Source organism: Emys orbicularis, chromosome 2, assembly GCF_028017835.1.
Source record: "Emys orbicularis isolate rEmyOrb1 chromosome 2, rEmyOrb1.hap1, whole genome shotgun sequence".
In the NCBI taxonomy this organism is placed as follows: domain Eukaryota; kingdom Metazoa; phylum Chordata; order Testudines; family Emydidae; genus Emys; species Emys orbicularis.
The window spans coordinates 32,129,771-32,251,666 of NC_088684.1; the positions used below are offsets into that span (position 1 = coordinate 32,129,771).

General features: G+C 42.2%; 2 protein-coding genes across 5 annotated transcripts; one reads left to right on the top strand and one right to left on the bottom strand.

Moving 5' to 3' along the window:
* Positions 1–9,296: 9,296 nt before the first annotated feature.
* On the top strand, positions 9,297–61,099 carry SYBU (syntabulin). Of its 2 annotated transcripts, none has more exons than XM_065399338.1 (7): positions 9,297–9,410; positions 10,966–11,176; positions 26,358–26,555; positions 53,098–53,200; positions 56,226–56,429; positions 58,806–58,955; positions 59,971–61,099. In XM_065399338.1, exons 1-7 carry the CDS (start codon positions 9,297–9,299, stop codon positions 61,097–61,099), a joined length of 2,109 nt encoding a protein of 702 aa, XP_065255410.1. The 2 variants fall into 2 exon arrangements, with proteins under 2 accessions (XP_065255410.1, XP_065255411.1); XM_065399339.1 differs by having other exon boundaries at positions 9,297–9,323.
* Positions 61,100–67,977: 6,878 nt separating this feature from the next.
* Positions 67,978–115,982, bottom strand: EBAG9 (estrogen receptor binding site associated antigen 9). Of its 3 annotated transcripts, none has more exons than XM_065398533.1 (7): positions 115,804–115,982; positions 93,916–94,013; positions 84,243–84,321; positions 83,952–84,110; positions 78,463–78,570; positions 76,437–76,528; positions 67,978–68,532 (listed from the first exon to the last, which is right to left on the bottom strand). In XM_065398533.1, exons 2-7 carry the CDS (start codon positions 93,996–93,998, stop codon positions 68,412–68,414), a joined length of 642 nt encoding a protein of 213 aa, XP_065254605.1. In that variant the 5' UTR covers positions 93,999–94,013; positions 115,804–115,982; the 3' UTR covers positions 67,978–68,411. The 3 variants fall into 3 exon arrangements, with proteins under 3 accessions (XP_065254605.1, XP_065254607.1, XP_065254606.1); XM_065398534.1 differs by lacking the exon at positions 67,978–68,532 and adding an exon at positions 73,521–73,589; XM_065398535.1 differs by lacking the exon at positions 78,463–78,570.
* Positions 115,983–121,896: the final 5,914 nt, after the last annotated feature.

The window sequence follows — 121,896 nt, forward strand, 5'->3', positions numbered from 1 at the left end:
TTTGGTCTGATAACGTGTATGCACTGAACAAAGGGATTGGGTGCAGGCATGTGCAGCTATAGAGCCAAGGCAATTCCTGTGGGCTATGTGCCACAGACAAGCTTTGCTACTCCCGTGGACTATATGCCACAGATGCTGCTGGAGCCAGAATTTGAGCTGGCGCCAGTAGGCATTTTGCCTTAGTACATGCCTACAGATCAATACCTTGTTCTGGCAGTAATGTAACTTCACTGAAATGTAGTTGAGTATTAGCAGTAACTTAAGTGAAGCTGATGTATTTCTTCATTGGTATGTACAACACAAGTCATCTCAGACTCGATCTGTCTCTTTCAACTACATAAACCAGAATATAAATCAATAATTTTAACATCTTTGCCCTTCTAAGATTAGTGGGAAATGTTAATATTTCCATGCTGATACTTGTTTTGTCTGTGTTTTACATAGCATGTAGGATAGACATAAATAAAATCCCAGACTAATAATATAAACAACTTTGAGACAAAGTGGAATTGTTTAATACAGTTAATTCTTTCCTTTCATGTTTATTTTATAAAATTAAGTGTAAAATGATTAATCATTTCATGTTCTCCTTGTAGGGATTCCTGAACACATTAAAATCTGTATATACAGCACAACAATGGTGCTTATTTTCAAACTCTCGGACATCAGCCTATAAACATATATCTTCTACTGGAAATGGTGCAATATTTGTCCTTTTAAAAAAAAAATCTTAAACTATTAAAGCTTATGTATCAAAGCAATTTTGCTGCAATGCTACTGAAATGTATAAAAAGCATGTTATTCTGATCATTTGAATGGGCAGGCGCCTAAATAGTTAAGTGATAGGTGCCTTGTAAGTACCCAAGATAGACAGAACATGTAGTTATCTTGTTGAAAAGAAACTGGGTAGAGTAACAATGCATTTCATAGCAAGCTCATTTACATGAATAATGTTCTTAAGCAGCTGATATAACTGTCCTAAACCAAAACATATTCATAAAACTGCTTAAATGACACATTTTCTTGTTACTTTTATTCAGTAGAAGTGATGATTTAAAAGCTCCCAAAGACTTATTGCGGACTGTTGCAGTCTATTTGATTACTGTGAAAATTTACATCCAAAATGACAGAAACAAACAATCCTGTTCCTATTTAAGTCAATGGGAGTTTATCATTCATTATTTCTATTACAGTAGCATTCCCCCAAGGCCCCAAACAGGGCCACGTTGTACTAGATCATACAAATCAATAAAGTGGCCTTGCCCCAAAGAATTTACAGTCTAAGGCTCCAATTCTGGATCTGCTCTGAGTCTGCCTATGTAGAAGCAATAGTAGGATCAAGGCCTAACTAGATAATTGATTGTAACACAGAATAGGAGGGAAGAAAGGCAGGAAGATCATAAGTGAAAGGTAATAAGATCCTGTGCTTGTATAGGCTGATCCTCTGTACAACTCAATAGAAGTAGGAGCAGGCTAAGGTTGCCAGGCATCCGTTTTTCGACCAGAACATCCGGTCAAAAAGGGACCCTGGTGGCTCCGGTCAGCACTGCTGACCAGGCCATTAAAAGTCCAGTCAGCGGTGCAGCGGAGGCCTGGGACTAAGGCAGGCTCCCTGCCTGCCCTGGTTCCGTGAGGTTCCCAGAACCGGCCGGCCCCTAAGCACATGGGTGGCCAGGGAGGCTCCGTGCACTGCCCCCATCCTGAGTGCCAGCTAAGCAGCTCCCATTGGCCGGGAACTGCAACCAATGGGAGCTGTGGGGGCGGCGCCTGCAGGCGCGAGGGCAGCGTGCAGAACCTCCCTGGCCACCCATCCGCCTAAGGGGCGCAGGGACCTGGCGGCCACTTCCTGGGAGCCAGGGTAAGTGCCGCCGGGACCCTGCACCTCCTCTCGCACCCCAACCCCTGCTCCAGCTCTGAGCCCCCTCCTGCACTCCAAACCCCTCATCCCCGGCCCCACCCCAGAGCCTGCACCCCCAGCCAGAGCCCTCACCCCCCCGGACCCAAACCCTCTGCCCGGAGCCCTCTCCCGAACCCTTCATTTCTGGCACCACTCAAGGCCCACACCCCTAGCCCAGAGCCCATACCCCCCCCCACACACATACTCCAACCGCCTGTCCCAGCCTGGACACTCTCCTGCACCCCAACCCGCTACCCCAGCCCGCCAAAGTGAGTGAGAGTGGGGGAGAGCGAGTGACGGAGGGAGGGGGGATGAAGTGAGCGGGCGGTGGGGCCTCAGGGAAGGGAAGGAGCAGGGGTGTTCAGTTTTGTGCGATTAGAATGTTGGCAACCCTAGAGCAGGCCCATAAAATTATGACCAAAATATAAACATTGTACTATATATGGAATAAATAAGATAAGAGTTTGGAAAGATTCTTGTTCTTGTTTAGTGCTAATGATTTAAAATTCTGAAGCCACAGATATGTTAACTGAAATATTTACATGCATTGATTTGTACATGAAAACCAATATATTATCCATTTATCTTTGTTCAATTTAAGATCCCAATCCTACAAACATGTACACATGTTGTTAATTTTACTATCATAAGTAATCCCAATGGGCTTAATTTAGTACTATAATTAAGCTAAAAAGCTGTCTGCAAGATATGAAAAATATTTTTAAGAAAGTAACTTTTTAACATTGTTCTTGCTTTGTTATTTTATTTTCGATATTTTTATGATAAAAAACACTTGCAAGATTAGTAAATCCCAATTTTGACATTTTTATTTTTTGTTTTCTTCTTACAAAAAATTATATGACTTTGCAAAAATATATGATGTTTTTCTTCTTCGAGTGATTGTCTACATGGATTGCACTCTTGTTGCACATGCATCCCATATGTCTTAGATTGGATTCTTTTGGCCAGCAGGATCTGCTGGGGCACATCTGCATGCTAGGTGCTTTTGTCCCCCGAGCCCACCAAAGAGCAGAGCGGGCCCAGCCCTTGCAGTGTCCATCTGCTTCTCTGCATGTCTGCTGAATAATGATTAATAATAATAATGATTATTTAGTGTAGTTACATAATATAGTACTTAGTTTGCCCATTGGCATTTTTTATTTTTTTTTAAAGAAGGAAAATTTTTACTGTTTTATTGTATTAGTTTTTCATAGATAATAGTACTTGGAGCCATTCCCACCCTCTTGTACATAGATTCAGGCCATTATGGTGGAAGATAAATTCTGTGTCCTTTTATTAAAATTGTGTCCTCCTAAATAATGACAATGCAAATTATTGTTCCAGGGCTCCTCTAAATAAGTTTGAGGTTTGATTATTAATAAGCTGGGGCTGATAATGTTAAGACTTAGGCATGTGAGAGTAAGACTCATTAAGGACTACACATGTGGTTAAAGCTACTTACATGAGTGTTTGAGGGTTATTCTTTATATGCAAAACTTCCGCTGAATTCAATCAGACTCATAGTTCTACTTACAAGATCTGGCCCATTGTCTTTCATTTCCCTTCTCCGTAACATCCAGAAATGAAATGAATGATAAAGGATAAAAATAAAAAGTGATGATCCTGACTCAGAGGCGACATGTAACTCTTGATAATGGGAAGGGGCACAATTTTAAAGTTCTGGGGGGCACGTGACCACCTCACAGAGGTTTTCAAACTGTGGGGTGCACCCCACTAAAGGGGAAGAGGAACGTTCGGAGGGGGCAAGTGGCGACGCCATGCAGCGGGCCAGCGGAGCTCAGTCGGGCCAGCTCCGCATGGCAGGGCAGCAGGGTTCGGTTGGACCAGTGCCACGCAGCGGGGATGAGGAGAGAGTGCCATCTCCACCCCCTGACTCATCTCAGCGGGCCACCCAGCCTGCCTGGGCTGTGGGGGGGCACAACCAGAAAATCTCCCATATGTCGCCTCTATCCTGATTCCTTGTGGATTACATTTTCAATAATTACCAGATCCAAATGAACACTTCATCCTGACAGCATATCATGCATATTAAAATCCTTATGAATTCCTATTAGGTTTAGTGCCTCTACAATCGTAGCTATCTGAAGAAAAGAACACAGACATATTGTAACAGACTGTCAATGTTTGCCTGAAACAACTCACCCTTTTAGGAGATGTTGAGTCTTCTGGGAAATGGTTCAGTGGGTTCTGCTTAGTTGTTATCCAACCTGGATATAGAGAGGTGCAGGGAGTGGCTCTTTGGGAAGACTGGATCAAGGTTGTAGGCTGCGCAGTCTTGAGGGAAGATTTCTAGGAGTAGCCAAGCCTAGGGAGAAGGGTTGAGTTGATCTTTACCATCTTATTGCTGCTTTCTTTAATAAAGTCAATTAGAAAAGCAACTGGGCTATACATAGCCTGGATGATATTTATAGAGCAGGTTAGGAAAAGTGCCTGATCTCCATCTATCAAAATTAGGAACCACAAAAGATCATTCATACATTTTTGTGTATGTGCATAGAATCTTCTGTTGCCCTCTATTGATAAGTTACCCAACTGCATTTTGTATTGATTTCCCATCTCTAGCCTTCATTCAAAATATTTTCTTTCCAATATTTTTAATACAGAGGTGCTTATAGTCTTCTCTTTCTCCAAGGTTTGATCTTGTTGATTATTTTAAAATCATCCTGTCCCATAATGTTATTAGAATAGTTAATGAATAACCTTTTATTTTACATTTCTTGCATGATTTGCACTGTAGCTTATCACCTACACATTGACCCCCAAACTTTCAAGTAAACGTTTAAGATCACAAACTTATTCTTAGTATTCATAAATAATCTAAAATGTTTTTTCTTGGTTTTAAGATCACTTGTATTTTGTGCTTTCATAATCCTTCTCATTTCCATCCCTTCCCTAGTTTTGAAAAATGAATTTCAGCACCATTTGAGTAGTTCTTTTTCATGTTATGGTCTATGTCATATTTGTGGAAAAAGAAAATTTAAGTGTCATAGGCCTGAAGCCGGCAAAAGAAAGCTGCTTCATAATTCATTGTCAGGATGCCAGGACCAAATCCTGCTTATGCTACACAACTCCTGTGGGAGATGCTCATCCAAGAGCAAATTTGCCTCATAAGCAGCATAAAAGAGTTTTTGCATTTTGCTGACAAGTGCTAAGCAGTTCACAGAGTTGTAGGGCAAATTAATTACATTCTGGATCAGTAAGTTGGAATACTTGGAAAAAAGCATCTGCAGGACCAATGTGCAAATGGATGGAGAGAGGGGCTATTAAAATGAACTTCACGGGAAGCACCATGAAGGTTTCCATAATATGGCTGAGGTTTTTCTGAATAGTTCATACGAACAACTTCCATTACTGAGATATTCATAACTCTGAGGTTCTACTGTACTACAGAGAAAATAGTGAAACTGACCATGAACCTGCAGAGATTTCTCTCTGTTGCTGTATGGGGCCTATTACACAAAGTGTATTCAAATACACAAAGCAAACAAGCAGAAAAAAGATTTTTTTTGTCTCATCTCAGTTACAGTTATCAAAAGTGGTATTTGTAGCAATAGTATGTCAATATTTTTAAAAGTGATTTGTTTTAAAATGTTTCTTCGGTCAGGAAAACAAACTAAATTGGTTAAAATTATCAAATGAGGGAGAAAAAGCAAAATAATTCAACAGAGGATCTGGAAATAATCATAGAATCGTAGAACTTCTCAAGAGATTATCTAGTCCAGTCCCCTGCACTCATGGCAGGACTAAGTATTATCTAGACCATCCCTGACAGGTGTTTGTCTAACCTGCTCTTAAAAATCTTCAATAATGGAGATTCCACAACCTCCCTAGGCAATTTATTCCAGTGCTTAACCACCCTGACAGTTAGGAAGTTTTTTCTAATGTTCAACCTAAACCGCCCTTGCTGCAGCTTAAGCCTATTGCTTCTTGTCCTATCCTCTGAGGTTAAGGAGAACAATTTTCCCCCTTCTCCTTGTAACAACCTTTTATGTATTTGAAAGCTGTTATCATGTGCCCTCTCAGTCTTCTCTTTTCCAGACTAATCACACTAATCTTTTTCAATATTCCCTCATAGGTCATGGTTTCTAGACCTTTAATCATTTTTGTTGCTCTTCTCTGGACTTTCTCCAATTAGTCCACATCTTTCCTGAAATGTGGCACCCAGAACTGGACACAATACTTCAGATGAGGCCTAATCAGTGCAGAGCAGAACAGAAGAATTACTTCTTGTGTCTTGCTTACAACACTCCTGCTAATACATCCCAGAATGATGTTTGCTTTTTTCACAACAGTTACACTGTTGATTCATATTTAGCTTGTGATCTACTATGACCCCCAGATTTCTTTCTGCAGTACTCCTTCCTAGGCAGTCATTTCCCATTTTGTATGTGTGCAACTGATTGTTCCTTCCTAAGTGGAATACTTCGCATTTGTCCTTATTGAATTTCATCCTATTTACTTCAGACCATTTCTCCAGTTTGTCCAGATCATTTTGAATTTTAATCCTATTCTCCAAAGCACTTGCCACCCTTCCCAGGTTGGTATTGTCTGCGAACTTTATAAGTGTACCCTCTATGCCAGTGGTTCTCAACCAGGAGAACGCATACTGCAGGGGGTACGCAGAAGTCTTCCAGGGGGTACATCAGCTTATCTAGATATTTGCCTAGTTTTACAACAGCCTACATAAAAAGCACTGGCGAAGTCAGTACAAACTAAAATGTAATTTAGACAAATGAGAAAGTAAGCAATTTTTCAGTAATAGTGTGCTGTGACACTTTTGTATTTTTATGTCTGATTTTGTAAGCAAGTAGTTTTAAGCGAGGTGAAACTTGGGGTACACAAAACAAATCAGACTCCTGAAAGGGGTACAGTAGTCAGGAAAGATTGAGAACCACTGCTCTATGCCATCATCCAAATCATTGATGAAGATATTGAACAGAACAGGACCCAGAACTGATCCCTGCAGGATACTTGATATGCCCTTCCAGCTTGACTACTCTCTGTGAATGTTTTTTCAACCAGTTATGCACCCTCCTTTCAGTAGCTCCATCTAAATTGTATCCCCCTAATTTGTTTATGAGAAGGCCATGTGAGACAGTATCAAAAGCCTTACTAAAGTCAAGGTATAGCAATGGACCACTTCTCCCCTATTCACAAGACTTGTTACCCTGTCAAAGAAAGCTATTAGGTTGGTTTGATATGATTTGTTCTTGACAAATCCATGCTGACTGTTACTTATTACCTTATTATCTTCTAAGTGTTTGCAAACTGATTGCTTAATTATTTGCTCCATTATCTTTTCTGGGTACTGAAGTTAAACTGACTGGTCTGTAATTCCCCAAATTGTCCTTATTTCCCTTTTGTATAGATTGGCACTATATTTCCCCTTTTCCAGTCCTATGGAATCTCTCCCGTCTTCATGATGATGATGATCTAATGGACAGTTAATATTATTTGAACAAAGATATGACTTTAAATCCTTGGAATTATTCCCATATATATGGAGTGTTGGGAATAAAATGTTTGCTAGAACATTAATGACTGTTTCATCACTTTAATGTTACCCTGGAAATTTTTATGCAAAAATATCCCAAAGAGATAAAAGGGGATATATACTTAGGAATCTTACGGCAGCATGAAGACTTCATTTTGTATATAATTTGTTCCTTAGAACATCAGGCAGGCAACTGATTCAAGCTCCAAATGGAAAGCTATGGAGAGGGCTGTGACTGAATATTAAATCATCTTTTCCTTAGCTGAGTTGCTATGGTGATGGCAATGCTGCACAGCTTAATCTGCTGTTTCTATTGCTGCAACAGCTTTGCTGGCGCATACGGGATATCTATGCACACATGCCATGTACAGCTCACTAGAGAAACACACAAGAAGAACACATTTTCTAGTGGGATGGAGGACTGAATTTCTATTTCTGTGGTTTAGGTGTAAGGTTGCAGTCTTGCATTTTCAATGGGGACTCTGGTGTCACTGCAAGAGGTGGATATCTGGGACATTTCCTGATGTGTTTCTGCCTGGCTGCCTATGAATGTATATTTCAATAAATACACTTGTGTAATATTTTCCAAGTATACTGCACCTTTCATCCAAGGATTTCAAAGTACTTTATAAATATAATGACCCCCTCACATCTGTGATTTACAGGGCTGATCTGAAAGAGAATATTGGCAATGTCAGGCACGGGCTGGCTTGATTTTAATTGGCAGAGCACAGTTTGGAGCAATGGAGAAGATGTGGATCTAATCCCACTATTAGGTTAATACATTAGTAATCTAATTGTTTGTGTATTTAACAACTAGCCTGACAACTTCTATTGGTGCAAAGCAGAAGGTACAATGTTTGCTCCTGCAGGTTTTGAGAAGCACCTCTCCTTTCACTCTGCCTACATGGTTCTCAGAGCTCCACAAAAGGGCTGATTTCTGAACAGCTATTTTTAAACACTCACTGTTATTTAATATTTATATTACAGCAGCACCCAGAAATCCCAATCAGAATTGGTGTCCCATTGTATTGGGCACAGTCTGTGAAAACAAAATCCTCCCCTAAGAATTTTACAATGTAAGGGGCACTGATCCTGTAAACAGACCAGCCCCAATAGACAGCTCCCTAGGCAGAGGCTCCAGAGCTTCCTCCCCCGCCTAGATCAACATAAGGCTGACACTCCGATCCTAGAAAAACTGTTACTCAATCGAGTAGTCCCACTCAGCTGAGTAAAGCTGGGGCCTGGGGCAACAGGCATGAAGCATGGAGGAGAGACACAATACAACAATTTTAGGTACCTTTCAATGTGTTGCTTAAAGATGAAGTGGCAACTCCCCCTCCTGCCCCTTAGCTTCCTTCCTAGCGGCAAACGCGGGGACGGTTAATTTTAACTAACTCCGGCCTTCCTTGCCTGCAGCTACTGCCGGGAGAGGCGCCTGCTGCCAACCACCCACCGGAGGCTGCCGGTGTCGGCGTTGACCTCTCCCAGCCCAGAGGCCGCGCTGGCCTGGCTCCGCAGGGGCGGCGGAGCTGCAGGAGGCTGCACCTGGCCGGCCATGGCAGAGCCGGGGCCCCACGGCCCGGGGTGTCGCTCCCTGGGCTCGGTGACAGGCGGAGCTGCCGGGGCAGGACTCGAGCCCTGCCCACAGGCTGCACGGGAGCGCCCCGGGCAGCAGGGAGCGGGCCAGCCCGTCAGGCTGCTGCAGAGCCTGGCTGCGGCGGCGGCACCACGTGTCGGGGCGGGGGAGCAGCGGGCTGGGCTGGGCTCGGCACTCCTGGCGGAGCGGAGAGCGGCGGGTCCCTCCGGCAGCCCTTGCTCAGCGCGTCTCCTGTCCGCTCTCTCCCAGCCAGGTGCCCCCGGGCCGCGCCCGACTGAGGCGGGATGGGACCGCTCCGCGAGGGTAGCAAGGTGAGCAGGGCCGGCGAGGCGGCCCCGGAGCCCTTTGGCCGCAGGTGGCGAGTCCCGGGAGACGGACCGCGGGTGACAGGAGTACAGGTGCGGGGGGAGACGCGCAGGCGGCGGGAACGGGCTGGCGGGACGGGGATTGGATCGGGGGGTCTGAGGAGGGGGAGATTGGGTCTGACAGGAAGGGGAGATCGGGGTTGGCGGGGGGGCTGAGGAGGGGTGATGGGGGATCGGGGCAGGCAGGGGCGGGGGGTCAGAGGAGGGGGGATCGGGGCAGGCAGGGCGGGGGGTCAGAGGAGGAGGGATCGGGGCTGGCAGGGGCGGGGGGTCTCTGAGGAGCAGGGATGGAGGATCGGGGCTGGCAGGAGGCTGCGGGGCGGGGAGATCAGGGCTGGCAGGGGCGGTGGGGCTCTGAGGAGCAGGGACGGGGGATCCGGGCTGGCAGGAGGCCCTGAGGAGGGGAGATTGGGTCTGGCAGGAGGCTGCGGGGAGGGGAGATCAGGGCTGGCAGGGACGGTGGGGCTCTGAGGAGGGGGGATCAAGGCTGGCGAGGGGTCAGGACCGGCAGGGAGCTCTGAGGAGGGGGGTCGGGGCTGGCAGGGGTGGGGGGGGCTCTGAGGCTGGGTGGTCAGAGCTAGCAGGGGGCTCTGAGGAGCAGGAATTGGGGCTGATGGGAGCATCGGGGCTGGCAGGAGCTCTGAGGAGGGGGAATCAGTGCTGGCAGGGGTGTTGGCGCTGGCAGGGGCTCTGAGGAGGGGGGATCGGGGCTGGCAGGGGACGGCTAGGGGGCCCTGAGTCGGGAGTAGCGCTGGAGAGATGGTATCCAGGCCCTTGATTCCATCAGCAAAGGCCAGACAGGCGGTATTCATTTGGGGTCACCTTCCACCACACCTGCTGTGCAGAGAGCAGGAAGAGGAGAAATTACTGCTACCATCACTGGGTGAAATGGGCTGAGTCATAGAATCGCAGAAGTGTAGGAAGGGACCTCAGTAGGTCATCTAGGCCAGTCCTCTGCACTCAAGGGAGGACTAAGTAATAAGTAGATCATTCCTGACAGATGTTTGTCTAACCTGTTCTTAAAAACCTCCACTGTTGGAGATTCCACAACCTCTCTAGGCAATTTATTCCAGTGATTACTACCCTGATAGTTAGGCAGTTTTTGTCCAACCTAAATCTCCTTTGCTGCAATTTAAGCCTGTTGCTTCTTGTCCTATCCACAGAGGTTAAAGAGAACAATTTTTCACCCTCCTCTTTGTAACAACCTTTTATGCATTTGAAAATTGTTATCGTGTCCCCCCTCTGTTGTCTCTGAAGAGACAGATGCATCTGTCATCTCCCCCTGAGCCTTCCCAATAAAGGAATCTCCATCAATATATGTGTAAGGAGGGGAGCTCAAATGTGAGTTGGGATGGGTTATTCCTGGGGTACTTGGGATGATGGGTGCTTATGTGGAAGAGGTTACACTGGGGCATTTGTGGGGGAGTTGTGTGGAAGAGGTTAGTCCTGGGGCATTTGGGGGCAGCTTGTGGGTAGGAGTTTACTCCTGGGGTATTTGGGAGGGTGTTGATGATTAGGAGTTACACAGCAGGGAATGATACTTACGTAGATCGTGTCTTGTTATGTCCACCTTGTTGTTTTTGAGTAGGAGCAGAAACTGCAGCAGGAGAAGGAGATCTCCCGCAGCCGCATCCCCCGCCTGCTCCTTCGGCCTTATGTATCCCAGCAGCAACAGCAACAACAGAAAGTGTCCCCAGCCTCCGAGTCACCCTTCTCAGAGGAGGAGAGTAGAGAGTTCAACCCCCGCAGCTCTTCTGGAGGCTCAGCAAGGACCATCAGCAGCAACAGCTTCTGTTCAGGTACCAGCACCAAACAGAGATGTCTGGCCTGATTTTCCTCTCATTTAACCTCCGGGTAAATTAAGAATAACTCCATTGACATATGTGAAGTTTGTGTTAATGATTGGAGAATCAGGTCCTGTGTGTGTAACGTGTTTGGAGAGTAAGAATATGTTGGCATGCAATTGTTTTTCTTTATATGCTTAGTATAGTCACTGATGGGGATAGTGAGTACATTTACTGCCCTACTTGTTTATTATTATTTATTCATATGGTGCCTTAGGCATGCATAGTGCTTTGCAGACAAAAATAAAAATTGATTTCCACTGAAATCCAATATCTGTTTTTTTCATATATGTCTGCAAGTGACACCAGATGTTTCCATTTCAAATTCTAAAGGCTTTTCTTTCCTATCCATTGCTAAAAAGTTGGCATCTTTATTGCAACAGAACAGTTTATTAGGGATACATTTCGATGAAGAAAGAGTCTTAAAAACTATGGTGTTTATCTAGAGAATGTGGACAGACCTGAGGCCAAAGGAGCTAGATATGTAAAATAGGAGAGCTAGTTGCCATAGGGGATTACAGACCTGGGTCATGTACTGTGGTTGAATTTTTTTACATAGAACTCCACACTGATTTCATGTAGTGTCCTATGTGTGGATCAGTAGCAGAATGTAAACCAGTGTGGCCAGGCAGAAAAATGGTGGCTGCAATCTTTAGTGTTAAAATGAAATTAACATTGTTTGAAAGTTTAACCTTCTTCCAAAGAAATGTAAAGATGCTGCATTGACTGGAAAATATTTAGCTTCACATACAGCACACAGGACACAGGTCCTGTGGAAAGTGCAATGGCTCAGTGATATCAGATGACAGAAATAAACTATAATTCTTGAACTACGGTACATGCTGTCTTTTGCTAAGACTGACTTTTGTGAGACTTTTTAAAATACATAACTAATTACCCTTTATGACATAGAAAATGTTAAACTATCTAATATTACGCAATTGCTTCTACAGAATCTAGCATACTTTCAGATCCTATCCTGCAAAACTTATGTACATACTTAATTTTATGCATTGTGAATAGTCCTATTGATTCTGTGGGAGTACTCACAGTGTGTAAAGTAATGTACGAGCAAATATTTTTGCAGAATCAGGGACTATTTCTTTTAATTCCTTGGTACACACTATGCCAAACCACAAGATGCAATTATTTTTTCCAAGTGAAGCTAGAATAGAATAATTTCTAATGGGCATTCTGATTTTTCCCTCCAAAATTGGATCCAAATTATTTTGTATTGTTTTCCCTAAACGGTAGTGGAATAGTTAAAATACATGCAAAAATAGTTAACTTTCTTAGATAAGGAATAATATTTTCAATATCCATCCATGGTTACAGTATTGCATCCTTATCTCTGATATATTTCAGAGCTCAGTGCAATGATCTATTAGATTATCATTTAATGAATAAAGGGCATAATTAAAAACCACTGAGGGTAGAAAAAAGGCTTCCTCCTTATCCTTCCATGACTTTTGAACAGTTCCATCTTATGCTTTTTTAATTTATGAGTTTATATATTTCTTCATATATTACTGTACACAGGATATAGGAGTTGCCTAAAGGAATCTTCCACTGAAATTATTTTTAAAATGGTGCCTTTTAGAATTACATTTTTTAAATATCTCCAAAATTTGTCCCTTCTTCACTAGTGCCAGAACCTTTGCCCGTGCCTCAACAGTCTCTCACTGTGACTATTGCAACATCCTCTTTTCTGGTCTCTCTTATTTTCATCTCTGATTTTTGAAGTCCATCCAACATACTACAACCAAAATTATTTGCTGCTGCTCCAACCATATAAATCCTCTCTTTGAATGCCCATAATAGCTTCCTACCTCCTTCGGTGTATATATATCTATAATCCATTGTTTTTGGCATTTCTAAAGCACCAATTACAGTAATATTCAGAAGTACAATATTCAAGCTCTTCCGCTTCAAGACCCTGCACAGTTTTTAATGTCTGCATTCTGTCTCTAATCATCTCTTATTCACTCCACATGCCCTGTGCTAGTTCATCTTGATGCTCGTTGTTTTTTCCTACTAGTAGCTGTATGCCTTTTTTCATGCCACCCCTTTGATTTGCCAGGAACATCCTCTCCAACATTGTGCACTACACAATTTGACTTGACAGAGGCCTCCTCAATACTTGCTGCTTTCGGTTAAAAAATTATCACTGACCACCAGCCTGGCCTTGCCTAACTGTCCTCCAATTTTAAAGCATGTATTCTTTAAAAAGAGGATCTTACAACATGCATGCATAACATAACAATACATGCACCTTGAGATTGGTCACTCCTGTCTCCCTCGGCCTCTGGTACCTCCTTCCCAACTTTTGTTTATGGTCATCCCTTGCCTTGTTGTGTCCAGTTTGGATTGTAAGGACCTCAGAACAGGGACCTGTCATCTTTTTGGTTTAAAAGTGACATACGCAGCTATAGTGGTTAAGCTTAACAAGTAATAACTACGGGAAAGGTGGACAGATCATCAGGAGGTCAACATTCTGGTGACGAAAAAAGCCTGTGAGCATTAGAGTGAAAAATCTAGAACCTTCCCCCCTCCCATAACCACCATTACACACATGAGAATCCAAAATAAAAAAATTACCTAACTGTGTAAATAGCAACTGCAAGTGAATCAACACCTGGAATAATTCCTTTCCCTTCACCCCTTCCCTTGAAAATCTCTACCCGCCCTTCTTCCCTTATCATTGACACTATGCTCTTCTACTATGGAAAGCCCTTTTTAAAAAAATATAGAATCAGCTCTCCTCCCTAGTGCACTGTGCATATGGCTCTGCTGTTTGTATCCCCAGAGCTTCTGAGCCTGTTAATTTTCCTTGTCTGCCTGCACTGGCCCTGATGCATACCAGAAGGCTTCAAGTTCTTCTCCTTCTGTAACTGACAGGAGAAGAATCTTCTGGGGCCTGCTAATGTTGTTTCAGGCAGGCAGCGGGCAGAAAATAAAAGGGTTCAGGACCTCTGGGAACACTAATAGTGCTGCAATCCTGGAGGCAGGCAGGCAGCCGGGAAGGAAATACCACTCAACAGTGCAAAAAAACCACTTAATTTTGCTCCGTAAACTCTGCACTGGGGGAGGGGTATTAATATTTGCTGAGCTCAGATTTAAGGTTTGGGAATCATTTCCCCCTTTCTCTTCTAGAAGACTCCTTATCAGGGAACTTAATATATGTTTATGCAACTTATTGCATATTTAACAGTATTAGTATAATGTACTCATTCAATCTGTGGTAGGAGCCCTTTCCAAATTCACACAAAGATATGGTGTATGGGTATTAACATACCTGTCTATTAAATTCTTGATAAAAACAGATTTTGAAGCATAGACTGCTTCTGTCCAATGTATTTTAGATATTCTTTCTGAAAACAGGTCAGGCAACTTACATTTGTATAGCAGTATTTATAGTATGTAATCTTTATTAAACAAGCTTGCATGGCTTCAATAGGTGCTGCTTGTCAGCTGACAGTGAAGCACTTCTCTTCCCCCAGCCTCTACTCTCCTTTGATTTGGATGTCAGCCATAGGATTCAAATGTCAAGCTGTGAAAAACATTCTCCAAGCAACATAGGCTGGTTATATTGCTACTGAGTATTTCCCCATGTTATGCATGTTTTCCTCATAAATTACACTTTTGGCTTTGAACTACACACCAGACTAACCTTGTCAATCGGGAGAAAGGTGCACACTTTAAACTCATAGACAAATAATCCAGTTTATGGCCCCTTTCTACAGCTGCTCCAAAGGAAAATTATGGTTTCCTAAAGACTTCTTTGAGAATTCCAGCTAATGAATCTACGTTCTAGATAATAAGACACTGAGGGTGGAGTGTTACCCTTGATTTGTGTGTACAACTCCATTTAGACTCATAGATTTTAAGACTAGAAAGGACTATCATGATCATCCAGTCCGACCACCTGCACATCACAGGCCACAGAACCTCATGCACCCCCACCTGGGGCTGTAATAGACCAAGAACCTCTGGCTGAGTTACTGAAGACCTCAAATCATGATTTAAAGACTTCAAGTTAGAATCCACCATTCATTCTAGTTTAAACATGCAAATGACCCATGCCACATGCTGCAGAGAAAGGCAAAAACCCCTGTGGTCTCTGCCAATCTGACCTGGGGGAAAATTACTTTCCGACCCCAAATATGGCAATCAGTTGGACCTTGAGCATGTCGGCAAGACTCACCAGCCAGACACTTGGGAAAGAATTCTCTGTAGTAACCTAGCCCTCCCCATCTAGTGTCCTATCTCCAGCCATTGGGGATATTTGCTACTAGCAGTCAGGTGGGCCACATGCCAGTGTAGGCAATCTCATCATACAATCCCCATCACAAACTTATCAAGGGCAATCTTGAAGCCATTTTAGGTTTTTTTATTTCCCCTATAGCACCTCTTGGAAGGCTGTTTCAGAACTTCACTCCACTGACGGTTGGAAACTTTTGTCTAATTTCAAGCCTAAACTTGTTGTTGGCTAGTTTCTATCCATTTGTTCTTGTGTCAACATTAGCGCTTAAATAAACTTACTTAAACATTAGCGCTTAAACTTAAATAACTCCTCTCCCTCCCTGGTATTTATCCCTCTGATGTATTTATAGAGAGCAATCATGTCTCCCCTCAGCCTTCTTTTGGTTGGGCTAAACAAGCCAAACTCCTTGAGTCTCCACTCATGGGGTAGGGTTTCCATTCCTCTGATCATTCTAGTAGCCCTTCTCTGCGCCCGCTCCAGTTTGAATTAATCTTTTTTAAATGTGGGAGACCAGAAGTAAACACTCTAACATCTCTATTGGAAATACCTTGCCTGATGCATCTAGGATCACATTAGTTTTTTTCACGGCCACATCACATTGGCAGCTCATAGTCATCCTGTGATCAACCAATACACCCAGGTCTTAGAATCATACAATCATAGAAGATTAGGGTTGGAAGAGATCTCAGGAGGTAATCTAGTCCAACCCCCTGCTCAAAGCAGGACCAACACCAATTAAATAATTCCAGCCAGGGCTTTGTCAAGCCAGGCCTTAAAACCCTCTAAGGATGGAGATTCCACCACCTCCCTAGGTAACCCATTCCAGTGCTTCACCACCATTCCAGGGAAATAGTGTTTCCTAATATCCAACCTAGACCTCCCCCACTGCAATTTGAGATCATTGCTCCTTTTTTTGTCATCTGCCACCACTGAGAACAGCTGAGCTCCATCCTCTTTGGCACCCCCTTCAGGTAGTTGAAGGCTGCTATCAAATCCCCCCTCACTCTTCTCTTCTGGAGACTAAACAAGCCCAGTTCCCTCAGCCTCTCCTCATAAGTCATGTGCCCTAGCCCCCTGATCATTTTCGTTGCCCGCTCCTGCACTCTCTCCGATTTGTCCACATCCTTTCTGTAGTGGGGGCCCCAAAACTGGACACAATACTCCAGATGTGGCCTCACTTCCCTCGATCTGCTGGCAGTGCTCCTACTAATGCAGCCCAATATGCCGTTAGCCTTCCTGGCAACAAGGGCACACTGCTGACTCATATCCTGCTTTTCATCCACTGTAATCCCCAGGTCTTTTTCTGCAAAACTGCTGCTTAGCCAGTCGGTCCCCAGCCTGTAGCGGTGCATGGGATTCTTCCATCCTAAATGCAGGACTCTGCACTTCTCCTTGTTGAACCTCATCAAATTTCTTTTGGCCCAATCCTCCAATTTGTCTAGGTGACTCTGGACCCTATCCCTACCCTCCAACATATTTACCTCTCTCCCCAGCTTAGTGTCATCCGTGAACTTGCTGAGGGTGCAATCTATCCCATCCTCCAGATCATTAATAAAGATATTGAACAAAACTGGCCCCAGGACCGACCCCTGGGGCACTCTGCTTGATACCGGCTGCCAACTAGACATCAAGCAGTTCATCATTTCCCATTGAGTCCGACAATCTAGCCAGCTTTCTATCTACCTTATAGTCCATTCATCCAATCCATACTTTTTTAACTTGCTGGCAAGAATACTGTGGGAGACCGTATCAAAAGCTTTGCTTAAAATCAAGATATATCACGTCCACTGCTTTGTTCTCCTCTGTCTCTTCCAACTGATACTTCCCCAGCTTATAGCAAAAATTGTTGATGTTAGTCCTTAAGTGCATGTCCTGGCACTTTGCACTATTAAATTTCATCACATTTCTATTACTCCAGTTTTTAAGATCATCCAGCTCTTCTTGTATGATATTCCGGTTCTCCTCCATATTGGCAATACAGGCGAGTCTCATCTTACGCGGGGGTTCCGTTCCGCGGTTAGCGCGTAAAGCGAAAACCGCGTATAGTCAAAATTACATTGAGTTGAATGGCGGGTGGAATCACCCGCACTACAGGTACAGTATTAAAATTGTTATTTTTCTCTTTTTTTTTGGTTTTTGCTGACCGCGTAAAGCTGAAATCGCGCATGTTAAATGCACGTAAGGTGCGACAGACCTGTACCTCACAACTTTGTGTCAGCCACAGATTTTATTAGCACAGTCCCATTTTTTTGTGCCAAGGTCATTCATAAAAATGTTAAATAAGACTGGTCCCAAGACTGATCCTTGAGGAACTCCACTAGTAACTTTCCTCCAGCCTGACAGTTCATCTTTCAGCATGATCCATTGTAGTCTCCCCTTTAACCAGTTGCATATCCACCTTAAATTCTCATATTAATCCCCATCTTCTCCAATTTAACTAATCATTTCCCATGTGGAACTGTATCAAATACTTTACTGAAATCCAGGTAGATTAGATTTGTAGCATTTCCTTTGTCTAAAAAGCTAGTTATCTTCTCAGAGAAAGAGAGCGAGTTGGTCTGGCACGAGCTACCTTTTGTAAAACCATGTTGTGATTTATCCCAATTACCGCTTTCCTCTATGTCCTTAACTACTTTCTCTTTCAAAATTTGTTTCAAGACCTTGCAAACAAGGGGAGTTACTTATGGATTGAAGGCAATGTTTGGCCTAGAGTAACTAAATTCCATAGTCTGTTTAGTCTGCCTTTTTAATAGTGAGACAAGGTGGGTGAGGTAATACCTTTTATTGGACCAACCTGTGTTGGTGAAAGAGACAAGCTTTAACTCCACCCTCAGTGTCTTATAAAGTAGAAGGCAGATTCATTCGCTGGAATTCCCAAAGAAGGCTTTAGGAGAGCCTCATTTTCCTTCTCTCTCTCACCAATAGAAGTTGGTCTGATAAAAGATATTACCTCATCCACCATGGCTCTCTAATATCCTGGGATCAACAGGGGTACAACTACACTGCAAACAGTTTTTAATAGCTAGTCAGTTTGGGGGGGACAACAACATCCTTTTTAATTTTTCATTTTCTGAATAGCTCATCTTTTTAATCAGCATTTTAATGCTGATGTTTTTTCTTCTCAATCTTTGTATTCATCTTTGTTTAAGACTCTTAACTTATTGACTTACAGGAAACAATGCAGAAATACTTGGTTAGCTGAGACGTTTTAGCCTTAAGGAAGTACATGTGTTTTAATAATCAGTTGTAGTAACGGGCTGTTTGCGCTAGAGGAGCTGTTTTATTTCAAATGCAAAGTCCTCTTCTGGGCTTTTATTTTCACCTGCAATATCTCCTTGTTAATAAATATACATAGTACTACTAGTCATCTAGGAGTTAGATGACAACCAGTGGTTATAACAGGTGCACCTTTGTTACTCATTTAGAAAATTCTGGCCAAGATTTTCAAAAACAGAGTTCAGAGCCTAAATTTAGGCCTTTGTTTTTGAAAATCTTGGCCTCTATGTTCACTGTGTTTACACTGTAAATTTACTGTGCCTGCAGCAGAAAGTTCTCTATTATCATATCCTGTTCACATTACTCACATGCATAGTCCACTTTAGACTATTTTGCCGATTGGTCCAGTTATTGGTTGATACAGTACTTGAAGTGAGTTCAGGAATAGTGCTTGTGTGAGTAAAGCAAACAGGATTTAGCCATGCATATACACTTATTTAAATCAGTTTGAATAAGCTATGCTTATTACTAGCTGCAAATAACTGAGTCTGAGGATCTGTACAGGTTTATAGAAGAGACATCTTCATTCACTGTATGCAGTTAACATGCTGTACCTTCAGTCATGGCTGAAATAATTTCTCACTAGGACAGTGAGGTAGCTTGTGTATTAGGAAAGCTACCCAGAGTGGAGCATTGTTAAACTACATGCTTAACTGTATATTTTTGAGGAGAAAAAAAGAGAAAATTGGATCATTTTAATGGGTCAACAATGGAGAGACCAAATGTAAGGTTATTATAATTAGCTTCCTTATATGTTACAATCCCCCATCTTTATATCTATTTTCATCAGAAGGAATGTTTTGTTAGCATATTCCCCTGACTCCTAGTTTATATTTTCTTTTATTGACATTTATTGCATCAGATAAATATGTTTTAAATTGCCCCCTTATTTGATATCAAAAGCATTTTCACAGTTCTTCTTTATTCCATTTGCTTGAACTGTATCATCTGAAGCTGTGCGAGTTTGTTTGTGAGACTCATTGCTGTAGATGCTCTACCTGGCATAGCTGTGTGGGCACCTTGAGCTTCATTTTCTAAATTCATAGGGCCAAATTCTGCTTTCATATACACACTTGTGGCTCTTATTCAAGGGCAGCATTTGGTCCTTTGTGTCCATTTTTCAGTGCTCTTTACTTGGAGGGTCTCCTGCTAGGGCATAGGAATGATTTGGGAATTTAGTTAGCTTACTGGTTAGTGTTTATATTTTTATGGAGAGAGGTTTTAAATGTGGAGGTTAAAAAAGTGTATATGTACGGAAGTGCAGACTCCTGCCTGCTTCTCTCTCTTTCTCTCTCTTCACTGTTGCCTCATACAAAATGACTGCCCTTGTACCACTGCACCGTACAACTGCTTGGGAAGCCAAGACATTTGACCTTCTGAATGTCCCTGTCACCTGCTCTACATATCAGTCAGCACTGTGAGCTCTAAAAGCCTGAGCTAGAGCCTACTGAAGTCAGTGGAAAGGTTCCTATTGACTTCAGTGCATTTTGGATTACGCCCTAAGAAATGAGCACCTAGCATCTTCCCCCTTCTGGAGTCCAGGTTTGTCCCCTCTGTGTATGACTTACCGGGAATTCAATGTTAAGAAGCGCTGTGTTTGTATCTTTCATTAAAAATACTTAATCCAAGATATTTTGTTTTAAAATGGTTTTAATACAAATTTGTATTGCGTTAAATGGTGTCATGTGTATCAACAAGCATTGCAAAGTTTAAACAGAATAAGAGAACCTTGTCCTTAATCAGAAGCCCAAAATACTGCTGAATAAAAAGAACATGTTCCATTGTAGGAGATTCTGTGGTATTTTAATAACAAAATCTGTATGTCATATCTTGATCCTGATAAATTACACTCCCACTGACATCAATAGGAGTTCCACATATATAGAGACAGCAGAATATTAGGATTGAGAGATGTCATGCAAATCTTGGACCATAACTTTGCCTTCATCCTCTACCACCACAACTCTCCCCCCCAAAACATTGGGTAGGGGTATGCAGTGATTCATAGCCACAAACTGGGATTTGGGTGACCCTAAAGCCTGTATGTAAAATATGAATACAAAAGGGGATCAGGGCTCTGAGCTGGGGATACAGGCTCTGGGGTGGGGCTGGGGATGAGGGGTTTGGGGTGCAGGAGGGGCTCCGGGTTTGGGGGGGCTCAGGGCTGGGGTAGGGGATTGGGGCACCGGGCCCAGGGTGGTGTCGGAGCAAGTAAGCAGTAGCCTGCCTTAGCTAGGCAGCACTGCCGATGGGACTTTTAACACCCAGTTGGCGGTGCTGACCAGAGCGACCCAGTGTCTGACATGCCGCGACCCAGTACTGGGTCACGACCTGAACTTTGAAAAACACTGCTTTAGGGGAAGGCAATTCCTCTCTCCTCCTCCATACAAAATTGTACCATATAGCCAGTTGAGCATGGCTGTACATAGGATGTGCATATATGTGAGAGAGAATTTCTTCCTGATTTCCAGTGATCAGTTTATACCCTGAAGCTTTAAAGTCTGATTAACCATATATAGGTAAGATAGAAGACCTTCTAATGTTATCAGTAGTCATAGTAATACTACAACTGAGGTTGTACTTTATGCTTACACTTTTTTTAAGATTTGAATTTTAGCCAGTCCATGCAAATGTCACAACACTCAGAATAGTTTTCTTGCTGATCCTATTTGTCTGTAGGTTTTACATGATACTACTCCTGTAGTGACGTTTGAAAGTTGGCAGGTGCATCATCAGATCTTAGGAGTAGTGATTAAAGGCAGTTTTGCAACAATAAAATCCAGTTGGCATTCAAGGTGAAGATTAATTTACAAGATGGTCTTACAAGGGCGCTTCCAAAAGAATAAAATGTAGATACAGCGAAGAAAACAATGAAAGCTATGCAATATATTTCAACATATGTGCTCTGGTGTGTATTTGATATTTTCTGTACTTGTAAAATAAAAGTAAATGATTCCTAAGCAGAAGGTCAACAGTGATACCATCTAAAGAGGGTTCTTCAAGCCCTCTCTCTGTGATAGCTTCCTAATACTCATATGTCTTCAGGAGAACTACCATATGAAGTGTTCCTCTTGGGCCTGAGTTTTCTTACTCAGGCAAAATTCCCATTGAGTTATGAAACTGAGTCCTTAGCTGACCATAATGCAAACTACATTAATATTTTCTCTGCAGTAGTTAATGGTAAATTCCATTTTGGATTTATATGCTTCAGTTATTTGATTAACAGCTTCAGGAACGGGCTCCTTGCCTTCCTGTCCTGTTTCTAGGTAGTTCAAATATTTCACAACCTCTCTCTTTCCCAAAATGGCCAGCAGCATTTAAAGGAACCTGTGTATAAAGAAAGACCTTAAATGGTCTACATGACATTTTTAAAGATTGTTTTGAAAGAAACTCTGTATTGGCAGTAAATGCTTTTAAGGACTTATCCTTTTATAAACCTGAGTATATGTGTGGGATGAAAGTTGGCTATACTAGTGTGACATGCTGCCAAGCTTCACTCTTTCTAGTGGAGTAAACATGCTATTGAGATTTTTTTAGTGCTCTGCTTTGTAGGAAATTTAGCTGAAATATTGTTTTTAAAGCTAATTTTTTTTAGATTTCCGTAGCAGTCATGAGAGAGCGATGAAGAACAGTGATGGGTGATCTTGTTTGGAATGTGCAAATGTGCACCCCTTCCAGTGTTTTTCCTTCCCCTTCCATTTTTTTAATGAGATGGTCAGCTGCAAACTGATTAACAGAGGTACATTCTCAACTCACAGCTGAGGTTATCTTGCCCCTTGTGATAGACAGTACTGTTGCATGTGCAGCTGCTACTTTTGGCGATACTGAACATTTTGATCCTGTAGAAGACACTGCATTGAAAGGTACATCTGATACAGCTAAGGAAAAAATGTCTCTTTGGCAGCATGAACTAGATCCAGAAAATGTTTACAGGTTCACTTTTTCCATACTAATGATTAAATTACAAGTTCACACAGAAGCCTTAGGTGTATAGCTTGTTAAAATAACAAACAGTAACAGGAAAGAGGAGTACAATAAAACCATTCATTTTCTGCAGATGAAGTTAAAACTCTGACTCAGTTGTTGAAGTGTCTAAAGGTCAGAAATGATATGACTAGAGAAGACTTATTGTTATTAGTGCCAAGTTCACTTTGTTCCCTTGATAAGTGTCATATCACAATGCAAGCTGTGGAGCTTAATCAAATTAATTATAATGGGACGTGAAAGCAGTACATTATCAGTGGCCATATTAACTGTCTGCTGATCAAAACGTGCATTTTCTAGGTATTTTCTTTTGCTAATCGGCTTTCCTATCTCCTACATTTGTTGTTGGTTTTGCACATTTGTTGCTTTTGTTTTTAATGCTTTAATTCAGAGTTGTGGGTAGGAGTCTTTTGTTTGTTTTAAACTAAAACACCTTCACAGGATTTCATCAGCTCCTGAGATACTTTAAAGTAGAGTTTCTCCCTGGTATTTAAAATACTTTGTGCCTAAACTATATTCTAAATATAGTGTTAAGGTTTTGTAACTTTTGGAATGCTTCGGAAGAGAGGGTGTTTCTAGAAATAGCGAAATTTGTTGCTTAAACAGAATTCAAGAATTCACTCAGCAGAACCAATCCATGTCCAGTAGATAAATTGTGCATACTCTTTCTGTGTTTATGTGGTAAAAAATGGTGAGTCCTGCTGACTAATTCACAGAAGAAAATTAGTATTGATCTTGAGAAAATTGCCTTCTATTTTCCTCTACATATTGAATTTGATCATGAGATTTATATGAATTAGTAAAATAAAGAACAAGATAATATAATGTAAGGAAGAACCTTGTGTTAGCAGGGCATTGGACTGAAAGGTTTAATAGATCTTTTAACTGTCTCATTATCTTATGAGGAACTGAGACTAATTGGGGGGTAGGAAAAAGGTACCCGCAAAATTGCCAAAAGGAGACAAAAAAATTCAGTATGGAACTTAATTTATCTGCAGCAATCAAAGGTATTAGCTAATGAAGTTTGCAATATGGTCAGGTAGGAACCTGCTCAGTCTCTTAGTTAACTTGGAATAGACTGTTTGCAAACACTCTTCACCTGTGGGCCTTGCAGGTAATTCACAAAGTAGGTATGGTTGTCCTCCTGACTCAGCAACATTGCAAGAAGCAGGCAAAGCCCCCCAGAACTAACTTGGACTGGCCACTGGTACTTTTGGGCTAGATTGTTATATTTCTTACTCAGCTGCGCAGGGAGTATGGAGAAGTAGGCCCTTTCTTACTTCCCTGTTTGGCAGTGTAAAGGGCAGGTTGTTCCAGCCAGACTGAGAAGAGCAAAAACAGCTTGTCTGAGACTCACTCTTGCAAGCAAGTGGGTGGAAAGGGTTAGAGAGTGCACTCATTGGCCAGGGTGACTGACCAGGCACATAATGGGAATAAGATGCTTCATAAAAAAGATGTAATAACTTTACTCCCCTCCCAAAACAAAGTGGGAGCACGAGAGGAATTAGGATTAATAACCATTCTCTGGTCTGATTTTAGGTTAGCTCTGTGCTGCCCCTTACTCTCAGTCAGACTGTAACATTACACATTCTAGCCCTTTCTTTACACCCCACTTCTCTGGGTAGACATGTTTTTCAGCCTGGTCCCCATGCAGAGCTTATTGCAGAAGCAGACCTGAATTATAGACATGACAATGAGCTAACTGCAGTGTAACAATGGTTACAGAAATATGATTGTGTACTTAGTTAAGGTATAGGTACATCTGGGTGTGTCACATTATAGCGTGTGGAGGGGAGTTTTATTCATGAAGACAATACAAGATGAATACACAGTGCAAATGAATAGTGAAAGATACTGGCTTATCTTACCCTTGGAAAGAACAAATAAGTGACTCAGTTCTCTGGGACATGGGATATTTATGACCTTAAAGTGACATCATGGTTCGGGGTTTTTTTTAATATAATATATATTATAATTTAAACAAATAAGTCACTTATTGTGGGCATCACAAAAGAGGTGAGTATTCAGGAGGCATTCAAATAACAGTAGAAAGGATTTTTTTTCTTAAATATGTTGACTTTCTGGATACCTTTTTACGATGACTTGTATTTCAGTGCCAGTAGTTTTATTGTGTGGGTACAACTTTGAATAAACCACCATTTCTGTATCTCCAAGAGATGAAAGCTAATGCTTATACACACTAATGCTGGTTTACATAGAAGTACTGTTCATATCGTGCAGCAGTTTTAGTGCCAGGTATCATATAGCCACTTTCTGAAAATGAAAAATGAGGGGGTGGGATAGCTCGGCGGTTTGAGCATTGGCCTGCTAAAGCCAGGGTTGTGAGCTCAATCCTTGAGGGGACAATTTAGGGATCTGGGGAAAAAATCTGTCAGGGATAGTGCTTGGTCCTGCTGTGAAGGTAGGGGACTGGACTCAATGACCTTTCAAGGTCCTTTCCAGTTCTATGAGATAGGTATATCTCCATATAATAACAAAAGTTGCTTTAAAAGAAAAATATTTCATGTTGAGGCATGTTTATTGTTTTCAGTAAAATGATAATTACATTTCTGAATTTCATGCATATAGAGTGTACATTGCAACAATCTAATGAATGAATATTCTGGATCAGTTTGCTTATCATATTGTAGATATGTATAGGATAATAAAATACTAGAGTTGCTCAGTAAAAAAACCAGAAAAATACCAAAGCAAAACAAATACTTCAGTTGTAATTATCCATCACAGAGACAAAAATGCCCAACCAAAATCCTTAAGCAACCCTAGATGCATTGTACAATATAGTAAATAATTAAAATTAACAATATACATGATATTATCTGCAGCGATGTTTTGCTGTAGACAGGTGTACGTCAAAGACCCAAATAAATGTGTCGTCCAAAGTATTTGGTATGTGCATTGAACTGCAGTCTAGCAAAGCGTGTTAAGGCCTTAGTCTAATAAAGCACTAATATATATTGTATAGTCAGTAGGACATACTGTCACCAAAACGGGTATGTGTTGATAGTGCACTCTCAGTTTGGCCAGCTGTAACCACACAGCTTATGCCTTTGGACTTGAAGGCCCTTCCGTAGTAATGGTATGAAGGATCTGTGGGGAAAAAGCTGCCCCATTCTCACTCTTGGCCCATAGTTACATACATACATATGGGAGGTGCACAGTCAGAAATTGGCTATATATGTCACATGCACACACGCACATAAATCAATTCTTATTTTAACACATTTCTTAATTTGTATACTTCATGTTATAATATTCCATTACCATGCTGAGTAAGAGGAGGTTAATCTTGGCTCCAGGTTTTCAGAAATTGTCTCTGATTTTGTACCTTCACAGAATTATGGAAACAAATATTTACAGTGGCATTTTATAACACTTAGGTATCCAAGAACCATATTGCACCCACAAAATGGTGTGTTCAATTGTTGGGTGCAGGAACGCAGGAACAAAATGGGCCTTATCTTTGTGCACAGGTTGTGTGTTTTAGAGAACTCTGTTTCTGATTTGTGTGTAATATAGTCCAAAAGTTTTCTGCCATCTTCATTTTACTTATTAGTTAACAAATCTTGTGTTCATTTTTTGTGTTTTCAGATGACACTGGCTGCCCTAGTAGCCAATCAGTATCTCCCGTTAAGACTCCTTCTGATGCTGGAAACAGTCCAATCAGTTTTTGTACTGGCAGTGATGGAGACTATACCAAAAAGAAATGTAATGCTGGAACGGTGGGGGAAGGAAACCCACAGTCTGCGCGATATAAGAAGGAAACAAAGACAAACCCTGTAAAACCAGGTAAGTGCATTTTAGATCATTTCATTTTATTAATTTCTCTTCAATGTGTACAATATATTTTAAGAGTTCTCATCAGGCAGCACAGAGGATTTTGTTTATGTAGCTGGTGAACCAAAAAACAACTGGGCTCTTTATATATGATTAACTGCAAGATTTGAACAGCAGTAAGTAGTGGATCTTTTTAGTGACAACATAATAATTTGAGACCTTGATATAATTTGTTTAAGACCAGATGTGATGTGAAATGAGCTGAAATGCAAATTTTTCTGTGTAGAAGAAGTTGCACATATTTTTGTTTGTCTTCCTATGTGACGTCCCTATAAATCATTCTGGGACTGGGATAGAAGGAGCTTTGCTTAACTTCTTTAAACACATGTTTTTTTCCGTATCAAGCTTCTTTAAGCCAGATTTTTAAAGGTATTTCAGCATCTAACGATGCCGATAGAAACCTAGGGGGATTTTCAAAAGTGCCTACGTGCCTAACTCCCATAGTTTTCAAAAATTCAGCTAGGCACCTATCTGTATGTTTAGGTGCCTAAATACCTTTAAATATCTGTCCCTTTGCTCATAAGTGCACCCTCAAATGTGTGCATCTGGGTGGGTGTGATTTTAATGAGAGCTCTTTGTGTGAATCCAAGAGGGTAATTTGGCTACTACTGTTTTCAGACACTAACTTTAACTTAATAAAATGTGAAATAATAGATTTAATAAATGTAAACATCATTGGACCACATTGTCCTTGGTGTGAGAATTATGTGAGATCCCAAGTAAGGGAAATTGGGGTATGGGGAATGTTATGCAACACTACTGTTTACCTCCTTTTTAAATGGCTTTTGTGTGTTTGCCTTTTCAAAGGGCTTGTTTTCTTCATTTTTTCCATTGTGGAGTTGAGAGTTAAACATAATTGTTAGTATGCGTTTTTTACCGAATGGTGAAATGTTTTAGCAGTAGTATTACACTCTAATAAGTGAAGTTGATGATTCAGTAGACAAGGTCTGTTCCTTTTGAGCTCTGAATCAATGACCTAACATAGTTTTAGAGGGCACTCTGTTACCAAGGTGATAGCTCTCAAATGAGGGGTAAAATTAAGTCTCTGATCACTTACGTTCATTAAAGATTTCTAAGGACCCAACTGACTCTGCACCATTAAAATCAATGGGAGCTTTCCCATTTACTACAGTGGACTTAAAATCAAGCCCTAGGTACTTACTGCGGGGTGGACTAGCTCAGGTGCACTCCCAGATTCCAGTTTGGGAAGGTATCTTCTATTTTAAATTCCACCTACAGTTCCAACTAGATATTGTAATTCACTTTCTTTCTGTCTTAGACTGTTGGGTTGAGGTGCTGTTAAGCAACTACAATGTTATACCCTGAAGGCAGCTGCAGTTCTTTTTGAGAACAAAGTGATTATGTATAATAGAATCATTTTGTGCCATAAGTGAATTGGGCAAGTCATTCAAAGCTTATGTCATGTCATTACAATCTTGTTAAGCCACACTTTTAATGTGTTTTTCTTTAAACTCATTAAAACAATTTTGGAAATTGTTTTAATGAGTTTAAAGAAAAAAAAACCATAGCAAGAGGCCTTCGTGCCTTGAATTAAAGTTTACCGGCCTCATAAGAAAAGCAAAATTATAACTGATTTTAGAGATCTCTAGAACAGCACTACTATCACATCGTAATATCATGATTTTACAGTCCGGTATCTAGAAGTCTACCAGAGCTGAAGACAAAATGCCTGTTACTATTGCAAAAGGAAATTCCTGTCTTTCTAACATTCTGAGGTTTTTATATCTAACCCAGGTGGCTCATGAGATATTGGACCTTTAACCTTACGCTCAGCCAGGAGTAAATATCATCAGAACTGTGGCGTCACAGGCCTGTGTAATATTTGTTTGTGGGGGAGAGGAAGAAACATTTCTATGGCACATGTTTGTGTGTTGTTTTTTGTTTTGTTTAAACAAGTGCCCTAGTGTGGAGGGTTGTTTGGAGTGGAGTGAGTAGAGCACATGAGTTGATCAAAGCTGCAAGATAAATACAGTCTGTTGAATGAAAGTTATATGGATATGAATATAGCCAAAGGTAATATTTGTAGAGCACTTTGGAAATCTTTTTGGATAAAGACCCCTGTACATGTAAGATTATTAAGTTACTTGACACATTAACTAATTTTGTTGTTTCAAATTATTACATGTGCATTACAGTATGACATGAAGTTAATAGTCTCATACTTACAACTGGAAGCAGACTCCATTTGAGATAAGTCTCTGCAGACTGGCTTGCTTTGGATATTTAAATAAACTACTTTTTAAAATTGTGATAGTTCTTTGAGCAACAAGAACACTTATATCTTTGAGATCCTCACCCATTCATTCTGGAGAAACATTATTTTGTCCTCATTACGATTGCCTCCTTCATGCAGGCAGATTGCCTATTTTGTGGCTGTCAGGGCCAGTACATAGGTGAGTCCACAATACCGTGTTCCTCTAGTAAGGTTGTAACTCTTGTCCTGAGAGCTCAAGCACATCAGCTGTTGTGACGTGCCAGATCTCCACTGTGCGAGAGGCAGTAGCTGAGGTGGTACTTGATTCTTGGTTTCCTGTGCCACAGAAAGTAATTTCAAGCGCCTTTCACCAACCACACTACACCTTTCTTGGTGAAATGAGATTGAAATCTCTTCCTAACTGGCAGGAGAAAATATTCTTGAAATGGAGAGAGATAGCTGAGCTCTATTCCCTTCCCTCTGGCTGTGGGGATTGAGGCAATGCTTGTTTAGCTCTGCTTTCCCGGTCTCTCTCTTGGTGTTAGGTAGGTCCATTTCCTACACCCTGTCTGTGCAAGAGTTTCTGGTGATTCTCTCGCACAGGGAGATATGGCCCCATCCCAAGCAATTTATAATCTAATTAAACACAATATACAGGAGTGAGTGTAATGAAGAAAAAATAAGAGGGAAGTGGGAGGAAGTACGAGGGTAACAGGAATAAGTCCATGTGATTATGTACATAATCTACTTATATGTACAACTTGATGGTTCCCACCCATTTGAAAGGATATTTTTAATTAAATATATAAATAACATCATTCCTCTCTCCCAACAATTCACACTGGTTTTATGAAAATAATATCTTTCTTCGATAGGATAACGAGTCTTGTGGATAAGGGAGAAGCTGTGGATGTGGTATACCTAGACTTTAGTAAGGCATTTGATACGGTCTCGCATGATATTCTTATCGATAAACTAGGCAAATACAATTTAGATGGGGCTACTATAAGGTGGGTGCATAACTGGCTGGATAACCGTACTCAGAGAGTTGTTATTAATGGTTCCCAATCCTGCTGGAAAGGCATAATGAGTGGGGTTCCGCAGGGGTCTGTTTTGGGACCGGCTCTGTTCAATATCTTCATTAACGACTTAGATATTGGCATAGAAAATACGCTTATTAAGTTTGCGGATGATACCAAACTGGGAGGGATTGCAACTGCTTTGGAGGACAGGGTCATAATTCAAAATGATCTGGACAAATTGGAGAAATGGTCTGAGTTAAACAGGATGAAGTTTAACAAAGACAAATGCAAAGTGCTCCACTTAGGAAGAAAAAATCAGTTTCACACATACAGAATGGGAAGAGACTGTCTAGGAAGGAGTACGACAGAAAGGGATCTAGGGGTTATAGTGGACCACAAGCTAAATATGAGTCAACAGTGTGATGCTGTTGCAAAAAAAGCAAACACGATTCTGGGATGTATTAACAGGTGTGTTGTGAGCAAGACACGAGAAGTCATTCTTCCGCTCTACTCTGCTCTGGTTAGGCCTCAGCTGGAGTATTGCGTCCAGTTCTGGGCACCGCATTTCAAGAAAGATGTGGAGAAATTGGAAAGGGTCCAGAGAAGAGCAACAAGAATGATTAAAGGTCTTGAGAACATGACCTATGAAGGAAGGCTGAAAGAATTGGGTTTGTTTAGTTTGGAAAAGAGAAGACTGAGAGGGGACATGATAGCAGTTTTCAGGTATCTAAAAGGGTGTCATAAGGAGGAGGGAGAAAACTTGTTCACCTTAGCCTCTAAGGATAGAGCAAGAAGCAATGGGCTTAAACTGCAGCAAGGGAGGTCTAGTTTGGACATTAGGAAAAAGTTCCTAACTGTCAGGGTGGTTAAACACTGGAATAAATTGCCTAGGGAGGTTGTGGAATCTCCATCTCTGGAGATATTTAAGAGTAGGTTAGATAAATGTCTATCAGGGATGGTCTAGACAGTATTTGGTCCTGCCATGCGGGCAGGGGACTGGACTCGATGACCTCTCGAGGTCCCTTCCAGTCCTAGAAACTATGAATCTATGAATCTGTATAGGATTTACACACAAGAGTAGCAGAACAGTGGTTGCTTAGGGGGAGCTACAAATAAACCACCCCTAACACCACCTTAATTTACAGATATGCTGTGCTGAGCTAATCTTATGTAATTATATATGTGTATCATACTGCCGCCTTATTGGGCATTTGTCCGTTGTTTTTGTCATTTTTGCTGAGGGAATCCTTTATTCCAGAAGTAACACTCAAGCAAATATTTAGATAATTCCAGAAATCTCAGTGTGGGATAGTCGTTAGATTGTGCTCTTGGGACTTCTCTAAGCCTGTTCCCATGCTGTTGTCCAACAATTTTTTTGTTGCTCTGACATTATCAGTTTCTCTCTACTTCCTACATTTGAAAAAGTCAAATGCAACATGGGATCAGTTCCTGGAGCATAAGACACTAGCATATTGTAGTAAACCATCTGTGGCTCTTGTCTAATAAAAATGTAAGTTTTAAGAATCCATTCATAATTTATGTTGTCTGCCTAGTGAACCACTCTTAATCCCCCAGTGCATTGTTGCTGCCTTGTGATAAAACTGTGACTGAAAGTTCTGTATACTTAGCAATGTTACTTATTCATATCAGTTTATAATATATTGATTGTGCACTATATCTGATTCCAACGAGTGTTATTACAGAAGAATTTCCAAACCAGTTTGAAAAAGGAAACCAATACCCCTCATTCAAAAAAAATTGCACAACATACAGATTAATGCGTGTGTTAGAATTTAAAATTTGCACTGAGTCTCTCAAGAAGGATGAGGAGAAACTGGCAATAAGTACTATGGCATTAATCCACATTAGCCTGCCTGGCAAAGAGTCATGACACTTTTCATCTCAGGATTCATGAATCCTATTTGGGTGTCACTGATTTTCTCAGTAATAAAAAACAGTAGAAAATGTGTTGCAGAGAAGAGTTCTGACAGGAGAATGTCCTACAAGACACCAGATAAGTCCCATCTCTAAATCCTGCAAGTCACATGAAAATCTTATTAAGAACTTTGGCAGGTTTTTTGTTCTTTTGAGTTCTGTGTCTTCTCACTTGTCCAATTTCAATGGGAACATTCCTATGAAAAATTGTTTACTAGTGTAAATAAGGCATTTGCAGTCAGGCCCTAAGTTTGTAATTCATGATAAATTTATAGAGACGTAATAAAAAAAGAGGAATCAGGGATTTACTGAATTAAATATAGCTGAATTAAAATATAGCTGAATTAAAAATGCCTTTTTAGCATCATACAGTATTTACCTGATAAAGTTGCACAAAGCTACATTCAATTTTAAGTATCTAAATATTCATAATTGTAGACTGGCACATAGATCTAGTGGGAGTGCTCTGCATTTCTACTCAGAAAATCCAGGACCTACGGTCTTGCTTTCAAAGTGTCATGGGCATCTTGAGTCCAGCGTAGGAGGGAGATTCCTTTTGGAGCTAATCACTTACTACCGGAAATAGCTAAAATAATCTTTGTTGAGCAATATGAGGCACAGGTGCCCGCTTCTGTCCCCAAAGATCAACTATGCTTCCTCCACAGCAATTCTCGGTAGTTATTTCTTCAGCTAGGGAAGGAAGTTTCTTCCCTTCATTGGGTAGAAAGATTGTAACTATAGTTGTGTCAATAGATCATGGTGATGTTAGGGACATTTTGGACCTTGTAATGACCAATGGTCCAATAATAGCAATCATTTAGAATTGAGCCTTGTCATTCATCAACTTTTTTTTCTTTAAATAGATGTGGACTGTATCACACCAGAATCAATTAATCTGTAATGGCAGTGTGCACTTGCACTGTTCCTGCTCTGTCTCTGATACCTATGTGCTGCCAGTTCAATCCTATCCAGGTCACATGAATGAGTGAAAGGCTTAATGATCCATAGCTATTTTAAAATGTCATTCAACTTGCCGTTACACTGAGTAAATGTTACACTTACGGTGCAGTGCTGTTATGATCTGTTCTACTTTTACTGTTGTGAGTAACTGTTAAGTAACAAGTGATTTTAATGAGGTGGTAATAAACTATCCAAAGTGTAACTGGTAAAGTTCATGGTGGTTGATTTGTGAACTGTATGGGGGAAAGTGTTTCCTATTTTGATGGGGATTTATCTACGGGGGTTTAGGATTGTGTTTTATCTCCACATGAGTGAATACCAGTCTAGAGTCAAGTCACCTTTATATTGACTGTCGATACTCAGAGGCTGTGCCCCATCAACTAGCACTGTAATGTTACGGAAAGGGCAGAACAACGTTTCCATGAGCTGGAGGACGAGGAAGGGACAGTTTCCCTAAAGTGTTGGTTTCTCCAGTTCTTGTTATAACAGTCATGAAGAGGGTAGACAGGAGACTGGGTTATTAACATTGAACAGTCCTGCTGATTTCATCTGGTGCCTCATCTTCGGGAACACAGGACAATGGCTGCCTGGGACTCTACTCTTTGGTCCAGGCCATTCAAAGCAAGTGTAGTGGCTAATAAGTCCATCACTATCCAAGAGTGAATAATCAAAAAGGCCCCTAATTTAGTTTATATTGTTGAGACCTGGCTGGATAATTCAGATAATCCTTTGTCAGCTTCCTCTGCTTAACATGATAAGACAGAAGTAGTAACATCTGACTCCAGAACATAGGTGCCCCACTCCAAAAACAGAATAGTTTGTATGTATCCAGATTGTCTGTAAATCCTAGGAGAGGATTATATTAGGAACAGTTGTGATACATAGATTGCCATGAAGAACCTTACATTTCTCATGGTCATTAAGCTGTAGAATGATAGGTTTGTTTTCCGAGAAGGGCAGGAAAAGAAGCTGTTTTATTAATGGCTTTATATGACAGCATTTGTATCTTGCATTTAGGTTGCTTTTGTTTGTTCTCAGTTTGTTGCACATTTCTGCAAACAATGGAAAAAATAATAGAACTGTGTCTGCTGTTCAGACTCAAAGACACAGAATGTCCTAGTTTGAATAGATGCTATGTAATGGGAATGGTTCCATTGTTCTTTAATAATAGCGAGTTGTGCTTTCACTATCATGTTGAAATGCATTTTAAAATCCTGCCAGTGCTCATTAGAAAATGTATAACTATATTCTAAAAGCAGAGACATTCTGTTTTATTGTGAAATTAACATATCTAAAAAGATGTACTTGGGGTGTAGCCTTGCTGTTTCCCCCCAATTTGATCCATAAAATAAATTGTTGTGCTTGATTTTATTTGTTGATTCATAGGGGGTGGGGTGTGGAGGGGCAGGGAGACTGATTATAAAATACATCCCTTTCTGTTGTCATTTATTTTACAGTACTTAGTAACCTCTTTTAATGTTTCTGCATTTCAAGAGCACTGTTAGGAGGTATAATTGTGAACAATGGAATATCAAAGAGCATAGTATTTGGTCATAAATCTGGGCTTTGGTTTGGGCATGCACTTGTGGCTCCTATCCTGCAAACACTTGCGCATAAGCTTAACTTTACTTGTGTACAAAAGTTTGGAGGATCAGTGCCTAATTCCTGGGAGCATTCAAGGAAGTTAAATATTGGATAGTGTAAAATGTGTCTGACTGTTAGAACACTTAGTGCTGATCTGAAAATTGAAATTGCAATCGGACGCAAGTTAAGTCCACTCCCAATATTTACTTAAATATAGGTTTTATAACAAAAAACATGGAAGATGGATTGAATGACATAAGGGATTGATTGGTAAGGGTATATGGAACCTCTTGCCTGTGGTCATTGGTTTTACATACGTACTCACTCTCTGAGTCTCAGACATTTTGATTTAATAATAATTAGTGTGTAAACCAGGATCTGAATGAGCTCTCATTCATACAAGTTTTCTCCTGGTATACACAGACTCAGTGCTTGCAAGTTGGGAAGTATTGCCTCTAGGAGGCTCCCAGGAATGGTGTTATTTTTCCCAGATTACTGGGTGGGGGCTCGAGCTGGTTCTGTTTTGTATCGCTGAGAGGAACCCTTAGATACTGAACCCGGCTCTTGTTGCTGCTGACTCCACCTGGGTGTACAAGTGTTTTGCTGATGTGGTTGTTTGTATTCACAAGTGGTGGTGTAATGATTAGGGGAGTCTGAGAGTAATAGAGGTGAGTGAATTCCAGGTTCCCTGAGTCAAAGCCATTTGTGTTATGTTTATCTTGAGCACCAGATTTCTTATTGTGCTCAATGTTTAGAAGAGAACAATATGTATACTGGTCAACTGATTGGGATTTTGGGGGGCTTCCTACCTGCTTTTTAGAATGTCTGCTTTGAAGTAAAAAGAGAGAGAGCTCCAACATATGCCACGTGTCTTAAAATGATTATGTGCTTTGCTTGTTTAAAGTGTGTACACCCCAATTGTGGACATAACAGAGACATCGGAAATAGCCCTAAGTAGAAACATAATGTCATCCAAAGTTTGTTCCCACTAGAATTTTCTCTTGTTGTTCTCTCTGATTTGTGTGTGGACATAGAGCTGTGCAAATAACTGATTATTCAATTGTTTATACAAAACTGGAACAGCTTTAAGAGAGAGATTGAGGCAGACCCACCCCAGAATAGCCAATTTCCTAGTAGTTAGAGCATTCTGCTGAGGGGAAGGAGATTTAAGTTTAAGGCCTGATCTACAGTGAAGATTCAAACCTGGATCTCCCATATCTCAGGTGAGTGCCCTAACCACTGGATTATTGCATCTAACTGGCACTGTTTTACCAATTCGCTAAATGTTTCGGTTGACTCCAAACTGCATTTTTTGGTGAAAAAATGTTTTGGCCAAAAAAGTTTGCCTAGCTCTAGCATGGACTTCAAAACCAGATGCAGAATGATAACGTTTGTCAGGTCCTGTCTACCACATTGTCTAGCTAGCAAATATGTTGTAAAACAAATATTTTTTGACATTGCTCTTTTTTGCTTGTTTCCTTTCCTTGCATTTTGGCCCTTCTCAAAATGGACGATGTCCATTCATAAAGCCAGCTGGTGCTTTCAGTTAATATGCTGCATGCAAAGAGCCCTGCTGCACATTTTACTGATGGGCTCGATTTTACTTTCACGACTGTTGCTATGGCGCTGTGTAGATTTGCTTACTTGACCTGCTAACGCAATGAGTTATTAAAGGCTCCGTCTCCATGGATACACCAGTATGAAACTATATTCAACAGAGAAATTAAGATACACATCTCTCTTCAAAAGTAAAAGATGCAGTGCTTTGGTATAAGGCTGTACTCTTGACTGTTCCCAAAGCGTGCATTCTAAATATGAGGATAGATAACATCACAGTAAAGGATTAGAATAATAGAATCATAGAATATCAGGGTTGGAAGAGACCTCAGGAGGTTATCTAGTCCAATCCCCTGCTCAAAGCAGGACCAACACCAACTAAATCAATTCTATGTGTACCTCTTTATGTGCAAGGAGTCGCTGCTGTATCATAGAATCATAGACTATCAGGGTTGGAAGGGATCTCAGGAGGTCATCTAGACCAACCCCCTGCTCAAAGCCAGACCAACCCCAACTAAATCATAACTGTTCACACACTGAGAGAAGCACAGACAGCAGGAAGTCATTAGACTTAACGCCCAGATTGTGACTGGCTCAAGTGGCTGCTTAGCGGTGAAGAACTTTACCCTCTCCATCCCACTTGTGCTGCTGCCCTGGTGCTAACAGCAGCTTCTGCAGGCCCAGGATGCTGAGAAGGTGGCAGGGGGATATGTGGTCATGAACCTGCCCCCTTCACACTGACTGGCAGAATAGAGCTGACACAGTGGAGGCAGCAATCTTCTCCCCCACAATGAATGGAGCAGACTGCACTCTCCACCACATGTAAAGAGTGGCACCATGACAGACTGTGCCTCTTTGAGGCAGGCTTTCTCCAGTGCTCCTCCTAGACCAGTGCCACTCTACCATGCCCTGACTTTGGGCCGTGTCTTCAAGTCACCACAAGCGTTTTCCCCTTTTATAATCTCAGATGTATTTCTCACATAGGCAAAGAAATGATTTTTCCTGGCTGGCTGCACGTGACAGTGATACTGTGCCAGCCATTAAGGCATTAGTTTGCGAGAATGTTTGCTTTTTTTACAAAGAGACTAGGTGGTCTTCCAGTGTGGTCTTCAGGACATTCCACTTTATTTAACCTCGTCAGCACAACTGTGGTGCATCCACCGCCTGGAACAGCCATCAGACAGTTACAAAATGCAGTACCTGGGGAAAGGAATAATGTTTTAATTCCCAGCCTGCTAGTCCAATAAAGCATTGGCACTGCTCAGTTTTCAGACCTGACTGTCCAAAGAGATTTTTGGCTAATATGAAACACAAGAAGAGAGGACTGTAACAGAGCTCACAGTGACTATTAAGGGGTCTTTGCCATTTGATTGCTAAGTAATTTAGCAGATTATCTCCCCAATTTAAGTACACAGATCAAACTAATCCCACAACTGTTGCCATATTTCAGACTATGAGTGAATAGTCTTTTTAAATCCTCTGACAGAAAAATCCGTACGTTTAAAAATTAGTTTTTCCAGAGTAGTTGAGTTGCTATTCACGTCCATAGCTAGTTCACATCGAGTTTCACATTTATGTTCATGGCTGCCAACTCAGCCATAAATCCAATTGTATCAAGACAAGACTGAAATTTAAACCTATTTTCGTTTTTTTACTTCCTGTCAGTAATAATTACGCTGCTAAAAAGGGCTTGGTTTTCAGAGGTGCTGAGTACCTGCTGTTGTTCACCTCAGTTGAAATTGTGGGTGCTCAGCACTTCTCCAAATCAGGCCCTCAATATTTTTTCCTTAATCTAGGTACTATCAGATTATTAATAACTGAAGATAACACAGAACTGATTATTTGAGGCTGGAAGGTGTTCAGTGCTTCTGCTAATTGCATTTTATGGTAGTGTTAAAAAAGAAAATAGATTTATCTCTTGTTGTGTGGATGACATATGCATACAGCTCCCATTAGCCCTAATTTGAATGAAGCATGTAGAGTAAAAAATTTAGTTACTTAGGCTCAGATTAGTAAAGGTATTTTGGCATTGCTCTGCTCCACTTAGCATTACAAGGTCTGTGGCCCAGATCCTTAAAGTTACTTAGGTGCCTATCTGCCTCTTTAGGCACTATTGTATTAAGTTAGATGGACTATATGGGCCAAGGCTGTTAACAGAACCCAGTCACTGTCCAACATTAAACAATGTTAAACAATGTCTAGTGTTTTGTATACAGAGGCCACAGCCTGCTTAATGCCATGGCAAACATACCATTTAAAATCCTTTTAACCTTGTATTAAAAATAAAGGAAAGAAGGAAAAACAGTTCAAGCATTTGCAATGTAAAGTGTTAAATAAGGCTTTCACTGTAACAGCATTTCTTGTTCATTTACCTTTAGCTGGGGAGAGTTTTAGAAGGAAAAGGTCACATGGTGTTAAAGATGATAATAACTGATAACTGGGTAAAAGAGAAGTTAGTTGAGATGGGTGGGAGCTTTTTTTGCTGCTGCTGCTCTTAAAGACAAAACTTTTTCAATCTTACGTGTGTTTGGGATTCAGCTATAGCTGGTAAGGGTAGCAATGTCATCTGCATCCCTCTCTCTGGCCCGGTCTGGTTAGGACATCTCTTGGGATCGGGATAATGAATGCCCAGGGTCCCAAGAAACAGTGGGATGGCAGCCATGATGGTGAAACTCACAGCAGTAGCCTCCATCTGTTCTTGCCTAGTGTCCCCCCCCAAAGTCTTTCTGTAAGGTCCCACAAAGTGAATGATAGGAGGAATAGCCCAGCCCCTCATTATTTAGTCCACCAATTAGGCCTAATATCCGACACACCAGTCTTGGTTCATTAATTTCCAGTTCCATATCTTCTGTTTTTATACCAAACATGATTTTCACATAGGCCTTGAACCATGTCAGTAGGCCTTTTTGTTTAGACTAAGTTTTTTTGTCTCCTTTCTGTACCTTTTCCAATCAATATATGTTGTTATAGGTTAATGTATTTTCATATAAACTTTATATTCTTTTACAACTGAGCTTACAATTAGGATAAATTTGTTGGCCCAATTATCATAACAGCACACAATTCCACCATTTAAGTGCCATTGACATTTTCATTGCCGCCACTCAGCTGCCACCAAATCCCGTAGGTGCCCAAGTCGCTTAGATGCCTAAGACCCCATTGGCGGGATTTGTAAAGCTGCGTAAGCACCGATGCCATCCCAGAGCTCATGAGCAGCTTGAAGCCCTGCCTCAAACTGAAGCCCCAGAGACTCCAAAGCGAGATCTTAAACTAGGCGGGGGAATGCCTGTCTTGCTAGAAAGGCCCAATCCTGTAGGCATGCTCAGAGTACACCTAATACCTGTTGCCTATCAGCCCCGTGTGTCCCCACCTGTGTCAGGTGAGCAGCAGAATGCCGGCATAAAACACAGCCAGGGCCATAGGGAAATGTAAGGTGAGTGTGAGCAGGTGACAAAAAGACAAATTTGTCTGCCAGGGCATGGGTTACTTAAGCCGCTAGCTGATAGGTGCTTAAGTCCAGGAAGAGAGTTCACAGGTTAGGGTCCTGAGCAGAGGGAGGCTCCTATATCTCTGGCTCATCTGCCAGTGTACCAGGGCAGCCATTTTGCTGCCTAAATCCCTCTCTTCTTCTCAGCCCTCTCCTTGGCATTTCACTCCTGGCTAGCTTAGATGGTTCCCCATTCAGCTGGCCGACTACTTAAAATTCCATCCTTAGGTGCCTAAGTCTCCCCATTAATTATATGGGGCACCTTGACGCCTAGCTCAGGGCTGAAAATTGCACTGGGCAGGAGGCCTCCTAGGGGTTAGGCTTTGTGATGCTGAGTACCTTATGCGTATGCATAAGTACCTTAAAGGATCTGGGCCCAAGTGACTTAGGCAGCTAAGTACCAAATGACTTGGCACATAAATCAGTTAAGCCTTGAAAATCTGAGTGGAGTAACACCTAAATACCTTGGAAAATCTGGGCTGTGGGAATTTAGGGTAAAATATTCAAAAGTGCCTAAGTGATTTAGGAGCCTAACTCCCATTGAAAGTCAATGGCATTTAGGCTTGTATGTCACTTAGACACTTTTTTTCTGACATGGCCATTTTTATATTGCAGTCTCTTATTTTAAACGTTTATTTACCAAAAAGAAAAAGATTACAAAATACTTTAACTATTCATGTTACACAATATTAACCAGCAGCCTGACACGTTTTCTCCATAGTTGACTATTTAAAGCAATATTGAATGGTTTTCACTATATAAGAGTTAAGAGCCACCTTGTGCATCCAGCAGCAGAATTTTACCCAAAACTGTTTTCTTTGCAAAACTAGAGTCACTGCTATTTTTTTGCTTTACTAAATAAATGCTACTTTTGAAAACACTTTGGGTAAAAATGTCCAAAGCACCTAAGCAACTAAGTCCTATTGGAAGTCAAAGATTAAAGTATTCTTTTACTTCTGGTCTTATATACTTAAACTTTGATCACATTTTCTACATCAGCACTAGGCAGCTTGCAGCAGCAATTATAGGATAGCTAGCTTCATCTTTGTTCAAGAAATATTTTTTTCAAACATGCAATATGAAGTAACAGCAAAGTGCACTTTAAGCTTAAAATGTTTTGTATTTCTGCACAAAAGTCTGCAGAAGTCTATTTTACTAGATATGGCCTGGATAAGTAAAAGTTTAATTCTGCATATAAGGTTTTCACTAGTTCCAACCAACCAGTGAATACTATGTTACACAAGAGCATTAAACAAGAAGAATAAAACTGTCCTGGATCAGAATGGAACTGTTAATGTTATTAAGCTGCCATTGAGACAATGATGGCCAAATCATAGGTTTTAGGCTCCCTCCACTTCCAAAAAAAGATTTCAGCTGTGGTTCAATATACAGTAGATACAATATATGCTTCTTGGTATTTTTAAGATAATCGTTGTGTGATTCAAGTTTTGGAAAAAAATTGGGGCAGGTGGAGGATGGGAAAAGCTGTATTTCCTTGGGCAAAAATACTACTTTAATGGACAGTAAGGGCTCTTTTTTCTACACCAATCCAATATGACATCTAAGCCAAAAAAAATGAAACTGGTGCCATACGCACTGCACACAGCCTGCATTTATTTTAAAATATGTTAAAGGTCGACCTAGAATGTGCTTTGCAGTTTGTATATTTACTTAATTGATGCTTTTGCCATCTACTTTTCCTGGCTGTTTTCTCCTGTCTTCAGTCTGTTTTGCCTTCATAAGAGAAATACTGTGCATATGAAAGAGATCATAATGAATCCTCCTTCAGGAGAATTTATTTTTGTAATTGTGCTGTGCTTTTAAACTACAGTCTCCGTCTGTTCGACAAATGTTTGAAATAGCTTGCTGAATCCCTAATTCCATTAAAAGAATTCTGGGCCTGGTCCAGCAAGATTTTCCCATTTTATTCCCACTGAACTCAGCTTTCATTTTAAGTTATTGCTCATGCAGTACCACTCATAACAATCTGAATTTTTCATTAATTTTTTGTTACTTTTCTGCTATCATGTCCTCTGTTGCCGTTTTCTTTTTAGCTTAGAATTTACAAATTAAATTCCTTTAATCTCTCTTCGTAAACCATGCTGTCTAATCCTGTTGTTATTATTGTTGTCTTTTGGTTTTCTTCCAGTTTATTGATGCCTTTTCAACAAGGATGCTGAGTTTGTATTGTATTCCGAGTGATGCTTAATCAAGAATTGATTAATGACTTCCTTATTTTTCTTACATGCAGTAGGCCCTATATATGTAACATTTTGAACACTAATTCTCAGAGTACCTTTTTGAGTATATGTATTTGGGGAAACTTGTGGTAAAAAGGTTAAATTGTTGTCAGGGTCAGGATTAGAACACTGATTTTCCTAACTCATGCCATCAAAAGGTGGATAGAAAATTGGCTAGATCATTGGGCTCAAGGGGTAGTGATCAATGGCTCCATGTCTAGTTGGCAGCTGGTATCAAGCGGAGTGCCCCAAGGGTCGGTCCTGGGGCTGGTTTTGTTCAATATCTTCATTAATGATCTCGAGGATGGCGTGGATTGCACCCTCAGCAAGTTTGCAGATGACACTAAACTGGGAGGAGTGGTAGATATCCTGGGGGGTAGGGATAGGATACAGAGGGACCTAGGGACTTAGACAAATTAGAGGATTGGGCCAAAAGAAATCTGATGAGGTTCAACAAGGACAAGTGCAGAGTCCTACATTTAGGACAAAAGAATCCCATGCACTGCTACAGACTAGGGACTGAGTGGGTAGGCAGCAGTTCTGCAGAAAAGGACCTAGGGGTTACAGTGGACGAGAAGCTGGATATGAGTCAACAGTGTGCCCTTTTGGCTATATAAGTAGGCGCATTGCCAGCAGATCAAGGGACATGATCATTCCCCTCTATTCGACATTGGTGAGGCCTCATCTGGGGTACTATATACAGTTTTGGGCCCTACACTATAAGAAGGATGTGGAAAAATTGGAAAGAGTCCAGCAGAGGGCAACAAAAATGATTAGGGGGCTGGAGCACATGACTTATGAGGAAAGTCTGAGGGAACTGGAATTATTTAGTCTGCAGAAGAGAAGAATGAGGGGGGATTTGATAGCTGCTTTCAACTACCTGAAAGGGGGTTCCAAAGAGGATGGATCTAGACTGTTCTCAGTGGTAGCAGATGACAGAACAAGGAGTAATGGTCTCAAGTTGCAGTGGGGGAGGTTTAGGTTGGATATTAGGAAAAACTTTTTCACTAGGAGGGTGGTGAAGCACTGGAATGGGTTACCTAGGGAGGTGGTGGAATTTCCTTCCTTAGAGGTTTTTAAGGTCAGGCTTGACAAAGCCCTGGCTGGGATGATTTAATTGGGGATTGGTCCTGCTTTGAGCAGGGGGTTGGACTAGATGACCGCTTGAGGTCCCTTCCAACCCTGATATTCTATGAAAACTCTTGGAACAAGCATTATACCATTGATCAACTAATGTGTTTCCTCTGTATTCCCTGCTCCCATCCCAAATCCTGCTCCATGTTACTTTCCAGTCAGTGTTGTCCAGCTTTGTTCTTCCAGCTATGATTTCTTTCTCACTCTTTCAAATCCAAATTAAATCCCATCTGGATAATTTCTACCTAATATCTAAATTCCCAAGATTGTTTTGCAATCTTCTTTGGTCCCAGTTGTGTTGACAAACTGCCCCCAAATTTGGTAGCATCTGCAAACTTCATCAATTTACAGTTTCTGTTTATTAATTATTTGTTTATTAATAATCTGTTTATTAATAATTTATTGGAATGACTAGACAGTGTTGGCCCAGTACAGATCCTTCATACTTTCTCTCTCAATACCTAACCCTGGTTTAATGCTGCACTGTTAATAATTAAATACCCTCTGTTTATAAAAACAACAAGGAGTCTGGTGGCACCTTAAAGACTAACAGGTTTATTTGGGGATAAGCTTTCGTGGGTAAAAAACCTCACTTCTTCAGATGCATGGAGTGAAAATTACAGATGCAGGCATTATATAATGACAAATGAAGAGAAGGGAGTTACCTCGCAAGTGGAGAACCAGTGTTGACAGGGCCAGCACTCAAGGCAGGGATCCATCTAACTAGCCAATAGGAGATTATGACGAGAGGGATATGTCTTAAGCCCTGTCCCCTCATAGAACGAGATATCTAAGTCTGGGCTACTGGGAACCCCTCTCCTGGAGTCAGAGGGCTTAGACACTGAAGTCATTTCTTGTGAGGAGTTAGGTGCCTTGTAAGAATGGAGTAGGAGGTGGACGCTAGTGCCCATTTTATAACTTGTCGCCCAGTGGTTAGAGCACTCACCTGGGATGTGGGAGACACAGGTTCAATTTCCCCCTCTGCCTGAGGGGGGAAAATGATTTGAACAGGGGACTCCTACCTGTCTGGTGAGTGCTCAATCCACTGAGCTATGGGATATTCTGGTGTGAGGGTCCCGCAATGTCTCCTGTTGAAGTTGTTCCACTTTGGATAAATAATTACAGTCATTGGAACATGGAGACCTGATCCTGGGTATCTCACCTCCCATGGAGGTGCCCTAATCACCAGTTTAGTGAGTCATGCTCACTCTATCTCTGTCCCAGTTCCTCTTTAAGTATTTATACACAATAGAACAGCTTCAACAGGGAAGACTGAGGGAGCCCCACATCCGAATATTGCATAGCTCAGTGGTTCAAGCACTCACCTGAGAGGTGGGAGACCCCTGTTTAAATCGATGCTCCCCCTCAGGCAGAAGGAGGAATTGAACCTGGGTCTCCACATACCAGGTGAGTGCTCTAACCACTGGGCTAAAAGTTATAAAGTGGGCGGCACTGGCACCACCACCTCGTCCTTCTATTCTGGCCAGGTTTTGAACCGAGACCCGATCCAGTAGGTGGCCTCTGAGCATGTCTACCAGATTGGGCCTCCCTCACGAGTTATGTGGACAAATGCCTATCTTCCCCCTGTTCATGGATTGCTTTGGGGCTTAGGTGGGTGATGGATGTCTGAGCTTCTTGAGTGGGCCAGCAGTGCACATGCCCAGAGGCAGAAACTGAGGTGCCTAGGGAACTTCTACTGCAGACACGTAGGCACTGAGTGAGTTTAGGCATCTATTGGGTTAGGTGGCAGCTAAGTGGGAGTTTTGTAGATTGGAGTAGAACCTAAAACTGGGACTTAGGCACCTAAGTACCTTTGTGAAGCCTTACTCTCTTGCTCAGTTTACCATCTGCAAAATGAGTAGAATATCCACCTCACAGTGTTGTTATGTGATTTAGTGAAGGGTTTTAAAGCACTTTGAGATCTTCAAATTAAAGTTATTAAGAAATGTCCTCAATACCACTGCCCCTGTTCAAAAGTTAAAATTGGAAAAACTTTAGGAGAGAGCCATAGTCTCAGCCTATTGAGAAAAGATTAAAAAGAGAGTGGAAATTACTAAATTAAGACTCCACACCATTTACTTTTCATTTTTACGTAATCAGTAAAAAAAAGAGATTGGAAAACATTCATATTTTTATCAAGCAAATAAGTAATATATGCAAAAATTATAAGGAAAATGATTTTAATGCTACTGTAAATCTTGCAAACACAGATACAGGAGAATAGAGTCCATTATGTCTCAGGTCTTACTTTTCACAGGTGTTTTGTAACTATTATCTGTGTCTCCTAGGATACAGCATAACAAAATAGTTAAGGCTACATTTCGGCATTTTTTAGTGCATCTTACTGTATTTGTAGTTTTGTAAGAATTTTGATTCGATTTTATTAAAAAAAACAAACAACCCAAACCTTGAAGTATTTGTTTCACTTGTTATGAAGATCTAAGACTGTTTGTTTATAGGCGTGGGACATTTCAATGTAGTTCTTATCTTCCTCAGTTTTAGAATTCAGTCAATAAGATATTAACTCTCTAAATCTAGGAATTGAGCTTTCTGATAGTGCCTAGTGGAACTGACCCCAGGGCCGGCTCTAGCTTTTTTGCTGCCCCAAGCAGCAAAAAAAAGCGCCGCCCCCCGAGCCTCCCCGCCGAGCGCCGAGCGCTGCCCCGCCGCCGAGCGCCGCAGCCCGCTCCCCCCCCCCCGCGCCGAGCGCCGCCGGACACCCCCCCCCAGCCCCGCGCCGCCCCCCCCGCCGAGCGCCGCGCGCCGGAGCCCACCCCCCCCGCCGGAACCCCCCCCCCGAGCGCCGAGCCCCGCGCTGCCCCCCCCACCGAGCGCCACGCCGCCGGAGCCCGCCCCCCGCCGAGCGCCCCCGGAACTCCCCCCAGAGTGCCGCCCGCCCGCCCCGCCAAGCGCCGCGCCGCTGGAGCGCCCCCCCCCCGCGGAATGCCGCGCCGCGCTCCCCCCGCCGCCCCTTACCAGGTGCCACCCCAAGCATGTGCTTGGGTGCCTGGAGCCAGCCCTGACTGACCCCCCCCCCCCCAAAAAGGTCCTGACTGTAAACCCTCAAGTATTAATATGCTGAAACGCACAGTCTTGGTGTCTTTGTAATTATTATTTGTTAATGATACTCTATTGAGAAAAAATTAAGATGTGATAGCAGTAGTAACCCATGATGTATTGCTTTTTATCTAGAAACTGCCTTGACTTCATTAGACTGAAAATAAGATTGTCAACTTATTGACAGCTTTGTTGTTTCAATAAGTGACATCTGAATAACAAAATTGGCTTTTTTTTAATGCTTTCAGTATGTGTGTTCATAGTCAGTAAATATTAGATGAGATTATGAAAAACATCTTGCTCTTTGTCCTTGGAACTGTAGATTTATTTAGTTTAGTTGCTTCCCATATAGATTTCTCATTCCAATGTTTTTCTGTTTGCTAGAGGAAAACATGTCAAACTGAGTTAATTTTTTTATGTATATTGTAATTAAAAACATCTGATTCATATTAGAGGTGATTTGTTTAAAAGCTTTCAACATAAAAAGGTTTGCATGTGTTTGTAAGTATTGTGTGTGTACTGTACATTTGTTCCTGAACACCTAAATGACATTAACCCAACATCAGCTTGTCTTCCCTTTAATTATCAGAGCCAGGCTCAAAGATGTGCAGGAGGGGCCTCCAGAAGCCCCTTGTTAAAATTCTGTGACCAAACTGAATGGAGGGTTGGAATGACTTCCCAGTCTCAGATGGAGCTCCCTTTCTGTGTGCTGTGAAATCATCCCTGCCAGAGCGAATTGCACTAAGTGTAAGGTATCTTCCAAAATATCCAAGTACAAGTTGAGCCCCATGCTGTATTATTAGCAATATTCTCAGCATATTTTTTCAGATGCCGAGTCTGAACATTTCTTGTGAAGAGCACTTAAAATGTTTGTTGGCCAACTGAGGCTGCATCCCTCGTTCTCTGTGCCTATGAGAGTAGTTTTGTTTGTTTAAACAAGAAGATTCCCGAAATTATTTCTGCCTGGGGAGCAAATGCTCCCTTGGGACAAAGATTTTATCCCAGGCTAAGGAGGGAAATTTCATGGGGCCTCTTGCTGAACTATTGTCAGCACAGTTCAAACTGTATATAGGAGTAGAAAAAATATTTGGGGCATGTAGAATTCCAGGTGAGGGACCCTTTCAGTATATACTAAATAGAATTAAAAATCATCCATTTGAAATAATGTTTGCCTGGTTTAACATCTGCTTGTGGACGCTCTGCAAATCCATGAATTAAAACAACAGTTAAGAAAAACAGAAGCTCAAATCCTAGTTCTGACTGTACAGTATACTTCACGCACTCAGAAGATACCAGCAATTAGGTTTCTAGTGACTACTGGTTGCAGGAAGGAATATGATTGATTAATAGCACATAGTAGTTTTACAGCATACACAGGTAGTGCTCTGTATTCAATCTGAGATATGCAAACAGAGTTGTTAATTGTCCAGATTAGTGATAACTATATACACTGGCAAGAAAGTACATTCTCTCATTGCCTGGCCTAGATGCCAATAATTTTTCAGGGGGTTACCTAAAAGAAACCTGAGGCTTTGGACAGAGGCCTCACCTCTCCCGAGCCCATGTTCCATCACCCCTACATCTTAATGATACAGTGTTCCTTTCTGGATTGAGTGAATGGATTTTTGCACAACCCTGTGTTTGCAGAGACACTCAGAGCAGCCCAGTGCTAGATTAGGTAGAAGAGGCGCTGTGTTTGTATTTACCAGTAACATACTCTTTGTTGTGAAAAATTAGCTCTCAGAATTACAGATTTAGCTATGAGATAAAAGGTTTCAAGATAAATTCTACTGAAACTTTACATCCAAATCCTTCCAGCAGCATCCACTGTAATTACACTCTCTTCCCTACTATAGCTGCTTCTAATGGTTTCACTGGACCTTTTTATACAATCAGGCCCTATCTCCTCCCTTGGGGACTTTAAATAAAGCTATCTGCCGAGAGACTGTTTCATTTAATTAATTATTTACTGCATTTCGTTTTGGGGCCCTTTTATTGATACTAGAGCTGGATGCTTTATTAAGGCAGGTAAGATCAAAGAATTAAGGGCTTTGCATCTTAAAGTCAACCTGCCTTTTTTGTCAGTATTGTTTTATCTATTGCACTGTTATATTTTATGATTGTAAGAAAAACCCAGCATCAAGGTTTGTGATGCATTCAGTATTATGGAGCCACAACATGAATGAGTTGTGTGGATTATACATATTCCCAGCTACATCTCAGCTTGAAGGAGTGATAAGAATAACATACAAAAGGTGGTTAAATTGTAATAGGTCCACGCTTGCGATACTGGCCTTGAAGAATCCGATCCCATAGATCAGGTGTCACAGTTCCTGCTGCAAATCTTGTTTGAACTATTCCTTCTGTGTTTAATATTAATCATTTAAACAGGAAAATGAACCATAAAACAACAAACAGGAAGCATCAAGCATCAATCTGGATTTACAAAAACAAAGAGATTAAAAATTCAAGCTCCAGCTACATCTTTAAGACCACTAATGTACCTAAGATCAGGAGTACAGACAGTATACAGTACCTGGATGATGGATAATACCTAGGCACAATAGAGTAGGTTACTCTACTCTGTATACCATATGTATAATTTCTGTATATATGTTATATGTAAATTACTTCTACCTATACATAATGTGCATTTATTCATATTACATACATTGTTCTGTGTTTTATATATTCCAGTGCTTAGATAGTATGATGGTGGACACTATAGGAGAACCTAATATAGGTGTAATGAGCAGTAAGTGATATAAAAACAACAAGGAGTCTGGTGGCACCTTAAAGACTAACAGATGTATTTGGGCATAAGCTTTCGTGAGTAAAAACCTCACAGACTAACACGGCTACCCCCTGATACTTGACTGAGTAAGTGCTATATGCATTATATGTTCAAAGCACTGTATTAGGTTGGTGGCATTATCTTAGTTTTACATCTTGGGAAACTGAGATGCAGAAGTTAAAGGTGTGACTTTTCTAAACTGCCTGTGCACAAAACTGCATGTGTAATTACCATAGTTGAATGCACAGGTTGGGTAAATGCATACAATTGCCAGTTAGAGGCAATACTGACCAGGAGGTACAATTGGTGACACAATTTGTGCTGTATTTGTGATGAGGCATGTTGGAAAATCAGGCCTAAGTAACTTATCCAAAGCCACCCAGCCAGTCACTGGTAGAGCCCAGATTAGAACACAAATTTGACTTCCAGCCCTCTAGACATTACTTCTTATAGAGTCAGTCAAGACATAAAACTATCACTATTTGGTGTATTAAAAACAAATTTTGGAAAACTTCTTAGTAATTTGTTGGCCACAATTATACCATACTATTGCAGACCACCGTCTGTTGTAAAGCACTGTGATTCCCTGTGCACTGGGGCTGTGCACTGCTCCACATGCTGCTACTTGGGAGCCCTTTGCTAGGCAGTTGGAAACCATAGCAATGGACTTTCCAGCATCCTGTGGGGTATATGTGGCACAAATGTTGTATAAGAGCATGCTATGCTGTCCATTGGCAGCCAGTATGTAAGCAGGTGATCAGATTCATCAGTGGCTAGGGCATGGGGAAAAATATGTTTTTGAATGAATTTCAAATGAGAAATGTGTGATGTATGCAGCATTTGACTTGTTTTACAGTTAAAAAAAAAAAGAGGTGACTCTGTCATCTAAAATAAAGAAACCTCAGGGTAAGTCTAATGCTATGAGGACAGAAGAACATATAATACTTGAGAGATTTAAACTGCTTCCACATTTAGTGTGGCTTTTGAGGCCATTTTGCTGTTCAGATCTGTGAGCCAAAATTGTTGCAACAACAAAAGTGTATCATAGACTCTTATAAATACTCCCAAAGCAGTGTAGCCTGGCAAATGGGCACAGGCTTGGGAATTAGGAGAGCCTGAGTACTAATCCTAGCTCTACCATTGAGTTGCTTTGAGCCTTGGCAAGTCACTTCACCTTTTGTTCTGTTCTCACCTCTGTCAGCTGGAATACTTACCTATCTACCGAGGTCACCGGGGTAAGTGCATATTAATGGCTGTGCTTGAACACATAGTGGCCTTATTGCTTTAGGCAAAGATGCATGACAAGTGGAGAAATATTTTTTTTAAAGTCTCAATGGCATGAGTGAGCTTGGGTTACAGAGAGTTCTAGCCTGAATGTTGAGTCTGTCATGCTTAGAAGCACCAGCAAGTTTGATACCTTTAATATAAAAGAAGCTGTGAAAGATCCTGTAAATACACATGATCAAAGTTAAGCATGGACATAAGTGTCTGCAGAATTGAGGCCATAGAATTCTTGATCAGTGGAAACAGCCCCAGCCCCAAGTTTAGTACAGTTCTCTTTTAGAGATCCCAGAATTGGAGATGGTTACATTTTCAGTATCTGCTTAGCCTTATCTACAATGCCTGGTTTGGCAGCCCTTCACAGTACTTTACTCCAAGTGAATCGGTTCAGAAGGAGGGTATTATTAAGCTTTGCTTCCTTGGAATACTCTCAATAACAAGATCTGATTATGATGTGGTCTACTTAATCATAGACTTCCCTCGTCTAAGGCTGTCTCTGTCTGCATAAAAGCCAATACTTTACTTCACTTTAGAAAGCCACTGACTTCCTGTTTGGGGCCGGAGCATAGTATAGGTATGGAATATTCATAATGTGTTTACCTGCCCTAGTCTTGTTTGTAAACTTATATTTGTAATTTATATATATAGATGTTATCTCCTGAATATTTAAAACAAAATGATTCTATATATTATATAGGAATGGAATACAGGAATGTTTTGTTTATAGGGAAAACTCTATTGTTGCTTTAGGCATTATATCCCATTTTTAGTTACTTTGCATCCCCAAGGATGGACTCAGTGGCATATGTAGGTGGATACAGTCTGTAAACACTTAAGTACAAGAAAGCAGTGTTGTTTTTCCTCTCCACAATCCTCCACCTTTCCATTTTTTTTCTGTGTGGTTAAGCTGAGCAAGTTGTTGAGGCTCTAATTTGGCTTGTGAAATCTGTATTACTGGTTGTGTTTGCAGAGATGGCAGTTAGAAAAAACATCTTATTACATGTAAACTGAGTGTATTTGATATGGAACCAGTTAGCGGCAATAGAACTGGAGCCTCATGATGCCATTTTTCTAGAATCACTTTTTAAGAATTGGGCTGTAAATTTGTGTTTTGAGGTCAACAAAATGAGTTCATAGACTTATCAGACAGAGGTGTGAGGGTCTGTGCTGTGCATATTAGAGGCAGAGGCCAGAACTTGCAGCACAGGAGTGTGAGGGTAGCAAGCCACCATTGCGCCTTCCCTTCCTGTGCTGCTCCAGAGGCTAGAGAGGCACCCAGTGGGCTTGTCTAAGTCCAAGCAACAGCTGTCTCCCCAGACTGCCCGATTGCTACATTGCTGCCTGCTGCAGCTATGTCCCTGCTGTGGCCCACCATGTCCTCTACACCAGTGGTTCTCAAACTAGGGCCGCCGCTTGTTCAGGGAAAGCCCCTGGTGGGTTGGGCCGGTTTGTTTACCTGCTGCGTCCGCAGGTTCGGCCGATCGCAGCTCCCAGTGGCCGCGGTTCACCGCTCCAGGCCAATGGGAGCTGCAGGAAGCGGCGCGGGCTGAGGGACATACTGGCCGCCGCTTCCCACCGCCCCCATTGGCCTGGAGCGGCGAACCGTGGCCATTGGGAACCTAAGTCTGCTACAGCCCCAACCAGCTGACACGATGTTAAACAGACCGGTCCATGTCAAGTGCAGCAGCCTGTTTAATATCATGTCAGCTAACATGTGTGCTGACACAATGTAATTTTCCAGTGTCGAGCACTTGGGAGCATTGGAAGATGTTCTGAGCTGCCCACTTGCTTTATGAAAGACTTAATGAGCCTGAGAACTCCAAGATTCAAAAATAAAGGGCAGGGTTCAGCCTCAGGAAACACTAGCATTACTCACAGTGCTGGGCTATGGAAGTGGAAACGGCCTAGCCACACTGTGCCCCCAGCCCTCACTTGCTGGGAGGTTTTCAACCAGCCACCATAGCTAGAGAAGTGGATGGTGCTGGCTGGAGAGGGGATGTGGCGAGGGGATAATTGATTCAGCATATCCCCCAGAGAAGCCTCAACCATCAGGTTTCCTTTGAGCCTAAGCCACAATTTAAAGCTGTCTTCCTGTAGAGAACTCCTGTGGAGGAGGACAGTGCACCACTACTTTATCCATCCTTTCTCCTCCCCTCAAGAGCTGAATTCCCCGCCCCGGTGTAGCTGCCAAGCTGGCACGGGAAGGTTCAACATGCACACTTCCAGTTCCTCCACTGACTTGCTACATGACCTTGCATGACTCACCTCTTCCTGCTTCCATTTACCCATTTGTAACTTGGATATAATTGATGAGTTTTTGCAGGGATTAATTAATGGTTGCAAAGTGCTTTGGGATCCAGCGATGAAAGACATTATGTACATAGTAATTTTTCTTCTGGCTGATAAGCTATTATTAAAGCAAGTTGGAAGCTTATTTCCATCCTCTCCCATGGAGCTCGCACATGGGCATCTTTTTTTCATGGCTGTTTGCAGCACTGGGTTTGGATCTGACAAGCCTGAAAAAATCGCCAAGTATTTTTCAGGCGATAAGAGCTTCTTACCTAGTGAATACTTCTGGGCTCAGCAAAATGGGTGCCATGTGCCTTTAAATAACAGAGTCTGGAAAATGAAAGCTGAAAATCATAGAAAGTTAGTAATCAGATAGTATGGCTTAATACCAAAGAAGCAGCCTAGAGCCAGGCATTGTTATTGGATTATTGTAAAACTGTTTAGAGGTGCCTTACTATTTCTCTGTGTCAGATTAAAGCCTGTATGTGGATATCAGAAACAGATGAGCTGATAAGTGGATCCCCTGTCCCCCAGATAAATAATATTTTCCTGTTTAAAGTGTGGAGAATCCAACAGCAGTTGTTTGCTTAGTATGACTGTGCACTTGAAAGAATGGTCAGCAGCCCCACTCAGGTAGCTGTGTTTCCATACAAATGTTTATAGCCTGCTTCTAAAGTGACTTACGCAGAATAGAAGTTGTAATGTCCTGTTGTGTTCTATTGTTGTTGAAGTGTCTGTTTTGAGGGAGCTGTTGAAAGTCTGGAATATATCCACAATTTCTCCTAGAGGGTGTGTTTGAAAACACAGGCTGACTTTTAAAGTTCACATGGGACAGGCAGGGGAAGGATGGTTATGATTCATCGTCACTTTTAAAAACAGTATATCAGTCCTTGAGTTAGAATTTCCATCATGTTTTTACTCTTCCCTTTTCCTTTCCAGGGAGTGAAGCTGATTTTAGCTCTTCAAGCAGCACAGGCAGCATTTCAGCTCCTGAAGTTCATATGTCTGCTGGTGGGAGCAAAAGAGCCTCTTTTTCTCGCAAGTAAGCAATGCAATTTATCTTATACTATGAGTGTTGCTTAGTGGAAGGCCAGGCTTATCCACCACTGTTATACCTTTTAAAACAATTTGGACTACAGTGTGTTCTCTGATAGTACTGATGTTGATTAGAATCTGTGATCTAGGAGAGAACAAATGTGATGTATTTGGAGAATATAAACTGTGATACAGTAGGATCATGTGACCAACAACAGTTCTGTTCATTAATGACATACCTTTGAGATCCTGTCAGCTACATAAAAAAAAAATGTTTAACATAGAAAGAAGGGGAAACAGCTGGGTGTGTGCTTAGTTAAGTGTAACCATTCCAACCAATTGACCTTAACCTTCTGGTCACATCACTTTGTTTTCCTGCTTTGACAAATTGTCAGCTCACCACATGCCTTGCAGGGTCATCATAACATCATTTGTTGAAGGAAAGATGTTGATGCTTGTGTCTTTAATTCCTGTTGCTAAATATCAAGTTCCACTCCTTTGTATTAATATGTATAAAATACCTGGTCTTGAAAGGTATGTATTAAAAATGCCTTTGATGAAATATTTCTGTAAGTTGCCTCCACGTCACATGTCAGATACAAACCTAGACAAAATTTGTATCCACATCCAATCCGCAGTCTGCAAACATGGTCTATGGATATCTGCAGATTTGCAGGGCTCTAGACATATGCACATTGTGCTGTGTCTACACAATCCCTGCTGTTTCCAGTCTTTGAGCAGTCAGGGAGGGTTGAAATTGACAAGACAAGATCCCTGCTCTTTGTGGAATCACAAGGCTGAAGCTGGCAGGGAGAGTGGAGGGACAGCATGATTCCCATATTTTCAAGTCACCTGAGCTCATCCATGATCATAACATACCCAGTATGCAGGGATTGGTAGCATAATGCCTAACTGAACAAGAATCTGAGCTCTGTCTTGGTATTGGTATGCAAATAAACAGCAGTTTAGCTCTGTTCATGCTGTATTTAAGGAGAGTAGGTAGCTGCTGCAACAGTGGGGTTTTGTGTTTAACTCAAGTGTAATAACTAAATGATTAAATCCTAAACCTACTTTATTTCTTACTAGCAGCATGACCTCTTGTTGTAGCTTTAAATATTCCACACGAGACACCAGTCTTAATTTGCCCTGAAGTCATGATAACAGTCCTTCAAATGCAGCTCTTGGTACAGTCAGGGACTGTGCAGATTCTGGCTTGCAAAAAATAAATAAATAAATAAATCAACACATTAGAAATAGTCGTGAGCAAAGAAAATTTAAATAGTCCTTTCCTTTCACTTTTAATTGTTTTAAAATGTTTGCCTTTGCTCTGTTAAGAATTAAAAAAAAAAAAAAAAAAGAGCAGTTGGACTTAATTGTGTCACATTTAATTCTGTAGCATTTCAGTGACATCATAACCACACTCCTGCATTTTATTGTAAGCTGCTTATGAAGTCACACAAACCACAGCACTGCCATGCTGGCTTGCAGCACCACCACGCAACCATCTGTTCCATATAAAGTGTTCATTTTCAGAAGAGGGAGGAAACCAGGTCAGACAGTTTTAAAAGGAAAGGATTTTTGCTTCATGAGTTCTGTAGTATTTTCAATGATGTGTAGTATCCTTCTCATTTTCTGGCTGGATTTCTTCTTTTCCATTTCTTTGGAAATATGTTTTCACTTTTTGTTACAATTTAGAGGAACAGCTTCCATGTGGGAGAGTGGTAGTGACATTTCATGAAAGTAGCTAGAAGTGTTTACAGACTAAAATGTAACTTTGTAAACAGTTTCCAGAATGTCACAGGTCCTTGCCAGATGCCTGGGTATTGGCCAGCACTGATCAGAGTTGCTTTCAAGCGCAAATAGTGAATAGTTCAGAATGTTTTATTAAGACTGGGGAGGGACAGGTATGAGAGTGACTTGGAGGAAGCAGCTGTGTTGTCTTGAAGCTCTCCAGGTACTGAGCTATTTCAGCATTTCCTCAGTCAGGTTCAGACCATATCTAAGTACATCCATAGTTGGCAGTGACAGTTTGAAGTACACTATGCCGAAAGGGCAAAGGAACAGTGCTTCAAGCAAAACTTCTTTTTACTGGCCACTATGACCTCTCAGGCCACCTGCTAAGGATCAAGAAGTCTTGCTACAAGCCTTAATTGGCCCCCAAGGACAGGGGTCCTGCGACAAGCCTGACTGAGGAAGTCTCTTGGTAAATACCAAATTAGACTGCAGTCTTCTAATTACTTGAGTGTAGACCAGAAAACTTAAATGTGCAGCTTGCTAACTTAGATGGGTGTAGTGGGAATGAGGAGAGTAGGGTGGAGTCAGTGGAAACAGAAACCTAAGTATAGAAAGATAGATCTTGTAATTTTCTCTAAACCATCTGATTCTGACTAACTGCTTAATGGTCAGTGAAAGATACATGGTACCTGGAGATGCTAAAGGCATGTCTAAACTGCAACTGGAGGTGTGATTTTCATCTCAGGTACATGTACGTGTGCTAAAAACAGCAGTGTAGGTGTGGTGAGACAATGGGCTAGCTGCTCCAGGTACAATCTTACCTGAGATCCTAGGTACGTATCCAGGAGGCTAGTCCGACCCACCACCAACCATCCCCATGGCTACGCTGCTATTTTTAATGCGCTAGCTTGATCAAAGCTAGTGAGGGCATGTCTCGAGCTGGAATTTACCCCTCCAGCTCCAAAGTAAAAATATATGGAGATATACCTATCTCATAGAACTGGAAGGGACTCTGAAAGGTCATTGAGTCCAGCCCCCTGCCTTCACTAGCAGGACCAAATACTGATTTTGCCTCAGATTCCTAGGTGGCCCCCTCAAGGACTGAACTCACAACCCTGGGTTTAAGCAGGCCAATGCTCAAACCACTGAGCTATCCCTCCCCCTCTCAGACCTTCTACTCCCCAGCTGCTCTGATTTATTTTATAGAGCATCATGGGGTGACCTTATAGCAGGACATGTTGTGAGTTGCATAGTGCAGTATAACCCAACAAACCTTACTCATTTTGGTTTGCCTTCAGTCGTGGCCCTCATGGACGGAATAATGGATCTTCATCATACAAGTCTGGAGCCAGTCCGCCTACTTCTCGTGAGAAGGACCTATTGTCAGTATTGTGCAGAAATCAGCTGAGTCCTGTTAACATCAATCAGAATTATGGGGCTTCTTCAGCCAGTAGCAGTAACTCAGGTTCATACAAGGGAAGTGATAGCAGCCCAGTTATGAGGCAAGTGCTTGTTCCTTTCTCCCAGTTTTAATTCTGTTATCTTATCCTCACCATTCTGTACTGTGGGATCAGTCCTCTGGACTGGAGAATAAAACATCTTGCACCTCAGTGCCACTGTGTAGATTTACAGGCAGGGACTGTGGTATTGGTAAAGGGTTAGTCAGGAACGCACTCCATCCTACTTTCTTGCCACCATGGAAACTTGATCACCTCAATGTCACAAGAGATATGGTCTCCACTAGCCTAAGGGCTGTATCAGCCAGATTTCACATCCAAGTTTGATGCTTTCATGTAGTAGTACATGGTTTAGTGCTCTTTGCTCTTGCTTCACACACACAACTCCCATTGACTAAAGAGGAAGTTGAGTGTGGAGTGGATGCAGAAGTTAATGTCTACTCAAGGCTAGATCCACAAAGGGATTTAGGTACCTGACTGACACTTTAAGTGGCTAAATTCAAAATTAGATCTTGAAACATGCCTGTTCGGCTGCTGCCTGTAGACACTTGCATTCCCCCAGCACTTACGTTTCTGCTCATTAAAGTCCCCTAGGAGCCTTCATTTCTCCCACTGGGCAGGTGCACGGCCATGTAAGTCCTGCTGCCTGGGCACCTAGATCACCCTAAGCCCCAGCACGACCCTCAAACTTAGTGTTCCCCCACCTCTCTCTCCTGCAGAGCCCAATCTGGTAGATGGCATTAGTTGAAAGGATATTACAATATCCTAGTGGATGAGTTACTTTATAGATTCATAGATTCAAGGACTGGAAGGGACCTCGAGAGGTCATCGAGTCCAGTCCCCTGCCCGAATGGCAGGACCAAATACTGTCTAGACCATCCCTGATAGACATTTATCTAACCTACTCTTAAATATCTCCAGAGATGGAGATTCCACAACCTCCCTAGGCAATTTATTCCAGTGTTTAACCACCCTGACAGTTAGGAACTTTTTCCTAATGTCCAAACTAGACCTCCCTTGCTGCAGTTTAAGCCCATTGCTTCTTGTTCTATCCTTAGAGGCTAAGGTGAACAAGTTTTCTCCCTCCTCCTTATGACACCCTTTTAGATACCTGAAAACTGCTATCATGTCCCCTCTCAGTCTTCTCTTTTCCAAACTAAACAAACCCAATTCTTTCAGCCTTCCTTCATAGGTCATGTTCTCAAGACTGTTAATTGAGTAGAGTGTATTAGTTGAAAAGATATTACAATAGCTACAGCTTGTGGATGAGTTACTAGGAGGAAGCCAGTTCAGACTGTGTGTGTGGTTATGCGTACATGTGCAGACTGAAGGCTAGATCACAAAATAGACTTAGAGACGCAATGCCTAATGTTGTGTTATGGGATATTCTGGGGTGGGTTTCTCAGTCTGTCTTGTTATTTAAATAAATCCATTGGGCCAGAGCATGAGTGACTCCATAACCCAGTGATTAGGGCACTCCCCTGAGAGGTGGGAGACCCAAGTTCAAACCCGTGCTCCTCCTCAGGCAGAGGGGGGGGGGGGATTTGAATCTGAGGGTCTCTCATTCTGGTTGAGTGCTCTTACCACAGGGCTAAAGGTTGCAAAGACACCACCATTGTTTTTTTTACAAGAAAGGGTTTAGGCACCTAACTCAAGGAGAGGGTTCGCACCTGTGAAACCTGAGCAAAGACCAGTGCCTCTCTTTGGCCCAGACCTAGGCATCTAACTCCCTTTTAGGCCCCATCCCTCTCCCTCTGCATTTCCTATTGTCTAACTGAAGTGGCTCTTAGGCATCAAACTCTCCCCATGCATGGTATAGGGAGCCTAACTTGGGGCTGTGGATGCCACGAGGTGGCAGGGCGTGTAAACATTAGACAGTGCAACTCTAAGTCCATTTTGTGATGTAGCCTTCAGGGTGTGCAAGTACACATAGCCACACACACAGTCTGAACTGGCTTCCTCCTAGTAACTCATCCACAAGCTGTAGCTATTGTAATATCTTTTCAACTAATACACTCTACTCAATTAACAGTCTGCTTCCTGCTGAATTCCTAACAACATCATAGTACGCTGCCTTGTCTATATTAGTGTCAGACATCTCTGCCGGTGACCTTACTGTACACTTGTAGAAAGCTTTACCCTATTTTAAGTTAGAGAATGTCTGGGTATTTGAAAGTCAAGTCTAGTCTGGTATAATCGCACTGAATCCAAGTACAGTAAATAGCAAAATTCTTATTGAAGTCACTGGCAAATGCCTCAAGCACTATGATTTACCATACTAAGTCACTAATGTTTACTGTGAGATACCCAAATTGAGTCCACTGTAAAATCAACTTTGTGCCAGTCAGGTTTGGTGTAGAATCCCTCCTCTCTTAGGAAGGTAAAGAGTTGCAGGAATAACACTGGGTATTTTTGTTTCAGACGGTCGGTGAGATATACTTCTTGTGGGGAGAATCATGGCATTAAAGCACCACATCCAGAGCAGTATTTGACCCCACTGCAGCAGAAAGAAGTTACAGTGAGACATCTAAAAACAAAACTGAAGGAATCTGAGAGCAGACTTCAAGAAAGGTACATCGTCTCCCAGAAAAATAATTTAGGGAGAGATGAGATTTATTCAGCAGTTTCCGCTAGGGAAAAAATCCTGAAGTTCCTACTCCCTTCTTGACTGCAGTGAGTTTTGACTAAGGAGCTTAGAATTTGTCTGTATCTGATTAAATTAAATTGTTTACAGACATTGCAGGTTTCATAACCCGTTCCATGAATGCATACAGTATAGTTAACTTTTGGAAAGGAATCAGGGATCTCCTTTGAGCCTGGACTGCTTTATAAATATTTTGAAGGGATATTTTTTAAATCAGTCTGATATTGCACCAATAACTTTTGCACATGCAACTGTTGATGCCTTCAGACTTGTAACTGTGTTTTCAGGGACTAACTTTGCAAGTGGCTCAATCAGTTGTCAACTTCAGTCATGCCCAAAGAGTGTATTTCTGCAAATGTGAGAAGTTACTGCACAATATCTTGTCTTGTTCTAAACCTCTTTGTAACAGAAAAAGTCTCTCCCTCCCACCCTCTCGACAGCAAAAACTCTTTGACAGGAGATCCTGTCTGGTTGTGTTTTGGTTTGTTTTACTCACAATAGTACTATGTAGTGATGTTCTGCAGAAGAGCAACCACTTACATTACACAACAAGAGATATTTCTTTAATTGAGAGGTTTATGGTTTGGGTCTAAATCATGGTACCTTTGCACAGAGGGACTGTGCAGGGGGTGGCATACAAACAAAGGTGTGGCATAGATCACTTCTCTCATGCTGCCTCTGGAACTTGCTGTGTAGGCCTGACGTGTGGTTAGGTCAGTGAATCTGCTTAGCAGTGGACCAACTTACCTTGCCATCCATTGTACTCATGTTATACCTCTGCCAGTCCACTGTGAAACTGTATTATGTGCATAGGGGTATTGGTCCAACTTTTTGCAGCATCTTTACATCCTCACCATCCCTATGTAATGGAACTTCTCTGAATGCTTTAATTGACCAAAGAACAGAAGTTTTACAGTGATTTTGATTTTGCTTTTGCTACAGGGAAACAGAAATAGAAGAGCTCAAGTCGCAGCTGGCTCGCATGAGGGAAGACTGGATTGAAGAGGAGTGTCATCGAGTGGAAGCACAGTTGGCCTTGAAAGAAGCAAGAAAGGAGATCAAACAACTTAAGCAGGTTATTGAAACCATGAAAAACAGCTTGGCTGAGAAAGACAAAGGGATTCAGAAGTATTTCATAGACATAAATATCCAAAACAAGAAACTGGAGTCCTTGCTTCAGAGCATGGAGGTGGCTCAGAGTGGCTCTCTAAGGGATGAGCAGTGTATAGAGTATACATGTGAGTCACCTGGTAAGTCTTTAGGTCCAAGTACAATATATTCCAAAATGGTGGGCAGCCTAGTTATGGAGGACCAAACCATGGAGGACAGCAGGCTGTTGCTCAATGATGATATGGCTAATGGGACTGACTTTTTTGAAGAAATTATTCTGGCCGCTGCACCTGAATCTGGTGATCCAGCCCTCTTCACTTCCAGTGCTGGGCCTGCTGCCCTAAACCAAAATGCACTTGAAAGGGTCTGTGCTGAAAAACTAACATCCTCACAGGCGGAGGAGGAGAGCGACAATAGCATGACGACGGAACAGGCCATTCAGACTGATGTGGTGCCATACAGCCCGGATGTGGAGCAGCTCGTTCAGAACATAATCAGAACACAACGTATCAGTTCCATGAGCCCATTTGCTGCCTTAAAGGGATTGGATGGATTTCCTGCTGGATGCTTCAGTGAATCTGCTTTGCTACTGGACTTAAATCCAAGTGATCCAAACTCTGCCATCCTTTTGTCTCCCATGGAGTCTCCAGGTAGCAAGGAGGATTGGAGCGTTAGTGAAAACCGTGTTATGAAGGAACTTGACTTTACAGCCTCTCATGATGAAACATTCAGAAATGTCATTACTGTCTCCCAGGCAGGCATCACGAAAAGGTACTGGAGCAGCAGTTTCCTTGTTGATCTTTTGGCTGTAGCAGCCCCCATTGTACCAACAGTAATGTGGGCATTCAGCACTCAGCGAGGTGGAACGGATCCGATCTATAACATCGGCGCATTGCTTCGTGGCTGTTGCCTGGTGGCGCTACACTCGCTGCGTCGTGCACCTTTCAATATCAAAACCTAAGTGCAGCTGCCCAGTCGTGTGTGCTGGTTGGTGGGGGAAGAATTACAATAGACCATAAAAGTGTGTGTGTATAATGGCAGAGTCTGTCTTTTTGCTCCTGAATATTTGATTTGCACTATATTTAGTTGAAAACATGTTTGTTGTTTGAAACTGAAGGAAGGCTCAGTGACGTGGCGGCTTGGTCCTACTAAATGTACTACACGTGTACTTTAGCAAGCATGCTGTCGCTTTTCATTTGTAGTTTGATGTATTGATTCTTACACTAAAAGCTCATACTTCCAAGGCAGCTTCGGGCACGTATTGTATGTCTGGCTTGCTTAGTGCTCTTGTAAAATATATAATTGCCCTAGCATTCCACTGGTCTTGTGTACAAGGGGACCGTAACCAAAAATGCATTCGTGTAGGTTGTTGGGCACATTGAATCTTGCTATGTTTGATAAATAGGGGGTGAATATATTTTATGCATATTATTTTAAAGTCTTAAATGAACTCCTATTGTAACCTGCTAGTCATTCAAGCCATGTGAAATACTCTAAGTGTATTGTGAATTAACTTATTTTTTGCTTATTTAATCATGTTTTATTGGAAACAGCAGATTTATAATCACAAATTACAGTAAAGCATGTTACAAGTATGAATTGGTGTTTTATTTTAGCAAAACCCTCACCTGCAATAAGCTATTAAAAATTAATGCAGCTTTAAGGTTGAACTTTTACACACAGAGGAGGCAGGAGCCCAGTGAATACTCTAGGGCAGTGGTATTCAAACTTCGGGTCGCGACCCCACTATTGGGTCGCGGAAGGTAAAGCACTGGGTCACGGCGACTCTGGTCAGCACCAGGTCACGGCGACTCTGGTCAGCACCACTGACCGGGCCGTTAAAAGTCCCAGCGGCCGTGCTGCCTGGCTAAGGCAGGTTAGTCCATACCTGTTCAGACACCGCGCTGCACCCCGGAAGCAGCCAGCAGCAGGTCCAGCTCCTAGGCAGGGGGGCCACGGGGCTCCATGTGCTGCCCCCACCCCGAGCACCCACTCTGCACTCCCATTGGCCAGATACCGGCCCATGGGATCTGGGGCAAGAGCTGCACGGAGCTACTTGTGCGCCTCCGCCCAGGAGCCGGACCTGCTGCTGGCCGCTTCCAGGGCGCAGCGTGGTCCGCAGTGCCAGGACAGGCAGGAAGCCTGCCTTAGCACCCCTACTGCACCGCTGACCGGGAACCGCCGGAGGTAAGTCCACACCCCAACCCCTGCCCCCCCAAAACCCAGAGCCCCCTCCTGTACCTCAAACCCCTCATCCTCAGCCCCACCCCAGAGCCTGCATCCTCAGCCCAGAGCCCTGACGCCCTCCTGCACCCCAACTCCCTGCCCCAGCCCAGAGCCCCCTCCCACACCCTAAACCCCTCATTCCCAGCTCCGTTGGGTCATGGACATCAACAATTTTCTTCAACTGGGTCGCCAGAAAAAAAGTTTGAAAACCACTGCACTGGGGTACTGTAGATTGGCATTGTTACAACAGCAGAATTTGACCTGGAAAACTTGGTTATGGCTCCCACAGCAGCTACTGAGATGAAGTGTTCTATATTCAGTCACCAGTCCCCAAGCCATCAGAGTTCCACCCTTCCACCTAATCACTGTGGATTGGGTTAACTTTAATCCATTAACATATTTAGAATTTGGCCAAGTACAGTTGCTCTAGGAACCCATCTCGCTGAATTTCTGCACTCTGAGAAGTGTAAAAATCTCATCCTTAATTTTGGATTCCTGCATGTCTTTGCATTGTTTCCCTAGCTTTTTTAAAAAAGCCAGTGGGCCCTAATGAGTTTAGTTGACTTTTGAACACATGCTCTAACATTTGCACGCTGCCATACATGTACATCCGAATGCAAATGCTGTGTCCCCCTCTGTGCACCACTGGAATTGCATGTGCAGATCCTAGAGAGGTAGCATTGTCTGGTGGATAAAACAAACGGAATGAGATAGAGTCTATGCCTGACTCTGAACCTTCTTGCAGTGAAACCTTAAGACATGTAACCTTACTGTTCAGTTTTTCCTTTTGTAAAGTAAATGTAACAGCACTTCCCCATTCCACCTACGTCAGAGGGGTATTGTAAGGTGTGACTGTTGATATTCATGAAGTGCTTTGCAGTCCTTGACTGGAAGGGACTATCACTTGATAAATATTAAATACGCATGGGCAGTGGAATAACTGGCCAACATGTAGGGAAACAGTCCGCAGGCAGGTAGCTCATTTACAGATACTTATGAGAGTTTACCTGGACCGTAGCATTTCCCTGCATTAATAAGAGATTCTGTGACTACACCTTATGCTCTCCTAGTAATACTGCTTTCTTAAACAAACCCTCCTCCATCATTCCTGATGCATTAGTGCTCATTCTGGCCTAAGGCCTACCGGAGAAGAGGTGTAAGTGAATGTAAGGGAGTCAAGTTAGTGTAAGTTAAGCATCAAGAGGCTGTAAGATGACAGAAATTAAAGCCTTTTCCTGTCTACTCACACCCCATCTTAAATGCTTTCTGTGCTACTCCCAGCTTGGGACCCCCTCCCCCCTTATCCCCAGCAGCCACCTAACTGGACTGCCTTATACTTGTCACTTACACACCTCTACAAAGCCCACAGTTTTAGTTACACCTGTGCCAACTCCTGCATACCTACTGAAATCTAAACAGTAGGATTTCTGCTCAGCCAGGCGGAGACATCAAGCCAAAAATTTCATCTCAGGGCTGAGAAACAGCATGGGAAATTTCACAGGCAATTCGTTAAAGGCAGGCTGAAACACCTGTACAGGTGCTCAAATAAACTGATTTCTTAACCCTAAGATTTTAAACAAGCAGAACAATAATTCCTTAATCCTTAGCTATAAGAATGTACTAAAAATGAGACTCATGCTTTGTTCACATGGTGATGTAAGGGTATTATAAGCCAAACTTCCTGTTCCAAAGAATGTGGTGTAACAGGCAAGAAAACCAAACCCGGGGCAACAGTTCTGATACAGGAGTTTACCTGGGAAGTCCTGACTTCCCAGGTAAAATCAAAGAGCTCAAACATCATGTGCAGAAATCCCAGGGAGGGATTCAGAGGAGGAAGAGCATGGTTGGCTTGACAGTAGGGGAGTGTGGCTTTAGCAGAGGCATTTTGACTAGACTAGTTGAGAGCAGCAGCAACATGTGGGGAAGTCAGTATAAAAAAGTAGAACAGAAAGAAAGAATCACATTGTAGACTGTAGTAAGATTGATGTATGGAGCAGGCCTGGCCAAGACTAACGAAGAGAAGAGAGAGCAAAAAGGCCAGGACATAAGGAAAGGATGCAGTGGAAGATGAGAAACAAGTAGAGTTGGGTATGGGTATGCCTACACTGCAAAAAATACAGCAGAGAGTCTCAGAGCCTGGGTCAACTGACTAGGGCTCCTGGGGCTTGCGCTACAGGGCTAAATATAGCAGTGTAAATGTTCCTACTCAGGCTGGAGCCTCAGCCCCACCCTCACTGGGTCCCAGAGTTCAGGCAGGAACATCTACATGGCTATTTTTAGTGCTGTCAGGTGACTGGGGCTCAAACTCACTGCTACATGATTTTTTTTTTTTTTTTGCAGTGTAGATATACCCACTGGTGATAGAGAAGGTAGGTGGAGAAACAAGATGAGAAGTTCAGTTTTGGAGACAGGATGGATTGGAATGGGTGGCTGGAGAGCGATATGAAGGTTGGGGGTAGTGAGGTAGGTACAGTATTTGGAAGGGTCAGCTGATGAGAACTACAGACACCTGAGGAATACCAACAGTTATGGGACTGCCCAGCTGAAGTAATGAAGAGTTGCAGTAAGTTAGTGTTTTATAATTCAGAAGCATTCCCACAAATATTCCTTCCATTTTCAGTTACCTGAATTTATCTTGCATTCAGCACAGCCAGCCCCAGCAAGTGCTGACATGAAGATGATAGATGCAGCCATAGGGTTTTGCACAGCTGCAGAAACAGGATTCTATTGGTTAGGATTAAAAGCAAAAATGAACTACTAGAAGAGGAGAGTTAGTGCACCAATTTACCATGCAAGCTCATACCAGCGTCCAGTACTGGATGGCATCTCTAGTCAGACTTATCCCTTTTATAGCAGCATACTAATACCAACTCCAAGGTAAGAACACACACAGCTTTGTTTTATCTTCTGCACTATTAACAAAGTGTGTGCAGTCTTAGTTTAACACTGTGCTCTTGGACACAAAAAAAACCCAAGTAATTTAAGGGCTTAGCCATCTTCGATTAAATAAGTGGTGATGGTTGGCTCAAAGGTACTTGCCCAACCCGTAGGAAAAGAGAGTCAGACATGGGGAGCCTTAAAAAAAAAAAAAGAAAGAAGAGGAGGGCTTGGTAAAGATACGGAGAGTGTGCAAGATCACAGCTGCATAAGGACTATACAGGACTCTCCAGACTTAAAAATAAATAATGCAGTGTTAGGTCCATTGAACTGTAAGTCCACATCTCAAAATTATCCTTCAAGATGTAGGGTACATCTTGGTTCCTTTATTTAGATTTTATAAATTGTGGATATTTCAGTTATATTTGATCTTCGAATGATGAGAAAAACAGAGTAGTTAACTAAATTTATAAAAAGCCAATACCTTAAGAATTAGGAGGTATTTAATATTTCATAATCTTCACTGTAAATAGGATGTGCATGAATTTCTCTCTATTTTAAACATTTTCCCCAAAGTAGTCAATTAGAAATGACAGCAATTTAAGTGATACCATGATTCAGAATACACAGAATATTTATTCTCTTTGTATAATCTCATTTGCAAAGCAAGACTTCCTATCATCCCCTGTTATGTTGTCAAACACATAAATCAATTTATAGTAAACATTTTTGTTTCCCAGAAAGCGTGTTCAGAGCCTGGGAAGATTCCATTCTTTCTACCCGACATTTTTGGAGGGCACGCTGCCACATACACAGTTCAATCATTTTTAAAGACGTCAAGTGATTCTAACAAGTTTTCCTTTTGCTATAGGTCAGAGAGAAACATAGATTCTCTCTGTTAAGCATGAATAGTGACAAGCGTTCAACAGAGTTGTAATGATACTAAAGACCAGACAAACATTTGTTTTCATCTTGAAAGTCAAAATGCATTTACAGCTTGAACCAGCCAAATTGAGCCCAAGCCAAAGCTATGTACTCTCTGCGTTAGTGAGCACAAAAGCCAGACAATTGGCCTGGGAATAATTTTCATGAGGCCACAGCCTTATTATGCCTTTCCTTAGCATCTCCATCACTGGGGCGACAAAGGGAGATGAAGCACTGATGAGAACCTAGATTCTCTCCTGTGCTAAAATCAGTTCAGCACAAAGTTACACCAGATGGCTACTACTTCCCCATTCTCATGGCACACTTGCCCTGTCCCAGGAGTGGGTTAGAGTCACCTTTAAAGTTGCTCTAAACTTATGCCAGTTACCAACTATCCCCAAGAAACTGAAGACCAGCTAGATCTGAGGCAATGCAGTGGCACTCCTGTCCCACCATCTTCCTGCCACTCCAACCTTATGGTCAGGGCAATTGTCATAGGTACAGAGTATGCTGACTTGACATCAGTTGAGAGCTTCCCTACAGTGGGGGCATTCTTAACCTGTCTTGGCATCTAAGACCTGTCTTCCTATTGCGTCTACAAGACACCTATCAGTTTTGAGCACCATATACAGAACAGAACCATTGCGCACACACACACAGGAAGAGGGGAGGTTTACTCCAGTTTCAGGCTGGAAGATAATCCAGTGGGTTATCTGGCCCTCAGATGAGAGGTAGCAGAGAGAATGGGTCCAAGAATTAGAAGTGATGTTCATTAGGAAGCTGATCATTTTTAAGAACTCCTCCTGCCATCAGCAAAAACTGCTGTTGTCCAATGGGAGTTTGACTTTTTGGGTATATGGGAAAGGGTTGCACCAGCCATGCACTGCTTTCTGTGGCTCAGGAGACCATCAGTAGGTTGTATAGGACTGGGCCTTAGCTTTGGCTGCATATATATATATATATATATATATATATATATAAAAAACATTTTGTTTTGTAATAAGTTTATCTTGTGTACAAAACCTTTTCAGAAGAATCCTACTGTACAGTACAGAATGTATCCAACGTTCACCTCCACCTACCACTGAAATGTAGCCATCTTTGGCCCAGAAGATGGCAGCTATTCTGGTTGCAAGAATTAAAGTTTTCAGGAGGAGAAACATCTTCCCCCACCCAATAGATTTATTGGGAGAATGTTTAGGAAGACTGAATACAATTAGCCAAGTTGGAATCTGCTTAGGACAGCGTGGTTAATATCCCATTGATCATATAAATAACCAGATATAGATATAGTGTCTGAACAGCTCACCAATACAGAAAGGTGATTAAAGAACCAATCATTCTTTTTTCCAGTGACATTACATAAATAAATGTGCTCCCATAATAGCATGCAGCATCAAATCTAAACTGAGAAAAGTATGCAAGTCAGACCGATATTAAAATGTGACCGTGACAATCTCATCCACTTGAGACATCTCTGCCTACAATTACAGTACATTCCTCTCTTGGATTGCAAGTGTGACACTGCTGAAAATGGTGTCAGCAAAAAATAAAATCCACTTCATTTCCACCCCTGCTGGTTCCCAACCACAGCAAGCCTGTTTGCTGCTGTTATAAAAAAGGAAACAACTGTATGGATGATAATCAGCTCAACAGAAGCATTATTCTCCCTTCAGTATAGGTCAACATCATCTTACATAGGAGAATGCAAGCATATTTTTAAAGCATCTTTCCCGACATTTATAAATAAAGCAATTAAGAGTAGAACAGCAAAGGTACATTTTCTGAAATTAAGCACAGAAGCAAAGAATTCTTTAAAATTATTTAATTACATGTTTCAGATAAGCATAATAGATGGTACAGTAGATTTCCCACCACTGAATTATTTACACCCGTTTTTCTTTAAGCTTCAACCATCTGTTAAGAGTTTATGTCCCCATCATCAGACTGTCACTGCAGCAATCACTGTTCTTGTATAAGGGGGGTGCTGGGATAGGGCTATTGCAGAAAACATTGTTCCATCAAGGTATGATTTGCAGGGTCGGTGTTTTATTTTTAAGATCCATCTACTAATAGTTCAAGATACTTTATGGAAGAATTCTGGCTTCCAAGATGGCCTGAAGAATGCATTAAAATCAAGCAGTGAGTTGAGTTCTAAAAATACTTAAATCAATACAAATGATGCTTTATGTCGTAAAACTGGAATTCTCCTTCCTGCTGGTACAGTCATCCTAGAACTGCTTGTGTTAGGATAGTTTTACACCAATTTTGTTCTGCTCTTTCTTCATTAGCCTTTGTACCTCTTTCTCCATTTTCTTCCTTTGTTGTTCTGCTGCTCTCTTTTCCCTTTCTGCTATCTTCTGCTGCCTGCAATTTGAAGGGAGAACATCAGATTCACTCCTTTAGAAAACAGTGCAAGATCCCTTTTACACTGGCTGAAGCTAGACAATTCTTATTTATATGTTTTAAATAAATACTGAACTTCTTACCTCAGGAAAAAAGACTTGTAACTGTGAGCATTAAAGTATACTGAGCCTGCAAGCCCCTTTAGCAATGATGCCTGGAATTCTGTATTATTTCTGTGCTCCTAATTAGGCAGCTATCAGTTAGCCTGCTTTTTGCTCATGCTCAGATTGTTTAAGCTTTAGTTGAAAGAGGGAATATTCTGCACTTTAAGTAAGCTGATGTCCAACTTTGCTTCTGTTAGATCTCTCACACTGCATTTTCCCCAGTGAAGACAAGGGTTATAGATCTTATCTGTTGGCATCTCTGTATCAGAATCCAGTAATTGTTGTACTTTATTCTTGAGCAGTAGGATATCAATCGCTCTGGCTAAGCCCTTGTGTCCCACTTTTAAAAGACAGATACTTTTTTCACTGCAGAAATTGCTTCATGGATTTGATCCAAAAAGCCTACTGAACTCAATGAAAGGATTCCCATTGATTTCAAGGGCTTTGGATCAGGCCCAGTATGAACATCTTAACAAGTTGAAGAATTTCATGAGATATAGGAAGAACGTAACTGATTCACTTGCACATCTGTGTGAGACCCATGAGATCACTAGGGAGATATATTTGGAATGATTTGTGGGGGGGCAGGGGGGAAGAGTAAAATAATGTAGCAATCCAAGCCTTTTGTTAAAATGTTGGTTGGTTTTGTTTTTTGTTGTTACTTTTCCATTTTTTAATGTACAGTTTTCTATCATGCTTTTAACGATAATCAAGACTTTGTATACAGATCTAGTGAAATTTCTTAGCTCTCATGCAGTGACCTTTCTTCTAAATGCATTTCTGCACTTATCAGTCCTCCAAACATCCATCATACATCGGTAGAACTGGAATTAACTAGGCTAAATACAGTTATACAAACAAGCTACTTAAAAAAAAAAAATCAGTTTGCCTTAGTCTAGAATCAGAACACTCAAAATAAGGACCTGAGATTTCTAGACTGAAGAGTTTGCTTGCTTCGAGTTTCTCTTCTCATTTGTGCCCCAACAGGAGTTTCATTTGCCTGCCCACTCCCTTAATACAAATGCTGGAAAACGTTTTCCTCTCAACATCCTCCCTGAGACACAGACAGACAGGCACTCCTGCCTTGCTTCCTACACCCTCTCTATTGTCAGTCAAGTTCTCATACATTGAAAGCAGTCTAGACAAACTCCAGCTGCTGATGCAACACCACTTGTTCCTCAATAGTGTCCAAATTTGCCGCACCTCCCAATTGGGTTTATTCTCCACCTTAAACCTGGGCATTAACCATCTTGGTCAACGAGCCAGAGTACTAAGGGCTAATCTACCTTTTGAGATTTGTTTTCAGAGTTAAAGAACTAGTTAGAAAGTTAACAGAACTCCGAGCTCCACACAGTAGAGTAACTGAGGGTGTAATTTCCACACTACAATGCACAACTGGATGCTATCACATCTCCCTCACTCTGTATGGAGACAATCTAAGGACAAGTACAGACTGACTGGGAAATACACATGGCAAATCCATGATCGTAAAAAACTATGTTTGCTCTGACGTCTCAAAGCTTTGATCAGTGTAATTTTAGTTTTATAGAAACTGTAAATTAAGAACATAGTTGGTAGAGTCTACTTTTTCTCAATTGTAATTGGCTAGCTTAAACACTGGGATTAAGAGGTTTACCATTACCTACCTTTTTTTTTTTTTTTTTAAAGTTAGCTATTAGGTCACATAGCAGAATAGAATTCAATAGCCCAGATTTCTAAAACATTTTGGGCTTGATTATGCCAAATGCTGAATGCTTAGCTTCCATTGACATTAATGAGCAAGTCCTTATTCACTTTAAAATATTATCATGTCAAATTAAAACAACAGACATTGATCAAAACCACAAACACCAGACCTGAGAACCCTCAAACTCTGGATTAGATCATCACTGCTCAGCCCATCTTTAATTTAAAGCAGTATGGCCTCTGTATCAGGTTGCCACTGGGATAGAAATTAAAAAGCAAAAGAAACATCAACCTATTCCACACTGTCTATCCCTGAGGCAGCATCTTCCTTCTATTGCTCTCAGAGCCCAGGCCATCACTGTTTGAAGGATTTGTTCAAAGGGTCAGCTCTCTGGTTGCCACGAGCACACAAAAATCATGTAATTTGCTAGAGAAACAAGATAGAATTTGTTCATTTTATTTCCCCCCCTGGTTAAATTTTCCCAGGAGTGGGAGGTGAGTGGCACAATAACAGTGACTGAATTCATACTCCAGAGAGTGAGGGATTGACGCCATCTTCTGTATTTGATAAGCAATAACAGATAGACAGGTAAGGAGGATCCTGGATCCAGTATTATTCCTTGCTTTTGTTAATGATGGTGGCATGGAATATGCTATTTAATATGTACACAATAAATCTGCCATCTCTCTTGCAAGTTTTCTGAAGGGTAGGATTAAAACATGAGAGTTTTGATGAACTGAAAGATAGGGTAATATCAAAAATGAGATTCAGTGATAGAGCAGTTCATGTTGGAAAGAATAATAAGAATGGGGGAATAAGGGCTCGGCAGTGGGCAGGATGTGAGGTTTTTAGTGAATAATAAAATAATCCATCTAAATAAAGAATGCATACTCACAGAAGTCCAATGTTATATTAATTGTATAGGCAGAATCAGAGAGAAAGTTGAGGGAAGACTAGATCATGTAATCTGAACTCCTGTAGAACACAGACCATTACATTTTACCCAGTTATCCCTGTAGGGTCCAATAATGTGTGTTTGGCTAAAGCATAACTTCCAGAAAGGCAGTCAGTCTTGATCTGAAAACATCAGGAGATGGAGAATGTACCCCTTCCCTTGGTTTATTCTAATAGTTAAATCAGTCTCACTGTTAAAAATTTGTACCTCATTTCTAATTTGAATTGGTCTGGCTCCAGCTTCCAGCCATTGGTTCTTCTTGTGCCTTTCTCTGCCAGACTAAAGAGCCCATTAGTACCTGGTATTTCTCCCTGGGAATGTTCTTGTAGTGTCCCTCTGAAGTGTCCCTAACCTTTGTTTGCCAGAAGCTGGAAATGGGCGACAGGAGAGGGATCACTTGATGATTACGTGTTCTGTTCATTCCCTCTGAAGCACCTGGCATTGGCCACTGTCAGAAGACAGGATACTGAGTTACGTGAACTATTGGTCTGCCCCAGTATGGCCGTTCTCATGTTCTTATGTTCTTGTATACAGCAATAAAAAGTCACCTCTCAATCTTCTTTTTGATAAACTTAACAAATCGAGCTCTTTACGTCTCTCACTGTAAGGCATTTTCTCCAATCTTCAAATTATTTTTTGTCTCTCTGTTCTGCATCCTTTCCAATTTTTCAACATCCTTTTTAAAATGGACACCAGACCTGCTTGCAGTATTCCAGCATCAGTCTCACCAATGTCTCATACGGAGGTAAAAATCACCTCCTTACTCTTACTCCCATTTATACACCCAAGGAGCACATTAATCCTTCTGGGCACAGCATCACACTTGGGAGCTTGTGCTGACTTGCTTGTCCATTATAACCCCTAAATCATTTTCAGAGTCTCTGCGTTCCTTGAGGCAGTCCCCCATACTGTAGGTACAGCCTGCATTCCTTGTGCCTAGATGTAGGAATATCACAAACATGAAGGCAGCTATTCTGTCCTACATGGGCCAGCTTAGGAATCAAGAGAAGAGAGATGAACATGTGCCTCTTTGAGAAAAGACTGAAAAAGGCATGAAAATTGTCTGCATATGTGTAAAAGATGGTTATAAAGAAGACAGGAATCCATTACTTCTAGTCACTGAGGCAGAACAACTAATGGGTTTAAGCTTCAGGAGGATTACTAACAACTATTAGGCAAACTAACTTAGATCAGCTGAACAACAGATGTGATGTCAAGGGAAGCCGTGGAGCTATTCACCGTCAGTCTTGTACACTAGTACTCTAAATCCCAAGGGAGTGCCAACAGCCTGCATCAAGGACATTTATTTTACTATCTGCAGCTTTCCCTCATCCTAAATAGCAGACATGCTGCTCTGTGTTTCACAGCAACAGCCTACTACTAACCCTGCAAAAGGAAATTCTAGCGCAGTGATTTGGGTGGGAGAGAGAGGGAAAACAAAAGGCTGCGTGTGAAGATACCACCTATGCAAATAGTTCATACATGTAAAAATAATGGTATTTATCAAAGTCTCATGTGGAACTAAATATTTAGCACTAACAAGAGTTAATGGCAGCACTCAAAGGCTTAGTAATCACAACTACTGCCAACAGTTCATATGCTCTCTCTTTAAACTGCAAGCTACACAGTGAATTCCTGCCTGCACTAAGATTCCTAAGTGGTTTACTGCACCCTCTGCTGGCTAACCAAGCCATTTTTGTTTTGTAGACACCACACATGCAATAACACGCATGACGAAAAGGAGCTCTCACAAAGATGCACACATCAATGGTGAATTATTGTCACCATTATATCTCCTGTGATATTATAGCTATATCAACTGGCTTTGCTGTAGTAAGATACAACTTTTTGCTGCTGTTTCAAGTTTACAGGTCAGTATCTAGAATTTTAAATATTCTCTACTAAAAGAGCTTAAATGGTGGTGAAAGATCAAACTAGTATAAAAATAGATATGGTACGTAGGGAAAAAATATTTAATAACGGGCTCTTCAATTTACCAGAGAAAAGTATAACACGATCCAGTGGCTGGAAGTTGAAGCTAGACAAATTCAGACTGGAAATAAGAAGTAAGTTTTTAATACTGAGAATAATTAATCATTGGAGCAACTTACCAACGGTCGTGGGGGATTCTCCTTCATTGACAATTTTTGAATCAAGATTGGATGTTTTTCTAAAAGATATGTCTAGAAATTATTTTGGGGAAGTTCTATGGCCTATGTTATATATATGAGTCAGACTATATGATCACAGTGGTCCCTTCTGGCCTTGAAATCTATAAAAAGGTTAAAGAAAAAACAGAATCTGTTTGAGGCTAAGTTTGTTCCTTTTCTCGTTAATACAGTGCCTACAACCTGCCAGAACCAAATCTGGATGCCTATAGTTAGGCACCTAAACCAAAATATAGATAATAAAAGCAACCCAAGTTTCTGGGCACCCGCTGCCACTGACTTCAATGGGAACTGGAGGGAGGACAGTAGAGAGGGGTCATTTATTTAGTAGTCAGATTTGGAGCTGAGGGCCTAAGAACAGGCGCCGAAGTTGGCCTAGGCTCTTTACAAATGGAGATGAAGACAAGGCCTCTGCCACAAAGAGCTTAAAACCTAGATGGGCAACGCATAGATGAAGCCAGGCAAAAGAGACTCAACAAAAGCACAAAGAATGACCAGACAGTGAAAGCAGAGCAAACCTCTGGTGAATTCCAGCATTCCCTTTTATGAATTCCTTGCAAATGAACCCAGTCCAGAGGGGAGGATTACAGTGTGCAGGATTTTGGAGAAAAGTGCATATTCAGAAGTGACTTGAAGGAGGAGGGGGCAGAAGCACAAAGGACCACATCGGGCAGAGGACTGCATGGAAGAAGACCCAGAGACTAGTATGGGAGGACAGGAAAGATTTCGACGTGCATGTTGAGACAAAGGGTGAAAATAAAATGTTAAAAATCTCTAATACAAGTCAACATTCAGCAGTATAATTGTTCTGCGTGTACTGTATATACATACAACACACAAAAATCTACCTATTAGTGCATGAAAGTACTTTCAATCTGTAAGATTTTGGAAGGACATTTTGACCTTTTTGCCTGACTCAGGGAAGATGATTTTCTCCTTCCAGAAACAGTACCACAATGTAAATGAGACACTAGGACAAACATATGAAATGTATGCAAGATTCTGAGCAGTTTCCTGACCCCCTAGCCCAATCTTGCAGTGCAAATGAACCAGCAGGCAGCCAGATCTTCTTAGCTGGCTTAGCTCCCTAGCTCCTACATCACCCCTCTGCAGTCCTTGGCACCCAGGCAGGGAATTGTTGGAGCATGGCTGGAGTGCCCTGCAGTTTGGTAACCTCTGGCTGGAGAAAAGCCCCTTTGGGAACCATAGGGCCAGCTAATACCATATACTCCACAGCAGCTCCTAAGCCAGGGACAGCATATACCCTGCCCCAGAATTAAGGAGCTGCAACTGGTTTCTTTGCAACTCCCCCTCTCTACTGCACCCAGTGGAAACTGAGCACAGTGAATGACAATATGTTTGTTACAATGTAAACAGATGTGCTGCTGCCCTGTTATGATAGCCTAGCAAAAACTGTCTCAACAGCTGCAGCAGCCAGAGAGGTGAGTTCTCTGCCCTCCACCAGCAGAAGGTGTGACATTCGGCCTAACTGGAACAGTTAGCTTTTGCCTTCCTCCATTTTTCTTTTTTAAAACAAAGGAAAACATGTCAGTGCACTGAGAAGTTTCCCCAATTAAAAATTAAGTCAGGAAACATAAAAAAGTATCAACAGGAATGTTAACTCAGCCACACTACATATACAGACAATGTTCTCGTCAATCTTTTCCAGTTAAAATGTGTAGCTTAGTATTCTTGCTTATGGTATAAAATGCAGGATAAAACAGAAAGAGACAGAAAACAGATCCAAGTTAACACTGCCAATGGAAACCTTTACATTCCTGATTATGATATGAATTGTGCAGCCATAATAATGTATTCAAGCTGTATTTTTACATTTATTTATATTATACTGCACAACAATTAAATTGCCAGACTAGGGGAGTGCTGAAATTATTTTATCATAATTCAATATGGACAAAATGTAATTTCCAAAATCTGAAACTGGTATTGTACAAAATAATGCGCTTAACCCATTCTCACCGTTATTAAACAAACAAATGAAAAAAGCGTTCCAAAAACAGATACTGTGGTGATGAACACAGTACAAGAATCTAAACAGAACAGTCTTTGAGCATGATTGCGCATGGACAGCCTTCATCATGAGACTGCAAAAGGATATAAATATCCTAAAATTGTGTACTATTGTACTATATGCCTTGACATTCCAGAGCTGTCACAGTGTCCCTTCTCCCCTCTGATTTTAGTAAGTGTTCAGAAATTTTAATAAAATATTAATGCTGACACTTTATAGTAAACTAGTGATGTTTACAGGAAGTCCTATTTATTATTTTAACTAAGCTAGTAAGACTACGGTTGAGTCGGTGTGGATTCAAGAATTTATTGACTTAATATTTCCACTGAATTTTCAACAAAACAAAAAAACAAAAAACCCCACCACTGATTCCTCACATACTTCCTAAACTGTTGTACAACATTTCCCATCTTTGAATTTAACAGCACACTGCTATGTATGTATTCTATAAGTACTTCAGGAATCACCAGATTGAAAGATGCTATTGGTACATCAAGGTTTTTAATTGTGATTTTACTATTTGTATACTCTAGTGACTCAATTTTTTCCACTTATGTACATTGCTATTAAATTTAGTTTTAATGTAGCACTACGCAGAGTACACTTTATCTTTATTATTTCTAGAATGTAAAGCAATTAAAACTGCTCCTTGCTAAATGAAATCCCATTATTCTTATTATATAAACAAGTGTTTAACATGCCAAATTCTTGGCACGTGTGAATAAGGTTTTAATGGAAGGAAAGCGTATGGTATAAAATTTGTATATATTGAAGATCGGTGGGGAACGGGGAGAGAGTGAAATCCTATGTAATGCATGTTCCACAAATTAAGTAGGATTGCTAAATTTTTAAATTGGCTAAAATATGATTGTGCTAAAAATTGCTCGAGCCTGGTCAGCTACAGAATTGTTTAAATTACCTAAGAACTTCTTCTGCCTGCCAGGCAGCATCTTCCTCTTCTTCCCAGGCGTTAGTATTTTCCTGCCAGGTATCCAAGTCTCCCAATTCAGGCTGAAAACAAAAGACCAAGAATATAATAAACGTACGCAAACCATCTCCCCACCTCATTTCCAGATAAAACTATGTTGAAACTCAGAAAGCAAGGCTATTTAGTGTTAAGGGTTTTATAAATCTGCTTTATGACAATATGGAAAGATCTTCTCCTAGTACCAAACAGGACTGTTTTGAGTTTCCCAACCATCCCCCCCAATTAAAAAAAAACCCACCCCAAAATCAAACCCCCCAACAAACCATACTGAAGAAGTGAGAAACAACTACTGATCTGATCACAGCAAAGACAAATATTGATGGAGCTAGTACCTCTTTCTAAAGAAAGCAGGCTAAAACATCTGCCTAGCTTCCAGAATTTTCTAGATTCTAGCAAAGTCCCCACCCACTGCTACTCATCCACATACTTCCCCCACTTTCCAATCATTATCTATCTTAGGTACTCATATGGCCTCAATTACGGTAACGTGAAGCGATGTGATCCCTGAATAAGCCCCTAGTGTATATGCAGTTATATCAGCAAAACTGCACTTTTACTATTATAGCTTGTTTTACCCTTTGGGGGGCTGGTTTTACTCTACTGGTGCAAAGTACAACTTTGCTGGTACAGCTGTGTCCACGCCAGGAGTGCTTTGCCAGTATAGTAGTATTCCTCTACTGATAAAATACTCCTAGTGTAGACGTAGCCTAAGTGACCTGTTGAAGGTCACACAGGAAGTCTGTGGCAATGCAGGGAATTGAACTCACGTCTCCTGAGTTCCAGGCTAGTACCCTTCCACCAGACCCTCATTCCTCATGACTGATGCCATCTTTTCCCCTTCCTCTCTATGCTGAGACAGTTTCTATGACTTTCTTATTGTTCCTCAATAGATATAACAAGAACCTTGATGTTTTCACCACTTCTCTTTTACCTTTTCAAGTTAATAACAGTTTTCACACAGACTGAAATTGGAACTCAATGTTTCTAGCGTCAAAAACCCCTACCAAATGTATGTTATCCATATGTACTTTTACAATTCAGTGACAGGTTATTACAAGCAGAAGTTATGCAAGAAATAAATTTAAATATTTATAAAAAAACCAATTCTACTATTCTAAAAAGGTATCACATTTATAGAGCACCTTATATCTTCAGAGTACTTTGCAAACAAGTTAATCCTACCTACACTCTGAGTTAAGCAAGTATCACCTCATTTTACATATGGTGTTATACCCCACATTTCTTGTCCTAGTACACCTTTGTTGTCAAGGCAAACATGGTCAGCAAAAGTGCATGAAGATCAATGCAAATTGTTTCTCTGCCCTTTCACTGTGGGATTAACATGTAATCTCCAAAAAACCTAGAGCTCTCTGGTTTAGGAGATATGGTAACAGTCAGGATGTATCTCAGGGCAGGTCTTCACTACGGGGGGGGGGGCCGATTTAAGATACGCAAATTCAGCTACGCGAATAGCGTAGCTGAATTCAACGTATTGGAGCTGACTTACCCCGCTGTGAGGACGGTGGCAAAATCGACCTCCACGGCTCCCAGTCGACGGCGCTTACTCCTACCTCCGCTGGTGGAGTAAGAGCGTCGATTCGGGGATCGATTGTCGCGTCCCCACGAGACGCGATAATTCAATCCCCGAGAGATCGATTTCTACCCGCCGATTCAGGCGGGTAGTGTAGACCTAGCCTCAGACTAATTTCCAGCAGGCTGACTTGTATTCCCTTCTGCTCATCTCCTCTTTTCAAGAGCTAGGCAGACATCAGGCAGACAGTACTAATTCACCAATTCAAATTCAGCATCGCCTGCTCAAATAGCTCTTATTCTTTATCAACATTTCAGGTACTTTATAGATACTTAATATCCCACCTCCCCCGGCCAGACCTCTCTCTCTACTGAAGAGCAGACACACTGCCATATAAATAAGAATCAAAACACATAGCATACTTACAGACTGGGGAATAAAAGGAATATCTTGTGTAGCTGCTAATCTACTAGAAAATCCTGCATTTCCATCTGGGACCCCAAAATTTAAAGGTTCTCTTTTTTTAATAACAATCTGAAAGACAACATTGAAAAGGGGGAAAGGAGAAGAAGAGGGGAGGAAGTCAGAGTTTTATACCACCATTGAGAGCTAATAAGAGCATGATACTCTTTTTTTCAGTGCTATAATACACTACACCTATATATTTTAATAGACAAAATGGCACAAAACATCCCTTTAAGTAATTTAGTGTCCTTCTTTTATTTTTTTTAAACGCCTGGTAATTTCTTTATGTGCTTCACTTTTACCAGTACAGATAGACACACAAAGAAGTTTCTTCTCTTCTTGAAAGGCAGGTCAGTAAATGTAACATGGTGACTAAAAACAACGAGGAGTCCTTGTGGCACCTTAGAGACTAACACATTTATTTGGGCATAAGCTTTTGTGGAATATAACCCACTTCATCCGATGCATGGAGTGGAAAATACAGTTAGCAGGTATAAATATACAGCACATGAAAAGATGGGAGTTGCCTTACCAAGTGAGGGGGAGGGTCAGTACTAACGAGGTCAATTCAATTAGGGTGGATGTGGTCCATTCCCAACAGTTGACAAGAAGGGGTGAATATCAACAGAGGGAAAATTATTATTATTTTGTATAGTGACCCAGCCACTCCCACTCTTTATTTAGGCCTAATTTGATGGTGTCGAGTTTGCAAATTAATTCCAGTTCTGCAGTTTCTGGTTGAAGTCTGTTTTTGAAGATTTTTGTTGAAGAATGGCGACTTTTAAGTCTGTTATTGAGTGTCCAGGAAGACTGAAGTGCTCTCCTACTGGTTTTTGAATGTTACAATTCTTGATGTCTGATTTGTGTTCACTTATTCTTTTGCGTAGAGACTTTTCAGTTTGGTCAATGTGCATGGCAGAGGGGCATTGCTTGCACATGATGGCATATATCAGATTGGTAGATGTGCAAGTGAATGAGCCCTTAATGGTGTGGCTGATGTGGTTGGGTCCTATGATGGTGTCCCTTGAATAGATATGCGGACAGAGTTGGCAACGGGGTTTGACTAAGAGCATCATGTGCCTTTTTAGTGGCTTATCCTCATACAAGTTAAAAGCCTACACACATATTCTGTTTCTAGCATCTGAAATCCACAGAAATGCAAATCCCAATACAGGCCACCACTTTGTAATAATTCACCATGATACATCAGCAGGGTCTGAACCTGGGAAATTCACTACCAAATCAGAAGCCTCCACCAGCCAAGTGACTCCTTTAGCACAAATGATAGAAGTCTGTGCTTTTTGGCTGGAGGTTCAAAGTTCATACCTGCTGACGATCCATGGTGGTGGTCATTCCACAAACAATGAGAATCTCAACTTTTGAGTATGCACCTCTGCCTTACCAGCTGGAGGATTTCCACCCCGAAACCAAAGTATGCATTTAACAACACTACGTTTAACTACAAATATGGACCAACCAACCAACCACAAACTCATTTCCTGGTACTGGTAGAAAAAAGACAGAATTACCAAGTTAGAATCTTTCTGTGCCCCAGCTGTCACCAGCACAAAGCAATGGGACCCAAATACCCCAGAGATGTTAAGGAAAAGGAAAAAAGAGGCAAGTTAAACAGATTCAAGCCAAGCTATTGATTACATCACCAAATAAACAGAGCTAGGAAGAAAAAGCATGTATTCCTCTTTTCATGTTTCTCAAGGATGTGTCAGGAAAGGCCTACCAAGATATGGGGAGTTCCCCAAGTACTGTCCAGAAGACACGTCACCATTTGCAGAAGAAAGCAAACTGAAACAACAGAACTTTGGGTATGTCTACATTCAAGCTGGTGTAATTTCCAGCTGGAGGAGACATATCTATGCTAACTCTGATCAAGCTAGCGTGCTAAAAATAGAAGTGTAGAATCAGCGTGAGGGAATAGCAGCTATGAGTAGGTACTTAGTGTCTTGGAGGGATCATACTAGGGGGAGCTAGCTCCTTACTCTGCTTGTGCTGCCACAGCTACACTTCTATTTTTATGTATGTTAGCTCGATTGGAGCTAGTACAGGTGACTTCAAGATGGAAATGACACCTTCCAGGTCGAATGTAGACATACCCTTAGAGAATGTATTGACAGTATTGTCAAGTGCAGTTTTGTGCAGTTCTTCAACTGAAACACCTCCGTTTTTATCCCAGGAGACTGATGTGGATCTAGTCAAATATTTTATGTTAATGTAAGAAAGGCCCAGCCAGCTTGTATGGTTTTGATATGCAGTTTTATCATATTAGCTAACAAACCTAACCACTGGGGCAGAACAGAGTATTTACGAAGACGAATAATTACTCAAAATAGCAGTGCAGCCTCTTTATAGTTTATAATTAGGGTTGTCAAGCAATTAAAAAAATTAATCGTGAGTAATCGTGCTATTAAACAATAATAGAATACCATTTATATAAATATTTTGGGATGTTTTCCACATATATTAATTTCAATTACAAACACAGAATAGAAAGTATACAGTGCTCACTTTATATTTATTTTTTATTATAAATATCTGCACTGTAAAAATAAAATAAATCATATTTTTCAATTCACTTAATACAAGTACTGCAGTGCAATCTCTTTATCAAGAAAGTGGAACTTACAAATGTACAGTTATGTACAAAAATAACTGCATTCAAAAATAAAACAATGTAAAACTTTAGAGCCTACAAGTCCACTCAGTCCTACTACTCGTTCAGCCAATCGCTCAGACAAGTTTGTTTACATTTGCAGGAGATAATACTGCCTGCTTCTTGTTTACGTCACCCTGAAAGTGAGACTAGGCGTTCGCATGGCACTGTTGTAGCCGGCGTTGCAAGACATTTATATGACATATATGCTACAGATTCGTATGCCCCTTCATGCTTTGGCCACCATTCCAGAGGACGTGTGTCCATGCTGATGATGGGTTCTGCTCAATAATGATCCAAAGCTGTGTAGACCAACGCATGTTCATTTTCATCATCTGAGTCAGATGTCACCAGCAGAAGGTTGATTTTCTTTTTTGGTGGTTCGGGTTCTGTAGTTTCCACATCAGAGTGTTGCTCTTTTAAGACTTCTGAAAGCATGCTCCACACCCCGTCCCTCTCAGATTTTGGAAAGCACTTCAGATTCTTAAATCTTGGGTCGAGTGCTGTGGCTATCTTTGGAAATCTCACATTAGAACCTTCTTCCCGTTTTGTCAAATCTGCAGTGAAAGTGTTCTTAAAATGAACATCATGCTGGGTCATCATGTGAGACTGCTATAACATGAAATATAGGGCAGAAGTTGGGTAAAACACAGGAGACATACAGTTCTCCCCCAAGAATTTCAGTCACAAATTTAATTAACGCATTATTTTTTTAACAAGCATCATCAGCATGGAGCATGTCCTCTAGAATGGTGGCCGAAGCATGAAGGGGCATATGAATCTTTAGCACGTCTGGCACTTATATACCTTGCAATGCCAGCTACAAAAATGCCATGCAAACGGCTGTTCTCACTTTCAGGTGACATTGCAAATAGGAAGCGGGCAGCATTATCTCCCGTAAATGTAAACAAACTTTTTTCTCTTAGCGATTGGCTGCACAAGAATTAGGACTGAGTAGACTTGTAGGCTCTAAAGTTCTACATTGCTTTGTTTTTGAGTGCAGTTATGTAACAAAACAAAAAAAACAAATCTACATTTGTAAGTTGCGCTTTCACGATAAAGAGATTGCTTTGGTACTTGTATGAGATAAATTGAAAAATACTATTTCTTTTATAATTTTTATAGTGTGAATAATTGTAATAAAAATAATATAAAGTGAGCACTGTACACTTTGTATTCTGTGTTGTAACTGAAATCAATATATATGAAAATGTAGAAAAACATCCAAAATATTTAATAAATTTCAATTGGTATTCTATTGTTTAACAATGCGATTAAAACTGCAATTAATTTTTTGAGTTAATCTTGTGAGTTAACTGCGATTAATCAACAGCCCTATTTATAATACAACTTCTGTATTAGACAGGCATGTCTGGAACTGTATATTTTCATCACAGACACAAATCTCTCATTAACTAAAATATTTGTGCACAAATCTCTCGATACCCATTACTGAAAAATGTATTTCAGTATCACTCCACGCCACCCACGCTTCCCAGAATATACTCTGATTAAGGGACTTTCAAGTCACTGCTTGAATTTAAAAAACAGTAGAACATACCCACCTGGATTTCCTTGATGGAATAAGTTCTCCCTCCCACCTCACCTTCTTTGACAAAAGCAAGATTAGCCCATAACTTCCTATCTCTTCTCAGTTCCACATCAGAAAGCAGAATAAAACTGATGGAGAGAAGCACAATGCAAATAGATATCTAATACTCCTGGGGTAATTCTGCACCACTGCGCAATGCAGAATTTTACAGAAATTAATGGTGCAGAGATGTTGGCTGCCACTAGGGACCGCTGTACCTGGCAGAGCCCAGCTTGCAGACAGAAGACAAGGGTGGGGGGGGTGGGGGAGGGAACTGGAGGGTTCCCAGCAGCTGCAGTTTTCAGCACACCCTGAAGAAAGGAGGGCAGCAGCATGTGGGAAATGCCGTGCAAGTCCAGGACCCAGCATCAGGCTGTTTCTCCCTCTGGATCCCTGAGCTCTAGGAGTGTAGGGGGTGTGAGTGTCTGGGCTGGGGGTGGACGCCCTGCAGCTGATCTCGGAGGGGGGGGGGGAATAATAGGGTGAGAATGTCTGGGCCGGGGGGCCCCCACAGCTGGGCTCTGGAAGGGTAGGGGGTGAGAGTATCTGGGCTGTGTCTCGGCTCTAGGAGAGGAGGGGGTGAGAGTATCTGGGACGGGGGTGTGTGTAGCTGGGCTCTCGGGGGAGGGGATACGAATGTCTGGGCTGGGAAGGGCCCCATGGCTGGGCTCTGGGAGGGAGGGGGTATGAGTGTCTGACCCCCAGCCTGGGCTTTGGGGGGGGGGGGGGAGGGGAAGAGAAGGGGCAGAGAAACAGGAACTGAGTTTCTTTAACTTTCTACTCCCAGGGGAATTGTGTGTGTGTGTGTGTGTGTGTGTGTGTGTGTGTGTGTGTGTGTGTGTGTGTGTGTGTGTGTGTGTGTGTGTACTGTTATAGACATATTTGCTGACAGGAATTTTGAAATAAATTACTAAAATAATTGAAACTGGCATGATTATAGAGTGTTATTTTGACAAATAAAATTTGCAGAATTTTAAAATACTATGTGCGGAATTTTAAATGATTTGGCGCAGAATTCCCCCAGGAGTAATCTAAGTCCCCAAAACACATCAGCTAGGGCATCCAAATTAGATACCAGAAATGGGGCTGCTGAATTTTTGCCTGAAAGCCCTGCTATTTATAATTGACCTACAAATTATTTCAAATTTCATAAATTGATTTAATAAGTGTATTTGCATGACTGAAACCTACTTTCTGTGTTTTCCTTATAGTTGGCGTCATGTCCTTAAAATAATCGGGCTCCAGTTGTTCTGAAGCATTCTGTTGTGTGGCTACATTCCCATTACCACCGTCAATCTTCACACTGGTTGGTGCTTCTTCATCCCATGAAGTCCAATCTTCTACTTCAGACTGAATACAATTGAACAACATCACTTTAGCATTTGACTTGTAAGTGAAAGATTATAACATATTTTACTGGTTCAACAGGGTTAGTAGAATTGCTGTTTTACTCCACATCACCCAGCCCTTTAGAGACATTACCTGTTTAGGAACAGATGAATAATCCACTGTAGTTGGCAAAGTTATTTGGTCTCCACTTAACTTTCGTCCTCTTCCAGACCTGAAAGAGAAATGTAGGATTCCTCCAAGGTCTGAGAACATGAGCACTACATTAGAAAGAAAAGAGCTGCTGAAGGCTAAATGAGCTACTGGAAGAAAGGAACCTGATGAAAATCATGGCTAAAATCAATAACTAACAGAAATAACCCAAGAAGTAGTTCTAATACAATGTTGATAATAGGATTAAAAGGGGACTCACTAAACAAAGTTAATATTGAAAACAATTTTTTTTCAGTTTAATAATTTAAGGTGATGTTAGTAAGAAAATTTTAGAAGTTCAGTTTACTTTCCACTATTTATATTCTTGCTTTACACATTTTGCATTTCTCTCAGCTTGGACAATGGAATTTATGATCAATTTCACTTTCAAATTCTCAGTGCTTCAATGTTTGGGTTGCGAACACTGCAGGCTATGTTAGTTCAAGACAACTTTTCCCTTAGAATTTTTTTTTTTTTTTTAATTCCTTGGAAACACTTCTGTAGCTTTTAGGTTTTATAAAAAGGTTTGAATTTTACAAATTTATATTTTGAGCTAACAGTTTCCCTGTAATGTGATAACTTAACAAAATAGAGAATACTGCTAGATTTCTAATGTGAGGGATAGGTAGGACAGGATTATATAAGATTCACCACTGCTATTCAACATGTACCACCATTTTGAGTATTGCAGTTTTATCCATCATACCAGGAAATTTCCTTAGAAGACAGAATGAAAAACTGTGACCATTTGGGGTTCAACCCATACAAGTGAGAGATTGTGTCAGCACCTGCCCTGTAACCCTGGATGCCTTATGTGTTCTGTTGCTGTGGCTTACTGCCCAGATACCAACAGCTAGCAGACAAGCATGCAGTTCCCTTGAGGTCTGTGTGCTGTGCAGCCCTAGATCAGCAAACTGACCCCAGCAGCCCGCCTACAACACAACAGCCCTACCCTGGTCTGCACCAGCCTGGGTTACTACTTGCAGGGTGACCCCAACACACCCCCAGTCCTAATTTTCCCCAAAACCATCAGCCCTGAAGTGCCCAGTCCTCTACTGGAACACACAGAAGTAAAAAGGTTTGTTGTCCCTTTAAAGAGACAAAAGCACAGCTTATTATTTTAACTGGCATTAACAATCACCAATTCAAACACACCACTGGAATAGTTTAAGATTAAAAGTAAAACAAGTTTATTTACTCAAAAGTGGTTTTATGTAAGTTCAAGTACAAGTAAATAAAAGCAAAACACACTTTCTGGTGGCTAAGATCTAACTCAACAAGCTACAACCTTTGTTCAAGGAAGATTTCTTACCAATCTTTCCTCCTTCCAGCCAGGGCTTTCTCTTAGTCAGGAACTTCCACAAAAGTACAAGGTGCTGGTTTCCTTGTCTTCCTAGGTGAAAGATGCCAAAATGGCTTTCTGTCTCTGCTTATCTCTCTCAAAATTCATTGACCCTGTTCCAAGAAGCATGAAGATCTCATCCTGTTCTTCTCATCCCCCTATGTAAATGGTGTGCCCATTGTTTTGATTCCACCATTCTTAATTTACATAGAAGACAGATAGCTGCCTTCTCTCCAGTCTGGGGAAAAAAACATTTCTCTCCCTTTGTTTGATCAGACTTTAAAACATAATAGTACCGAGGATCCATAATTCCTCATATAGTGTTCACAATGATCTTTGTCACCAGTTCACATATGATACTTTACATGACCCATTTTATATACAGATTATAACAGTGAGTTGGGGTATGCTGGGCTGGTCAGGTCAGCTGAAACTCACTGCTGAATACCAGGGAATCCCTTGCCATCTGGCATTGAGGTTCTCATAGGGTCACACCTCCCCCCTTACAAAACTGCAGGAGGGTTAGCCACAGGCTGACTCAGAGGAAGCAGGTCAGAACCCTCGTTCCTGGACAGGGCATCTGCCATATTTTCTCTCCCCACCCCATATAGAAAAAAAACGCTATTTTGTCTCCTTTGTCTGTTAACAGTCTCCAAGATATAATATCAGACAGTATCCATAATTTCACTTACAGTGCTGTTACAAACATTACAGTGATATTAATGACCAGTGTGTTATTAGATTTCAAATGACATATTACATGTCACCTTAAATAAATATCATAACACCAAAGTGTGAGACGTAGTGAGTATGTCAGGTCTGACGAGAGTTGCTGACACAGAGTAGTGAACCACCAGTGGGCCTCTATTTCACAGGAACTAATGCCTTACAAGAACCTAGCAGGAAACTAACGTTCCAAATGCATGCCTTGCATAAACTCTCTCTTTAAGAATGCCAATAAATCAAGTTAGGACAAATACACTGTGGCTGATACAATATGTGATACAATATTATTTGGAGGGCTTGGTTTTTTTAATAAAATGACTGAACTTGTCAGACATGTATCAAACTCATATCTTCCAACAGCACAATCATCCACAGTACAATCATTCAATGGGTCTTGTCTACTCTAGGATATTACCACAGCTGTAGTTTCACCATTGGAAGTTACAGTTTAGACAGAGTTCCAGCTTTTTCAACACTGTCATCTAACTCTGCTCTGATTGTCTATATGGCGATTTAGCGCACAGCAAGCTGGGATGTAAGTCTATAGCACAGCAGCTGGTGTGCACTAGCTGGCCAGGTGGACACTGCTGCCACACACTAGAAGTTCTATAGTGTGCTCTGATCTACTGCTGTCTGAAACTTCTATTGCATGGCTCTCAACCTTTCCAGATTACTGTACCCCTTTCAAGAATCCGATCTGTCTTGTGTACCCCCAAGTTTCACCTCTCTTAAATACTTACAAAATCAGACATAAAAATACAAAAGTTTCACAGCACACTGTTACTGAAAAACTGCTTACTATCTCATTTTTACCATATAATTATAAAATAAATCAATTGGAATATAAATATTGTACTTACAGTGTATACTATACAGAGCAGTATAAACAAATCGTTGTCTATGAAATTTTAGTTTGTACTGACTTTGTTAGCGCTTTTTATGTAGCCTGTTGTAAAACTAGGCAAATATCTAAATGAGTTGATGTACCCCCGGAAGACCTCCCATTACCCCCAGGGGTACACGTACCCCTGGCTGAGAACCACTGTTCTAGTGCATGGCAGCAGCATCCAGATGGTCCCTTAGGGTACGTCTATACTTACCCGCTGGTTCGGCGGCAAGCAATCGATCTTCTGGGATCAATTTGTCTTGTCTAGACGCAATAAAATCGATCCCAGAAGTGCTCGCCGTCGACGCCGGTAATCCTGCTCTGCGAGAGGAGTAGGGGGAGTCGACGGGGGAGCCTGCCTGCCGCGTGTGGACCCGTGGTAAGTACCTTTAAGTTCGAACTAAGATACTTCGACTTCAGCTACGTTATTCACATAGCTGAAGTTGCGTATCTTAGTTCGAACTGGGGGCTTAGTGTGGACCAGCCCTTAGTGTGCAGCAGACTGGCGTGCTATAGATTCACATCCCAGCTTATCGTGCACTAAACTGAAATACAAACAAGCCCTCATATTTACACTACGGCCTCCACTGTTGCACAGTGAAGGCCGGTGAAGAATTATAGGTCTGAATTTTCCTTACACTGACAGTAAAACATGGGATGGTGTGGAGTATATCTTTGAGCTATATAGTCTTTTCTTCCCTTTTCCGGTTGAGAGATCAGTTTCTGAAATCAGCCATATAGAGCCTGAAAGCTTCAGCCCATTGCTCCTTTAGAAATTCTTTCCTAGTGCTGGATGGATAAATAGTTGGGGAAAGACCCCAAAGGACTCAATGAGCATTGCTCAGTGAATCCGCATATCAGTCTTAAGACCCTCACTATAATACATGACAGGCAAACTGGGCACAGACTGAGAATCCACTGTTTGTACCAATGACCATGAACTGATTAATTTAGTATTCTGCAGCCAATATAGAGGACATATTAGGGAACAGTCAAAGAGACAATCAAAAGGCTTACAGCCAAGGAAAGTATTTGCTGCTAGATTGAGTGCTACATGCTCAAAGTTTCTGTTTCTATCCTTTATATGCAGGGAGAATATAGGCAACATTTTAGAAAAAAAAATTGTGCTGTCAATTCCCACTGTAGTGTATTAAAATGGGAGACCACCAGCTTGAAAAGTTATCATGTTTTTAGATTGAAATGTATCTATTATTGGTACACATGCTCCTGAAATTACTATAATAGAAAGACTAGAAAATATATTTCTCTATTTTTCTCCAATTTGTTTATTTTATGCATGTGACCAGGGGCGGCTCCAGGCACCAGCGCAGCAAGTGCGTGCCTGGGGCGTCAAGCCGCGGGGGGGCGGCCTGCTGGTCGCTGTGAGAGCGGCAGTCAGGCGGCCTTCGGCGGTGTGCCTGAGGGAGGTCCACTGGTCCCACGGTTTTGGCGGCAATTCGGCGGCGGGTACACCGAAGCCGCGGGACCGGCAGATCACCCGCAGGAATGCCGCCGAAGGCCGCCTGACTGCCGTGCTTGGGGCGGCAAAAAACAGAGCCGCCCCTGCATGTGACAGCATTATGCATGTAATCAGTTCCACTATTTTGTTGATAGTCATTTGCATTACTGATGTCCTGATCTGGAGAGTTCACATGTGTACCTTTCTCTAGGCACTGCAGGAGAGCATTTACCAGTAACAGGACCAGGCTTGAAACTGAAGAGACAGCATCTGATGTATGAACAGAGAAAAGGGTGTTGGGGTGGGCCCAAATATGGTTAATACTGTTGTTCTTCAGTTTGCCCAAAAGACCCTTACGGACACAGCAAGAAAGCAGAAAGATCGCTTATAATTTCTTTTAAGCACTCTACTTGAAAAACCCTCTATGAGAAGAGTGCCTTTGTTTAAGTTAGTCCAGTTTAAAAAAAAAATCAAGTTGGTAGTACCCTTTTAAATATAAGCATTAACGTAACTTCTTCCAATGCTTTGAGCTCTCAGACTTTACAGTTAAGGTCAAAGAGCAACTCCATGAGACACACAAGCTCCCACATATTTGCAAAAGATCAATTTTTTTCTCCAGTTCCACAAGCTTTTTATTTTGGGAAAATAAGTCTGCATTTGAAAGAAAAATCTGAAGTCTTGCCGGGAGCTTCCCTGTTTAGTAGGCACCAAACACCACTACAATCTAATTTAAACGCCCTTCTAGACATACTTGTAAGTGATGGAAGTGCCCCCATTTTCCAGCTTGCGTGCATTGGATTTCCACCCGGCCCGCAGGCTCAGCACAAATCCTGAGGGTTTTTCCAATTGAAATGTCACTCTTGGATTACAACACTCACTCCTGCTGAGAAAGTAGGATGGAGCGAAGGAAGAGAACATTTAAAATGTGCTTCCACCTACACCTAAACTCAAGTAGCAACACAGTATTAAAAGGAGTGACAAAAACCAGAGCACTGGACTCTTGACTTATCAGTATTACCAATCCATCCTTAATTGTGTTAGTGCCTCTTCAACCATTAAAACTTTAAATGTGCTGAGAGTTTCTTTAAATGCTTTGGCCATCTCTACGATCATCAGTGTATGAAATAATAGTTCGGATGAATGGTGAGTGGCCAATCTAGCACTATACAGGCGGACCGCGGGTCAAATCCGGATGCCAGATGCCTTTTATTTACTTATTATCATCATCATCATCATTATTTTTGTATTATTTTCTCTGGAATCTGGACCTTGACCAAGAAATCTGGACCTTGACAAAAATAATTGACTTCTCCTGATGTATATAATTAAGTTTGGTTTATGGAATACCAACAAAAATCCCACAAAATACACTGACTCTCAGTAAAACTATGTTAGGCCTCAATACTGCAAAGACAACTGAATGGGATGGACTCCTGTCCCCATGCAGAGCCCCACCAACTTCAAAGGGACTCTACATAGATGCAGGGGTCCACATGCATGTTTCTCTTTGCAGAATCAAGGCCTTAGAATTTAAAATATGTTTACTAGAACTTGTACAGGTAGCTGCTCCCTACCATTCACAGCAGTTGGGTGCCTACGATCTGGGAAAACCCAGATTTACGGCTGCAGTAGCTTTCACAGTCTATTGGAAAAAATAATCCAACACAATGGTGAAAATCAATGCACAGGAACCGATGAAGAAAGCAACAGTGGTTTCACCTACAATAATGATTAATAAACAAAAACAAAACAAAACCCCCATAACCCAACAGAATTAAGGTTGTGAACAGACATTAATCAATTTCAATGTCACAGTTACAAACAATTTTTTTTTTTTTTTTAAATCAAGCTTTTGAAAGTCAGGAAACTAGAACAAAGGCTGAAACTTGATTGAGCACTTCCAGACTTTCTGATATTTAGGTGTTTTTATTTAAAGAGTACCATCTGACAGTGTTCCAACTCAATTAAAAAAAAATATAACTAATGAACATTGTTTTAAAATAACTACATATCTATTTACATCCTTAAGTAGCTTAAAAGGACACCTCAACTTAGGCCTCAATCCTACAAACAAACACATGCTTAACTTTAAACATATGAGTAGTTCAATCAACTTCACTACAACATGAGTGAAGTTAAGCATATGCTTTTAGGATCAGGGCCTTGAAAATCAAACTTCTCTCTGAAAGAATTGCACCTACTATTGCTACAAGTAGCTCCTAATCTTACTATAAATAAAGAAATTAAAATATGTTATTTCTCTATTTTTTCCTCTATGTTGACATGTTGTCAAGTATCAGGGGGTAGCCGTGTTAGTCTGTATCTACAAAAACAACAAGGAGTCTGGTGGCACCTTAAAGACTAACAGATTTATTTGGGCATAAGCTTTCGTGGGTAAAAACCTCACTTCTTTGGATGCATCCGAAGAAGTGAGGTTTTTACCCACGAAAGCTTATGCCCAAATAAATCTGTTAGTCTTTAAGGTGCCACCAGACTCCTTGTTGTTTATGTTGACATGTGTATGTGAAGGCATTTTTGTTTAGTTAATTTCCCTTCTTATGTGACTCTCATACAGCAAAAGGAGAGAGAAAAACACTTAACACTAAACAAGCTCTTTTTTAAACTGACTAGATTTTGAATTGAGGATTTCCCAAAAAGCTTTGGCCTGACATTTTCGTACTAGATCTTGTATAGAGTTATTTGTTTTGTTTTAGGATTTTTTTCCCCCAAACACCATTTTAAGTTTACCTTTGTACTGATTTTTAAAAAAATCATATATAATATCTTCACATACAAATTAAGGAATATATAAATCAACCTTCTAATCTGGGTTAAATAATGTGATCTATGTATAGACTGAGTAGGTTTACATGAATTCATGCATAGCAGAAGTGAGTGGAGGGATTACAGAAGTCTTTCCCCAGAAGGTAACCACTTCAATCAGGGAGAAAATGGAAGTTTCATCAGAAGCTCTACTCCTGCAGAATTCAGGAACATTTCTAGGCAAGTATTTAGCCATTTCAGGAGTTTTATCAACTTTGCAGGAACCCCAATCGTAGTGGCTCTTTGGTCCTGCTATAGAACCAGAGACTTTTGGTTTCATTGCCTCACTCTGCTCCTGCACAGCTAAAGGTCTGCATGAAACATAGCCAGGAACCCTATGAGATTTGTGAACATAGCGTGCTTGTAAAACATCATAGATTTTTTTTTTTTTTTTACTTTCCTTGAAGTTTAAATTTGCAAACTGCTCTAAAACCTTTTCCAAACTCTAAAAGGCTCTGCTCCAAAAGCTATAGGAATATAATCATTGCTCTAGCTGGACTACGATCCTGTCTCCAACAGTGACAAGCATCACATATTTCAGAAATAGATGCAAGAAGCCCTTAGACAGTGCTCATAGAGACAGTTCTTCCTTACCCCATTGTCAGAAGTTGGCTCATGCCTTGAGGCATGAGGGTTTCTCTCTCTTCTCCTGGTTTTCTTTATTTTTTACGTCCTTCCTAAAATAACTCTGGATGTTCTTGTTAGTCATACACATGTCCAATCCTTTTTTGAACCCTGCTTAACCGTTGTTCTCAATGAAATGGGGTAGGAATGTGTTCCAAAGGCTAATTTTGTGTGGTGTGAAAGTGTTTCCTTTTATGAGTTTTAAATTTGCTCCCTATCAATTCAACTGAATAACTCTCATTCTTGTATTAGGAGAAAAGGTAAATAGAAATGTCTGATCTACCTTCTCTATACCATTTGTTCTTTTGTATACGTTTAACCTGTCCCCTCTTATTTACTTCCTCTCTAAAGCACAACCTCTGTCTTTTCAATCTCTTTTATATTAAAGTTTATCCATACTTCGTCATTTTTGTCATCGATCTTTGATACCCCCACCACATGCTTTTCACTATATTTCTTTTTAGCTGCGGTGACCAGATATGAAAACTATTCCAAGAGGGAACATACCGAGTGTCTTCAGAAAAGAGTAAGGGGGGATTTGATAGCAGACTTCAAGTACCTGAAAGGGGGTTCCAAAGAGGATGGAGCTCGGCTGTTCTCAGTGGTGGCAGATAACAGAACAAGGAGCAATGGTCTCAAGTTGCAGTGGGGGAGGTCTAGGTTGGATATTAGGAAAAACTATTTCACTAGGAGGGTGGTGAAACACTGGAATGGGTTACCTAGGGAGGTGGTGGAATCTCCACCCTTAGAGGTTTTTAAGGCCCAGCTTGACAAAGCCCTGTCTGGGATGATTTAGTTGGGGTTGGTCCTGGTTTGAGCAGGGGATTGGACTAGATGACCTCCTGAGGTCTCTTTCAACCCTAATCTTCTATGATTCTAGGGAGTTTTTCCCCCACACTTTCTATCCCAGTGCTGAGGCATCCTAACATTTTCTTTACTTTCTTGACTGCAAATGCATATTAAGCAGAGGTTTTCATTGAACTGTTCATGATGAGACAGCCAGAAAACCTAGGTGTCGTGACGACAACAGAATAAGCCAAATTTTAAGTATCTCAACCATACTTTTTCACATATGACATTTCACAAAGAAACAACATTTTAAAATTTTCTTCAAATAAATTCTAACTGATATTTTTAGGCTCATCTCTTACAGACCTGTACAATTTACCCCCAAGTTTTAAAAAAAGCCCTTAATGGGCAGAAGGCCATTTGAGGAGCTTCAGATAGACTGGTTTGGTTTTGGCAAACAAAAGTGGGAAGGTCACAATTAGGTTTATAATGAAAAGCTAGTGACAAACAATTGTGGACTTGATATTGTAATTTAAAAAAACTCTGAGAGTTGGTAAGTGTATACTCTGCTCTGAGGAGGCTTTCAGCTAAAGACTGGGTTTTTTCTTCCAGAAATTCAGAGAACAGATTTTTCAGATATGTTTTTAGGAGACAACTTTCAAAACATGCTTTAAAAAAAAGTTAAAAATAGGCATAAGAGACAGCCAGTATTGTTGTGTTATAAACCATACTGTGTATACACAGCTGTAGAACATAGTCCAATTACTCACATTAGAGCACTACATAATTTTGAATGTCAAATGAACATCAAGATGAAAGGTTTGAGTACAGTTTAACTATCATACACCTAGGCTTTGTTCTGCAGTTAAGAACTATGCAAATAACTAAGGGGAGGGGAAAAGATTAGAAGCAACTTGTATTTAAACAAAAGAATAGACAGTTTAATACATGAAACCATGTTATTTACCTGCATATTAGCCTCTTAATGAAGGACAGCACTGCTGCCAGGCAAGTACAAATTTTAAAGAGCCGGAACTGTGTGATGGCCATGGCGAGAAACTTTGCCTGTAAAAAAACCAACCAAAAAATTAAAATTAAAATATCCCAGATGCATAATACATCTTTACATAGCTTTTAGGCCTGATTAGCTTCTCACTTACCCATTAGTAAATCAAGAGTAACTCCACTGAAGACAATGGAGTTACACCAGTGAGGGGGGAGTCAATGCATTATACACATTATGTACGTACTATTTGTCATCCATTATGACATTTTATTGAATTCGTAGTAGTCATATAACAAGTCCTTCAAATAAATAATCGGGGGGGGGGGGGGGGGGGGAAGGTGGGGCCCAGGGTACTCAGGCAAACAAAAAAATATATAAAAGAATACCATCACATAAGTACTGTATGAGCGAACATATGTCAGTTTAAAAATAACTAATATAAAACTCTATACAACCAATTTATTTTAGATATGATTATTATTGCTACAGGTAGCTGCAGCCAAAACATGCTCACACAGTTCCTATGAACTGCAATAGGAACTCTAATCACAGAAGTTGGCCCTTGGAGAGCATGATGCCACCTTGAGCAATTGACTTTACCATCATAAGAAAGAACGATCCTAACAGGCCCCCCCATTTACACTACAGACATGGATGTCCCTCTGGTAATTGCACTGTTAAAATACACCTCTACCTCGATAGAACGCTGTCCTCGGGAGCCAAAAAAATCTTACCGCGTTATAGGTGAAACCGCGTTATATCGAACTTGCTTTGATCCGCCGGAGTGCACAGCCCTCCCCCCCCCCCCCCGAGCACTGCTTTACCGCGTTATATCAGAATTCGTGTTATATTGGGTCACATTATATCAGGGTAGAGGTGTATGTATTGGGGACAGGATTGTGCTGTAACCAAGTCACGTAACTGGGCTAGAGCCTTGGCGTTGGCTAAAACAGTTTAAAACACCTCAGAAACCGTCACTTCTCAGAGATGGTACTAATGTAAGGGTTCTAGTCTCTCCAAAACCTCTAGACGGAGTATACCAAATTGATCTTAACAAATCTCTTTTCATGAGTTACAGAATGTAGATTGGAATGAGCCACTACAACTCTGGGTATATGAGTATTCCCCTAGATCCCTCCACTCCACCCCAAAAATATATTTTTCTGAAGAAAAAGAAACAACTCAGACCACACTGAAAAAAACCATAAAGATTTTATGAAATAAAACACAAACACAAACTACGTCATTTGCTTCGGAAGCATATTTAGTCCTCAAAACAGAAAACAGTGCACACAAAATCCACGATTAAAAGCTTGAAATTCATCTACTAACTAGTTATGTCCATCATTTTACTGTATCTGCCCTAGTTACCAGTACACCATTACAGAAGAACGGTCAGACCAAGGGTCCATCCAGCCAAGTATCCTGTCTTCCGACAGTGACCAATGCCAGATGCTTCAGAGAGAATGAAGAGAACAGGTAATCACCAAGTGATCCATCCCCTGTCGCCCATTGCCAGCTTCTGGCAAACAGAGCTTTCTCAGCATACAGCCTACCACCATATTTTGGCCTACCCAATCCAATGTGTGTTAAAAACCACACGTGACTGAAGCTGAGCTGGGTGGACAGGTCTTTTAAAAATTAACAACACCCTCAATGCAACTGTCCTGTCTTTTGTGATTTTCCTTAAACAATTCTCCATCATTTTATGCACTCAATTGTGGCCTCTTCCAAACACACACATTTGGGGTTGAAATTTAGATCTGCAACTGTAATTGCTAATAAACAAGGAACAAAAACTCAGGATTATAGCTCAGTTTCTTCTTCTGTTCACATTTCACTTTAATGGACCTTTTATAATTAGGATCAGTCAACTTGCAGGTACTCGACATGGAAGAACCCTCAAAGGAAGGAAAATGGCATGTCATCTTCCTCTGCTTGTACTGGTGAGGGCCTGCCAGACAGAGAGGTATCCTGACCCAGGAAGCTTCTATCCAGGCCCCGGTCTTGACTTGCTGGGAAAGTCACCTGCATGTCCCTGCCAAAGAAAGCCAGGTGGGGGAACCACTTGCTATAAGAGGTGTCCATTTGTGGAGTTCCTCCTAATGCAGATAAGAGGTGGCTTGTCTGCATAGCATCCAGGAGCATGAAGACTTCACTGACAGGATGCACATGGAATGTCTGGGATGGAGGAGCCGACTACATGTGAAAAAAGCAGATTCAGAGAAGCCCTGCTCTGCGGGGAGGAGACTGGCTGCTTGCCACCTTGGGTCCCCTGTCCATTGAGATCAAGAACCAGTATGCTATACTAGTAACAGGAGTTGAGGAGCAGACCCCAATGGTTGAAGAAGAGGAACCACTTGCTGCCCAAAGCAGGGAGACTCATGAACAGTAGACATAGGGTGGTGGTGGTGGTTGGGGATCCCCTTCTGCGGGGGATGGAGGCATCCATCTACCGACCAGAGATGATATTCTGCCTACCTGGAGTCCGCATCCGAGATGTTACTGAAAGGTTGCTGAGGCTCATCTATCCCTCTGACCACTTCCCCATGCTGCTCATCCATGTGGACACTAATGGTACTGCCAGGTATGACCCTGAGCAGATTAGAAATGACTACAGAGCTTTGGGAGCAAGGGTGAAGGAATTGGGGAGGCAGGTTGAGTGCTCGCCCATCCTCCCAGTTGAGGATAAGGACAGGGACATGTGCAACCTGGAGATAAATTCATGGCTGCGTAGATACAGAAGGGGAGGGCAGCATGGCCTTGCAGTGGAAGAAGTTAGATACAGGAAATGTGCAGAAATTTAGGACATAAGAGAGCAACTGTCTACACCATGCTAAAAAGGCATTCTTCCTTTTGAAATAGTGGAGGAGTTTTATTTCATATATTACTAACCTGATTTCCTTCTTTGAAAAAAATAAGGAATTTTTAGATAAGGAGAATGGAGGCCTATCTTATGAGAGGAGACTGAAAGAGCTTGTCTTGTTTAGTCTAGCAAAAAGAAAGCTAAGAGGGGATATGATTGCTCTCTATAAATACAATAGCAGGGTAAATACCAGTGAGGGTGAAGAGCTATTTAAGCTTAAGGACAATGCCTGCCATTACATTACCATCTAAGAGACTGTCAAACAAAGGGCTGGTCCACACTAAGCCCCCAGTTCGAACTAAGATACGCAACTTCAGCTACGTGAATAATGTAGCTGAAATCGAAGTATCTTAGTTCGGACTTAAAGGTACTTACCACGGGTCCACACACGGCAGGCAGGCTCCCCCGTCGACTCCGCCTACTCCTCTCGCGGAGCAGGATTACCGGCGTCGATGGCGAGCACTTCCAGGATCGATTTATCGCGTCTAGACAAGACGTGATAAATCGATCCCAGAAGATTGATTGCTTGCCACCGAACCAGCGGGTAAGTATAGACGTACCCAAAGAGGGGGTGATTCCTTCTTAAACCTCTCTCCAGGAAAAGGGATGTTCTTAAAATGAAAGCCTTACTTAATACTTTATCTGTTTTTCCCTTATTTTCTTTATTTTTAATAAAAGGTTACAAGAATTTTTAATGGTGTATTTGCCATGGTGCTAAGCAGGTCTCTGTATACCAAACCTTATTTAACACTGTTTAATGTGGGACAGTTTAATGTGGGTTATGTCAACACCTTTGGCCAGTTTATTCCATTGAAATTAGTACAGCAGCTCTCAAACATTTATAACTAATCCTTTTGGAAGTGTGTTATATTTTCTAGTCAAGGAAAAAAACCCTCATGTTTGGAAAAAGAGATTTTGCATTGAGGTTTATATTTGCATTTTTGTTTGTTTTGTTTTAAGTTCAGCCACACACAGTTATTTGTTGTGACCTGTAACAATGTGAGGAATCTATTTGTAAAATTTACTAATTCTGGTTGATATTTTGAAGTTGTTCTTATGAAAAGTACTGTATTGTAGAATGCCTCTATGTCTATTCACCATTGTTGACAAGCCTGTAAGCACACCTGTCCCGGACTAGATATAGAGAAGAGTAGTTAACCTTAATGACTGTAGTCTGACCAGTCAGTAGTATGCTAAAGTTGGTTGGATTGGGGAGAAGCCACTTCCTTCAGCTTGTCTGTATGGGGTTCAGATTTGGAGAGTGAAAAATTACCAGCAGCAGGCCAAAGGAACCAGGTATTGAGATTCATAAACTTGAGGGACTTGGAGCCACTCAGGTATCTTGGGGCAGGAGAGCTGCACAGACAGGCATGCTTTTGTAGCAGGGGAGGTTTGGTTTAGCTGTGGGACTAACCAAGGTCAAAGCAAGCTGACTGGGGGTGGGGGATGGGAAGAGAGATGGAATGATGGAAATGACAAGCCATGTGCTGCAGCTGAAGGACGGCCCCAGAAGACTCTGACCTCCAGCCCAAAGAATGCTCTGGAGTGGTGAGGAAAATGAGTCAGGGAAATACATGTAGGATTTACTATTTTTGTATAGATCTCTGTATTTCTCATATAACTAAATAAGAGAAATTGTGATTCAGAATCCTCTTGTGTATTGTATGTGACACCTATCACATGCCCTTGAAGAGTTAATGGGTAGGCCCAGAACACCCACACAACTGGAGTTCTGGGGGAAAGTGTATTGAAGCTACAAGGGAACCTGAGGGGTCAGCACAGGTAACGGGGGCTAAACAGTTGGACTGGGATGTCCCAACTCTCAGGAAGGAGTGCTAGACAGATATCTGCACCTTGAGTGTGTGACCAGGAACCCAAAAACAGGGGCAGTACAGTAACTCCTCACTTAACGTTGTAGTTCTGTTCCTGAAAAATGTGACTTTAAGCGAAACGATGTTAAGCGAATCCAATTTCCCCATAAGAATTAATGCAAATGAGGGGGTTAGGTTCCAGGGATTTTTTTTTCCCACCAGACAAAAAGACTGTATTATGTGTGTGTGTGTGCGCGCACACACACACACACACACACACACAGAGTATAAGTTTTAAACAAACAATTTAATACTGTAAAAAGCAACAGAGGGTCCTGTGGCACCTTTAAGACTAACAGAAGTATTGGGAGCATAAGCTTTCGTGGGTAAGAACCTCACCTCTTGCATCTGAAGAAGTGAGGTTCTTACCCACGAAAGCTTATGCTCCCAATACTTCTGTTAGTCTTAAAGGTGCCACAGGACCCTCTGTTGCTTTTTACAGATTCAGACTAACACGGCTACCCCTCTGAATTTAATACTGGTACACAGTGATGATGATTGTGAAGCTTGGTTGAGGTGGAGGAGTCAGAGTGGAATATTTCCCAGGAAATGCCTTACTGCTAAATGATGAACTAGCAATTGGCTGAGCTCTCAAGGGTTAACTCTCACACTCTACAAGGCAGCAGGAATGGAGGGAGGGGAGACAGCATCGCAGACAGAGACACACACTGTGTATGAGATAGGGAGAGATGTGCATTTCCCCTTTAAGTACACTGTCTTGTTAAGTAGATCAGCTTGCTGAGACCGCAGCTGCTGCCAGCAAGCTCCCTCCATCCTGAGCCCTGTGTCCCCCCTGCTCTATGGAAGATGGGGTAAGCGGGGTGCAGGAGCAGGGGGAAGGGGACACCCTGACAGCCCCCCTCTTCCTCTCCTCCCCCCCGCACAGCAAGCAGGAGTCTCGGGGAGCAGCTCCAAGGCAGAGGGCAGGAGCAGCACATGGCAGTGGGGGGAGGGACAGCTGCAATTGCTAGCCTGCTGGGCAGCTGCTGCACAGGGAACTTAGGGGAGCGGGGAGCTAATAGGGGGGTTGCCGGTCCACCCTGGCTCCAAGCCCCCACCAGCTAGCTGCAACGGGCTGCTCTTCCTGCAAGCAGTGGACAAAGCAGGCGGCTGCCAAACGACGTTAGAAGGGAGCATTGCGCAACTTTAAACAAGCATGTTCCTTAAGTGATCAGCAACAAAACAACATTAAACAGGACGACTTTAAGTGAGGAGTTACTGTACCTGGATTCAGTTCAAACTCCAGGGTTTTAAAAGCACACAGGACCCAATCTGGTGAGTAGCCAAGAGGGGCACTTGACTAGATCTGCGACATGACATCAAACAGAGAATTTGGGCTATATAAATAGTTTCTAAAACAATCAGCTACACTTAGACTAACAACTTCTCTAAATCAACTCCTGGTAAGAAGAGAAAAAGCCTTGTGATGCCTTCTTCAAACCATTAAAGAGCAAAGGACAGCTGAAATTCAATTATGTTATAGCATTTAAGCCTCTTTTCCTAGATTAAAGCTTTGAATGCAAGGAATGTCTATTAAGACTCACAACACTACATGAAATGATCCAATACTGTATTTAGGATGACTGTAACAATAAAGATACCAAGTGAGACACAACATAAAGACATTCAGAAGTATCAAATCCCTTAGGAATTTATGTTCAGCTGCCAGATGAATGGCATGATTCACATGACAAATTGTTCTTAGTGTTATATAAATATTGCGAGGTGCTTGCAGTATGATTTTGGATCCAATCCAAATAAAAATATGCATGGCCTTTTGAAACTTGTAAGCCCCAGAAGGCCATGTATGTTGGTTCAGCAGTGGACAAACCTCCCTGAGGAAAAGGCCTGTCCATTGCTAAAGGGCAGACATGGGGAAGTAAAGTGAAAACAAAAGACAGGTCAGACTAGTGAGCTGCAGTACAGGAGAAGTGGTGCTCAGGAAGAACCTCATACCTCATTTACGGGCTTCATCTCAACTCCCTATACTGAACTTGTCTGCTTCCCTATCAACAGGGACACCACAGCCCAAGAGATCGAAAGGTCCTAGAGGGAAACAGAACGGGGGGGGGGGGGGGGGCGGAGAGGGAGTGCCTTTTGCTTCAATGGTGGCCTGGAACATGTCTCTTTTCCACAATCCAGGGAGGTGTTGTGCCACCTCTATCTCATTTAACACCATTGTTTTTGAGGGAGATGTGAAGCTGACAGACCAGCTCAAACCAACGGCCAATTCGCTTGTGTATGAATATCAAAAAAGTGTTAAGTGTATTAATATGTATTCAGGCAAATTCAATTGTGTCAATAATGTTCAAAAGATATGTTAGTTGTATTGTTTCCACTTGTCTATATCCTGTTTCTATTACATGACATTTACATTATACATGCCCTAGTAATTAAATAACCCTAGATCAAAAGGTATGTTAATGTAAGAGTATATTCAGTTGTTAAAACTAATGGAATGTTACTTGTATTGTTTTTACTTATCTATTTCTATTATAATTAAGGCTAAGTTTATGTCACAGAGGTCACAGAAATCACAGATGCCCTGACTTCCAAAGGCCTCCATGACATTTTCTGCTTCAGCCCCTGGGGCTGCAGCCAGCGGGTCCCTGAAAGGTTTGCAGTGGCAGGCGACAGCCTCCTCAGGGTCTCCCTGCAGGGTTCCAGCAACAGCCTCCTCAGGGGGCCCTCCTCAGGGTTCCAGCGACTGGGGACAGCTGAGCGGGGAAACCCTGCAGCTCCCAACCACCACGGTGGCAGGGGAAACCATGGAGCCGCAGGAGCAGAAGTCACAGACAGGTCACAGCTTCTGTGAATTTTTGTTTATTGCCCATGACCTGTCCGTGACTTTTACTAAAAATAGCCATGATAAAATCTTAGCCTTAATTATGATGTAATGGCAGGCATTTATATTATGTATATCACTGTAACTAAAATACCCATCAAATGCAATTGGAGCCTTGGAAATGTGAATGAAGAAGAGTGCTAACTTCAAAGCAAAGACCACTGTGTTCAACAATGGGAATTCACAGACTCAGTTTGCATTTCCTACTCATCATCAAAGGAAAGCCCACATGGGTAAAGATATTGTTCAGATTATTTTCTGGAGAAGAAGCTATAAATACTGATTTAAGGGATGGTCCTGTATCTCTGGACTGTTTGGATTCTAACAGGGTAGAATAACTGAACAAGAAGATGGAGATTCCCAGAATTACTCTGGGTACTGCTGAAAAGACCTTTGGGAAACTGGCAAATTACTATCTCTCCGCTATCATTTTGGACTTACAAACTTTGACTCACCTGATATTATATTTTACCTGCTTTAGCCTCTCAATGACTCTCAGTCTTTTTCTTAGCTAATAAATCTTTAGTTAGTTTACTAGAGAATTGGCTGCCAGCATTGTCTTTGGTGTGAGATCCAAAGTACCAATTGATTTGAGATAACTGGCTGAATCTTTGGGATTGGGAGTAACCTGATGTAGTGTGACCATTATCACTAAATTCAGTTTGTCTGGGTGGCAGGATAGGCTGAGGTGCGTAAGGGGACTGTCTGTGGCTCCATGGTAAAACTGATAAAGTGATACAGGAGTGCACATTTGTTACTGGCTTGGTGAAATGTAATAATAAAATATAAACACCAGTTTGGGACGTCTGCCCTTGTTTTCTGACAGTCTTCCCTGAGATAGACACTCACAATTGTGAGCCATTCCAGACAGCCTAACAAGAGGGATAGAATGTATGTGTGTGCTGTCTTGCTGTTCTAGGGAAAGCCGTTTTAGGGCCTTTAAAGAACCAGAAGAGAAGCTGAGTAACAGGAGAATGTACCAACAGTGTCTGGGGAGAGTGGAAGTTTGTGCTGGACAAAGGGGAAGTTCTGTATTGAAAGAAGAGGAAAAGTAACAGGGATGATAGAAGTAGTTTTATTGAGTGAGGTAAGGCAGAAAATAGAATATAGAGATACACTGATTTATTATGAAGTGTTGGAAAAAAACTGTAAATGTAAGAAGTTGTTAGTTTAATGACAGAATTAGAAACCACCCTCTACCTGAAATCCCAACAGTGAACAACTAATGCCCACCTGAGATCTATACAGAGATGCTTTGTCTTCCATCTTACTGACGGGCTTCAACTGACATTTACTGTCTATTGGCCAGTTGGGAGGAAGTACTCAGCATCAGAAAGATACTGAAGCAGCTCTGGTTGTCCAGCCTCCCCAAATTGTCACAACAGAGAATTTCAGGTATTTCCACCAATCCCTAGGACACATGATGCAGAAAGCAGAACCGTTGGGAGCAGCTGTTTCTTAAAAGGCTTAGCTTTAGTTAATATCATTGCATTTTTATTACTAAGAATCAGATATTTCTGCAGATTAGAATTTGTTTTGCTTTTAACTTCTCCTCAATATTACCACCATGTGTGGAGGGTGGGATTGGCATGCACCTACAACACTGCACCATCACTACCTAAGGTATATTATATTGCTCTATTTAGGTCCCCTCCAGCCTCCACCCCCTCCCCCCAAAAAAGAAGTCACTGAGCTCTTTTGGATTCGTACAGATATTAAATCAGGGCTGTGAAGCCCCTTTAATATACCTTGCTCAATGACAGTCACTGAAAAGGCACCCTGTGTAGTGCATCCTCAAGTCGTGTCATTACCACATGTTGATATACCTCATTATACTTTTAACTGTTTGGACGACATTACTAGCTATTCTCTCCCTTGACAACCCCCAAGTTGTTTGTTCTACTTCCTTCCCAAAAAGTGTAATGTTAACATTTCAAAATTGTAGTGGGGGCTTTTTTGTATAGCCATACTCAACCTTTGCATCACTTCCTGCTTGAAAGGAGAGGCTGAGCACACTGCCACAATACAAAGACAACAGTTGTGTCAGAACTGATCATGTTCCCAATGACCCACTGAAAATGGAAGACCTTAATATTCTTTTGTTTTCCTCTTTTACCCATTAATGTTTCATTCCAATCACCATTCCTAGTTACAATAACCCCCATTCCCTCAGCAGCTGTATGAGCCAAACCAATGCAGAGTTCTCTAGCAACAGAAACTACTGACAGCTAACTATTATTACTGCAGGAAAGTGAAGGCTAACATGATAAGAAACATTAAAATGGTATTTCTGACAGTGACTTTATACTGCCAATTAGATTTTTTCAAAAAAGTCCCTCAATATCACCATGCACTGTAATACATTTTTGTATAACAAAGCTGACTCCTGGGTTGTATTTGATTAGTAAGGGCTGGTACTTTAGTCAGGCATCCCACTCAGGTACAGTCGGCAGGAGCACATAACAGGGAAATGCTTGCTTATTTGCTCTTGGTGGGGAGGCTGCTTGCCAATCAGTTTGTGTAGATGGAAAAACAGCAGGTATTAAAAGCCATGGGTTATTTATAGAATTTCCTTTCAACCATTTGTTTGATGCACTTTCTTGCAGTGTAACAATGGAAATTCTTCCCTTCTGAAACTGTTCTATGGATTCATATGCACAAGCAACATTAACTTTGATGTTTCCTGCCTTGAATACAAATTTAGTTTTTATATAATATCAGGCATATTAGGGGAGTTAGAAAGTGCTCATTCTCCTTTCCAGCAAGAGGGGAAGAGAATTCGAGTTTATCAGACACCTACTAGATAGAGCAATATGATAGGACAGCACTATGGTAGGAGGAATGCTAGTACCTTAACATTGCTTAGTAGCAGTGGGAAGAGTGAAGAGAAGAGAATTGATCTTGTGGTTAGAGCACTGGACTGGGACTCAAGAGGTCTGGGTTTAGTTCCCATACAGCCACTCATCACTTAAAGTTGTCCCAGTTAACATAGATCAGCAACCTAATAATGAACAATTAGAGAACATACTCGTTTAAAGTCGCGCAATGTTCCGTTGTAAGATTGTTTAGCTTGCCCCATTCCGCCCGCCTGGTGCTCCTGCTGTGGAGCGTGGTCTGGGGCTTGCCTGCTTTCCAGCTGGAATGCCGGGTGGGTGGAGTGGGGTAAGCCCACATCCCAACCCTGCATCCCAGCAGGAGTGCCGGATGGGAGGAGTGGGGCAAGCCCCCGCGCCCCGACCTCACTATGCCCCTGCCTCAACCAACCTTCACAATCATCACTGGTGAGTACAGTATTGAATTGTTTGTTTAAAATTATTTAAATCTTATACTGTGTAAGTATACAATGTCTTATGTCTGGAAAAAAAATTCCCTGGAACCAACCCCCCCCCCCCATTTACATTAATTCTTATGGGGAAATTGGATTCACTTAACATCATTTAACTTAAAGTAGCATTTTTCAGGAACATAACTACAACATTAAGTGAGGAGTTACTGTATTGTCAGTTTTCTTGTGTAACTGTGTAATTAAGCTACTTAATCTCTGTGCCTGGGTTCCTCATCTGTAAAACGGGGTTAATATTTCCCCACTCTTTGTCTTGTCTATTTAGATTAGAAATTTTTGGGGAAAGGGACTGTTTTTTACTCTGTGTACGTTCGGCACTTAGCACATTGAAGCCCCAATTTTAATTGGGGGCTTTAAGTATTGTTGTAATACATATAATAGCTCTCATCTGGACATTGGCTCCCATATATTTTATATTGGTCAACATTTTCACAGCATGATCCACATCTCAATAGATTATCTTGTATATCACCGTTCTACCTTCATGATCATTAGGGCCACCTCTCCTCCCATCGGTGATCAAATAGCAGCAGTGACGTAACTACATCAGTTGCTTACATAGCAAAGTAGTCTTATGAAACATTTGATGTATTAGGCTTCTTTTACTGTGAGTTATTAGTTGGAAACAAGAGTCAACTGTACATGATCAGCCAGCTCTCTATAGACAGACACTTTGGAAGCTGCTGGGCTTGTAGGTTTAGTCCTCTGGATGTTACAGTAGGTGTCCAGGGAAGAGTGTCCCTAGATATTTAAGTGCACGAAAAAGGACTGATGAAATACATTAGACAAATATGGTATTGAATTAATAAGTTGAAAGAAGAATGAAGAGAACACACTAGAGATATTACATAAATATGAGAACAAAAGGCAAAATAAAAGGAAAGACGACAGTGACGACTGCAGAGGAAAAAAAGATACATTCTGACCTATACAGTAAAGGAGAGAAATGGAGCCAGGAAGGGAAAGATGGTAGGATAGCAGTGGAAGAGCCAAAGTTAATAAACAAACATTAAATAGAAAGTTCACTGACAGAAGTAAATACAGTACAAAATTTGGTAAAAACGGTTTCTTTCCTTGGCTTGGGAGTCATGACATCACACTTACTTGTATCTATTAGCCAGGATGAAAAGTAAGTTTTCCAAGCCCAATTTTTCTCAGTTTACTATATTTGTTGGCCCTATTGTAGCCAACTTAGCTGCTGCAATGCATATCTGGTTAATTAAAGGAAGACACCTGATAGGACAGGAATTACCACATATTGAATATGTGGCTGCCCAAAACAAGCACTTCCTTTTATCACATGCACTTTTTCTACATTATTCCAAGGCAGAGCAATGCTGAGAATCAGTCAAGTCACAGCTTTTATGGTTACATCTACCTATCTGCCTTGATAGAGGCTTAATTAATGTTTGTCAAGTGCTTTAGAATTCCTAGGTATTATTCTACTACAGCAGAATCTCAGAATGTGTGTGTGTAGGTTTTTATATTTATCTATCTATCTATCTATATAAATATAAAACTACTAAAAGAAAAAGGAAAAGTTAAAAAAAGATTTGACAAGGTAAGGAAATGGTTTCTGTGCTTGTTTCATTTAAATTAGGATGGTTAAATGCAGCATTTTTCTTCTGCATAGTAGAGTTTCAAATTTGTATTAAGTCAATGTTCAGTTGTAAATTTTTGAAGGAACAACCATAACACTTTGTTCAGAGTTACGAACAATGTTCATTTCCAAGGTGTTCGTAACTCTGAGGTTCTTCAGTCATTGTTTAAGAAGTCACCATAATTGTACACCTTCTCCTGCAGCTGCCCTAAATGCTGGAGACAAGTACAAAGTGGTTAACTAAAGCGCAATTATGCAAAAGAAAACCACCTAAACTAAACTGCATATCTACTTAGGTGTAAAATTTTATACATGTGAGAGCAAGGAAATAACTTCATATTCCAAAAGCTTATACAGTAAGTAACTCCTCGCTTAATGTTGCAGTTATGTTCCTGAAAAATGCTACTTTAAGCGAAACGATGTTAAGTGAATCCAATTTCCCCATAAGAATTAATGTAAATAGGGTGGGTTCGGTTCCAGGGAAATTCTTTTCACCAGACAAAAGACTCTCTCTATATCTATACACACACACACACACACACACACACACACACACACACAGTATAAGTTTTAAACAAACAATTTAATCCTGTACACAGCAATGATGATTGTGAAGCTTGGTTAAGGTGGAGGAGTCAGAGGGTGGGATATTTCCTAAAAAATGCCTTACTGCTAAATGAGGAACTAGCACTCGGCTGAGCCCTTAAGGGTTAACACATTGTTGCTAATGTATCCTCACACTTCAAGGCAGCACAAATGGAGGGAGGAGACACAGCATGGCAGAGAGATACAGACACACACACACACCATGTGTCAGAGAGAAACACGCATTGCCCCTTTAAGTACGCTGACCCCACTCTAAGTATACTGCAGCGGCTGCCAGCAAACTCCCTCCATCCTGAGACCTGTCGTATTCCTCACCCCTGGCTCTGTGGAGATGGGGTACAGGAGCAGGTGGACACCCTGATATTAGCACCCCTCTTCCTGCCTTCTCCCCACCCCCCCGCACAGCAAACAGGATGCTCCCGGGAGCAGCTCCAAGGCAGAGGGCAGTAGCAGCACACGGCAGTGGGGGGAGGGACAGCTGAACTGCCCGGCAATTGATAGCCTGCTGGGCGGCTGCCGCACAGGGAATTTAGGGGAGCTGCTGGTCCATCCTGGTTCCAAGCCCCGACCAGCTAGCTCCAACGCGCTGCTCTTTCTGCAAGAAAGCATCTGGTGGCCCAGATTTGACCCGCAATCCACATATTGACTACCCCTGGACTCAACAGAACAAATTCTGCCAGAATCACCTTGGACTACTCACTCAAATTCTCTGTCTCTGTTTCCCTGTCTGGAAAAAAAAAGGAAAAATACTTCTGCGACCCAGGAAGCAGCCTTTGATAGCAGCCTTCAACTACCTGAAGGGGGGTTCCAAAGAGGATGGAACTCGGCTGTTCTCAATGGTGGCAGATGACAGAACAAGGAGCAATGGTCTCAAGTTGCAGTGGGGGAGGTCTACGTTGGATATTAGGAAACACTATTTCACTAGGAGGGTGGTGAAGCACTGGAATGCGTTACCTAGGGAGGTGGTGGAGTCTCCTTCCTTGGAGGTTTTTAAGGCCCGGCTTGCCAAAGCCCTGGCTGGGATGATTTAGTTGGGAATTTGTCCTGCTTTGAGCAGGGGGTTGGACTAGATGACCTCCTGAGGTCCCTTCCAACCCTGATATTCTATGATTCTAAGCACTTCAATGCCAACTGGCATAAGGCCCACCTTACCATAATTCTCATCAGGTCTCACTCTCATTGCGTTAATTTGCTGTTGTCATAATCTGGATCTAAAAGGTGTCGTGTTAGGTGTCTTATGCAAACTGGTAATACACTAGTCATTATTATTGTGTGATGTATGTATAGGTGATGTATAAAGAATCATAGATGCGTGCTGGAAATATGTTCCTAAAATGTGTTTGGCAGACAGTGCCTATGCACAGACTGTCCTAGACAAAGAAATGTTGTTTCACAGGCCTGACTGTGTATCCAATGTAAATTAAGGAAGGTGACACCAAAGACAATGAAAAGCACATTTACAGGCAAGGTAATCATAACCATCAGGTGAGCATGTGAGGAATGATGACCACTTAAACTCAGATGGGTGATGGAGATTGCACCCACCGGATGCCTCGTGAAACAGGGACAATGTATTTGTATTTGACAATGTAACCCAAGGCAAAAAGCCATTTTGGTATCTATCACTGAAGGGACAGCACCCTTCAAGCCTATGAAAGTTGGGCCCCCTGGTCCGGAGAACTAAGGATGCTAATAACTTCATGTAAATAAGCAAACTGCTTAGGCAAAGATCGTAACTTGCTAGAATTAAGTTTTAGTCACTAGAAAACATGTGCTTTGTTTTATCTCTTACACTCTTACTAGAAATCACTTACACCAGTGTTTTGTTATTTTTTTAAATTATTATTCTTACAAAGCCATCTCACTACGGTGTATTAAGCTGAAGTGTGGATCTCCAACCAAAATAACAGGGTGGCGTATATTCTGTCTCTTCAGAGACAATGAACTTGATAACTTCTGAGAGGGTCCAGTGAGAAGGACTGGACACTGCAGGGGAGACGATTTGGGGGAGACTTGAGATTGGAATGGATGTTGGTTTCACTTGGCAAGGAATAACCAGGCTGGTGGAAGGCACGGTGAGCCCATTGTGCGGTGAGCATGCTGCTGGTGTCAGGACTTTGAGACAAAGCTACACAGCACAGAACCCACCCAGGATTACAGGGCAGGTAGTAACACAACTGGTCTAGATGCAAGTGTCCCAAAGTATAACAACATCCCTTCTGCCTGCTATTGTTGAACATTGTAAATACTCTAGGAAAGGAACTGCTATCTTCTACATTGCTAATTATCTTGACAATCTAGAAGACAAAAATCTTTTTAAAAATAAATAAGTGATAAGCCACTGAAACATCTAAAAATAGTAGTAGTTACCTTAGATCAGTGGTCTCCAAACTTTTTACGCCCAACATCACTTCTTGAATTTAAGGGCAACCCAGGATCTACCCCGCCCCTTTCCCAAAGCCCTGCCCCGCTCACTCCATCCCCACCTCTCTCCATCGCTCATGGTCTCCCAACCTCACACACTTTCACTGGGCTGGGGCAGGGGGTTGGGGTTCAAGAGGGGGTGTGGGCTCTGGGCTGAGCCTGGGGTAGGGGCTTCGGGTGCAGGCTCTGGGCTGGGGCCAAGGGGTTCGCAGTGTGGGAGGGGGCTCTGGGCTGAACCTGGGACAGGAGGTTGGGGTACAGGAGTGAGTGGGGGGTGCAAGCTCTGGGAAGGAGTTTGGGTGCAGGATGGGGCTCTGGGCTGGGGCAAAGTGTTGGGGTTCAGGAGGGGGTGTGGGCTCTGGGAGAGAGTATGGGTGCAGGAGGGGGCTCTGGACCAGGGCAGTGTGTTGGGGTGTAGGAGGTGGTATGGGGTGCTGGCTCTGGGAGGGGACTCAGGGCTGGGGCTTGGGGTACAAGAGGGGGTTTGGGGTGCAAAAGAGGGTTTGGGGTGCTAGCTCCAGAAGGAGGTTGGGGTGCAGGCTCCCGCTATGGGGCACTTACCATGGGCAGCTCCCGGGCGGCGGCATAGCGGGGCTAAGGCAGGCTCCCTGCCTGCCCCGGCCCCACTCAGGCACATTGGCACCTCCTCCCCATCATGAGCCGGGCCACCTCCCCACCCTGCCAGCCAGTAGTGCACAACATGGCCACGCTACTCTCAGAAGGGGCCAACGTGCCCCTGCGGCCCGGGGGGGGGGGGGGGGGGGGGAGAGGAGGGAGGGACACATGACTCCACGTGCTGCCCCTGTCTGCAGGCACCGCCCCCACAGCTCCCACTGGCCACAGCTTCCCGTTCCCGGCAAATGGGAGCTGTGGGGGCGGTGCCTGCAGGCAGGAGCAGCGCATGGAGACCCCTGCCCTCCCCCTCAGGGGCATGCTGGCCGCTTCCAGGAGCGGCGTGGGGCCAGGGCAGGCAACCCTGCTGCCGCCAGAGATCGCGATCAACTGTGAGAGTCTCCAGGATCGACCAGTCAATCGCGATCAACGGGTTGGTAACCACTGCCTCAGATTCTTTTTTTAAGAGTCTGGCAGAATAAATGTATTAATATTTTTAAGCACATGGAGATTTTAGAATAGAAATTACTATATAATTTCTAAGTATTATTATTAACAACATATCAGAGCTACATGAAATACCAGTCTACAACTGCAACAGCATCCTATATAGAAGTCCATCATTCTTCAGAACAATAGCACAGCTTCATGATGGGAATATTGATATAGAGGGGTATAGCTTGTTCAGGAAGGACAGACAGGAAAAAAAATGGAGGAGCTGCTGCATTATACATCAATATCCATTCACTTATTCTGAGGCCCACAAGAAGGTGAAAGGCGGACCAGTTGAAAGTCTCTGGGTGAATCCAGAAGGGGGGGAAAACATCATGGTGGGAGTCTACTATAGAACTCCAAATCAGGAGGAGGAGGTGGATGAGGAATTTCTAAAACAAATATCAGAAATATCCACAACGCAAGACTTGGTAGTAATGGGGGACTTCAGCTACCCCGACATCTGTTGGAAAAATAATACAGTAAAAAAAAAAAAAAAAAAACACAAAATCTTCAATACATTCTTGGAATAGATTGAGAGCAACTTTTTGTTTCAGACGGTGGAGGAAATAACGAGACACTATTTTAGACTTAAATCTGACTAACAAGAAGGAATTGACTGCAGATCTGAAGATTGAAGGAAACCTGGGTGAAAGTGATCATGAAATGAAAGACTTCATGATTCTAAGGAAAAGAAGGACTGAGAGCAGAAGTGGATTTAAAAAAAAAAAAAATCTAGATTTAACAACTGGCATGTAAGATCCCATGGGAAAAAGGAGTTCAGGAGAGCTGGCAGTTTCTCAGAGAGACAATATAAAAGGCACAACAGCGCACTATCCCAATGCAAAGGAAGAACAGAACAAGACCAATATGACTGCACCGTATGACCTGAAAATCAAAAAGGAGCTCTACAAAAAATGGAAACATGGACAAATTGCTAAGAGTGACCGCAAATGAATAGCACAAGAAAGTAAGCACAAAATCAGAAAGCCTAAGGCATAAAATGAATTACATCTATCCAGGGACATGAAAGGCAACAAGAAGAGGTGCTATGAATGCATTAGGAGCAAGAGAAAAAATGAAAGAAAGTGAAGGTCCATTACTTAGCAGGAAAGGAGAGCTTATAATGGATGACACCAAGAAGGCAGAGGTGTTTAATTCCTATTTTGCTTCCTTCTTCACCAAAAAGATTAATGTTGACCGGATACTAAACACAATTAATATTAACAACAAGAGGAAAGGAACACAAGTCATAATAGGGAAAGAACAGATTAAAGACTATTTAGATTCATAGATTCCATGGCTGGAAGGGACCATCGTGATCATCTAATCTGACCTCCTGTATAATATAGGCCATAGAACTTCCCCAAAATAATTGCTAGAGCATATATTTTAGAAAAGCCTTCAATCTTTATTTTAAAAATATCAGTGATGAATACTCCACCACAACCCTTGGTAAACTGTTCCAAGACAAGTTAGATGTATTCAAGTTGACAGGGACTGACAAAATTAAGCTTGGGATACTTAAAGAACTAGCTGAGGCAATCATCGAGAACTCATGGAAAACAGGTGAAGTCCCAGACGATGGGAGAATGGCACCTATCTAAGGGGGAAACAAAGAGGACCTGAGGAATTATTGATCAGTCAGCATAACTTTGATACCTGGATAGATCCTGGAACAAGTTATTAAATAGTCACTTTGTAAGCATCTAGAAGATAATAGGGAAGCTGTAGACTTGATTTTCACACTATCCCATATGACATTGTCTACACAAAACAAAAACTAGGGGTCACCCAATGAAATTAATAGACAGCAGGTTTAAAACAAAAAAGGAAGTACTTCTTCACACAAAACACAGTCAACCAGTGGAACTTATTGCTAGGGGATGCTATGAAGGCCAAAAGTGTAACTGGGTTCAAAAAAGAATTAGATAAGTTCCTGGAGGATAGCTCCATCAATAGTCAAGATGGTCAGGGCTGGAACCCCATGCTCTGGACGTCCCTAAGCCTCTGACTGCCAGATGTTGGGACTGGATGACAGGGGATAGATCACTCAATAATTGCCCTGTTCTGTTCATTCCCTCTGAAGCATCTGCCATTGGCCACTGTTGCAAGACAGGACACTGGGCTAGATGGACCATTGGTATGGCCATTATGTTAGATGAAATTACTAAGGTAGATGCACAACTGGTTAAAAGACCATGCTCAAAAAGTAATCAATGCTTTGCTGTCAAACTGGGAGGATGTATCTAGTGCGGTCTTGTAGGGGTCAGTCCTGGGTCTGGTACTATTCAATATTTTCATTAATGACTTGGATGATGGAGTGGAGAGAATGCTTATAAAATTTGAAGATGACAGTAAACAGGGTTTCAAGCACTTTGGAGGACAGGATTAAATTCAAAATGGCCTGAATAAATTGGATAATTGGGCTGTAATCAACAAGATGAAATTCAACAAAGACAAGTGCAAAGTACTATAATTAGGGAGGAAAAAGATCCACTGCTGAAATAAAAGAGGGGGAATAACTGGCTAGGCAGAAAAGGCTCTGGTGGTTATAGTGGATCACAAATTGAACACAAGTCAACAACATGATGCAGTTGCAAAAAAGGTTAATATTCTGGAGGTGTATTAACAAGAGTGCCATATGTAAGACATGGGAGGTAATTATTCAACTCTGCTCGGTTCTGGTAAGGCCTCAGCTGGAGTACTGTGTCCAGTATTTGGCACCACACTAAGGAAGTTGGTTATGTTTAGTCTTGAGGGGAAAAAAAGACTGAGGGGCAAAACTAATAGCATTCAAGTATGTTAAAGGCTCTTCCAAAAAGGATGGTGATCAATTGTTCTCCATGTCCACTGACGGTAGGACAAGAAGTAATTAGCTTAATCTGTAACAAGGGAGATTTGGGTTAAATATTAGGAAAATCTTTCTAACTTTAAGCATAGTTAAGCACTGGAATAGGCTTACAAGGGAGGTTGTGGAATCAAAACATTGAAGGTTTCTGAGCATTGTTTGGACAAACACCCATCAGGGATGGTCTACCTTGGTCATGCCTCAGCATAGAGAGTTGGACTAAATGACCTCTCGCAATCCCTTCCAGCCCTACAGTTCTATGATTATACAAAAATATAGTATCAGACACCTGACCCAGAAGCCACATTATATCACTTCCTAGACACCACCGTACAAATAAGCGATGGCCACGTTAACACCACCCTATACCGAAAACCCACCGACCGCTACGCCTACCTTCATGCCTCCAGCTTCCACCCCAGACACACCACACGATCCATCGTCTACAGCCAAGCACTGAGGTACAATCGCATCTGCTCCAACCCCTCTGACAGAGACCAACACCTACAAGATCTTCACCAAGCATTCTCAAAACTACGATACTCACACAAGGAAATAAAGAAACAAATCAACAGAGCCAGACGTGTACCCAGAAGCCTCCTGCTACAAGACAGGCCCCAAAAAGAAACCAACAGAACTCCACTGGCCATCACCTACAGTCCTCAGCTTAAACCTCTCCAACGCATCATCAGTGATCTACAACCCATCCTGGACAATGATCCCTCACTTTCACAGACCTTGGGAGGCAGGCCAGTCCTCGCCCACAGACAACCCGCCAACCTTAAGCATATTCTAACCAGCAACCACGCACCGCACCATAACAACTCTAACTCAGGAACCAACCCATGCAACAAACCTCGATGCCAACTCTGCCCACATATCTACACCAGCAACACCATCACAGGACCTAACCAGATCAGCTACAACATCACCGGCTCATTCACCTGCATGTCCACCAATGTTATATATGCCATCATATGCCAGCAATGCCCCTCTGCTATGTACATTGGCCAAACTGGACAGTCACTACGCAAGAGGATAAATGGACACAAGTCAGATATCAGGAATGGCAATATACAAAAACCTGTAGGAGAACACTTCAATCTCCCTGGCCACACAATAGCAGATGTAAAGGTAGCCATCTTACAGCAAAAAAACTTCAGGACCAGACTCCAAAGAGAAACTGCTGAGCTCCAGTTCATTTGCAAATTTGACACCATCAGATCAGGATTAAACAAAGACTGTGAATGGCTATCCAGCTACAGAAGCAGTTTCTCCTCCCTTGGTGTTCACACCTCAACTGCTAGCAGAGCACCTCACCCTCCCTAATTGAACTAACCTCGTTATCTCCATACTGATTTATACCTGCCTCTGGAGATTTCCATTACTTGCATCTGAAGAAGTGAGGTTCTTACCCACGAAAGCTTATGCTCCCAATACTTCTGTTAGTCTTAAAGGTGCCACAGGACCCTCTGTTGCTTTTTACAGATTCAGACTAACACGGCTACCCCTCTGATACTTGACATTATATCACTTGAGCTCTGTGGCCCATATCCAGACCCTCCAGAATCAAAGCCTTCTTTAAACCAATAAATATATTAAGTTCTCCAGTTGACATGGTGGGAAGGAAACCTGTGAAACAGGAAATGATTGTACACGGAAGAATGACTGTCTTCCTAAATCGGCAGAGACAGCCTGAAACAAAAGCTGCAAGAGGGGTGGTCCCTTCTATCCCCCTTTATTTAACTGGGGTGTAAAGTCTGCACCCTCGTCATTACTGTAGTTTACAAGTCAACATTCACTATGCAACAACTAATACCAGAGTTTGCGGGTGGCACAGGGAAGGAGACCGGAACAAAGCCCAAGACACTCAATAACAAACGGTGGTGGCAACTAAACACCTCGAGATCACATGCTTCCTTATCTCTCCGCACAAGACCCCTGGCTACGCCAGTTGGAGCCCTGCTGTGGGCCAGGGACCTAAGCACACCCACTAGTCCATGGGCTGTGCTTGGCACCGGGGTCCAGCCTGTTCCCCGGGCTGTGCCGGGCTGGCACTAGGGATGCTGAGCAGGTGTGTGTGTGGGGGGGACTCCCAGCCCAACAAATGGCACGTTCACCGCTACATCGAGCTGCCTAAGGGCAGCAGCCGTTAAGAGGAGGAGCTAGTAAGGGACCAGCAACCCCCCCCTCCGGAAGAGACAGGCCTAGGGGCTGAACGGGGCACGCGAACCGTGCGCCCCAGCCACCGGACCCGGAAGAAGAGCCCGAGGCAGCGAGTGAGCGACGGTCACGGAACCGGGGGGGGGGCTGCGCGCGCAGCACGTTCTCTAACTCACCTGCCCAGAAGGGAGGGGGCTCCGGAGGGCGCAAGGCAGCTCGAGCCAAGGGTGGCGCGCGCTGCCGCACCCAGAGCCGCTTCCCTCTCCAAGCGCGAGCGCCCTTCATTCAAAGCTAGGCGCGCGCTTCAGCGCCGCTACCATGGCCCCCCGTGCCCGCCACCTCGGCCTCCTGTCACCGAGAGACTGTCCCGCCCCTTCCGACCACGCCCCTTCCCCAGCCTCCTCCAACCGGCGCGAGCTGAAGGCGGGGACACTGCGCGGCGAAGGGGGCGGGGCAGGAGATGGTATTGGAGGACCCCTGGCCTGAGGCCCTAACTCACCCTGGGCAGCTCACGAGCTGCCTGACACGCACCGCCTGGGGACGACAGGCGCGTGCCGCCGCCATGCGCGCCCCACGTGGGGAGGCATAGGGGCGGGTCGAGCTTGGACCTGCTCTCGCTGCGTCCCAGTGGCAGGCTGGGAGCGGAGCCAGCCGGGCCGGGCTCTAGGCGCGCCGTGGAGCAGCCTCTTTATCGCCAAGTGGCTGCTACGTAACGAGGCTGGTGGAGGGGTCGGAGGCTGGAAGTGGCCGCGCGAGCGCTGCTCCCCCAGGGCGCGTCGAGGAGGGACCCGGCGTTCAGCCCAGTTCGCTCTTGTGCCGGGCCCTGCGCTACCCGTCACCGCCCGCGCCGGGCTTGGCCGCCACGGCTGCGCGGAGCTGAGCTGTCCCGTGTGAACTGTGCTAGTTCGAGCAGCGCAGCTCATCTCCCTCGTGTGAGCGCATCCGTAGTGGTGCTGGGCCCGGGGTCGCTCGTTGCCCTCTGTTTAAGGAAACTGGCTGCTGCCCCCGCTCTGGGAATTGAACAACTTTGACTTGGGGTGTAATTTTAGATTTCTTCTTTACGTTTGTAAGCGAGAGAGAGCGGTGTGTAAACTTACATGAAAATCGAGGCATGTTCCCAGGCTGCCTGCTAGCCGTTTCCCATTAATAGGAATAAACATGAAGACACTAAAAATTACGCTAGTCAGAAACCTAAATTTCTGCAGTAGATGCCTTTAACGGGCTCATCTCATCCAGCATTAGAGCTTGCTGCGGTCTCAGTGTCCTCACTCACGGATCTCAGATCCATCCCATCTACTTGTGCAAGTCACAAATATCCTGTCCCTGATCTAGGGTATTAAAACAAAGTTCAACAAAACAGATGTTCCACAACCTGACTGAGTCTTGTGTTCAATCAACGCCACTGTCACAGGACACCATAGTCTGTTGCAAGTACTCAAACTTTTTTTTTCTGCGGACCACTTGAAAATTGCCGAGGGTCTCAGCAAACCACTTAATGATCTTTCCAAATGTTTGTACTGTTAGCTAACTATTGTAACTACTCTGCGCTGGTTAGGCCTCAACTGGAGTATTGTGTCCAGTTCTGGGCACCGCATTTCAAGAAAGATGTGGAGAAATTGGAGAGGGTCCAGAGAAGAGCAACAAGAATGATGAAATGTCTTGAGAACATGACCTATGAAGGAAGGCTGAAAGAATTGGGTTTGTTTAGTTTGGAAAAGAGAAGACTGAGAGGGGACATGATAGCAGTTTTCAGGTATCTAAAAGGGTGTCATAAGGAGGAGGGAGAAAACTTGTTCACCTTAGCCTCTAAGGATAGAGCAAGAAGCAATGGGCTTAAACTGCAGCAAGGGAGGTCTAGGTTGGACATTAGGAAAAAGTTCCTAACTGTCAGGGTGGTTAAACACTGGAATAAATTGCCTAGGAAGGTTGTGGAATCTCCATCTCTGGAGATATTTAAGAGTAGGTTAGATAAATGTCTATCCGGGATGGTCTAGACAGTATTTGGTCCTGCCATGAGGGCAGCAGTAGGGTCCACAAGGACAGTTAGCCAGTGGCACTTACACTCCTGCTTTTAGCGTACTAATTCTCTGTCTAGACAAGCCCTTAGAATAATCACTAACATCCATTGTTCCTGAGACAAGCTACCAGGGCAACTTTGTGAGAAATCTAAAGAGTACGGAGATCTTCTACTAGAATCTGAACTCGAACAAGGGTAGAGGCGTACATGTAGAAGGTTGCTTTTAAAAAAAGGTCCCTTTAAAAACTCTTAATATAGAAAAAGCTACATGACCTACAATCTAGCTTTCTGTCTTGGGAAACAGAAATAAGGGGGGGAAAGATCATGCTTTTATACTGATCTGTAGGAAACTGAGAAATAAAGTGGGCATGCTAACTGAGTGGCAAAACAGCAAGCATGGCACATTAGGAATTATTGGCATTATGGGCATAGCCAGTGACACTTGTTAGGAGTGTACAGCCACTTAATGAACATTATAATCTGTGTATACACATAATGGGAAATAATTCACTTTGAGGATAAATCAACACTTTAAATACATGCAAACACCCAAATATTTTATAAATACATAGGCTCACCTTCACATTTTAAAACACAGAACTGTCTGAGATTGTCATATTAATGATGAAAAATCCAGGAAGTTTTGACAAATCTGTAATATCAAATAACTACCATCATTAATTAAAAAAAAAATTCATGCAATTTCAAATGTAACATCTGTATTTCTAGAAGGAAAAAAATAGGTAAAGATGAGGAAAATCTATTAGTATCTACAAAGAATCATCTGTTCAAAAACACCAGTAACATGCTGTTTTTAAAAAGGAGAGTTCCTTTAGATCATTTGGTGAATAATAGTGGTGGAAGTCTTCCCAAAGTGAAGTCTTCTGATGTTTCCAAAGCCTTATGTCTCTCATTGCTATAGCAACTGTACTACAATTGCAATAAGCAACTCAAGTTCATCAGGGAATGAACTGGACAATGCCAATTAAAATACCTACACTGTCCCTTTGCAGGATTTCTAATGCTTTGTGCAGTGCCATTTTTACATGTCTAAAGCAATAGGACTTTATCACTTAATTCAGAAAATTGTCCCACAGCCACTGGCAGAAAGTTGTTCGGTTTTTGTTTGTTTTGCTGACATTCAGATTCAAATTTACTTTCAGTAACTTCATTCCATTTCTCATAGCTATAAAGCCTGTATCTCCCAGATCAGGACCCCCTTGTTATCAGTCCGCACATCCCCCTGGACCAGGGACCAAGCGGCACCTTTGGGGGGACATAGTGCTTCTCTTCTGCCTTCGTGGAGGTAGGCGGAATGGAAGAGGGGGCCTGCCACATAGACTTGGCAATTTTAAGGACCCCTGGGTGGATGGGCAATACGACACGGGCTGGGGTGGAGGAGGGTATAACATTAAAGAGGTTGTTGGACTCCTCGGCTAGCTCCTCAACCTCCAAGTTCAGTTTGGCAGCCACCCTTTTGAGGACATGGGGGGGGGGGGGACGACTGCTTGTTTGTGAGAGGCTCGACCCCGCTTCGTCTGGAGACGAAGATGACTGCACAACAGGGGATGGGTGGCTTCCCCTTGCTCGTCCAGAGACAGCTCCTTGGGCATTGGGGCCCACTGTGTCACCCGCGTTGGATTTAGCACCGTGCTCAGAGTTGGATGCTGGCTGTGCCGGGGGCAACTTGTCCAATGTTGCCTGGGAAGAACAGTGGGAGTACGGGACCGGCATAATAGGTAGACCCCATGGGTTCCAGTACTGCCGAGAGGGCCATTGCCCCTGCTTCCATGCTGCTGCTATTCGCCTTTTATAGGCCAAGGGCTGAACTCCCCTTCAGGCTCGGACCATTGCCCTGCCGGTAACCAGGGCAGAGCCGTAGATGCCTGAGTCTGCCGACTGACCCTAATAGATGACTGTTAAGGAGAGGGCGAGGACCGATGCCTGCCCGAAGAGCAGTACTGGGGAGCTGGAAACTGGTGCTGCGACCGGAAAGGATCCCACACTGGGGAGAGGGATTGATGCCTGGGAGACCGCATAGGCGATGATCTATGCCGTGGCGAACTCTGGTGGGAGGCCTGACAGTACCATGGGTACAGGGATCGGGATCGCAACTTAGGTGTCCCGTGCCTTGCAGGTGGAGACCTTGGCATCAGGGACCTGTGTCTTCTAATCGGGGACCAAGGCTACGGTGCCGGGGTCCGGGGCCGCGGTGATGGGGACCAACGCCTGCGGTCCGAGGATCAGGGACACCACTGCTTTACGGGCCGGGCTCATAACGAGCTTGCCCATAGATGCTGGGGCCTTGGCCGGATCCATTGCCTGGCTTGGTGTCTGCGGTGCCGGTTGGCCTACTTGCTCTTTGGCTGCTGGGCCAGCTTCGGGCACAGATGACCCTACTAGGGGCCGAGACCCCCTGCCGCTCCCAGGAGTTGGAGATGGGTCCCTGGCTGGACTAGGGGGGCTGACCGCAGCGGTACCCCCGAGCAGCTCCGGGGCAGGCATGTGGCCTGACATAGGTCCTCTGCCCGAAGCCTCCTTTTTCTGCAGTGCTGGCAGGCCTGTCGACTTTTGAGTGCTTCTTAGGCACCAGGGAGGAGGAATGGTGCGGGGAGGGTTCTGGTGCCAGTGGTGCGCTGCGTGCCGACGCACCAGGCGTGCAGTCCGACCGAGAGGGCAACAAGGTAGAACAAAGCGCAGTCTCCATGAGGAGGGCCCTCAAGCAGATATCCCGCTCTTTGTGAGTTTGAGGGGAAAAGTTTTTGCAGATCCTGCACTTATCTTTTCTGTGGGACTTCCCCAGACTTTAAACAGCTCTCGTGGGGGTCACTAATGGGCATCGGCCGGCTGCACGATGAACATGGCTTAAAGCCTGGGGAATGGGGCATGCCCCGCTCCAAGGCAAAGTCCCAGCCGGAACTCTCCTAAACAACTACTCTAACACTTAACTTAAAGGTCTAACTAAGTACCTATCAACTAACAACAAAGGAGACAGAACAATGGACTGTAAGAACTGCTAATGCTCTTGCGATGCAAGACAAGGTGCTCCGACTAAACGTCACAGGTGGTAAGAAGGAACTGAGAGGATGTAGGGTTGGCAGCTCCTCATATACCAGCACATGAGTGCAGCACTCAAGAGGACACTACACCCGACCCCATGGGTACCGCTAAGGCAAAAATTTCCGACTGTGTACGTGGGCACGCACACACCTTAAATGGACATGAGCAAGCACTTGAAAAAGAATAAGTGCTTAACTCCGATTACTTTTTTTTTCTGGACAGCACTTTTAAGTCATCACATATCTGTATATTACCAGATCATTAAAGTGCCAGTTGTGATGGAAAGGACACTAGGAACTGTATTGAGTCTATTACTTAATTTCACGTATCAGCTGCTGAATATCTAAAATGGTTGCTACTCTCTGGGATCCAGATGTTTCCATAGCCCTTACCCATTCAGCCCCAAAGGCGTCCAAACCCCATGTTTTAGGATTTTTAAAAATATATGCAGAAATCTAAAAGTGTTTCATTACACTACATAGCAAAGTTATTTTGTGAGTAACTGAACCTAATACTATCAAGTTGCATGACAAGGAGCAAATTATAATGAATCCTGTAGTACACTGTCAGATATTGGCTGACTGGAGCAAAGATGAAGAAACTTTGAGTTGGCAAAACAATTTCTATGAACAAAAAATGACATTTAGCATTCTATTACATATCTACAATTTATACAATTGTAGGAAGTAGCTACCATTTGTTTACTTTCCCTTATTACACATTTGAAATGTGCCCATCACCACAGAGTCTAGTTTGACACACATTCTTTTAAAACAAAACCTCAATGGTATTTCATATTTAACAGCTAATCCTACTAGGACACCATTGTTGCTGGTTGCTTTATCATTTGGTTTTCAGTATAGCATTTTAGAGTTTCTCTGATATAATCCAACACACATTTAGCAGTGACTTGAATGACAAGAATTCCTTTTTCCAGTTCTCAGATTCACGTGGCTTCTCTTTATAAAAAGGAATTTGATCAACTGCCTCATTCATCTCCTGATTGCTCCTCCTCCATTCACTCCTGCCTATCTGATTATCTCCTGAGTGCACTACTAACTCAAACTGAACATGGCAAAAGCCAAACACTTCTTCCCTCCTGCAAGCCCTCCGCACCATCATCCTTGCTCATGGTCATTTTAGTGTTTTATTATTGTAATTTTTCTCTGCACTGATTTCCATGCCATATTTT

What these genes read in the sequence shown, in the direction of transcription:
- SYBU (XM_065399338.1), top strand. Translation starts at nt 9,297, where the DNA reads ATGGGACCGCTCCGCGAGGGTAGCAAGGTGAGCAGGGCCGGCGAGGCG. An exon ending in CGCGGGTGACAGGAGTACAG is followed by an intron (nt 9,411 to 10,965) that starts GTGCGGGGGGAG and finishes GTTTTTGAGTAG; the next exon opens with GAGCAGAAACTGCAGCAGGA. An exon ending in GATAGCAGCCCAGTTATGAG is followed by an intron (nt 56,430 to 58,805) that starts GCAAGTGCTTGT and finishes TTTTTGTTTCAG; the next exon opens with ACGGTCGGTGAGATATACTT.
- EBAG9 (XM_065398533.1), bottom strand. Translation starts at nt 93,998, where the DNA reads ATGGCCATCACACAGTTCCGGCTCTTTAAAATTTGTACTTGCCTGGCA. An exon ending in ATTAAGAGGCTAATATGCAG is followed by an intron (nt 84,322 to 93,915) that starts GTAAATAACATG and finishes TTTCTCTTTCAG; the next exon opens with GTCTGGAAGAGGACGAAAGT. An exon ending in ATTCATCTGTTCCTAAACAG is followed by an intron (nt 84,111 to 84,242) that starts GTAATGTCTCTA and finishes AATTGTATTCAG; the next exon opens with TCTGAAGTAGAAGATTGGAC.